General features: G+C 39.3%; 12 protein-coding genes and 1 long non-coding RNA gene across 27 annotated transcripts; 8 read left to right on the top strand and 5 right to left on the bottom strand.

The window, feature by feature from the left end:
• Nucleotides 1–24,277: 24,277 nt before the first annotated feature.
• LOC121761825 (protein HEADING DATE 3A-like) lies at nucleotides 24,278–31,318 on the top strand. Of its 2 annotated transcripts, none has more exons than XR_006042105.1 (4): nucleotides 24,278–24,546; nucleotides 24,640–24,701; nucleotides 27,018–27,264; nucleotides 27,641–27,883. XR_006042105.1 is itself a non-coding variant. In XM_042157501.1 (4 exons), the coding sequence occupies exons 1-4, from the start codon at nucleotides 24,349–24,351 to the stop codon at nucleotides 31,165–31,167; spliced, it is 531 nt and encodes a 176-aa protein (XP_042013435.1). In that variant the 5' UTR covers nucleotides 24,278–24,348; the 3' UTR covers nucleotides 31,168–31,318. The 2 variants fall into 2 exon arrangements, 1 of the variants encoding a protein (XP_042013435.1); XM_042157501.1 differs by lacking the exon at nucleotides 27,018–27,264 and adding an exon at nucleotides 30,938–31,318 and having other exon boundaries at nucleotides 27,641–27,681.
• LOC121761826 lies at nucleotides 28,470–30,904 on the bottom strand. Its single transcript, XR_006042106.1, has 2 exons — nucleotides 30,008–30,904; nucleotides 28,470–29,924 (listed from the first exon to the last, which is right to left on the bottom strand). It is a non-coding gene; the product is annotated as an uncharacterized LOC121761826 (long non-coding RNA).
• Nucleotides 31,319–36,491: 5,173 nt separating the features above from the next.
• LOC121761218 (chromatin assembly factor 1 subunit FAS1-like) lies at nucleotides 36,492–41,918 on the top strand. 7 transcript variants are annotated; one of them, XM_042156840.1, is made up of 13 exons: nucleotides 36,492–36,668; nucleotides 36,798–37,271; nucleotides 37,617–37,716; nucleotides 37,884–38,031; nucleotides 38,102–38,225; nucleotides 38,444–38,811; nucleotides 38,908–39,195; nucleotides 39,852–39,933; nucleotides 40,002–40,139; nucleotides 40,296–40,721; nucleotides 40,804–40,941; nucleotides 41,197–41,242; nucleotides 41,327–41,918. In XM_042156840.1, exons 2-13 carry the CDS (start codon nucleotides 36,810–36,812, stop codon nucleotides 41,494–41,496), a joined length of 2,490 nt encoding a protein of 829 aa, XP_042012774.1. In that variant the 5' UTR covers nucleotides 36,492–36,668; nucleotides 36,798–36,809; the 3' UTR covers nucleotides 41,497–41,918. The 7 variants fall into 7 exon arrangements, with proteins under 7 accessions (XP_042012774.1, XP_042012773.1, XP_042012770.1 ...); XM_042156839.1 differs by having other exon boundaries at nucleotides 36,492–36,678; XM_042156836.1 differs by having other exon boundaries at nucleotides 36,492–36,693.
• A 4,010-nt stretch (nucleotides 41,919–45,928) lies between these two features.
• On the top strand, nucleotides 45,929–48,597 carry LOC121762777 (stearoyl-[acyl-carrier-protein] 9-desaturase, chloroplastic-like). The gene is made up of 3 exons (XM_042158767.1): nucleotides 45,929–46,239; nucleotides 47,277–47,772; nucleotides 47,871–48,597. The coding sequence occupies exons 1-3, from the start codon at nucleotides 46,133–46,135 to the stop codon at nucleotides 48,435–48,437; spliced, it is 1,170 nt and encodes a 389-aa protein (XP_042014701.1). The 5' UTR covers nucleotides 45,929–46,132; the 3' UTR covers nucleotides 48,438–48,597.
• A 587-nt stretch (nucleotides 48,598–49,184) lies between these two features.
• Nucleotides 49,185–50,039, top strand: LOC121761314. The gene is made up of 2 exons (XM_042156966.1): nucleotides 49,185–49,841; nucleotides 49,944–50,039. The coding sequence occupies exon 1, from the start codon at nucleotides 49,237–49,239 to the stop codon at nucleotides 49,774–49,776; it is 540 nt and encodes a 179-aa protein (XP_042012900.1). The 5' UTR covers nucleotides 49,185–49,236; the 3' UTR covers nucleotides 49,777–49,841; nucleotides 49,944–50,039.
• Nucleotides 50,015–57,308, bottom strand: LOC121761313 (sister chromatid cohesion 1 protein 4-like). Of its 2 annotated transcripts, XM_042156963.1 has the most exons (15): nucleotides 56,601–57,308; nucleotides 55,634–55,895; nucleotides 55,354–55,451; nucleotides 55,190–55,233; nucleotides 54,892–54,938; nucleotides 54,541–54,628; nucleotides 53,641–54,445; nucleotides 53,102–53,542; nucleotides 52,889–53,030; nucleotides 52,561–52,697; nucleotides 51,413–52,377; nucleotides 51,191–51,224; nucleotides 50,956–51,067; nucleotides 50,650–50,779; nucleotides 50,015–50,355 (listed from the first exon to the last, which is right to left on the bottom strand). In XM_042156963.1, the coding sequence occupies exons 1-15, from the start codon at nucleotides 56,722–56,724 to the stop codon at nucleotides 50,257–50,259; spliced, it is 3,528 nt and encodes a 1,175-aa protein (XP_042012897.1). In that variant the 5' UTR covers nucleotides 56,725–57,308; the 3' UTR covers nucleotides 50,015–50,256. The 2 variants fall into 2 exon arrangements, with proteins under 2 accessions (XP_042012897.1, XP_042012899.1); XM_042156965.1 differs by lacking the exons at nucleotides 54,892–54,938; nucleotides 56,601–57,308 and having other exon boundaries at nucleotides 55,634–55,775.
• A 276-nt stretch (nucleotides 57,309–57,584) lies between these two features.
• LOC121761476 lies at nucleotides 57,585–60,052 on the top strand. 2 transcript variants are annotated; one of them, XM_042157121.1, is made up of 7 exons: nucleotides 57,585–57,713; nucleotides 58,197–58,266; nucleotides 58,407–58,566; nucleotides 58,654–58,735; nucleotides 59,096–59,312; nucleotides 59,439–59,503; nucleotides 59,597–60,052. In XM_042157121.1, the coding sequence occupies exons 1-7, from the start codon at nucleotides 57,606–57,608 to the stop codon at nucleotides 59,849–59,851; spliced, it is 957 nt and encodes a 318-aa protein (XP_042013055.1). In that variant the 5' UTR covers nucleotides 57,585–57,605; the 3' UTR covers nucleotides 59,852–60,052. The 2 variants fall into 2 exon arrangements, with proteins under 2 accessions (XP_042013055.1, XP_042013056.1); XM_042157122.1 differs by having other exon boundaries at nucleotides 57,618–57,713; nucleotides 58,130–58,266.
• Nucleotides 60,053–62,218: 2,166 nt separating this feature from the next.
• LOC121761838 (V-type proton ATPase subunit H-like) lies at nucleotides 62,219–71,285 on the bottom strand. 4 transcript variants are annotated; one of them, XM_042157523.1, is made up of 12 exons: nucleotides 71,151–71,285; nucleotides 65,799–65,961; nucleotides 65,477–65,601; nucleotides 65,002–65,104; nucleotides 64,819–64,891; nucleotides 64,511–64,576; nucleotides 64,334–64,430; nucleotides 63,958–64,119; nucleotides 63,660–63,785; nucleotides 63,328–63,453; nucleotides 62,860–63,039; nucleotides 62,219–62,750 (listed from the first exon to the last, which is right to left on the bottom strand). In XM_042157523.1, the coding sequence occupies exons 2-12, from the start codon at nucleotides 65,818–65,820 to the stop codon at nucleotides 62,502–62,504; spliced, it is 1,329 nt and encodes a 442-aa protein (XP_042013457.1). In that variant the 5' UTR covers nucleotides 65,821–65,961; nucleotides 71,151–71,285; the 3' UTR covers nucleotides 62,219–62,501. The 4 variants fall into 4 exon arrangements, with proteins under 4 accessions (XP_042013457.1, XP_042013458.1, XP_042013455.1 ...); XM_042157524.1 differs by lacking the exon at nucleotides 71,151–71,285 and adding an exon at nucleotides 66,058–66,199; XM_042157521.1 differs by lacking the exon at nucleotides 65,799–65,961 and having other exon boundaries at nucleotides 65,477–65,602; nucleotides 71,151–71,276.
• A 636-nt stretch (nucleotides 71,286–71,921) lies between these two features.
• LOC121761837 (leucine-rich repeat receptor protein kinase HPCA1-like) lies at nucleotides 71,922–79,093 on the top strand. Its single transcript, XM_042157520.1, has 19 exons — nucleotides 71,922–72,405; nucleotides 72,474–72,594; nucleotides 72,665–72,736; nucleotides 72,952–73,026; nucleotides 73,110–73,181; nucleotides 73,284–73,445; nucleotides 73,532–73,606; nucleotides 75,478–75,549; nucleotides 75,637–75,708; nucleotides 75,804–75,872; nucleotides 75,943–76,017; nucleotides 76,113–76,184; nucleotides 76,271–76,405; nucleotides 76,691–77,160; nucleotides 77,236–77,388; nucleotides 77,481–77,620; nucleotides 77,709–77,928; nucleotides 78,132–78,367; nucleotides 78,431–79,093. The coding sequence occupies exons 1-19, from the start codon at nucleotides 72,330–72,332 to the stop codon at nucleotides 78,905–78,907; spliced, it is 2,844 nt and encodes a 947-aa protein (XP_042013454.1). The 5' UTR covers nucleotides 71,922–72,329; the 3' UTR covers nucleotides 78,908–79,093.
• Nucleotides 79,094–80,458: 1,365 nt separating this feature from the next.
• LOC121761960 (type II inositol polyphosphate 5-phosphatase 15-like) lies at nucleotides 80,459–88,231 on the bottom strand. Of its 2 annotated transcripts, XM_042157675.1 has the most exons (11): nucleotides 87,326–88,231; nucleotides 86,411–86,666; nucleotides 85,491–86,283; nucleotides 84,483–84,607; nucleotides 83,565–83,649; nucleotides 83,136–83,301; nucleotides 82,993–83,033; nucleotides 82,592–82,859; nucleotides 82,383–82,506; nucleotides 81,835–82,195; nucleotides 80,459–81,273 (listed from the first exon to the last, which is right to left on the bottom strand). In XM_042157675.1, exons 1-11 carry the CDS (start codon nucleotides 88,134–88,136, stop codon nucleotides 80,923–80,925), a joined length of 3,381 nt encoding a protein of 1,126 aa, XP_042013609.1. In that variant the 5' UTR covers nucleotides 88,137–88,231; the 3' UTR covers nucleotides 80,459–80,922. The 2 variants fall into 2 exon arrangements, with proteins under 2 accessions (XP_042013609.1, XP_042013607.1); XM_042157673.1 differs by having other exon boundaries at nucleotides 82,993–83,301.
• Nucleotides 88,232–88,909: 678 nt separating this feature from the next.
• On the bottom strand, nucleotides 88,910–92,054 carry LOC121763060 (probable protein phosphatase 2C 33). 2 transcript variants are annotated; one of them, XM_042159112.1, is made up of 7 exons: nucleotides 91,889–92,054; nucleotides 91,770–91,814; nucleotides 91,112–91,423; nucleotides 90,291–90,566; nucleotides 90,088–90,205; nucleotides 89,595–89,818; nucleotides 88,910–89,504 (listed from the first exon to the last, which is right to left on the bottom strand). In XM_042159112.1, the coding sequence occupies exons 3-7, from the start codon at nucleotides 91,349–91,351 to the stop codon at nucleotides 89,205–89,207; spliced, it is 1,158 nt and encodes a 385-aa protein (XP_042015046.1). In that variant the 5' UTR covers nucleotides 91,352–91,423; nucleotides 91,770–91,814; nucleotides 91,889–92,054; the 3' UTR covers nucleotides 88,910–89,204. The 2 variants fall into 2 exon arrangements, with proteins under 2 accessions (XP_042015046.1, XP_042015047.1); XM_042159113.1 differs by having other exon boundaries at nucleotides 91,961–92,052.
• A 1,340-nt stretch (nucleotides 92,055–93,394) lies between these two features.
• On the top strand, nucleotides 93,395–96,191 carry LOC121761425 (probable protein phosphatase 2C 38). Its single transcript, XM_042157075.1, has 5 exons — nucleotides 93,395–93,477; nucleotides 93,923–94,202; nucleotides 94,449–95,041; nucleotides 95,135–95,374; nucleotides 95,454–96,191. The coding sequence occupies exons 2-5, from the start codon at nucleotides 93,947–93,949 to the stop codon at nucleotides 95,979–95,981; spliced, it is 1,617 nt and encodes a 538-aa protein (XP_042013009.1). The 5' UTR covers nucleotides 93,395–93,477; nucleotides 93,923–93,946; the 3' UTR covers nucleotides 95,982–96,191.
• A 1,617-nt stretch (nucleotides 96,192–97,808) lies between these two features.
• On the top strand, nucleotides 97,809–99,336 carry LOC121760973 (probable protein phosphatase 2C 48). Its single transcript, XM_042156555.1, has 3 exons — nucleotides 97,809–97,983; nucleotides 98,276–98,823; nucleotides 98,928–99,336. The coding sequence occupies exons 1-3, from the start codon at nucleotides 97,809–97,811 to the stop codon at nucleotides 98,937–98,939; spliced, it is 735 nt and encodes a 244-aa protein (XP_042012489.1). The 3' UTR covers nucleotides 98,940–99,336.
• Nucleotides 99,337–117,675: the final 18,339 nt, after the last annotated feature.

Genomic DNA, 117,675 nt, shown 5'->3' with positions numbered 1-117,675 from the left:
TTCATAAGAGCGTTCGCAATGGCCGTCATGCCATAACTCCTAATTATATAGTCATTCCCCTCTTTTTACCTTTCTTGTTCTATACTACAATTCCCACAATGAAGTTATCTTTCCACGTTTCTTACATTAATTTGCATTATTAATTGTCTTAGTTATAAAATAGAAATAGAGTTGGACAATATATAACACTAAACAACTTTCATAGAAAATAAAATAAAATAAAATTACAAATTCTAAGAATTATAAACTAAAATCCTAAAAATTAGAAAATTAAAAATTACAAATCATACAAAGATTGATCTACGAATGATGTAGTTTGATCTTCTTAGTGAGTACGCACACATGAGGTTGTGCAATGGGAGTTGATCTGGGGTCATGATCGACGTATCTTTGACTGTTGGAGGCTCAAAGTAAGTCTGATGGTAAACTCCTGTCGGACGACCCTGAGTGCTAGAAGACGACCTTAAGTTTGAGAACAGTAAATAATAGAAGTGTATATACTACTCATTACCATAAAAAGTGTATATACTTTTTGCAAGGAATGCATAAATACTCGCACCAATAAAAATGCATATATATTTAGAGACTGTTAGAATGAACAAAGAAGTAAAGCAAGAATGAAGAAACTCTTCTTCACGGACAATTCAACAAACATAAACGAAGTAATGAATAAACTTGCAGAAATGGAGGACACGACTGTTTACGTGGTTCGGCTCTGTCGAACCTACGTCCACGGGAGAATCACGAAGCTCTTTATTCCAACACGATCAAGAATTACAATCATACAACACGATTACACACTCAAGAATAAGCAACTCTCTCTTCGCTCATGAACTCTTCCATCTAGAACCGAAGACTATACAAGCTAATTCCTCACAAAGATAGTGTGTATCTCAAACTCTAGCTATTGATTGCTTTTTTTTTGAGCTAGTAACTGCTGCTTCAACCCTCTTTAAAGCAGCTCAACTCCTTCACAACCAAAAACCGTAGCTAGCCGTTTTAACCGAATTTCAAACTTGAATTCTTGATAATTTGCAAGTCAGTCCCTGCACTTGTTACTTATTCATTCGTGCATCCACAGCCAACAAATCTCCACCTTGGATCTCGAATGAAATAATGCTTGATCATCTTCTCCAATCTCCCAGCTTCTCAGTACTTCACCAACTTGACCAACTCCAAGCAATGTTTGAGCTTGGAACTTGGTATGGTCTTGGTTAACATATTTGCCGCATTCTCCTCAGTAGAAACTTTCACAATCTTCACCTTCCCCTTGCTCACTTCATCCCTTATGAAGTGCAACTTCACATCTACATGCTTTGATCTTTCATGGAATGTCTGATGTTAAGACAAACATATTGCACTATTACTATGACACATTATTGTAATAGCTTCTTGACTTATACCAAAATCTGACAATATGTCCTTCAACCAGAAACTCTCTTTCACTGCCTCAGCCATGGCAATATACTCAGCTTCTGTTGTGGAAAGTGCTACTACTGATTGTAAATTCGACTTCCAGCTGACAGCAGATCCATAGAGGCAAAAAACATACCCAGATTGTGATTTCCTTGTATCTTGACTCACTGCAAAATCTGAGTCACAATATCCCATCACAACCTCATCACTGGACTTGCATTCACCATCAAACAGTATGCTGTAATCAGTTGTGCCTCTGAGATACTTCAATATCCATTTCAATCCATGCCAGTGTTCCATTCCCGGGTCAGCCATGAACCTACTAGTTACACTGATAGCATGGCTTATGTCTGGTCTTGAGCAAACCATTGTATACATTATACTGCCCACAATGCTAGCATAAGGTATTTTCAGCATCTCTCTTCTTTGATCTTCTGTCTCTGGACTCTGATTAGCAGATAACTTGAACTGAGCTGACAAAGGAATTGTCACTGAATTATTGTTTCCCATCTGAAACCTCTCCAGTAACTTCTTGATATATTCCTTTTGAGTGAGCCATAGTTTTCTTTCTTTCCTATTTCTGATGATATCCATCCCTAGGATCCTCTTTGCATTCCCCAAATCCTTCAAATCAAATTCTGACTCCAATTCATTCTTGATGTCTTGAATGTCTGATAATGAAGCTGCTGCAATTAACATATCGTCCACATAGAGCAGCAAATATGCAATGGCCACCCCTTTGCTTTTCTTAATGAAAACACAATTGTCATATTGTGATTTCTCAAAACCTGCTCTCTACATAAACTCATCAAATCTGATGTACCACTACCTAGAGCGTTGCCTTAGTCCATACAAGCTTCTTTTCAGCAGGCAGACTCTATCTTCCTCACCTTTCTTCACAAAACCCTCAGACTGCTCCATGTATATCCCCTCTTCCAATTCTCCATTCAAGAAGGCTGTCTTCACATCCATTTGTTGAAGCTCCCAATCTTTGTGAGCAACAATGGCAAGTAGAATCCTTATGGAACTATGCTTCACCACAGGGGAAAAAATCTCATTGTAATATATTCTCTCTCTTTGTGTGAATCCCTTGGCTACCAACCTAGCCTTATATCTCACTTCATTGTTCCTGAATGCCTCTACTTTCTTCTTGTACACCCACTTACAGCCTATACATTTCTGGTGCTTGGGCCTCAGAACCAGAATCCAAGTGTGATTCTTGTATAGTGAATCTATCTCCTTTTGCATTGCTCTGAGCCACCTATCCTTCTCTGGACTTCTTACTGCCTCTTTATAGGTTGATGGCTCATGGTATTCAATCTCCTCTGCTACAGTGAGAGCATAATACAACATGTCATAATCACTAAATCTGGAAGAAAGCTTGGTCTACCTTCTCTGTCTGTCTCCGGCTATAACATGACTTCTCTGGCTCTCATTTGTTTCCTCTGATGGAATCACTTCTGTAGTCTCCTCATCAGACTGGTCATCATGGGAATTCTCAGATTGATGCCCAGTGAGCTCCACCTCAAACCGAGTACTGTCTGAATTTCCCATCAAATAAGGCATTTCACTCTCTTTGAATACCACATCTCTGCTTATAACAACCTGGCCCATCCCCTTTTCTGTGCACCATAACCTATAGCCTTTGACACCCTTCTGATACCCCAACATAACTGTTGGTAGATTGTGATAGCTTCGGTTTTGAGCTCGGCTGTTGAGTTCGGTTTTTGAGCTCGGTGATGGTGTTCGGTGTCAGAGCTCGGTGTTACGAGCTTAATCGAGTTCGGTGTTAGAGTTCGGTAGCTCGGCAGCTCCGTGGTCTGGAGAGAACGATCAAAACATGAAGAAGAGTTCGGCTGTTATAACAACTCGTTTCAACAGCCGTTGGATGTACTTAGTTAGTCATGTTTAATCCTGACCGTTAGATGGAAAATAGCCGTTAGTTAGTTTTGAGCTTTTAATAGTTTGTTATTCTGCTTTATTCAGTAACATTTTCATCTTCCGTTTCTAGAGAATAAAATTCTCTTTCGATTTCCAAGTCTTGATTTTTCCTCTCCCAACATTCGACAATCTGTAGCTAGGATTAACAATTGGCGCCGTCTGTGGGAAAGAGGTGAAAGGAGGTTGGTTTGCGGACGATTCAAACGATCTCGATGGCGACAAGGCTTGAGGCTGAGAAATTCACAGGCAAGAATGATTACGGTCTGTGGAAGATGAAAATGAAAGCGATTCTGATCGATCGTGGTTTGGCGGCGGTTTTGGCTCCGGTAGATAAGGAGAATGCGCCAGTTCTTGATGAGAAAGCACAGGCGAAGTTCGATGAAATGATACAGCGAGCTCACAGTGCGGTTATTCTTTGTCTCAGTGATAAAGTTCTGAGGGAGGTTCAAGAAGCGACCACGGCGGTTGAGGTGCTAGCGAAGTTAGATGAGGTCTATTTGGCAAAATCCCTGGCCAATAGGCTCTATATGAAGAAGAGACTGTATTCGTACAATTTTGTAGCCGAAAAATCGATCGTCGAACAATTGGAAGATTTTAATAAGATCATTGATGATCTTGGGTCCGTGGATGTGAAGATCACGGATGAAGACAAGGCTATACTGGTCTTGAATGCGTTGCCAAGTTCGTATGATCAGCTAAGCGATGCAATAATCTACGGCAGAGATAAGCCAATCACATATGCCGAGGTTCATGCTGCGTTGATGGCGAAAGAGATGCTGCGATTGACAGGTGGGAAGGCATTGGAGACACAGGCTGAGAGTCTCAATGTCAAGAAATTCAAGAATAAGAGTTTCAAGAAAAACCAATATAATGAGTTTAAGCCTTCAAGCTCGGAGGGGAGAGAAACTCGGTCCTGCCACTGGTGCAAGAAACCAGGGCACCTCAAAAAGGACTGCTTCGTGTGGAAGAAAAAGCAAGCGGCTGAGGGAGGAAAAGCTGTCAACACAGCAGAATATTGCGAAGAGGATGAAGTTTCTGTTGCTTTGAATGTGATGGAGGAAAAGGGAAAGGAATCTTGGATAATGGATTCAGGGTGTAGCTTCCACATGAGCCCGAATCTGGACTGGTTCGAAGACATTAAAGAGTCAACAGGAACTGTCATTCTAGGCAACAACCAAGTGTGCTTGATAAAAGGCATAGGTATCATCAAGTTGAAGATGGAGAATGGGTGTATGGTGACTCTGAGTGATGTTAGGTATATTCCTGATGTTAAAAGGAATCTAATATCCTTAGGCTCTCTTGAAAGAAAGGGATGCAGATTTGTCTCTGAAGGTGGGCAGATGGTTGTTAGTAAGGCAGGAAGATCTATCTTGAAGGCAACTAGAAAAGGCAGTCTATATTACATGATGGCTGCTGTTCAGAGAAGAGACTCAGGGCATGCACACAATGTGGTTGGTGATTCTTTGAGTCTGTGGCATACCAGATTGGGGCACCCAGCAATTGGTAGTATAAAGGAACTGGTCAAGAAGGGTGTATTGCAATGCTCAGATCAGACTGATACAACTCAATGTGAGGAGTGTGTGTTAGGGAAAGCCAAGAAGTTGCCATATCCCAACAGCACACATTCTTCAACAATGCCTCTAGATTATGCCCATAGTGATCTTTGGGGGCCTGCACAGGAGAATTCAATTGGAGGTGGCAGATACTACATGAGCATCATAGATGATTTCAGTAGAAAGGTCTGGATTTACATATTGAAGCAGAAGTCAGAGGCTTTCAGCTGTTTCAAAACATGGTGCAGTGAGGTTGAGGCAGAGAAAAGGCTGAGTTTGAAATGCTTGAGGACAGATAACGGGTTGGAGTTTCTGTCCAAAGAGTTTGATGAGTTTTGCAAATCAAAAGGCATCAAAAGACACAAAACAGTTCCATTAAATCCGCAACAAAATGGAGTGGCCGAGAGGGTAAACCGCACTATCCTTGAGAGAGTTAGATGCATGATCTTGGCTGCTGGGATGAAGAAGCGGTTCTGGGCAGAGGCTGCATCCACAGCTGTTAAACTGATCAATAAATGTCCTTCTTCCAGCATTGGAGGGGACACACCAGATTTCAGATGGTATGGGAAGCATAGTGGCTATGATGGCTTGAGGACTTTCGGTTGTAAAGCTTTTGCTCATGTGAAGCAAGGTAAATTGGAAGCAAGGGCCCTAAAATGTGTTATGATTGGATACCAATCGGGTGTGAAGGGCTATCGGTTGTGGTGTGTGGAGCCAGGAAATGAAAGAGTTGTGATAAGTAGGGATGTAACTTTCTGGGAAGGTGAGCTGCCTTTTAAGAAAAATTCAGAGACTGCAGTAGATAGTTCTGGATTTGAGGTGGAGATTGGGGGAGTTCAACAGGAGCAGCAGGATGAAGATGAAAGAGAATCTGAGTTTCCTGATGCCTCTGATCTTGGACAACCAACTCAGACGGCAGCAACACCAAATGAGCCAGGAAGCTATAAGCTGGTTAGAGACCGAGGTAAAAGGATCAGAAAGCCACCAGAGAGATACTCTGATGCTGAGTTCCTGTTTTATGCATTACTAGTAGCTGAGGAAATAGAGTTCTCAGAGCCAAGCACTTATGAAGAGGCTATGGACAGTAAAGATGCAGAAAAATGGATGCAAGCCATGATTGAGGAGATTGATTCACTGCTTAGAAATGGGACTTGGGTGCTGGTGGAAAGGCCCAATGGTAGAAGGGTAGTGAGTTGCAAATGGATTTTCAAACAGAAGCTGGAAGGAGCTGATGGTAAAAGTGTCAGATTTAAAGCAAGGTTGGTTGCTAGGGGTTTCACACAAGAACATGGTATTGACTATGATGAAGTGTTTTCACCTGTTGTGAAACACACTAGTATCAGAATCTTGTTGGCTATTGTTGCAAGAAGAGATTGGGAGCTTGAACAACTTGATGTCAAGACAGCCTTCTTGCATGGAGACTTGAAAGAAACCATCTATATGGCACAACCAAAAGGCTTTGAGAGGCCAGGTGATGAGGGAAAGGTGTGCTTGTTGAAAAGGAGCATATATGGTCTGAAACAAGCAAGTAGGCAGTGGCATAACAAGTTTGATGATCACATGGTTAAGAGTGGTTTTCTGAAATCAAGCTATGATGAGTGTGTCTACATTAAGAGTGTAGGTGGAGCTGCTGTGGCATACTTACTCTTATATGTGGATGATATGCTCTTGGCTGGAGCAAGTTTGAAAGAAATTCAGAAAGTTAAGGCTGATCTCAGTAATGCTTTTGAGATGAAGGATTTAGGCTCTGCAAAACGAATTCTGGGTATGTCTATTTTCAGAGATAGAAAGAAGAGAGAGATTGTGTTGTCTCAAACTGATTATGTGCAGAGAATACTCAAGAGGTTCCAGATGAGTAACATCAAGGAAGTCTCAGTTCCTATGAGCCAACAATATAAATTGTCTGCAGACCAGAAACCAAAATGTAAGGCTGAGGAAGATGAGATGAGACAGATCCCTTATGCTAGCATCATTGGTAGCATCATGTATGCTATGATTAGCACAAGGCCGGATGTGGCACAAGCTATTTCAGTAACAAGTAGATATATGTCCAACCATGGTAAGGAGCGTTGGGCTGCACTGAAGTGGTTGATGAGATACTTGAAAGGAGCATCGGATGTTGGTATTCTGTTCAAGGGAGGAGAAGACCATGAAGGGGATGCTTTGGTTGGCTGGTGTGACTCTGATTTTGCTGGTAACTTAGACACCAGGAGATCTCAGTCTGGGTTCCTATTTACTTTGTATGGATCCGTCATCAGCTGGAAAAGCAGCTTGCAGGGAGTGGTTGCATTATCAACCACAGAGGCTGAGTTCATGGCTATGACATCTGCTGTGAAAGAAAGCAAGTGGCTAAAGGGGATTTTGGAGGATTTTGGTGTAAAGCAATGTAGTGTGAGCATTGGTTGTGACAACAACAGTGCATTGAGCTTGGCTAAGCATCAAGTATATCACGAGAGGAGTAAGCACATAGACGTGAGGTTGCACTTCATTAGGGAGGAGATTGAAAGAGGCAATGTGAAAGTCTTCAAAGTTCACACTTCAGAAAACCCGGCAGATATGTTGACTAAGCCATTACCTAAGGAAAAGTTTCTGCTATGTTTGAAACTGGTGGGACTGGAGAGGAGGAGTTCTGGTTGGTGACTCCGCTATCACAGGTGGAGTTTGTTGGTAGATTGTGATAGCTTCGGTTTTGAGCTCGGCTGTTGAGTTCGGTTTTTGAGCTCGGTGATGGTGTTCGGTGTCAGAGCTCGGTGTTACGAGCTTAATCGAGTTCGGTGTTAGAGTTCGGTAGCTCGGCAGCTCCGTGGTCTGGAGAGAACGATCAAAACATGAAGAAGAGTTCGGCTGTTATAACAACTCGTTTCAACAGCCGTTGGATGTACTTAGTTAGTCATGTTTAATCCTGACCGTTAGATGGAAAATAGCCGTTAGTTAGTTTTGAGCTTTTAATAGTTTGTTATTCTGCTTTATTCAGTAACATTTTCATCTTCCGTTTCTAGAGAATAAAATTCTCTTTCGATTTCCAAGTCTTGATTTTTCCTCTCCCAACATTCGACAATCTGTAGCTAGGATTAACAATAACACATTTCAAAGCTCTAGAATCCAGCTTGGTTCTCTTGGTGTGTGCATACACCCTACAGCAAAAACTTCTCAACTTAGTATAGTCTCCAGCCGATCCATACAACCTCATATCTGGTGTGTCATTGTTAATTGAAGTACAAGGACACTTATTGATGAGCACAACAGCCGTTGAAGCAGCCTCTTCCCAGAAATGCGTGGGCATACCGGATGAAATCAACATACATCTCAGCCTCTCTAGGATTGTCCTATTGGCTCTCTCAGCCACTCCATTCTGTTGTGGATTATGTGGGACAGTCCTATGCCTTTTGATTCCCTTGCTCTTACAGAAATCAGCAAATTTTGATGAGAGAAACTCCAAGCCGTTGTCTGTCCTAAGACACTTCAGTGCACAGCCTTTTTCTGTCTTTACTTCAGTGCACCATTCTTGAAACTTGCTAAAGGCTTCAGACTTCTCCTTCATAACATACAACCATATATTTCTTGAGAAGTCATCTATTATTGAGAGAAAATACCTGCCTCCACCTATACTTTGAACCGGTGAAGGCCCCCAAATATCAGCATGAGCATATGTAACATCCCAGCTTTTTGTGACTTTTATTTAATGAGTTGAATTGAAATTTCAATTATGAAATTGATTGTTTCTATGTGATTAAGTGAATTATGTGAAATAATTCTCGTTGGTGATATGGAATGAAGTGTTTGATACTTTTATTTTTAATGTGGGGAAAATCAACTCTTTAGTGTTGTTTTTCGTATCTAATCTCTTTTACCTCGCGTTGGGATCGAGTGTTAGGTTTGAAGTAAGTATCATGTAGTTCTTTTAGCATTGAAGAACTAATAGCTAGTTGTGAGGTTCTTTTTACACATAAAAGTCCAAAAGCGTTTTACAACGAGTTCGATGCTAGAATAGAATAAGAACACGATTTCGGATATCACAAGAGTCGTGCCGGGATGGACTCGCGCCGGACAGCCGTGCCGAGTGCCGGGCAGCCCCGGGACAGCCCGTCTTCTGTCCTCCGGGTCTTGCTCGATCACCACTTTTTGCACTCCCGATACCTACACGAAAGAATAAACCACGTATCAAATACACTTTCGACAACAAATTGAGACGAAAAGTTGGATAAGAACCGCGTCACATCAAGACGAAAAGTTAGGATAAGAACCACGTCGCATCAGGCACGTTTTCCAATGACCACATTAATTACTCGTCGCATCGAAACGAAAAGACGTGAATTTTTGTCTTTTATGAAAAATAATTTTTCATTTCCATTTTTTTTTCTTTTCTTTTGTCTATATATATAACTCCATCCTTCCCCCACACATTTTTTCTCCCTCACTCTCCATCCTCTCCGAAAAAAAAAGAAAAACTTCTTCCACCTTTGTTATTGCTTCAAGTGGAATGGATTTTCCAAGAATTTCCGACGAATCGTGTCAACGTTTGTTTCTACCGTTCGTTTCTTGATTCAAGAAGGTATAACTAAGTTTTCTTCTCATCTCTTTCATTGAAACTTTATTCTTGAATCCTACATGCATATAGAGGGTGTAGGAATCATAGATCGCAAATTTATCGGTGGGAAAATTGAGTTTGCATGAGAACTTTGATAGTATGCGTTTTGATTTGAGGTTATGTGAAATTGTTTTGAATCATTGGTGAATGATGTAAGTTTATGTGCAAACATGTTTATGAGAGTCTTATCAAGAATGATTTCGTGTTATAAGCATGAGAATTTGTATTTGGATGATTGGGGAAGAAACCCTAATTTCGAATTTATGAGTCTGAAATCTGTGACGTTCGAACAGTATTTCCTGATGTGTGATTGACCTATCAAACGGTCGAATTTTGATATGAAAATTTTACTGAGTAAATTTTAAGGTGATTTCTGTGTCTCGTATAAATTTCAGCCTTTTTTGTCGAAAAATGAATTTTTGAAAAATATTTGAAGTCGACTGCGCAATTCTGCCAGTAACGTGTGTTCTCGACCAGAAGGTTTCGAAATCTTTTTGACCGACCAAATGATCTCCGTTTGATGTAATTCTTGAACTAGATGAAAATTTGAAGTGTCTTCTAAGTCTTGTAAAATTTTCAGCCTTATTGGACATTGTATGAATTTATGGTGAATTTTTCAAATGAACTGCGCAGTACTGCTAGAATTTTTATGTTCCGATCAGAGAATTGCATAAATGTTTTGACTGAACAAATGATATGATTTCGGTGTGAAATTTTAACTGGGTGAACTTGAATGTGTCTACTGTGTTGTGACCAAAATTTAGCTTCATATGAGGTCGGGTGAATATTTAGTGATTTTTACAACACGGTCGCGCAGTTCTGCCAATTTTCTGCCTTGATAAAATGACACTTATTCCCAAGTTTAAAAGTATTATATGATGCATGTATGTCCAAGGAACGTGTTTAACAATGTGATCACGTGTGATACGTTGAAATATATTATGGTGTATTTTTCCGCCTTTGTGACGAACGTTGGGTTGGGTAAATTGAGAATAACGATGAGAGAGAAACGATAGGACATGCATAGTAATATGATTTTGTGGAAGGCTGATTTGTGTTGTCGTTGGCAAGGGTGATTGAGTATACGTGAGCTCGAGGAACGGGGGTTGCCTTAAATGGATATTGAATGGTTTAAGCAAACGAGGTGGACTTTCTTTTACTAAACTCTTTTACGCTTTTAAAAGTATGATTATGGTGTAATAAGGGTGGTTTAAAGTGTTATGTCATGCCATGTTTGTTTTGATGATGAGATTGTGCCTGATTCCTAGTTTGTGAGTGCGCTCCATTAGGCTATAGGGCTATGAATGAAACGAATTCGGGTCTGAGTAGGGCCGCAAACCCTATCAGGCTAGTGTACACAGGTGGGATCGTGAGCCGTCCTTGCTAGTCGGCCGGTCTCGTGGGCGAATAGTGTGGCCACACTTTCGTCGCACTATGGAAAGAGAATGTGATTGAATGATTGATGAGAAAGTGGGGAGATTGATTGTCTGGCCAGACTTTGAAATGTTTTTGTGTTCTCGTGATATTTCTTAACTACATATAAAACTCGAGATCACTGGTATGGATGACATAACTGTTTGTTATGAAAATGTTTTCGGCATGAGCCCATTGAGTACAACAAGTACTCAGCCCTGCATGTGTTTTCCCTATGTGCAGGTTGAGCGGGATGTTGCGGTGGATGTTGAGTCGGCATAAGGAATATGGATGCGTTGTGTCTTCATACATAGGCGTCATCCTTGACTCTCTTTGAAACCTTATTTCCGCTGCTATATTTTTGAACTAAAATATTATTCTTTAAGCTAATTGAGGCTTTCTTATGAACTGTTATCCTTAAATGCTATTCTTAATGTTTGTCCCTTGGTCACGATCGCCTCGTTTGTAACACCCCTAGTATGGGCGGTCGTGACAGCATACTCCAAAGGTTTTGAGGAAGAGTGTTTTCCTGTATTGTATGGTAACTTCTTGCTTTTCCTTTCTTGGCAAGTTCCTTCAAACCTGCAAATCCCAGATGACCCAATCTGTGGTGCCAATCAATGAGCCTCATCTTCACTACTGCATTCACCTGATCAGCATCAATGGCTCTTGCCCTGAGATGGTATAGATTATTTACTCTCTCGGCCACCATAAGTGTGTCAACACCTTTCATCACCTTTATGAGACCATCTGCCAGAATTGATGCAAAGCCCTTTCTCTCAAGCATCCCAAGAGATATCAAGTTTCTCTTGATGGAGAGGATATACCTGACCTCTGATAATATCCTTTGAGAACCATCTTCCATGAGCAATCTCATACTCCCTATGCCTTTCACTTGGCAAACTTGATTATTTACAAGCAAAACAGAGTCAGTGGCATCTTGGAGGTTCATCAGCCACCTTTTCTTGGAAGTCATGTGGAAGCTACAGCCTGAATCCATCACCCATACATCCGGGGCCTCATCCTCTGTCACATTCATAACTTGGGCCATCTCAACTTCCTCTGTGACATCAGCAATATCCAGTTCTTTGTCAGCTTCGGCTTGCTTCCTTTTCAAAGCATAACAGTCTTTCTTGATGTGTCCCGGCTTTTTACAATAATGACACGATCTGGATTCATTTTACTCCATTGGCTTCTCCTTCCAAGGTCTCTGCTTCTTCTGAAACTTTTTCTTTCCACCCTTTCTTGGGTCAAACTTTACATCAAGGCTTTCACTGGCTGGATCCATTGTCTTCTCAGCCACCTTGTGAAATTCATTCATCTTGAGGGCCGAATGCACCTCTTCATAGGTGACCTTTGAATCCCTCCCAAGCAGTATCGCATCTTTGAATTGCTCGAAACTCTTGGGCAAGGAATTGAGGAGCATCAACGCCTTATCCTCTTCCTTGATAATCTCTTCTATATTCTCGAGATCTTCAACATATTTGGCAAACTCTTCAAGTTGCTCTCCAATATTCCTTGATTCTGAACGTGAAGAGTTTTTGTTTGAGCAGGAGCCTATTGTTGAGCTACTTAGTCATGTACAATGACTCGAGCTTGGCCCAAACCCCAGCCACGGTCTCTTCTTTAGAAACTTCTCTCAGTACCCGATCACTCAAGCTCAAGATCAGTGTACTATATGCTCTATCATGAAGATCCTAGGCCTTAGCTCCACCATTCTTAGCCTCTTGCCCCTTCGCATCATCCTTCATCTTGAGCCGCCACAGCCCAAAATCGTTCTTGCCCGTGAACTTTTCCATGTTGAACTTCGCGGTTGTCATCTTGTGAGCTTGATATTCCCACAGACGGCGCCAATTTGTTAGAATGAACAAAGAAGCAAAGCAAGAATGAAGAAACTCTTCTTCACGGACAATTCAACAAACACAAACGAAGTAATGAATAAACTTGCAGAAATGGAAGACACGGCTGTTTACGTGGTTCAGCTCTGTCGAACCTACGTCCACGGGAGAATCACGAAGCTCTTTATTCCAACACGATCAAGAATTACAATCATACAACACGATTACACACTCAAGAATAAGCAACCCTCTCTTCGCTCATGAACTCTTCCATCTAGAACCGAAGACTATACAAGCTAATTCCTCACAAAGATAGTGTGTATCTCAAACTCTAGCTATTGATTATTTTTTTTGAGCTAGTAACTGCTGCTTCAACCCTCTTTAAAGCAGCTCAACTCCTTCACAACCAAAAACCGTAGCTAGCCGTTGTAACCAAATTTCAAACTTGAATTCTGGATAATTTGCAAGTCAGTCCTGCACTTTTTACTTATTCATTCGTGCATCCACAGCCAACAGAGACAAACTTGGAAAATTAAAAGTGGAGATTCTTAGACTACTTGAAAACACACGACACAAGTTGGTGATGCGAGGGTGTATGTAGGATAGTGCTGCAACTAAAAGTTATTTATTCCTTGTAATAAAGTCGATCGTGTATAGCAATCACCTCTCATTTCTCCTATTCTCTATTGGAAAGTGATTCAAACATATTAATAACAATATACAAATTCTTTTAATTTGAGATTTAGGTTAGGAAATAAACACTAATCCAAAATTTTTTGTTGTTACTAGTGAGGCACAAGATCACACCGAAGGACATCCGATATATGAATGAGGTGATGTCAAAAATGTTGGAAATATTGCAGCCTTTACACGGGCAAACTCTTGCTATTACAAAAGAACAACAAACAAGAAGGTAAATAAAACGAAGTAAATACAATAAGAGGAACAAGATGCAAACTATAGTTTTCTTTAAGTCGAGTCGAGGTATCCCTCTCTCCACAAGACGAGATACGCCCTGGCTAGTGCTCACGGATTGGCGCAACGTCCCCAAAGATGAAACGACTTTCCTCCTACCGAGTTGAAGCACCTCAAACTCATAGGCACCGACGAACTTGAATTGGAGGCGAGAACCGAGCAATGCAATGCTCCTAATGTGCACACTAGAATGCTTGAACTAGAGAGAAGAGAGAATGATTTGTTGGTGTGTTTTCCATCTCTCAAATCCATACCTATTTATAGGATATGAGTGACCATATGAGAGATCTTGGCATTAAGGAACCTCATAAACATTTTGGAGGTTACCCTAGAAGTGAAAAGCCAAAAGACTTAGAAAATGAAAAGCTTTAAAGCTCTTCAAATTTATCACGTTTTCAACAATCCCCACATTGGTTAGAGCGCTGCAAGCTCAAACCAACATAAGACACAAATGCATGTATGCAGACTCTTTGCTCAGTTCTCGAGAAACGATACTGTATTTGGAGAGGTAACTTGTGATTTTGAACTTTCCATAGTCAACACTATCGGACATACCGACGGGATAGTGGATGCGATGCCTTGAACTATTCCTCCTTGGTGTATGCCTAGTCAATAGCATCAACACAATATTGTCTCAACTCCATCAGTTCTCACGTTTGTGTCCATTTCGGCCTTGAAACACCTCTTTGGAATTCATAAGTGACACACACATGAAGCGGCCACACTTCTCACTTATATAGGTGATTCTTTCATGAGTATCTTGCCATACTGCATCTCCTTGAGATTTCAAGAATCATTAAAAGTCAAAAGACTTAACCTCTTACCACGTGCAGGTTACAACACTCAATGCTTTCTAAAGAATGAGCGAAGATTAAAATCTTCTGAGTGTTACAGCTAGATTTGTATAGCTTCATTTTCCCATTGAACCAATCCCATGGGATCTCCAATCGTATGGTTGGGTTACCACTATACTAAACCTTTCGTTAACTGATCCGCTAAGTTATCCACTGACTTTACATAGTCAACTGAGATAATGCCACTTGTGATCAACTGCCTTACGGTATTATGTCTCCGACGAATATGTCGAGACTTACCATTATAAAAGCCACTTTCTACTCTACATATAGCTGTTTTCATATCACAGTATATCAATACTGCGGGCACTGGCTTCTTCCAACATGGAATACATTCTAGGAAATTTCTGAGCCACTCGACTTCTTCCCCTGTTTTATCCAATGCGATAAACTCAGATTCCATGGTGGAACGAGCAATACACGTCTGTTTCATTGATTTCCATGAGACAACACCACCCCCACAGTGAACACATACCCACTTGTCGAGAATGAGTCTTTTAAATCAGAGATCCAATTTACATCACAGTACCCTTCAAGTACTTGGGGATATCTTGTGTAATGCAACCCAAAGTTAATAGTATACTTCAAGTATCTTAAAACTCTACACAGAGATTTCCAATGTTCCTTGCTTGGATTGCTCGTAAATCAGCTCAACTTGTTTACAGGACAAGCAAGATCAGGTCGAGTACAGTTTATGATAAACATCAAACTTCCAATGACCTTTGCATACTCTTCTTGAGCAACAGAATCACCCATATTCTTGCTCAGATGGACATTGAACTCCAAAGGAGTCTTTGCTAGCTTACAATCAAACGAGTTGAATTTCTTAAGCATTTTCTCAATATAATGAGATTGCTTTAAGACAATTTTCTCATCAGTCCTCAATATTTTGATTCCGAGAATCACGTCAGCTAGACCCATATCTTTCATATCGAAATTTCTTTTCAACATGTTTTTTGTCTCGTTAATAATGGCACTATTGCTGCCCATTATCAACATATCATCAACATACAGACACACAATAACAAACCCGTTATCTGTGTTCTTAATGTAAACACACTTATCACATTCATTAATAGTGAATCCACTTGCAAACATCATGTTGTCAAATTTCAAATGCCATTGTAACGGTGCTTGCTTCAACCCATATAATGACTTTACCAGTTTGCATATTTTACACTCTTGTCCATGCACAACAAACCCTTCGGGTTGTTCCATATATATTTCTTCTTCCAGATCACCATTCAGAAACGCAGTTTTCACATCCATTTGGTGAATCTCAAGATTGTGCAAAGCAGCAATCACAAGAAGCACCCAAATGGAAGTGATTCTCGTAACAGGTGAATATGTATAAAAAAGTCATACCCTTCTTTCTGCTTAAAGCCTTGGACAACTAGGCGAACTTTGTACTTATCTATAGTACCATCGGGCTTATATTTCCTTTTCAGAATCCACTTGCACCCTAAAGCCTTACAACCTTCAAGCAAGTCTACTAACACCCAAGTGTTATTTCTCATGATGGATTCAATTTCACTGTTGATAGCTTCTTGCTACCACGCTGCGTCTGGGCCAGACAAAGCTTCCGCCAATGACTTTGGTTCACCATCCAACATGAAAGTTATGAAGTCTGGACCAAAAGTCTTAGCAATTTTAACTCTTTTACCACTTCTTGGTTCTATATCCTCAGGACTTGACCTCGTCCTTTTTGGAGGATTAGAACTAGTGGATTCATCCATCATTCTTTCACTAGAACGATCCTCCTGCTTCTTGCGAGGGTACACATTCTCAAAGAATATAGCATTTCTTGACTCAATTGTTGTTCCTTCAGCCACGCCAGGCACAACTGACCTATGGACTAGGAAACGATATGCACTACTATTAAGTGCATGGCTAATAAAGATGCAATCGACTGTTTTAGGGTCTATTGCAACTTGTTTCAGAGGAGGCACTTCTACCTTCGCTAAGCACCCCCACACTTTGAGGTATGAAAACGAAGGTTTCTTCCCTTTCCACAACTCATAAGGAGTCACATCCCTATTTTTTAGTGGAATTTTGTTCAGGATATGATTCGGTGTTAACACAGCCTCCCCCCACATTTTCTGGGATAAACCAGAATTAATCAACAGAGCATTCATCATCTCTTTAAGTGTTCGATTTTTTCGTTCAGCAACTCCATTTGACTGGGGAGAATATGGAGCCGTTGTTTGGTGAATTATACCACTTGCATGACATAATTCTGCAAACGGAGCTACATACTCACCACCTCTATCACTTTGAACACACTTAATTCGACAATTAAGTTGATTTTCGGCTTCATTTTTGAAGTCTTTAAACGCTTTAAATGCCTCATCTTTACTTCTTAATAAGTAAAGGTAACAATACCTTGTGCAATCATCTATAAAAGTGATGAAGTACTTTTTACCACCTCTAGTTTGCACAAATTTTAAATCACATACGTCTGTATAAATTAATTCTAGAGGTTTTGTGCTCCGTTCTGCCGAGCGAAACGTAGCTTGGTCATTTTTGTTTCAACACAGACTTCACACTTCTTTTGTGAGTTAAACTTGTGAACTTTTAGTAAATCAAGATTCACTAATCTTTTTATAGCATTTAGATTTACATGTCACAATCTATTATGCTATAAATCAGAGCTTTCAAGCAAATAAGAGGATGTGTCATCTTCCTTATTGCTTATTCCTTTTCGACGGTGAATGACCGTAACATTCAGCTCAAAAAGCTCATTCACTAGGTGACCTTCACATATGAACTTTTTATACTTGGTCAATATAACCTTTTCACACTCAAATTCTAGTGAAAATCCATGATTTACTAGAAGTGAGCGTGACACCAAATTATTTCGGATGTCTGGGACATGGAGCACATCCTTAAGGGTAAGAACCTTTCCTGATCCTAATTTTAGGAACACATTACCCACACCAACCACCTTAGAAGAGGATTGGTTTCCCATACGTTCTTTTCTACCTCCAACAGATTTGTAAGTAGAAAAAACGCTTCTCTCGGAGCACACATGACATGTGGCACCAGTATCAACAAACCATTCATTTGGATTATTACCATGGTCCATGTTGGAGACCATTGCGACCACCTCGTGATCTTTGTTGTTTATAACAACACGTTCAAATAATTTGCACAATATTGTCTCCATTAATAAGTACACAATTATATTGAACCATATGTACATTGGTATATTCAATAACCTATGCATCCCAATTACTACTACCAAGTCTAAATTGATCTTGCTTGTCATATGACAAACGATAAACACCATTCTCAAGAGAATAGATCTCAAGGAATTAACCACTCCATAGCGCATCGACATGATTTCAGCAAGAGTACAATATCTCATCTTGCGATTATTGGAAATATTGCAGCTTTTACACGGGCAAACTCTTGCTATTACAAAAGAACAACAAACTAGAAGGTAAATAAAACGAAGTAAATACAATAAGAGGAACAAGATGCAAACTATACTCTTCTTTAAGTCGAGTCGAGGTATCCCTCTCTCCGCAAGACGAGATATGCCTCGGCTAGTGCTCACGGATTGGCGCAGCGTCCCCAAACATGAAACGACTTTCCTCCCACCGAGTTGAAGCACCTCAAACTCGTAGGCACCGACGAACTTGAATTGGAGGCGAGAACCGAGCAATGCAATGCTCCTAATGTGCACACTAGAATACTTGAGCTAGAGAGAAGAGAATGATTTGTTGGTGTGTTTTCCATCTCTCAAATCCACATCTATTTATAGGATAGGAGTGACCATATGAGAGGTCTTGGCATTAAGGAACCTCATAAACATTTTGGAGGTTACCCTAAAAGTAAAAAGCCAAAAGACTTAGAAAATAAAAAGCTTAAAGCTCTTCAAATTTCTCACGTTTTAAAAAAAAATGCCATGTGTTTCAATAGGAAGATGATTATGAAGATGACAGATGTCAACCCTCACTATCAAAACACAAATAAATCTTCTTACTAAAGCATGCCAACAATATATTATAACAAGCCAATTCATACACAAATCTCTTACAAAGACCCTTTACACAGTGAAACTAAAGTTTTTTTATCCGAATATTAAGAGATTTAAATCATAAAATATATCAATAAATCAGAAGAAAAGTGGGATTGTTATGGAATCGACTGCACCTCAAAAGACTAAAGACTAAATGTAATGACGTTTTATAATCCTCACACATTGATAGTAAAGTCCCGCAACCCCAGCTATATTCGTCCCTTATAAAAATATCCACCTAACATTTTATTATAATTCGTGGCATAACGTCTGCAAGGGCAGACCGCAGTTGGTTCCGGAGGGGCAGATTTGTATGATTGGCCAATATCAAATCCCACTACTGTTGTGCAGTTGCAACGCCTCTCAGGCACAAATGTGAGGCCATGGGAGGTGGGCTTCTGACGGATAGTGGATTAGGCCCTTCCCCTTAGCGGGTCACTGCGTACCCTGATTTAACACCCCTCACAATTAATACTATCGGACCGGGATGTGTGGGGCCCTTAGGGTTGGGGTTTCAACCTTTTGTATGATAATTCGTGGCATAACAAATATTATATGGGCTATAACGCCCCACTTTTTGAACCCTAATTTTCGAACCCTAAAATTTTTGCATTAAATGTTTTAATGTCGTGAAGTATGTGGATTAATTGATGAGTGAATTAATTGCTTGATTTCTATGTGACCTAATTGTGCTTTGGAGTTGAGTTTTGGTTTGAATAGTCAAAGATGCGGAACATATGACGAGGCCATTGAAAAGTCAAAGTGTTGAGAATATGTGGTGGAAGTGAAAATGGTTGAAATTGTGACGTGGCTGTGTGAATAATTTATGCGGGGTGAAATATATTGTGGCGAATTATTTCTTAAGGGATGGGTGAGATTAAATAGGAGCATCAATATTCATTTGGCATTTTCGACCCCTGTTATTATTGGAGAAGAAATCATATTTTTCCTTGGGTTTAATTAATTGCTTGGGATATTTATCCAAATTAAATCCAAAGTCCGATTATTCTTTATTCTCTCCCTGAGAAAATCGACACCTATGCCTTACACCATGGAGATTTCAAAATTCTCCTATTTATGGGAGGAGAAAATTATTCATTATATATTTTGATCCCTTATTTATTCCCTTCCATGAATAAATATAAATATCCTAGCAAATCTTACCGTATCTAAGGAGATCTTGCCATATCCTATTTAAATTAGGATTTGAATTTTATTCCTTGTGGAAGAAACATAATACACGCCTACTTCCTATATTTTGGGATTATTATTATTATTATTATTATTATTATTATTATTATTATTATTATTATTATTATTATTATTATTATTATTATTCTGCTCCGTATTATTTTATCCTACTCCGTGAAATACCAAATTAAATCATAGGCTAATTAAATAGCCTATAATTTCGAAAATCCCCCTTATTCCTCCCCAGAAATCACTTCAACTTCTCCCCACCAAATCTTCTCAAAATCTTTGTTTAATTATTTTGCAATTTAATTCTCATACTCTATAAATACATGGGAGAAAAACCTAACCCTAGCCACTACACGCCTCACTCCCACACGCCACTTTCTCTCTTCCACTCTTCTTCAACTTGTTTTCTATTTCACTCAAGATCTCTTCATTCCTTGCCAAGAATTTGTTGAAGAATCAAAATTTTTCTTTGTTCTACCGATCAATTCAATCAAGAAAGGTATAATCGAAATTCTTTTCCTCATCCTCCCCATTGAAACCTTGATTTTGATTCCCTCATGCATGTAAGGAGTTTAGAGATCGTAGATCTAAGAATTAATCGGGTGGGATTGATGGTTTCATGAGAGAAAATTATGTATATGCGTTTATGGTGGTATATGAATGAACTTGGGGATGATTTGTGGTGAATGCTATGTGAATATACGAGAACATTATTGTGAGGTCTTTTGAAGCATGAATATATGTGTTTGGATGAATATTTGATTAACCCTAATTCGAAATTGTGAAGCATGAAAACTGTGGTATTCGGACAGTAGTTTACGACGTATGTTTGACTAACCAAACGACCTTATTTTGATACGAATTTTTAACTGAGTATACTTCAAGGTGTCTTCTGTGTTTTGTGTAAATTTCAGCCTTTTTGGTCGAAAGATGATTTTTTAATGAATTATTGAAGTCGACTGCGCAGTTCTGTCAGAATTTGTATTCTCGACCAGTGAGTTTCGTTTTTGATTTGACCGACCTAAAGATGTGGTTTTGATGTGAAATTTTAACTGGATGACCTTTGATGTGTATACTGGGTTGCGGTAAAATTTCAACCCCAACGGAGGTCGGATGGAGTTTTAATGATTTTTACAAAACGACTGCACAATTCTGCCAGATTTCTGTTATGTTTAAATAATACTTGTTGTCAAGTTTGAATGAAATACTTGATGCATGTGTGTCTAAGGAACGTATCTTATGGCGAGGTTATGTGTTATACGTAGAGGTATACTATGGTGTGTTTCCTTATGTTGGTAAACGTTTGGGATGGGTGATTTAAGAAAACGATGAAAGGAACGATAGGACATGCATGTTTTTGAGTCAATGATTGAGACTGAATTGTGTTACACATAATTTAAAGGTGATAACTCACGCTCTCAGCGTGATAGCAAAGGGAAGAAAGTACTTGAGATCTAAGCAGACGAGGTGGGCTCTCTTTTAAAAAAGGACGAGGTCCTAAATATTTTTATCGATGGGAATGAAATGGTGTTTATCATGCCTTATTTGATTTTTAACGTGCCTATCTGATATGACTTTATGCCATTATTATCTAAATCGAATTCGGGTCCTCGTAGGGCCGCAAACCCTACTTGGACTAGTGTACACCTATGGTAGACCGTGTGCTAGCGTACGGCCTGGCCGGTCTAGTGACTTGGTTTGTGGCCACATTCCAAGTCATGTATTGACAGATATGGCTAACGTCTATGGGAAAATGACTGATCAGTCGACTTTTACAATGAGAAATGATTTTGGTACCTCGGGCCTTTCTAAAAATAAAACCCCGATGGATACTTGAAAAAGGCATGATAAATAAATATTCTTTTGATGAATTGTTTTCGGCGTTAAGTCCACTGAGTATTATTATAGTACTCAGCCCTGCATGTGTTTTCCTTATGTGCAGGTTGAGCGGCGACGAGCGGTTGGCGGTGTTGAGCAATTAAATTGATATTATTGACTTGAAACTCCTAGTGTCGTCGTGTCTTCACACATGACTTCACTTTTCTCTTGGATGCTTCCGCTAAAACATGATTTTCTTATCTTCTGGTTGATACTGAAACTATTGGATTACTGTTTTGGATTATTTTGAGCCTTACCATTTTGACCTAAAATATGATAGTCATCCTTCATTGGGTTTCATTGCTAAAGCGTGACCTTCTTTTCTTATACTTAATTGTTCATTTATTTACTTGGTCAAACCCCTTTTTATAAAACCCTAGCCCTTTTCTTTGATTGCATTTAAGTCCTGTTAGGTCACGATCGCCGCATTTAAATACCCTAGAAGGGCGGTCGTGACATGGGCCACACAATTCTTTGCCCCTCTTTAGTGATAGGCCACACAATTCATGTTACTCCATTGTGACAATCACACACACTGCACGCCGTAAATTTAGAATGCAAATAACTATAAAAATAAAACTCAAATTACGACAAAGATTATCGTTACATGATTGCAACTATTGCCTATATAGATTAATTGAGACAAGAATTATTATTATTATTATTATTATTATTATTATTATTATTATTATTATTATTATTATTATTATATTGTTAATGATGAAACAGTATAAGTAAAGGAAGTTGGGGAGGGGCTCAAAACGAATAATGTCCAGCCAAGAAAACAAATAAATGTATGGTAGAATCGACGTCACCAGTCAATTTAACAATCTAAGTATAGATATTCCAAAAGTGAAGCTAAAAATCTTTAACTTTGTGATAACTTACGATAGTGGTTTACTTTTATGTATTCCCTTTCTCTAAGCAAAATGGGATAATGAAATTAGACCATATATATTGCGATTCCATATAATTGCTACTAGCTACTTTAATACCTTTCCGCAATTTTTGGTCAATTTCCTAGTCCATTACAACTCGATCGACCTATTTAGATTGAATTCATGTATTAAACGAAATCCAATATGAATTCATAGGACTAAAATATTTAAATTAATAAAATCGAACACGCTAGTTAATAAAATTGATTTGAATAAATAACAAGACGGCGGCCGAGAACTTGAGGGTCCCACGGCCGTTGATTGAACAAAATACATCGGAATTGGATTCTCTCTGTCTCTCTCTTAGTTGCTCCCAACGAATGAGGATGAATGCGAGAGAATGAATGCCAACTTTTGGCCTAACCAATGAATTGCAGCTACCAAAGTACTAGGAATATAAAATACTCGTGGTGGTGAGCGAAGAGAATGGAATGGATGAATCAAAAAAGAGATACATGAGTGTATGTGACTATGTGAGTGAGAGAGAGAGAGAGAGAGAGAGAGAGAGAGAGAGAGAGAGAGAGAGAGAGAGAGAGAGAGAGAGAGAGAGAGAGAGAGAGAGAGAGAGAGAGAGAGAGGAGAGAGAAGAGAGAGAAGAGAGAGAGAGAGGAGAGAGAGAGAGAGAGAGAGAGAGAGAGAGAGAGAGAGAGAGAGAGAGAGAGAGAGAGAGAGGGAGAGAGAGAGAGAGAGAGAGCTTACGTCACTTTTGATGACTTAAATTAGTAGTATTACTAAATAGGGAGTAATTTTCTTTAAAAAAAATGAGTTCAATAAAATAGTACTACGATTTTACTACTAAGGTATAGTCATGGTAAATTGGCATTCATAATTAAATGTTCAGAAATTAGCTTTTGCATTTGAATATTTCGGTCAATTCTCTCATCTTTTGAGGTGTCGACAAAATTAGCATTCATTGAGTTTACCGGTGTATATCCTTGATATAAAAAAAAGAATGTAGTGTTTTATTATGAAATTGTTCGATTTTACCTAATGAAAATTTTAAAAGAGACCATTGTTTTTTAAATTGATATACTTCTTGTCGTCAATCAGATACCTTTTAAATCATGCTTTCATGAAATGGTAGTGTGGGCTGCCGAATCATTCTCGTTGATTTTTCAAAACGATATAGTCTAAATAGTATAATTTAAACGATGTTGTTTCCATCATTTTAATCAATTCTAGGGTTGCACCATTGACGTCTAAAAATTAGGGTCTCCCTATTTAGGATTCGTTGCTTAAATTAACGATTTAGTTCGCAACTACTTACCGTTGCGTGGAAGTGTGAATGGAGTTCGCATCTCGCAAATTGCAATTTTGACATTCCCGATGTAGACTTTCTCTTAAATAATTTAAAAGTTACGAGATTAACCATATAACAAAAAAAAGTGATTTAAATGGTAATTTTCTCATGACAAATGAAGCATGGGGCCGAATTCATTATCCATATTCCACCTACTAAAAAATTATATTTACATTACAATATCCAAAGATCCCACACAAATTTTCAAGTAGATATAAAAAGAATTGGACAAAGACCCACGCGCACGCGCGTGCATGGTGTTTGTGTGTGTGTGTGTCTTGGTGAGATAGAGTGGGGTAGGGGGGGGGGGTGGGATGTGTCCACTGTCTATAAGTAGTTGGTCTGTTGCAGCTGCAAGAAATTTCTTATACTCCCATGCAAAGAAAAGAAAATTCAAACACACTCTATTTAGTTTAGTCTGAAAAAAGAAATGCCAAGAGATAGAGACCCTTTGGTTGTAGGTAGAGTGATAGGTGATGTGTTGGATCCTTTCACAAGATCCATTGGTTTGAGAGTGATTTATGGCAACAGAGAAGTTGCAAATGGCTGTGAATTTAGGCCCTCTCAAGTTGTCAATCAGCCTAGGGTTGAAGTTGGAGGAGAGGATCTTCGAACTTTCTTCACCCTGGTAATTCTTTGTCCCTTTTCACACACCACTGCGTTTGTGTGTTTCTTTTCTTTCTTGATAGGAGTATATACTTTGTTTTATGTGTGTGTTTAGGTGATGGTGGACCCTGATGCTCCAAGCCCTAGTGATCCCAATCTTAGAGAGTACCTTCACTGGTAAAAAATCTATAATCATTCTCACATTGAACTATATACTTTTGCTATGCATAGCCACGGGCGTGGGTACATAATTACTCCCTCGTTCACATTCATTATGTAATGTCAATCGGGCCTGTTCACCTGATTTACTCGGATTACGGGTTAATCGAATTGGAATTTTGTTATGTTACTATATTTTGCATAAAATTTCATTTATTTCTCTTAATAAAATATCTAAAACTTATGGAAAATTTTTAATAATGTAATAATATCATGATATTTTAAAGAAAGAAAGTGAGACTATATATATTTCTGTGTGTCGCAGGTAAGTTGGTTATTGCCCAATAGATTTCATTTGAAAGACTGAGAAATCCTATTCTGGGGCAGTGATATTTTTCTCTGCAAGAATAAAAATGATTATGTTCTTGAAAATGTGCAGTATTACACTATTGTTTCTTTGTAAACATCTTTTGTTTTGTTTTGTTTTCTTTTATTTTTTAGTTTTCTGACTGATTGATTTGTCACGTGCCTTCGAAAGCAACACAAAGTAATGTCTGTACAAGGTTTTGTGGGATCATTTGATCGAGATAAATATTTCTGAGCTTGTTTAGGCCATCCGCAACGCTGTCTCTTATCCGTCTCTTAACCGTCTAATCTCTTAACTATTCATGGACTCCACTGTACTTTTCACTCCATCTTTTAACTAAGAGACAAAACCTGCAACCCTCCATCTCTTATCAGTCTCTTAACCATCTCATTCATTAACTATTCATTCAATTTCATTTTTTATTTTTATTTCCAACAAATTCAATTAATAAAAATACACTTCATTAAATAAAATAAAAATTACAACTTAAAATCCTAAAAAAATACATAATTAAATTCGTGGCAAAATAAATAAAAAAAGACATAATTTAAAATACAATTTTATAGAAATTATAAAAACTAATCCGCCGGCGAATCATCGCCCGGAGGCGGAATACCAAGTTGTCCCGCCAGATTCACAATGTCGGCATGATGGGCTTGAAATTGGGCAGACGTCATGCGGGAAGTGTCCGCCATCGTGGAAGTGAAGTACATGAATATTAAGGAGGAGGGCGGCCCTTGGGAGCCCGCCTAGCTTGATTCTCCTCAGCCCCTCCTCCTTCTAGCCGCCTTCGCCGCCTTGGTACCTTGCGGCCGAGGGCGCCCACGGGAGGACCCCCTTGCATCGTCCGCCGTGCACTCAACCTCTTGCGAGGCAACCTATTGTGGGGCGCTGCCTGAACCGCCCACACTAGACGAGTATTGGGCACCCGCCGTGTGCTTCGTGCGCTTCGAGGTCGAGCCCGTGTTGGACTGGACACCGCCGGCCCACCTTGCCTCGTCTTTGACGACCTCCCAAACATCGACATGTTTGAATTCTTTGCCGGTGTCGTCGAAATAGACTCGCAAAGCCGATCTCAGAATGTCGGCTCCCTTGGCTCCGCTTTGGTAATGAGCCTCTTCAGTCTTGTAGATGCCGCAGAATTTTTTGACCTCTTTGTCGATTCGGTCAAAGTGAGCGCGGAGCATCTTTAATGTGCGGCGGCGAGACCCCTTCGGCTTAATCTCGTTGTAGGCATCGGTGACCTTTTCCCAGAAGCACTTCCGGGTTTGTTGATTTCCGACGATGGGATCGTACGAGACGCTGATCCAGGCGTTGTACACAGCCATCATGTCCTTGCGGCTGTACGGATGTCGGCCTACATCCTCCTCCTCCTCGGCCACCTCCGCCTCTTCCTCCACGACGTCGAATGCCCTGGAGCTTCGACCGCCTCGTCCTCCTTCCGGATTGGGTTCATCCGGATAATCCTCCCTAATTTGGGATAATCCCTGTGAATACCTCGAGGTGGAGGGACAAGCGTATGCATCCACATCAAAATGGGGTGGTTGGTACCCCGCCGGCGTCGACGAGCCTTGGGTGCCCGGCGTCGACGAACCGGAACCCGAACCACCCAATACATTATACATGCCCCCCAGTCGCTAAACGCGTTGATGTCAAACTCGCCGGAGCCGCCACTGCCAGAGTTTCCGACGCCGGACATTTTGTGATGAAAATTGGAGAGGTTAGATGAAAATTGGAGAGGTTAGATGAAAATTGGAGAGGAAATGGAGATGATTTGGGAAGAATAGATGTGTGTTTGTGTGTGTAATGATGATGAAATATGAGTATTTATAGAGTAAAAAATAAAAAAATAAAAAAATAAAAAGAAAAACGGTCGAAAAAACTGTAATATTACCGTTTTTTAATTTTTATTTATTTATGTGTTTTATTAAATTCAAGTTTTTTAAAAAAATGATTTATTGCGTCAGCGTGACGAAGCTCACTCGCGGCCCAGCAAGTGGGCGTCACGCGTGGCGCCAGTGCGCGCCACGTCGCGCGTGCGCATGGCGAGACGGCTCGCCATCCGTCTCGGTGGGACGGGTGTTTCGGCGGGATGGTGACGAGACGGGATGGGGCGCCGCGTCCGTCTCGTCTCGGAGTGATGAGATAAGAGACACCTGCTAGATGCGTTGCTGTGCTCTTATTGTGAGTGGAGAAATGATCTCATTTTTAAAGGTATTGCTAGTAACAATCAATTAGTAAACTTATTATAAATAGAGAGCGTTAGTATTAGAAAGTATTAATAAGTTGACACGTTAGGAATTATATTTTCATATGAGTTGTTTCTTCATATACATCTTTAGAATTCAACCATTAATTATTATAAATAGAGAGCGTTAGTATTAGAAAGTATTAATAAGTTGACACGGTAGGAATTATATTTTCATATGAGTTGTTTCTTCATATACATCTTTAGAATTCAACCATTAATTATGTACTATGTGAAAGCAATAATTTATTTGTTTCTTGGAGTGCTGTGTATATACAGTATAAATTGAATATTTTGCAATGAGTACTAATATTTTTGTTCTTTTTCTTTTAATTAATATAGGTTGGTGACTGATATTCCTGGAACTACTGGGGCAACCTTCGGTGAATTGTCTAACTCAATCTTGCATGCATGACTTTTTCCATTAGGAATAAATAAATAATAAAAAATAACACTAAATGCTTGGTTATGATAAAAATTACTATACTATAGTAATAGTATTATATTTTCTCGTTATGTTTCATTATAGTGAAATATGTAAACCACTTCATATTTCATTTCATACCACTCGTATTATTTTTATAATACATGCTTTGATTAATCGATATATTTTATTAGTCCAATCAAGATAGATTGTAAATAGGAATCTAATGTCAAAAGATAAAGTATTATGATATGGGGACAACCCATTTCTTCCGATTCTAAGTTTGTGTGTTTAATTAACACTAAAAAATGGTATTTTGCAAGCACCAAAATGCTTGCAAATAACCAAATATGCTCGCAAAATGTCATTTTGCAAGCACTTTGCGAGCACGAAGGGTGCTACCCATTTGGCTCGTCGCAAAAATTGCAAGCATTTTAGCAAGCACATGCTGAAAAATTTGCGAGCACATTGACCGATGCTCGCAAAATGGCTTCAAAATCTAGTGGTCGAATTATTACTTTGCAAGCACCTTTTTTGCTTGCAAATTTGTTGAAACCTCTTTTGTGCTTGCATATGTGCTCGAAAAATAATTCCATTTTCTGAGCTATTTGCTAGCAAAGTTGTGCTCGCAAACTGAGTACTATTTTTTTTCTACTAATTCTGTAATATTTTGATTTATTATTATTTTTTTCAAATTAATATAGGGTTTATTTTTTTAAAATTATACTATGAAATTAATCAAAAGAATGACAAAATTTAAATTTTACATAAAATAAAAAATATAGTTATACACTTCAAACCAAACGAATGATTTGAATCTTCTAAAATAATAACTATCAAACCACTGTTTCATAACTTGCAGACCATGAAGCTAGAATAGAAAAAAAAAACCCTCCCTTTTCTTCCATAAACATAGATGTCAAACCTAACACTCCCTAAATCTATGCACTTCTTCTCCTCCTCTCTTGAACTTGTTGACTAAGGACCTTTACCAGCTCCCGCAATTTTTCGATTTCCTGCTGCATTGATAGAAATACTCATATTAACATAATCTAGGTTTAGGATCAAGAAGATACTTACTTCATATGTGGCTCCATCCTTTCACTGAGATCAAGGAAACTCTCAAGAAATTAATACATATAACATAATGTGTAGGCTGCCAAAATCAGGTAGTTTAAAATTAATTTTCTAGTCTGACGGAATGGTAGTTAAGGAAATCACACACACTCAAAGCATATTCATTCATTTGCAGAAACATGAATTTTGCAAATGAGAAATGGTACAGTTAGGAGATATGCCTATTACCAGTTTGCAGCTTGAAAGACAACTTCAAAATGAAATCTCCCCTTAGAACTAAAATCAGTGAGCTCAAAAATCAAATTTGGTTTCTACCACACATAAATCTCAGTAAATCAAAAGCTCTTACAACTTATAAACTTCGAAACGATGTTTATTTTCCAACAGGAATTGACTCTTACCTCTTTGAAAACTTCTCCAAGTTTTTCACATCGTTACAATTTACACAGAAATAAACAAATCTGCAAATGATGAAAATACATAAAAAAATACAAATAAAAGTGAAATATTCAAAATCCACATGGAAATAACTAAGAAATTGAAAATCTAACCATAATTTCACCTAGAAATCAGATAAGTGTGTAAACCGATTGAGGATTTTGTAGTATTCACACAGTTGACAGCTCCTAATCAATGAGAAACGAGGTGAATTGATTTTATTGGATTAGTTATATAACTTTGTGCCCTCTAACACAAGCACAAATCAGCAACATGATATATTTTATACTCCATTTTTATGTACAATCACATGAAGATATGGGATCAATACTAATGTGTTTGTTATGATTGTGAGAAACAACACATAAACATAGCTGGAACAATAGTGAATCTCCTTCAATATTCAATACCTATATTTAAGGTTCTGTTTCTTAACTTTTCTTAGAAAATTTAATCAACCTTTCTATTCCAGTCAAAATTTTGACTAGAGAGGGGTTTAACAATGAACGGATGACTGTAAAAAAGTAAAATTGTAAGTGAGCAGTGAGCAATCCATAGCTAACATATAGCTAAACGTCCAGAAGCAGTTCACTCACCAGAGTTTCGGCTTCACAGGATCTAATTACTCATTCTCTCAATTCAAACAATTTGAAAAAAAGCAACAAAAGAAACGCTAGAATCGTGAATCTAGGTGATAAATAAAGTAGATCAGAAAAACAATCTGAAAAAAATCAATAACAAAAACGCTGGAGGCCTGGAGCAGAACATACCTGCTCTTCGAGAAGCTTTGTGCGACAACGTTTGATCCTCCGATCGAATCTCACCGCTGATAACTTTTCGAAGGCGCAAGGATGAAATGAATCAGAGCGCAGCACATGGTTTAGTGAGAGATGATACGAGAGAGGGGGAGGTTTAGGGTTTCTTTAGGGAGAGAGACTGGCGGTGAGAATTTTGAGAATTGAGAGAGATGGTGAGAATTAGGCTGGGAAAAGAATTAGGCGGTGAGAAATTTTGAGAAGTATTTTCAGTGTAGGGTTTGCGGCCCATTATTTCACTGAGGACATCGTAAAAGCAAGAAAAAAGACAGAAAAAAAGGAACAGAAAAAATGAGAAAGATAACACTTGAAGAAATCGCAAACAAAAAATAGAAGAAAGAGAATGAGGTGGAAAAAAAATGAGGAAGATGCATCTGGATAATAGTTACTAGTAGTAATAATTTTGCAAGCACCGTTAATTGTGCTCGCAAATTTGCAAGCAGTGTAGCAAGCACAATTCGTTTACTAGAAAACTATTGAAGTAAAAACTAAATTGTTGTTTGCGAGCACTACTTGCTCGCAAAATAGCAAGCACAAGCTTTTTACTCGCAATTTTGCTCGCAATTCTGCTAGAATTTGTGAGCACATGCTGTGTTTGTAAATATGTGCTTGCAAATAAGCGTTTTTTTTGTGTGATATAATGCGTTTTCAACTTTTTTTCCGTCATTAGTCAATTTATTTCCATTCTTGAACAAACATGATTAGGTTGTACTAGTGAGATATGTCTTCTAATCCACATCAATTTATTTCCATTCTTGAACAAACATGATTAGGTTGTACTAGTGAGATATGTCTTCTAATCCACATTAGTTGTCAATAACTCATTTTTTCTTATCATGATCAAGAATTGTATCATCACTACTAAGATTGAGTGATATGATGTAGGACAAGAGATAGTGCGTTATGAGAGTCCCCGACCGTCAATGGGAATCCATCGTTTCTTGTTCGTGTTGTTTCGACAACTGGGTCGGCAGACGGTTTACGCTCCTGGATGGCGCCAAAATTTCAACAGTAGAGACTTTGCGGAGCTTTACAACCTCGGCTCACCAGTAGCTGCTGTTTATTATAACTGTCAAAGAGAGAGCGGTACAGGCGGAAGAAGGCGGGGATCCTAACTTTATTTTGAGTTTTTTTTTCTCTCTACTAAACTTATAAGTTTCATATGGGGTTGTATCCATCTAGTGCTACATAGTTCTCCCTGTAATTTTAAATATGATATTGTATTAATGCAATAAATCTTATATAAGATGATTCGCCATTTCTATATATTTGATTATAATATGTGAGATACGAATATAGTACTAGTAATTAATTATTGTGGCCAGTCAATTGTCTTTCTTCTTTATTTATGAAAGTAAGTCATTAATTTGTTATCTTCATGAATAAGACGTGGCACATGCAACATTTCATCTACTATGTAATAGGAGTACTAATTTATTCTATAAATTTCAACATTCAATTCTACGCGTCATCACCATATAAATATACTCCCTATATTGCACCATATGACTTAGTCAATTAATTGAACAATGATACTCATATCTCGTATTGAATTTTTTTATGAAATACTACGATGAAATGAATTTATGTGAAGAGTATTTCTATCATCAGTTCATCACATTTAAAAAAAACAAGCATATATATATATATATATAAGTATGAATTACCTTATGTGGTAAAGTATTTCAATGAAAATATTACAAGATTTTTTTAACTAACCATTTTGTTTTGGGTTTGTACTCCTATCATACGTTTTTTTTATTCCATATCTTCCATATACTATTTTTTCTTAGTAAATCTAAATAAATATTGCTCAAATAAAATCACAAATGAGCTCCAAGTATTTAGGATGATTTGCATGCAACATAGTATAACTGATAAAATGTTATTGAAATTCAATTCGTATCTTCAATCTATATAGTACAACATAATTAAAATTGTTAAAAACTTATGAACAATAGACATAATCATAATTAACAAAACATTGATTAAATTCACACATTTTCTTCTTAACTTTTAAAACCTTCAATTCCACCTCCACCACGTCAGCAGTCCATCTCAGAGCTCATTTCTCTACAATAGGAGCTCATCTCAGAGCCTATCTCATTTCCTCATCAATACTAATTTGTTTTAATATATCAATTTCTAAATAATTTAAATTGAAATCCGTAATAAATTAATTCTCCAGTCACATTTTTCTCTCACACATAATTAATAAGGATGGTGTATTTACAAGTGAAGAAATTTAATAAATTAATTTAATTTTTTTTAAATCGGCTCCGGCGCCCCGCAATGGGGGCCTATCTCGGGGCCGATGGAGAGGCGATGGGGGTCGACTGAGGCGCTGGCTCGGCCTTGGGACGGAGGCGTTGGTGAGAGGAGATCAGATCCCTCTCCGTAATGGGAGGCAATGGGGTGGCCGATCGTGAGCACCATTGTGAACGCCCTTACGTGCCAAACATAGAACAATGGGCCATTTTAGACGTCACCACGGTTCGGAACCGCCGGTTCCGGTTCAAGATTTGGATGAACCTGAACCTGCCCGGCCAAGGTTCGGCGGTTCCGGTTCGTGAACCGTGAACCGCCGGTTCATATGAACCGCCGGAACCGCCGTGCAAATCCGGTTCCGGGCAGGTTCATCCGGTTCGGCGGTTTGATTTTTTTTATTGTAAATTTGAAATTCAAGTAAAAAATGTAAATATATTTGCATAAATAAAATTAGAATAAAACGATGTACAAATGCAATTTTATTGATACACATTACAATTTCAAAATTACAAATTACAACTTTAAAATTGCAAATTACAACTTTAAAATTACAAATTACAACTTAAAATTTACAAATTACAACTTTAAAATTACAAATTACAACTTAAAATTTACAAATTACAACTTAAAAATTATAAATTACAAAAGACCTAAAGTCTTGATTACAATTTACAAATTACATATTCGAAACAAAGGGGAGAAAAAAAATAAAGGAAAAGGACTCGAGCTCAACTTAAATTTTAAATTTAAGTTGAGATGCCTACGTATCCTCAATGCTCAATTGCATTTTGGAATCAAAGTCCACGTAGTTCTCTTACCTTGCTTACCTATTTGGCTTGATCGGAGGAATAGGCGGCGCGCCTACTCTTCTTTGTCGGGGAAGTAGTCTTGGTCGAGTTGTACTACTTGATTGTTCCAATCCGGTTCTTGGTCTCTAATTTCGGCGGAGCACCAATCATCAAGTAACATGGTGGCTTCCATGTTTTGCCCGGTGAGTCTACTTCTTCTGTCGTCCAAGACGTTGCCTCCAACACTAAAGGCGGACTCGACGGCGACAGTGGAAGCCGGAACCGAAAAGATCTCCTTGGCCATTGATGCAAGGATGGGAAAATCTTTCTCGTGTGATCCCCACCAATCTAGGACGTCGATTTGTTGGGGAACGGGACCTCCTTCTTCCTAATTGAATGAAAAGTGTGAGTCAAAATATAAGTCTAACTCACTTGTCGAATTTGCCGTCCTTCCTCCGCTGTTGAAGTCGTATAGGTCCGCCAATTGGGATTGGGCGTCGGGGTCATCAACTTGGAAGAAGCCAAAGTTATGTGTTTGACGGGGGGGTCTAGGTCTCACTTGGTGGGTACGGTTGTACTTGGCTTCGTAATCGTGAAAGAGAGCCCGCAAGTCGAACTCAAAACTTCTTTGGAGGCTTGGGAGGTGGGGGATGTTTATTTGGAATGTTTGGGCTAGGTTTATGTAGTTGTCGTCGTCCTCGTCAGTTTGCAAAGCTCGGAGTGGTTCAAGATCAATAGAAGCCAAATTGTTGTAATAAAATTCTAAAATTTTGAAAGTACCAACTAGTTTCCACTTTGGATCCAAAACTTTGGCAAGCAAAAAAACCGTGGGGATCTCGTTGAAATACCTGAGCCATTTTTCAACCATATAAATATAAAACACACATTAACTCAAGATTGTTTGTGGAATTTTTCATTGCAGTTTTAAAACCAAGTGATATGATCATGCAATGTTCTAAAACACGAACGGATGTGCAATAATACACACCCGATAACTCAATAGTGGCATTTCGAAAACCTTTGAATAACTTAAACTAGCTCATGCTTTGATCCCAACAAGAAGATGTTAGATATAAATCATCAACATGGTAAGTTCTATAAAAATCAACTAAATATTCTATATGCTCCAATGTAGATTGCAACATATCATATGTGGAGTTCCATCTAGTAGACACGTCTAAAGTAAAAGTTGTGTACCTTATTTTCTTCGAGTGGCAATACTTCTTCCACGCCTTGCCAATTTGAGGCTTCCAGTGGATCAAGGATACAGCTGTAGTAATAGGTTGAATATGTCTTTGCCATAAAGACAAAGCATCTTGTACACATAAGTTTAAAATATGACAAATACATCGTTGGTGAAAATACTTACCACTTATCACCGGGGAGCAAGCCGCAATTAAATCGGCTATACTTGCGGTGTTAGCGGTTGCGTTATCAAAACCAACCGAAAATATCTTGTTGCATAACTCATACACATTCAAAACTTGAATAATTAAAGATGCAATTGCTTGTGCGGTGTGTGGGGAAGGAAATTGTCTAAAACCAATTAAACGTTTATTTAAAGACCAACTATTGTCTATAAAATGACATGAAATTCCCATGTAAGAATTTCGTTGGAAAGAATTCGTCCACACATCGGAGAAAATATTAACTTTGTGCCCCAAGGTGGAGAGGAATTTTCCAACCTCTCGTTTTTTATCAAAAAACTGACGGTTGTTAGATCTTTGAGCAGTAGAGGGGGGAATTCTCTTTGTAGCAACATTAAAAGCGGTTTGCATAGTAACTTCATATTTTTTGTCATTAAAAAAATTGAAAGGCAAATGTTTCATTGCCGCCCATCTTACCATAGCATCGGTAACATTTTTCGGATCATATTTAAATAGCGGCGTACCTGTTTGAGACGATGAGCCGGCGGGAAGTTTATTTGGCTTTGGGACTTAGTATGCCCATATTCCACGGGGTGTTTTGACTTCAAATGGCGATGGAGAGTACCATATCCCCCACCAATAACAAATGGATAGACTTTATCGCAATAGTTGCAATATGCTTTTAACTCACTTGTCTCCACGGTAGTGGTCGGATCATTACAATTTGAAATTACCACCGGGACCTTCTTGAAATGTTTGGTGAAAATCTCGGATTTCAACTTGGGAGGCATCTTTTTCTTTTGTCGTCCTGCGGAAGGAGGAGGATCGGCCTCCTCCTCATCATTGTCGCCAACTTGGCCGGTGCTAGAAGGGGAGAATTGATGCGATCCATCATCGCCTTCGTCCGACGATAGATTCACATCGTACTCGAAACGCGAAGCCGAATGTGATGCCCCCCTTGTTGGTCGTCGTCGGCGAGGGCAAGTAACAAGGCCGCATTTCGATCTTCTTCCTCCTACGAAAATTATACAACTAAGTAAAAATACTAACACAAAAATAAAACACATAGACACATAGATGTTGAAAAATGAAATTTTGAATTTAATAAAAATGAATTAACAAAAAATTAAAACATATTATAACTTACTTGAGCTCGAAGAGCGGCTAGCCTTCCCACCTCCTCCGCAACTTGTGCTCTAGAAGGGGCACGTCGACGACGAGTATCACTTTGACTTTGATCTTGGGCAATTCCCTTGCCCCGATCACCACCACGACGAGATGAAGACATGATATAAATATTTATGGAAATTGAAAGTGAAGAATAGAGAGTAGTGTGATTGTGTGAAGATGATAACGTGAACAACGTGAGAGTAAAGTATGAGCGCAAATAACGTAAACAACTTGAGAGAATGAGGATGGAGAATAGAGAAATTGAGATTGAGAGAGAAATTCTTATTAACACAAGAATGGGGTGAGTAGAAATGAAGAGGAGGGGGGGTATTTATAGGGGAAAATTGTGATAAAAAAAATTAATATTTGAAAAAAACGGCCGGTTACCGCCGGAACCGCCGGTTTTTCGTCAAATTCAAAATTCAAACTTTTAAAAAAGCCGTTGGAACCGCCGGAACCGGCGGTTTTTCGGCCGAAACCGGCGGTTTCCGTCAACGGTTTCTGACCAAACCGGCGGCCGTGGGAGCGGTTTTTGAAAAGGCTAGGAAGTAGGCCTGAAAAGGTGTCGGGAGGTGTCGGGAACCGCCGAACCGGCGGTTCCGGCGAGACCGGCGGTTCGGAACCGCCGGTTACGGTTCTTCAAATTCTGCAAACCTGAAACGGCCCGGCGGTTCGGGCGGTTCTGGTCCCGGTTCGAACCGCCGCCGACGGTTCCGGTTCCGGTTCGAAACCGCCGGTGACGGTTCCGGGCCGGGTCGGTTCGGTTCGGAGACCTCTAGTCCCTTTTATATTAGGCAAATTCATTTTCCTTTTAATTTTTTATATTCTTGATGGCGGGAATGAATGCAATTATGTTGAATTTAATTCCATTAAAACATTTGGAAACTCCACTAAAAATTCAGACAGCTGAATTGAAAATTGTGTAATAGCAGCTCGAATTTGGAACTCGAGGGTTTTCCTACGCACTTTCTTCACCATCTCGTCAATACGCAGCGTTCGATGTAATTGGCCTCGATTTTATGTGTAATTTGCAGTGAGGAAAATTTCGGTTAATTTCATCTTCGTGGACTTTTTTGATTTGGGTATTTTTGTTTTCTCCATTTCCTTGTAAAAGTGGTTTAATTAGCTGCTAATTTTCGGGGTTTGTTTCAGCTGCATGCAGCCATGGTGGAAGTTAAGGCGATCAATGGCGGCCTAGATGGGACGAATAGGCCGCGGAAGAGAAAGAGATCGGAGCCCTGTGCTTTTTCACCAAGTCCAGAAGAAAACCGAAAGAGAATTGCTGGATTTCGTAGTGAAATTGATAGTCTAGTGAAATATTGCAAGAGTTTAGTGTGGGAAAACAGAGGGGTTTTGCTGGAAAATTTGGGGAAGTCTAGGAATTCCTCTGCTTATGTGAATGGTGTGATTGCATGTGTAATGGAGGAGAGCGATCTTCCTTTGTCGAAGCTCGTTGATGAGATTTTTGAGAAATTGAGGGATAGAGAAGGGAATGGGGGTGGTTTGAGTAAGGCTGGTGTGATGAGTGCCGTGCTTATGATAGGACAGAGATCGTTCTATGGTGTGCTTGGTGCCGATGCTGATGTTTTGGAGGACGAAGCCGAGTGTGCTCTTTGGTGTTGGGAGGTAGTATTAAAATTTGTAGCTGTGATGCATTTTATAGTAACTTGTTTATGCATGTTGTATTGTTATGGCTTGTTAGTTGTATTTTGTGGTTGTAGATTTGGTAGCAATTGTATTGTTTGGCTTCTTAACTGGTTGTTAATTGTTAGTGCTGGATTTTGGTAGATTATTTAGTTTGTAAAAGACAGTTTTTTTGTTGAGTTGTTATTTATTTAGGATAAAGGAAATTATAGCTGGTATCTTTCGATGTTTGAGTCCGTCGTTTTGTAGAAGGCTTAGTTCACTGAGGTGTGATTTGATATTTTTCCGAATAAGTTCACTCTACCTCACTGTCCGTCTTGATTACAGACAAGAGACCTGAAATTGTTGCCCAGAGCAGCGCGTACATCTTTGAAAGTTCACCGGACTTTTCGGAGAAAGATCCAAGAGAGGATTAGTGCTGTTTTTGGTAAGTTATAATTCATTTCCTTAGCTGGCTTTCACAAAATCCAATGTTTTACTGTCATATTGAATGTAAGTATGTAACAACTGCCCCGTTAAACAGCAATAATGTACTTATGTATAACTAGTGACTAGAGATGTCGCAGTGATAGTTGATAATTATGTATGTCTTAGCAATGATAGATGCTCTTGAAATGTATGAAAACTCTCCCAACTGTCAACATGAGTTGATGAAAGCTTCGGAAAAACTTGGTAAAGTTCCAAATGAGGCAGGTATCCGGCCGCTAATGGAGAACACATCTCATGAAAATGGCGCTGAAATGTAAGTTTCACATTTTAGATTCTCAGCAAGCTAATTTTAATGATTTGCTAAATCTGTGTTTATGGTGAAGAGCTGATAAGGAAACCAAGAGAGGAGAACAATTGTTAATCAAGCAAAAGGAGAAATACGAAAGAGATAAGGAGAGATTGATGAGAAAGATTGAACGTAATCGTCAAAAGGAAATGTTGCAAAGTGTATGTTTCCTTCCAATTTCGAATGGGCATTTAAACATTTTTATATAGTGGAAATTGATTTTGTTAAAACCTTGTTTAGACTGTAATGCATGAACCAACGCGTTGGATCATTTCCTTATATATTTTTTAAATGCAAAGGCAGGCGTTTCTTTGTTCCTTCCTAATCGATTTTATGCTTCTTACGTATTTGTTTGATGATATTTTTAACATACTTGCAGGAAAGAGAGGAGAGACAATTGAATGAGGAGGCACAGAAAGAGGAGAGGCGATGCGAGAAAGAAGAAATTGAAAAACAGAAACAGCTGAAAAGGAAGCAAGAAGCAGCAGCGAGAGCACAGCGCCGAAGGGAGAAGGAAGAAGCTGAGTCGAGAAAACGACTACTTCTCCAGAAACAAGCATCATTGATGGAGCGCTTCCTTAAACTGAAAAAAACTAGTTCGCCTTCGCAGAACGACAGTTCACTGAACAAAGCAACCGCATCCGGATCATCTGGTGACACGGTCAAAAGAAATTTGAAATCAGTAACTCTACCAATGGATGCCGTGTTGGCCCAGAAGGATGAGATTGTAGTGGGAGATATACTGAAGTGCGTTACCTTCGCCCTTCTCCCATTTTGTGCTGGCAGTTTATTGAATTTCTTGGTGCTTCAAGTGTGAGAGTTATTTTGTGTTACTCTTTTCAGATCACACTTAAAAGCTTGGCGCTTCAATCGTTGTTCAGTACGTTCAAATGAAATAAGGCACTGGGGCATCCGTCAGAAGCCTAAGACTGAGCTAATTAAGGAACTCAAGCTTGCCACTAGTAAAGAATGCACTTGTGACGCTGACTTGAACATAGAGAAGCTTGTGCTTGGTTTGGATGATGCCAATGATTGTCTCAGTCCTTGTAGTAAAAAGCGAATTCCAGTGAAGCTGTTGCAATTTGACAAGAGCAACAGGCCTGCATTTTATGGTGTTTGGCCCAGTAAGAGGTGAGCCCTTTAACTATATTTTGGCTTTTCGTCTTCTGTTGGCATTACTGGAAGAATATTTTGTTGTGTATAGTGCATACCGCCTATGGCTTACCTATTAACAGTAAAACTTGGAAGACGCTACATGTTATCATATGCTGAGTACGATACTTTTCAATTTGTTATTTTAACAAATCTACAGTGGGAGGCCTGCATACCTATGCTTGTATCGTTTCATATTTGATCTTTCTTAGATTTGTTAAGGAACTCAGCAGGTGTTTTGCAGCTTCGGACGTGATCTAGCCGAGTATTAAAGAAGTAAAATTAATATTTCTTCCACTAGTAAAACGTTTGTTTAGTACTCCCTCCGTTCCATAGTAGTAGAGTCACTTCTTTTCGGCACGGAGATTAAGAAAAAGATATTTAAATAAGTATATTAAATGAGAGATAATAAATTAGGAAAGATAGAAAAGTAGAGAGAATAAAGTAACTGAGGGAAAAAGTGTTACTTTATGCTAAATAGGAAAATGACTCTACTATGATGGAACGTCCCGAAATGAAAAATTGACTCCACTACTGTGGAACGGAGGGAGTATTAGTTTGTATGTACTGATGCAGCACCTCTAATAAAAATCTGTGTGACTGTTCTGATGATATTGCCTTCTCTACTTCTTCAGTCAAGTTGTTGACCCACGTCACCCTTTTGTAAAGGACTCAGATATAGACTATGATATTGATAGCGATGAGGATTGGGCAGAGGTATGCTAGCACTTTTATATGTGGTTAAACCCCTACTGGCAGTTGAAACTGAAAAACTGGCTATACAGGACGAACCTGGTGAAAGCCTTTCAGACTGTGATAAGGACGATGAAGACGAATGCATGGAAGAATTTATAAAGGATGATGAAGACAATGGGATTGAAGATGGATTCTTTGTTCCTGATGGATACCTCTCTGAGGATGAGGTATTTAACTATTTTTATTGCTGAGTGGACTTTAAATACCACCTTGTTCTCGTGTATTGTGGGAATTGTTTGTGAGCTTAGGGCATTGGTCAAGCCTGTCCTTGTTCTTGGAGATATATATTTGTGTTCTTAAAAGTTTACTCTGCTTTCGGGCAGGGAGTGAAGTCTGATGACAGTCACGACCTCGATTCAGAAGTTCAGAATCGACCTATTTCTGAACACCAATCGCAGAATGATGAATTATGTATCTTGCTTCCGCAACAGAAATATCTCAATAATCTGACAGAACGCACGCTTAAAAAGAACCAGCCATTGATCATCTTGAATCTCACGCATAAAAAGACAAATATCATGCATGAAAAGACCATAATTTCATCAGCTGAGGAGCTCACTGGTATATCAAAGCTCGAAAGGATGGCTCTACAAGCTCTTACTATTCTCCCATTCCCTGGCTTCCAAAATACAGATATTTCAGTTCCTAGTGATGTGGTAGACGATGATCCAGGAAGTTCACCTAACAAGTCGAGAACAACAGAGCTTTCAACTGCTGCAGATATTCTGGATTCAGACATGCCGCAGATTGTAAGTGATTATTATGTGGAGCAGTTAAAATAATGTAACATATTTTCTTCGTCTAACATTTTCCTTCGACTCAACATTACAGATATCTGTCATTCAGTCGCATCCACATGGCATCAAACAAATAATGAAGTCACTACATGCTAAGTTTCCTGCCATTCCAAAATTCAAGTTAAGGAACAAAGTGTTTGAAATCTCCGAGTTCTCTAACAATTGCCGTCAGGTATCCACATTTAGCTTGCACATGTATTTGTATTAGCTCTCAAATGTAAATTTCTGATTTCACTGTTTGTTATTAAATGTAAGTCATATTTATTTTTCCCCATTTATATCATACTATAATAATGGTACTTACTCTAAGTTCTAATGTTTTAAGCTTATTGAGTTGATTTTACGCCTTTCAGCTCATCCGTCTTTTCCTTAGTGCATATTCTGATGCAAAGTTTTGATTTTTCTGAATTTTAATGCTTCATTTCAGGTTAAGAAAGAAATTCTGGGAAACCATGGAAAATCTATATCACCAGGTATAAGAAATTCCGAACTTACCTTTGAATTCTTGCAGTTCCGTAGTAGCAGCTTCAATTCTTTATCGTGCATATGTAGAAAAGGGTCCCACGAAAACAAGGAGCATCATGACACACTTGAAAGAAAGGGAATCTCGGTCTGGGACGAGCACAAACTAGAGAGGCACATCCCAACAACCTTCCGTTACAGTATGGCCGCTCATGCAAACATCAGAACCATCTTCTCCTACTCTGTGTTCACCTTTTTGTTTTGACCTAATCGCGTATATAAGTAGCAGTGACATAATCGCGTATATAAGTAGCATCTCTCACCTAACCAGTGTTAGCGGAAAATTGCCAAAAAAAAAAACTGCTGAAAATCGGACTTAAACAGGCTATGGCGTTTTTGCTTTTGATGCTGGCACATATAGCAGACATGGTTGCTCGATGTATATATCGGTTTCGAGTATTTTTGTTGATAATTTGGGATGAATGCAATGTCCTAGATAGATAGTGAAGTCTTGTATAAGATCGTTGCATGGCTCTTTAGGACTTAGCCCATAACTACCGGGTCAAGATTTGTTAAAATGGGTTAGACCCGGCCCATAACTACCAAACACTTTCTGAAATTACAAATCCGCAGTATATGGGCTTGGGTCCAAATATTAAATTCAAACAATTCTTCACTCTGATCAAATTTGGTATATATATGTATATTTTTAAACTAGCTGTAGCATAATACTCTCTATTAATAAGGAACAGAGGGAGTAGCATTCATGGGAATATAGGTTATTAGTTGTGGGCATGCAAGTCTGCTACAAGTTGCATATTTTTGAGGTATTATTGATATTGTATGGCCATTAAGTGGGAATTAGGTTTTATATCTTTGTAAGGAGTGCTTACTATTTTATTCTTTGTTTCTTGATATTTTGGTTTCTTATTACGCCTCTTTTTCTATATTTGGATCCCAACTTCCTCGCCTATTGTGAAATGAAATTTGACTAAAATGTGACTTCACCCAAATTTTAGCTTTCGAATTTGGATAAAAAACCAACTAATCAATATTTTGGATTATTCAACTTTGAAAAAATCAATTCAATCGCTCACGTTTCTCCAATTTAAGGATTGCAAAACACTTGTATTCATGCCGAATTTGGACACCTGTCTCTCTCTAATTATATCACGTTTTTCTAAGCGGTAGTAGAGAGGTTAATATATGAAGCTAAATGTATCAAGTTCGAATTATCAGTGGTGCGACCTTTAAATTTAAATTTATTTACCCATTAAAATAAACTGAAAAGAAAATTGTGTGGTACAATCTATTTATGCGTAACTATTTAACGAGCAAAATAGAATATTACTACTACTATGTTAGAATTGGTATACTGAAAAACATATTTCGAGCATGTTGCACGGATAGAATTGCTTGTATACAATAAACTCTACAATTCACTCAACCCAAGGCGAGAAGAAGTAATTTTATCGCATTGGTGTTTGTTTATGCATTTATAAGATGTTTCTCAAATATTTAAATGTATAAGAAGAAAATAAGTCTAATCTTCTGCATAGTAGACTGGTCGTGAACGACCTTCATAGAAGGTGACACTTTCGGTCCTTTGTAGAAGAGAAATAGAATTTCACAACCTAGATAGGCTTTGACTAACTATCGTGAAAGATTGCAGGGTCAGTCCGCATGTTTCCTTAACCATAGTAAACGACACTGGTGTTGTATAGCACTGAAGGATCTAAGAGTTAAGATAAGTCTTTCTTGACGAGATCTCGATGATTGTTATTTCTTAATCATTGTTGATATAACATTGAGCATACAATATTGATTATGCAGTACTTTGATTTATCAAATGGTTCGGATTTTTCGCAATTCAAGAATACTGATATCTTGGGTAGTGGTGATCAATGTCTAGAGGTGCGAGTATTGTTATTGCAATGAATCGTGTGTTGGGTGAGTCTAGTTTGACAATATCCTCAAGAAGTATTCGAAAAACGTTTTATTATTCAGAAATCCAGCAAGTTGGAATTTATTCCTGAATAATAAATAAAAATTTTAAACTCGACAACTCTTGGAAAAAGATATTAATTAATTAAAGTCAAATAGCATACTTAAATTAATTATTGAATATTTATATCTTAAACACATGAAATAATAAATTAAAGAGGTAAAGCTCAGATTACTCGTAATTTGGGATTGGACTGGCAGTTAATATTATTTTACTATAGTGTCTGATAATAATATTATGTTGGACTTGTAATAAATTGTGGCTTAATTTAATTAGTAAAAGTCCAACAGGTTTGACCCAAGTCCTACCTTCATGGATCCTTAATCTGACCCATTATAACTCAATATAAAAGGAGATTAGAAAGGAGATTAATAATTAATTCCTTCATAATTTTCGTGACCTACTTTCACCAGTAGTGGTAATTTTCAGTTCTTCACAGTTATGATATTTTCACTTGTTCACAGTTCTGATAATAAGGAAGGATACTCCAATCCTATTTTCACTTGTTCACAGTTCTGATAATAAGGAAGGATACTCCAATCCATATAGGAACTTTGATTCATAACACTATATAATACTCAATCTCCATGTCTTGCTAAATCAATACCATTAATTTCATTCATAAGTCTTACTATAAAGTTTGAGGATAATAAAGATGGATCAATAGAAGCAGAAAATTCATATGATGATAGTTACAATATCAGAACATGCTAGGTTTCATATAGAACAATAACTAACAAAAACAATTACTCCATATATTAGATTATGCTCTGTTTCATATGCTACTCAACTATGCACAAATATGTCAATTCAATTAATCAATCTTTGGATCAACTCTCGTCTTCATGAAGAGCAAGATCAAAACGATTCAAGAACACGAGGATATAAAGTGGTTCGGCGTAAGCCTACGTCCACGGGAGAATCACGAATCACTTTATTTCTCACTATCGGGGTTTACAATCATACAACTCATGATTACACTCAAGAATCAACAATCTATCTTCTCTCTAGAACTCACATCAAGAAACGAAGATGATACTCACATGATTCCTCACAAAGATAATGCACTCACTCTCTCAAGTTTCTGATCTTATTATGAGCTCTCAGCTGGATCTCTCTCACTCCGTTTTCCAGATTTGGAGATGTTCTTCTCACTGACCTCTGCGGCAAGCATCAGCATTTATAGGAATCGTATCACTTCATGCGGTTGAAACTGCCGCTGCAAGTCTAACGGCTTAGTAACCGTTGCACAACTAAATCTTGAACTCTTTCTTCTTGATCATGTGTTGCACACTCCACGCTCAGCTCCCATGCACCATCACTCGTTGTTATCATCTCAAAACTCCTAACAAAGACATTACGGAGCGAGCATTGCATCTGCCACCGGTAGAGGTGCCAAGGTTTACGGTTCCGGCGTAATTTCTGTATATCTAGAGGAAAGTAGTAACTAAATTTTGAGCTTGAAATTCTCACCGGAATGAGGCCATTGGAGCAATTTCTGCAGACCCTCAATTTAAGTGGTTATGACCCATGCGTTTTAAGTGCAGACTTGTGTTGGTAAGTGGTTATAATCCATGACTAACCCCCTCGCTACATACATATTTTGTGTGTAGCGAATTTAGTGATGAAATGCTTGTATATACAATCTTCAACCTCCACCACCACTGTTTATGTTAATCTATTTCCCCGCCCGAGAATGCAGAGGTCGTCGGGTTGAGCCTGGCGGGGTGGTCCTGTCTGTGCCTTTCATCTCTATCATACGCATCACTGATGCACACAAGTTTATACCGGCTAACTAACTAACATCTAAACCTACTCATTTTCCATACATTAATTTTGTTTAGCTGGTCGGCATAAATCTTACGTTTGGGAGGTCCTCAAGAAACACGAAGTGGTAGATATACGCTCGAGCAATAGTGGATGCAGCCGTTACAAAATGGAGCTATAAGAATTCAACTTTAATGATAGACTGTGCAGTGGTTTGTCTCTTATAAACAAAAAAAAAGGTGATATATGTAGGTTCAAGATTCCTAACAAATTTACTCGTACAAAATTTAGGCATTCTAGTACTTTCTTTTCTTTTTTTGGATCTCAACTTTCCTCGCCTATTATGAAATGAAATTTGACTAAAATGTGAGTTCACCAAAACTTTAGCCTTCAAATTTGGATCAAAGCCCAACTAACCAGACTAGGATTATTCTACTTTGAAAATATCAATTCTCATTACACACGTTTCTCCAATTGTAACACTTGTATCGCATGCCCAATTCGGACAACTCTCTCTCACACACATACACACAAAAAAAGAAAATGTGTGGTACAATCTAAAACAATAATGATAATGATAATGCCATAAAGGATTAAAGGTATATTATCGAGCAGGAGTAGAATATTATTCGATAATAACAAAGCTATTTATTTTTCTATTAATTGATATTCTTTGCTATACGTGTCCAAAGGCAAAAAACATTAAATAGGTGTATGTGAAATAATTGTTTAATTTCAAGACACGCACTTCTAACTTTGGTCTTTTTATGTAATACGCTTGAAATAAAAGTTTAAAAAAAATAATTAAAAACTGAAGACATAGTACAACCACAAAATATTGGACACCTGCATCAGGGCGTTGTACCTTAGTGTATACGTATAAATATACGAGATTCATAGGAAGCATCGCCGGGCGCAGGAAATTGTCAAGTAGCAATCACAAAACCCGTTTGCCGTAATCAAAACTATGGGCTTTTACTGAATTTGGAGGCTAAACGCCCCCAATTTTGCATTCTGACTTCTTTTTCCTCACTCTCTTGTATTTAACACTGCTGTCCGCGCCTCCATCCTTCACTCCTCACACACACATACACACTTCCTCCCCCTCTCTAGATTTTCTGTTTTAAAAATGGCGCTGGGGGTCAGCTATGTTCCTACCAAGATCCCAGCATTTCCTGGCTCTGAGCTCAGATCTCACAGGGTTTCCATGGCCTCAACTCTCCATTCTCCCTCAGCGTGAGCCCCCATTGATTCTCTGTTTTTTTAATTTTCATTAAGGATCATTTTTATCTCTATATGTTTCCTCATGTATATCTTGTGTTTGTGTTTGACAAGAACAACAAGTGGACATTGCCAAGATCAGTTTTTTCTTCTTTTTTTTTTGAAATGTTGAAGTTGGTATATTGGTGAACAATTTGCATGGCGTTTGATCTTGCCCCTGTTTCCATTTTGGGAGTTCGAAGCCATTGTGATCTTGTTTTTTCCATTATTTGAGCATGTTGATCTTCTTCTTTTTTTCCTTCTTAGATTGCTTGATGCTGTATATGAAGAAACCAGGAAAGGGACCAAGATTATTGCTTCACATGCACCATTTTGGTTTGAATGTTGTGTTCTGTGTTAATTTTATTTCATAGTGCAGTAATTCCATGTTGAAATTTGGTGGAATCTCCTATACAATTAAATGACTAATCATGAGGTTAGCTTGTTGGAATCATTGCACTACTCAATATTTATCTAAAATAAATTTCACTTCTCATTGAATTAATTAGGTAGCAAGGACCTAAGTTCTGGTGATTGGTTTTTGTTTGATCTAGATTTTATTTCTTGTCTTAGAAGACATTTGTGATTCTTGATTTCTGGTGACATATGCACTTAGTCGTTTTGACAAGGGCAGCTTGTTGTTTGGTCTAGTTCATCTGTCGATCGTCCTCCTTTTCGACATTACAAGTTGAGTTCTTGATTTTGTCTTCTTGTATCGTGTGATTTGTTTGAGCTTTTCCATGGTTGTGGGGTGTAGACTTTGGTGGAATTTATGATAGTTGTTGCTGTTTTGAGTTGGTTCATAATGTAAATTGTTAGGTAGTAGTTCATTTTCAATAATTTTGGACTTACGAACTCTTGGTCTGGTAAGATGTGATGCTGTTTCGTTTCTGCGTAGAACTTAGTATTGAGTCGAGAAATATACGACTATCGGTAGGCCTAAATCCTTGATTGAATTTGATTGCGTTGTTGGTAGTTCTTGATCTTTGAGAGCTGCGTTGTCTTGAATGCAGAGAGGTTAAGAAGCCGTTCACTCCACCACGAGAAGTGCACGCACAAGTGACCCACTCGATGCCCCGAGAAAAGATTGAGATCTTTAACTCGCTGCACAACTGGGCTGAGAACAACATCTTGGTGCTCCTTAAGCACGTCGAGAAGTCTTGGCAGCCGACTCATTTCCTGCCCGACCCCGCATCGGAAGGCTTCCATGAGCAGGTGAAGGAGCTTAGGGAACGGTGCAGGGAAATCCCCGATGACCACTTTGTGGTTTTGGTTGGAGATATGATCACGGAGGAAGCACTCCCGACTTACCAGACGATGATCAACACTCTGGATGCAGTCCGGGATGAGACGGGTGCCAGCCCGACCCCCTGGGCTATTTGGACAAGGGCTTGGACAGCCGAAGAGAATAGGCACGGCGATCTTCTCAACAAGTATCTTTACCTTTCCGGCCGCGTCGACATGAGGCAAATCGAGAAGACGATACAATACCTGATCGGCTCGGGGATGGTAATGCTGTGTCTTCTCACGCTCTAGAACTTTCTTTAACTCGTTACCTGGTTCGTGTTACATGTCGTGTTTTCTCATGTTCGTGTTTGACCCGATAGGACCCTCGGACCGAGAACAACCCGTACCTCGGATTCATCTACACCTCGTTCCAAGAGAGGGCGACATTCGTCTCGCACGGGAACACGGCCCGGCTTGCCAAGCAACACGGCGACATCAAGCTGGCTCAGATATGCGGGACCATCGCTGCAGACGAGAAGCGCCACGAGACGGCCTACACCAAGATCGTCGAGAAGCTCTTCGAGGTCGACCCCGACGGCACCATGCTATCCCTGGCCGACATGATGAGGAAGAAGATCGCGATGCCGGCTCACCTGATGTACGACGGGAGCGACGACGCTCTCTTTGAGAACTTTTCCGCGGTCGCGCAGAAGCTCGGAGTGTACACAGCCAAGGACTACGCGGACATCTTGGAATTCTTGGTGGCGCATTGGGAGGTCGAGAAGCTCACGGGGCTCTCCGGCGAGGGGCGGAAGGCGCAGGAATACGTGTGCGGGCTGCCGCCTCGGATTCGGAAACTGGAGGAGAGAGCGCAGCATAGAGCCAAAGGAAAGGCGGCGGTGAGAGTTCCATTCAGCTGGATTTATGGTAGAGAAATCATGCTTTAAAGTATAAATGGTCTCTTTACTTTTGATGTTTTTTTGTGTTTGTATTGATGAGTTTGTTACATGTTTTGGACGACGTCGTGTTACTGGTACTAATGTTTAATTTATTGTTTCCTTTTGCTCTATAATTTTGGTTTCCAATGCTAAATGGTATGTTCAATTATTCACTTTTTCTTTTTATTTGTACTATTTTATCTCTTTCTCTTTTATATTTTATCATTTTTTAATGTGTCGCTTATCAGATTTATTTTTAGGTATCAAAATTCTCACCAAATTACTGAAATCCCTGAAAACTAAATTAAATCCTCCAATTTATTTCAGAGAAGCAAATTAAGATCAAAATAGTCCTCACAAATTCAATCAATAACTTTAAATTTTACTATTAAAGCGACTAAAATAATTCCTTTTATTATTTTAGGACGTCTAACAATTTTAAATTTTGTTTTACTCAATTATTATGTTCCAAATTCTAGTAATTAGCACTTATATAAAAGTGAAATTTGTATTCTATTAAAGCAACTTATGTAAAGCAATTTTTTAAGCTCGCTCCGAATGAAAACAAGTTTTTAAATCGTACTAGAACAAATAAAAAATGAGTGAAAATTCCACCTAAATTTGTGTGTTCTTATTTTGTATTTATCCCTTAAAATAAAAATGAGAAGTATCCGTTGCCGCTCCCCATTTTTAAAAAAAATGAACCGTTGCAGCTGAGGCTGAGCTATATATAACCCTCCAACCATCTCTCTTTCTTACAACATCCTTACTCCTTTTGCAAATACATATCTCTCCTTCTTACATCAAAATGGGATTGTCGATGGACGGCGAGAGCAGCTGCACCCACAAAGTGTTCCTGATCACCAACTACATCCTACTGGGCGCCGCGTCGAGCTGCATCTTCCTGACCCTCTCCCTCCGCCTGATCCCATCCCTGATGGGCGCCCTCCTGATCCTCCTCCACATCGTGACGATCGGGGGGGCGGTGTCCGGGTGCGCGGCGGCCACTCGGCGCGTGGGCAGAGGCAAGTTCTACAGCGCCCACATGGTGGCCACCGTCCTGACGGCCATCTTCCAGGGCTCCATCGCAGTCCTCATCTTCACCCGCCCCGAGGACTTCCTCGCCCGCCTCGACTCCTACGTCCGCCAGGACGACGGTGTGCTCATCCTCAAGCTTGCTGGTGGCCTCTGCGCCTTCGTCTTCTGCCTCGAGTGGACCGTCCTCACCCTCGCCTTCTTCCTCAACTACTATGCCCACCTCGACAAGGATGGAAATGGTGCAATGAAGAGCGGGAAGGTTCGGGACGAGGAGGAGTTGAAGACCTTGCCCTGGCCTATTCAGGTGTAAAACCTCAAAAACCAAAGAGAGGGAAATTAAGTTTGGGATATTTGTTTTATTTGTATATCAACAAGGTGATGGAATGCTCTATTCCACCATCATTTGTATTCTTTTTATTTGAATGTGTTACATTTGGAAAAATGAGATTAATGTCAAGTATTGATTTGATTTTGCAGGCTGAATTGTGTATCCCTGCAAATGTATCAACTGATTATAATCAGTTCATGCTACTCCATTTATATAAACATAACAATTAAAACGCTTCCGCCATATATATACATAAAATTAGAAATAGAGATGTGCATTATTTTACATATATTTGGACTACTAAGATATTTTGTAACATTACAATTGAAATCTAGCAACTCTTAGCAGTTAAATAACAACCAGTGCTCAGATTTCCTCAGCTACGAACTTTGGAAGAGTTCGACTATGTCACTGTAAAAAAAACCCTCTAGAGCTGCGTGGGTTTCGGAAAAATACACGAGCTCAGAAGTTGCTCTTCATCAGCCTTGTTCGAGGTTTCAAGGCAATCCCATCAAAGGAGACCTGTTGCTCCACATGGATGTAGTCTCTAGTTTTGAGAACCTGCAACGTGTTTCGTGTTGACACAGTAACGTTACCATAGACAGACAGATACACTACTTCAAAGAATTCAATGGAAAACCAAGAAACACATGAAACCTACAGATACACTAGTCATTGATTCTGATTCAAAATTTGTACATGCACCACAAAGGAAATGGCGAAAGGCGTGAGAAACAGAACAAATTGGTCGACATCAACATCTTAGGTACAGGTAAGTGGGGTAAATGCATACTAGGTTCTAGCTCAATGACTTCCCCACACGAGAAAATTGAAGATAATGACTTTAGGACATACCAATGTTTCAAAAAACATCCTTGAAGCTTCTTTGCGTGATTTACCAACTAAGAGGTGCTCTAGGTTAAGAGATTTCCTTCCTTGCTCTGCCTCTTTAACGAACAATGTCTGCAGATACTTGGAAACGGCCCTGCAGTACAATGATATCAGTACATCTGTCACAATTAATATTAGTCTTGAGAAAAGCATTATTAGCTAATCAACTAATATTAGTCTCGAGCTTTTGATCCAGTCTCCTAATATGAGCAAATTTGCCAAGCTTGACCATTCAATAAAGAGTTGATAGTAATTAGTCATAGCATATACCTTGTACGTGAAGACCACCCGGTGTTCTCTATGAATCGTGTTTCTTCCTCATCAGCAATATCTTGATCATCGACCATTTCATTTAGCTCGTCATCATCAACATTTAGAAAATCTGTAAGGTCAAACAAGAACAGTAGAGAGAAATGTGAAGCGAAGAAAGCTCAAATGCAAAAATCTTACACTAAAGAATATCTCTTTAAGGGTAATGGATCTAATCATAAGGATAGAATTAAACCTGTGTCATTTTCAGCAGCGGAATACTTCCATTCCTGCAACACACAGACGCCAACTTAATAACAAAATTCAACAAAGTTAGAAAACTGTAAATCCAAATACATTTAGAATGTGCTTATTATGATAATCCATGTTTGACTACGTGATACACACCACTAAAATAGAAAAAATCGATTTCGTACATCTATCATATTACAAGCTAGGTGAAGAAACAGCAGCTTACCTCTTGATTGTGCATGTTGAAGCCAGAACTTTCTGCACCCATCATATCGTGATAATGAGCTTCTGGCTGTTCGGGGCTTCTGATATTCTCCATAAAAGCATAATCTTGGTCAGCTGTGAATGAAGAAAATTCAATATTTTCCCCGAATATAGCATTGCGCGTATGATTGTATTCATCAAACTCCAACTCCTGTTTAGAACTCGACTGCGTCTCAACAGTGGCATTTTCTTGGGCAACCTCTAAGAAAACATCATCCCTCTCTAGAGGTTCAGTTTCAAGCCCCGCATTAACATCACCATCCCTTGCTATTAGTACATTTTCAATGGCTTGTCTGTTGTCGGCATCCATCATTGCATAGTGCAACTCAACAGAGGGTGCATCCCTCTCTTGATCGGGTAGACCGGTTGATAAGTCGGCATTCACAAAAGTGAGTTCCTCACAAGTCTCAGTTGCAGGATTCAATTGAACGACACTAGCTGGAAAATCAGAGGCACGTTCGCTTTTCTCGCTCATTTCCCGTCCACTTACATCTACCAAAGGCTCGTGTTTCGAAACATCAGCCTCCATATCACCATTGGGCTTACTCTGCTTGTCACAGGTGTCGATTTCTACATTCATCTCATGAACTTTGTTAACCCCATTATCAGTCAGGAGAGGAGTCTCACTATCTCTGTGTGACGAAAGTTCATTGGCTATCGTCACTCTATTTTGTTCTGCAGCATTATGCATTCCAATGTCCACGGCCTCACAATTTTCAGCATCTTGAGACGTCGAATGTGGTTCGGCTACAGTTGCTAGAGAATAGTCATTATTCTCTTTGCTGTCTTCGGGTGGTACTTCTTTAGAAGGTAGCCTCGCATCAGCAACATTTTCAAGAGAAGAATCAGTTGGTTCATTGTTGCACACTCGAATGCCACTCAAATTCCATGTGTGACTGTGCAAAGATTCCAACTCAATCGATATTCCTGAGGAAAAACTACATAGTAAGACGGGAACAGGTTTTGTTTCAATTATTCATTACTTGTGAAATAAATGTGCAGTGGTGTAACTAGCAAATAATCAAATATCTCAATTATAGATCATAGCTTTTCTAACTCACAATTAATCAAATCAACAGCAGCAGGTAGCAAAGCAGCATTAAAACTCACCAGTAAATAGTGGTCCAAGAAAACAATCGTCTTCCAAGTATTTTTTCTGAATTAAAGAAATCTCAGACTGCGTACATGGAGCTTTCTTTCTCACACGGCGTATGTCTTCAGAGTTTGTCAGCTGCAGTCTTATCATGCTATCAAGGAGCAAAGACAACATCAGATTAATGTGAACAAGCCAATAAAAGGCGCCAAACTAAAATCCGGAATATGTATAACCTTAAAAAAACATACTAGAAAGTCGAATCATACAATGCAGTTCAGGAACTGTAAAATATATAATTTCATTACAGGGAATATCAAATAAGAGTAGAAAAGAGAAACATACTCGCCGTGCAATACCATAGTATCATCCATAAATACTTTTCTTTTGGGAGCACTAGTACGTTGAGTAGCGCGAGTACGTTTAGTAGATGCCGCCTCAGAAGGACGAGGTGTCGCCTTCACTTTCAAAACTGATGATTTTCCCACTGAGGAGATATTTAACATCAATCAGAAACCATTTGATGGAGGATACAAAACTAAAACAAAACCTTCATACCTAAAATGGAAGACAATAAATCATCATCATCGGGCACAGATTCGACAGTTCTTTTGAAACGGACCAGTCTAGAAGATTCAACTGAGTTCATACTCTGCTCTGTCCATGTACTTTCAGTAAAACTACGTTTCTTGCCAGAAATGATTTTGCTTCCAGCATCACTAGCATCAAGCCCGACAAACTCACCGGAGCCCATCTCTGTAAACATGTTATTATGTTGGTTTATGTCTTCTGGTACGGATAACAATTTTTCTGGTGCAGGCAGATCGACTTCTGCGGAACTATTTAGATTATCCACCAGACCATCATGTGAACCGGCATTCGTTACATGACTATTGGGTTCGTTGGAAGCTGCATCAGTGCCTTCTCGCAGTGCATGTTCTTGCATGTGCTTCACCTCCAAAACTTCTTCTGGATTATCAGCTCCAGAGCATCCTTTACCTGATAAAACAATTTTCAATATCAAACGAGGATTTGTAGGTATATATAACGACTTTCCATATCAAACTAGACAGCAAGTTTAAGTCCGAAAGACACACCTATCATTACCATCTCCTCTGCCTCAGAAGTTGCCAAGTCGATAACATCAGATTGTACAGCAGCATCTGCTAACAAGGCATATTTAGAAACAAAATCAGGCTGTTCCATGTTAGAATTGCATGGTCTTAGAAAAGGAGTCTCAGAAGATGCCACTTTTTCATGAACATCAAGGTTCAACGAGTTCGGATCTCCCAGTTCATTAGAGGCCTCAGTTTCACGATTTTGTGGAAAAGGTTCATCTTGGTGGTAGTTGCTAGCCTCACCAGAAATTTCACAAGCACTTTTCTCAATGCCGGTAAAGGGGCCTTGATGGTGATCATCCTCGTCAACTGGGAAAATTGAGTTCATACCATCAGCATCTGCATTCTGGCAGGGAGCTTGAGATGCCCCATTGATTTTATCATCCAACTCCAAAGAAGAGTTGACAGATTTATCTTGACCAACTGCTAAAGTCTCGACCAGATCATGTTCCATATTAGCTTCAGTAAGAGATTCTCCTAGTGGCATCGAAGAATCAACATCCAAGCCACCTGACTGATGGCCATTGTCCTCCGGTGGCACCACTGGAACTGCATCGCAAATTTTATTATCGTGGGAAGACCAATCAACCTCTTGTTTATCCTCTTTAATATTCTTGTCTGCATTTTCTATCACAGTAGATTCCCCTAAACGACATTCCGCTTCCATATGGTCATCAAAGGCCGAAACCTCTTGGACATTGGATAAATTAGGCTCTTCCACCAGCCGAGGGGTAGATGGAGCCTGTGCATTTATGAGATCATCATAGTCATTAACATCACCAACCTGCATCAAAAACAAAACAATCTTCATTACAAAAGCTTTTGGAACTTCCGAACTCCATTAAAAAAACCCTTGTTTATGATGGCCTGAACAATTACCTTGGTTCCTGAAACAGCATTCCTAATTTCAGGATGCTCATCTTGCTTGAGAGGTGTCATCGGTCCAACCGAAGCCTGAGGATCGCACCTGAAATTACAAAGCCAAAATGAACTCCATTTATTATCTAGTGTGTAGTTGTCTTTAAATTTATATATCCTTCTAAAGACTTTTGAGGGTCCCACGGGAAAACATATGCATATACAAGCCACTTTAGGGAATTACACGAGTCAAATAGTATTCGTCACAAAATTCCTATTCAAGCTCAATGGCATCCTAAACAACAATTGTAAGTTGAGGAAAGCCAAGAAAATACTTTGAAATGCCACAAAAAAGCCAAAACGAGTCTTAACCTTTCATTTTCAAGTCCTGCAGTGCCATCCTTGTCCAAAAACAATTCCTGTATGCATTGAATTGATGAACAGAAGAATTGGGTTAATTTTTTTGAGCTGATGTAGCCGAATGACTTCATCATTTTTATTTTCAGATGCTTAAGATATATAATGAGAGGGTCGGATGTTACAGTTCTACACGGATATATCTTGCAACAATAATAACGATTGCATAACTTATTATAAGTAGTTAAATGAAGATTAAAGTGACATAAAAAAGAGAAAACAAACATGATGGGAGCACAATATAAAGATGTACCTCGTCAAGGTCCAAACCAGAAGCATCACCATCTCCAAATCTCTCTGACAGAACACAAGCCACGTTAGGAAACAAGTTGCAACACATTTTTAAATGACAAAAATATCAAACATCTCTTTGACTTGCATTGCTGCTTGTCAAGAATGAACCATAATAGTACCAACCATCCAGACCAAACTTTGACGTGGAGTAAGTGACGCCATCAAGAGTATCTTGAAGGGTTATTTGCTCTCTTGAACTGATATGATGATCTACAAAATTACTGCAAAGTAGAAATAGGCATGTTATCACTGTGAATACTAATTATTGCATATTCTCCCCAAAAGGTCAAAAATAAAAGCAACGAGATTCTTGTTTACGGACATTAAAACTACTCCATTTAGTTCATAGGTCCATCAAGTCAGATATAGCTCATAAGTAGACATGGAATGTTTTCAGACTCACCCATGGAAGATTTCATTATCTGGCAGCTCAAAATCATCAAGGTCGAAAGTTTCAGGCAAGGTGATGGAATGATAAGGGGCCTTCGACTGTTCTGGTGGTAGATCCACCGCAGCAGAACGAAAAGCTTGCTTAACATTGAGTAAAGCCTCACTGCAATCATCAAATAGGTAGTTCACCTTCCGAGAATATATCCTCACCACACCAAGTAGAAGATGGCTGGACAAACGAAGTGCAATGGGCACATCCGGGGAAAGAATAGAGTCTGTGCAAGATAAACAGCTCGTATCAAATAAGGGGTAAGGTGGAAGTGGGTGGGGGGAGTTTCACTAGATACTTTCTTTACAGATATTATCAGACATAAAGTAGAAAATGGTGACATCATTAGTTAATGACGTAGTCGTACTTAGAAATTTTAATGTTTGGCACCATCTTCATTGATCTTAACATCAAACATACACCAAGTACAAATTTAGGAGTTAAATGGATACCACGTCACCTAATCTGGTCGAACAGACTAACAGATACTACCAAGGTAGCATATTTACCAAAAAAATCTTATATCTCCCACTTCACCATCATTCCGCACCCAAAAAATTATACCAGCATTAAAATATCAACTTCAATTCATAAGCAAAAACCACATACCACCTTGGAACCTTTTGCGGTGCTCCGGTAGTTCTAAAGAATAAACCTCTAACGTACTATATGCATGATTTCCATATGATTCCAAAGATTATCTTCTATTTTTTATTTTAACAGAGTTAACCAATGCTCACCTTGGGAATAGTTCAACGTGTCTCACCTTTCCAAAACTGGACAGACTCACATTAATTATCCTTCTTTATTTCATGTCTTGTAAGAGTTTAAAAAAACAGATTCTCTCAGTCCAGACAAGACAACAGGCGAATCGAGAAATTGAGCATGAAAGTTTGAGATATATTTAACAGAAAAAAGAAGCAATCTTTACCTACTGATACCCCAATATCAGTATCAGCAACTTGATTCTTGCGGAGCTTCCTTTCTAAATGAGCTGCTATCCAAATGGTTCCCAAAGGCCCCTTTTTCGCCAATATAAATTGTGAATAAAACATTTTCCTAAATTTCCCTCTTTCAACCCCCCAACACAATTACTTCAAACTGTTCTTACCTAATCCCAATCTCCCAAATCAACAAATTAAGCCCTAGAATCCGATGCAATCCAAACTTACCAAAAAATCCCAACTTTCAACTTCAATCAGGGCTCACATGTAAAACCACCCCCAATCCTCGTCCATTCCCCATTCTCAATGCACCTACAAAAACGTAAAACCCTAAATTCTGCATAAACAGCCACACCTAACTAGTACTAATAAACTCCCCCAAAACCACCGAATAAAATCAACTCTCTCTCAAACCCACATAAATTATCAACTTAAGAAGTTGAAAAAACACGGTAACACATCCAATTTGAGCTTCAATTCCAGCAAAGATCGAAGTCAGAGCAGAGTCCAAGAACAGCTTTGTTAACCACAGATTGACCTATGAGTGGAAATGATCTGCATGTATATGCAAAATGTGGCTTCGAGTGAGAGAGAGAGAGAGAGAGAGAGAGAGAGAGTCTCGCACTTGGGTTGGTGAAACAGAGATTGAATCTTGTTTTCTCGAGGGCGTGAAATTTTGCAAGCACTCTTTTGATTTATCCTTTTTCGTTGTTTTACTTTTTTTAAGGAAAAGCGCCTACAGTTTAGAAATGAGGAAAAGTCAATTGCAAAGCCGCAAATGGACGGCCGAGATTATCCGTTGGGGAAAATGACGGTTCTGATTGAAATTTGGACTTTGGAGCATCCAAGCTCGACTTGCCAGAGTGAACTTAATTAATTACAGTTTGGTCCTTAGTTTTTTGCGATTATACAATTGGATGCACATTATTTGTATTATTTGTATATAAATTCACACACTAGTTCACATTCAAACACACGCAGTGGTGTCCAAGATGATGGGAAGATGCTGTTCGTCGATTCCAATGCCAAATCCCAGCGAATTGAAGCCATTTCAGACCATCAATGGATTTCAGCAGCTAGCTGAAAGTCGTCGCTTCAAGGTTACATAATGCTTCGTTTTTCTTAATTGGAAAATTACAAATTGTCTATCCTGGATGTGTTGCTAATTTGATGTTAACATTTTCGATTTCCATATTTCATCAGTCCGGCTCATTGTGTTGTAGTGGCATTCAGTAATTTATTTGATTTAGTAACTGTATCTAATGCGTCAATTAATGAGAGCGGATTATTCATTTGATGAAGAAATTCGTGGTTTTTTAGCTTCTGATTAGTTGATTAAATTAGGTTTTAAATTAAAAAAAATACAGATTGATTACACTCAGTTGATGGTGTGATCCGTGTTGAATGTTAAGTGAAGTAGAATTGTGAATATGTATTTGCATCACCTCCTATTAATATCCCAGTTAGGGTTGATTTTTTTGTGCTTTTTGGTAAATACATCAATTGAAAAATGTAGAAGTTAGCAGTCAGTTGTGTTCGAGCTAGTTCTTGTTATCAGCATGTTTACAATCGTGTGGGGTCAGGCCTGGTTCTTGGATCAGTTTGGAGTTCTACACGACGGGAAGCAGCCATACCCCGGTGCCATTACTACATGTATGTTCTTGATTGTTAGCTTTGCCATTTTGGTAAGGTTGATTTTTTTGTCAATAATTAATCTCACTTGTACCTTCAGTGTTAGTATCGACTAACTATTCTGTGATTTTTGTTGTGTCTGCACTTGTGTGTTGGAATAGTAGAAAAGTTGGCAGCTTGTGGAACTAAGATGGTAATCATTAGCAATTCTTCGAGGCGTGCATCAACAACCATGGAAAAATTAAGTAGCCTTGGATTCAACCCCTCGCTCTTTCTGGGAGCCATAACCAGCGGGGAGTTAACACACCAGTACCTTCTGAGGTTCAATTTTCTGTTGCCTGCTATCTTATTCGAGACTAAAAAATTATTCCGGGATTCCTCTGGTTTTGACATATGAATTATGATTAGACGAGACGATCCTTGGTTTGCTGCACTAGGGAACTCCTGCATTCACATGACCTGGAGTGACAGAGGAGCTATATCCCTTGAGGTATGCTTGTGTTTTTCTGACTTGCGTTATCTCAAAAAGTAATTTTCTTTTCTCAATATCCATTGGTCGGTCTGTAGATGCTAACTACAAAACTTTAGAGATTCTTTTATTTAATTTTAGAATGGGTAAAATGGATGTCTAAGAGAAATTAGAATGTGTGATATTAAAAGCTATATGTTGCTACATAAAAAAATCAAAGGAAAAGCTATGTGGTGCTAGATGTTGCTCTGGTTGATTACTCTGTGAAAGTTCATGATTAAGCATGCTTTTTTATACAAAATTAGTATGTGTTTGAGTTTCTCTTGCAAATTTCCTAAATTTTCTTTTTTGTTATGATTTTGGAACAATTCCTTGCTTCAGGGCTTAGGGCTCCAAGTAGTAGAAAATGTTGACGAAGCTCAGTTCGTTTTGGCTCATGGTACCGAAGCTTTGGGGCTTCCATCTGGAGACGCACTTCCAATGAGTATAGAAGAACTCAACAAAGTGTTGGAGAAATGTGCTGCTAAAAAGATTCCTATGGTTGTAGCCAATCCGGATTTTGTCACAGTTGAGGCTAGAGCTTTGAGAGTGATGCCTGGTAGAGACTAAAATCTATGCACTCGTTTCTTGTCTGAAGTTGCTGACGGTTTAAATATCTCTGTCATTTGAAAGACTCCCTCCTTCATGTGAATGGAATTGATTTTAGTTGTTTTTACTCCATCAGGAACATTGGCAACCACGTACGAGAAGCTTGGTGGCGAAGTGAAGTGGATGGGCAAGCCGGGCGAGGTGATTCTCTTTTGTATTACCATTGAAAGCATATTCTCTAATCGGCAGCGGTTTTGCAACCCTGAACATTTACTAATCTTTAGTTGTAAATAGATCATATATAAATCAGCCATGGCAATGACTGGTGTGGAAGCTTCTGATAGCATCGCTGTTGGCGACTCTCTCCACCACGACATAAAAGGCGCAAATATTGCCGGAATATCGTCAGCTCTCACCACTGGCGGCATCCATGCAACTGAACTCGGACTTACTGCGTTTGGAGAGGCCGCTTCTGAATCATCTATTCGCTTTCTTGCTGTTAAGTACGAGGCCTATCCAACTTACGTGCTTCCCTCGTTTACATGGTAGCATCTCTCTCATCTGAGCTTCAACCAGCTGATCTTGGCCAACAAAATTTGGATGTTATTGCAGTTGCTCACATTTGACGTTGAGATTTAGTATTTTGTCAGATATAGAAGTTCCAAATCCGATGTTATATGTTATTCCATTGTTTCATATTCACGGTTCCTCATTTATCACGCAAAATAAGATTAATTCATTTTTTACATATGATTAATTTTTCAATGTGAAAATTAGTAATTTTCTAGTATGTGTGTGTGAGTGAGAATTTTCAAAAAGAGGAAAACTGAAGCGGGGAAAATAACTGTTTTTTGGGTGCAAAGAAGAAATTTAGTATTGAAAACAATCCCAATCTACATATTACTACTCCGTTTAAATAAAGTTTTATTAAACCAACGTCTTTACTTTAATTCATGCTCTCTTCCTAAACATCTCGTAATTTTGCGAAAAAATAAAAAAGTTTTATACTAGTATTTTGCTTGACATATTATGCTGCGATTGGTTAGGTGGATTATAATTTACTTAATGTGGATTTTCTTTGGGTTGATCAAATGAGTATTTTATAAAATGATTGTTTTTTAAGAGATAAAAACAAGATATGAATAATTTGTTTTAGGTTTAGCAAATAAGAAGAAGAAAAGAAGGCGCATACCTCTACTGATTCCAGGTACTGCGTTTTTCGATTTTAATCTACCCTATTTCCTTGAGCTGCATGCATTGCGATTATATTGTTTAATTGAAGCAACTGATTCTTGTGTGTTTATTTTGGATTGTGACTCAAGTTTTTCTTGGATGAAATTTGCATATTTTGTGTGTGGGAGTTCTCGGAAATAATATTGAGTTTGGAAATCGAGCTCGGAGTTCTCTATGGCGGCTATTAAATCCGATCTCGTCTCTTGCCAGCTTGAGTCAGGGTCAATGACCTTGCATTCATTATGGTACATTCGTCGGAATCTACGACGGTCATGGTGGTCGCAATGCTTCTCAGTTTATAAAAAACCATCTCTTTGAAATTGTGAAAAGTAGGTTTGTTGTTCTTGTTTTAGCATCTCTTGTAGTTCAAGTGGATAGGTATATGTTTATGGGAATAGTTCAAAGATTAGGAAATGATTTCCTCTTTTTTTGCTCTTTATAAAAGGAACAAGTGGTTTTAATCTACTTGACCAGGATTCTAGCATATTACACAATCTATGTTGATAGTAATGTTACTCACGTGATGCAGGATTTACGTCGGATTTTGGAGAAATGTGTAAGGCTCTAGATTCTTCGCTTTTGGAATTAGATCAACAGTATCTTCAGTTGGTTAAGAATGAATCGGAAGCCAAGTCGGGCTGTTTGGTGGGCGTCGTAGTCAGCTATATGTTGCAAATGCCGGAGATTCTAGGGCGGTCTTGGGGCGACTGGCTAGGCCCAAACTATACGTTCCATTGGTCCTGGAGCGATGGGTTAGGCACATACGACACGTCCAAGCCATCCCGTTACTGACTGACCAATACCCAATTCTGCCAACTCTCCAGGAGGAGATAGAAACGCAGCATCCGCACGATCACAGTATCTTCATTCCGGTGAGAAATTAAAGCTCAAAAGCATCAAATTTAGCTACTACTTTCCTCTACATATACAGAAACGAGTTAAGACTTCTCATGTTCATGTCATGTATATATCTTGTTCAATTCAGACTACAAGATCAATCGGTGATCCGTACCTGGTTAACAAGTCGAACATGTTGTATGCACCGACCATTGTCGAATATGAACTTGTCCCTGAGGATGAATTCATTATATTTGCTTCTCCTTGGCTATGGAAACACCTTAGCAATGAAGAAGAAGTTGATATGGTGAAAAATTCGTCGCGAAATGTAAGATTTCTACACCCCACCCTTGACTTCGTTTATAGTCGTATACTATGCACCAACAAGTTCATCCACTTCCTGCAGGGAATCGCAACAAAACTGATAAAAAAAAGCATTGGAGAAAGGAGCATGGAATGATCACAGGTTGACATATAAGGAGCTGACGAAACTCAACAGTAAAGAGAGATCGATCCATGAAGACATCTCGGTTGTAGTTCTCTTCCCAGATCACGAATTGATCAGAGGTGGCAAATGCTGCCATTGCTCCTTAATATCTTTTGACGAGCAGTAAACCTCAACTGATTCTTGTTCTGTTTTTTTGGATTGTATGGTTTTGGGAGGAAAGGAAACTCAATTATAGTACTCATGTTTATTGTTCTTGAAATAATATGGTGATCAATATTTTTCATTTTGACATTTCATATCTATAACAACGTATTAACTTGTTTTCTAATCGATAATCAACTACTGATACAAAACTACCTTCAACATTCCATCTTATATGTAGAATAAATCAAAAGAACTACGTAAATTCAGCCATCATATCATATGTTAATAACAAAAGGATCCCATGGTTATTACAAACCAACAGTAACTTGACAAATACAGTCAACTTTATTGGAGGGTGTGTGAGATTATACAATACATTGCTCACATATTTATAGCTACCAAAACCCAATGAACAGGGCAGGACAAGTACAGCAGCAGCAAAAATAAATAAATGATACACATAGCTTAAGCCATCTCTTGTTCAAAAGTTCTCATAAATATATATAAGCCCGACACGGAAACAACTATGCACAATATTCAAGCCTGCAAAAAGCTTGCATATTTGGCACCAAGGAATAACCTTTGGATGCAGAGTAGGGCATTTTTGGTAACCTCTGTGCTCTGGTGGTTCATCAGCTTCATCACGCGATCCTTTGCTTTCAGGTCTGTCACAATAATACGCCCAGCAGGATGGTACTGAATGAACTGAGACAGGTCGTAGCAAGCAACAGCGAGTGTTCTAGGATCAGATGATGTGTCCAAAATTGTCAACAGGATCCTAAGTACCTGCAGCAACGTATCAAACTGTCAGTTAAGCAGACAGTGTATCTTCTGGAAAAAGCTTATCGCCACACACAAGTCCAGCCCAGGCACTAAGCAATTAAAATTGAATAACCTTGAAATCATGTTCTTCAAAGTGTGTAATGTTCTCCTTCCAGAAAATAGGATCTTTATGCATAGGAGCCCAATCAAGACGTCCGAGGATAACTTCCTGATAATATTTGTCATAAGAGCTTAGCCTCTTGATGTTAACTCTCAATCCTTCTTCCAGCTGATTCATGGCCTCCAGTAGATCCTGCCAATAAAGAGAATGACGACTTGAGCACTGATATATGGAACCATGATGAGATTGGGGCAACTCATTCAACCAGAGAGGAGAATTGGAGTGAATGTGCAAGTAACTGGGTGAAGCCCCTTATGACCTTACAACAAAGCACATAATCAATGTACGCTAGATAAGTTTCAAATGAAGCCAACATTATTACAAGAATATGCACCTATGCTATTGCAATCTCATTATGACACCATCATTCATAGCACACGAGTCATATACTTAGACGCTTTTGTGAGAATAACCTCTAACCTCGTCACTCCATGCCTGAGCTTTTAGATTCTGGAGCAGCTGTGGAACATCCAGGTCCACCATCTCAGCAGCAAATGTTCCTTTGTTTATTAAATTCTTAAGGGTTAGGATGACTACCCTTACAACCTACATAAGTTGATGGAAACAAATTCTCAGAAGGACGTCAAGGTTGGGAAGTTACAATAGATGAAGCACAAAAATATGTAAACTGCAGATGCAAAAACTAATGTCAAGATTAAGGGTGTAAGCAAGCATTGATATAACTACAGTAGAAAGTGGATGGCATCTTAAAGTAAAGGGATATTATCTTATCATATAAAGAAGAGACTTACTTTTTCCTTGGTGGTCCCTTTAACAACATCAATTAACCGTGGCAAGCACCGAGAAGTGGCCAAGCACTCAACTGCAGGCTCATAGAACGAGAGGAGCCATACACAAAGGCAGGTTTCATATAGGAGCTGTTTTAAAAGTCAAAGTTATCAAGATAGACTGATGAATAATTATATACTCTATAATTACAAGTTAAAAGTCAATTTGATATAAATACAGCATATACGTTGAGATTCAGAACTGATCTAATTCGGATTCACAAAGTAAATAGTTTCCACTGTTATCTTGAATTTGGATTACCTGGATAGATTGTTGACTGGAAGCTGGAATAATTAGAGGAATGAGAAACTTCACTCCATCTGCTTGAACAAATGAAGACCGAACTAGAGGTTCTTTCAGCAAAGTTGCAAGGCAGTTAATAGCTGTGGGGATGCCACGGCTAGAATGAGATGGCTTCTTCAACTGAACAAATAGACAAGTATAACTACAAGTGCTGCTAAAATACATTGTGACAATGACTCCATGCTTCCTTGATCGCAATAAAAATTGGTAGTTTATTCCTGACAACTACACTCTACATGCACTTCCATACTAAAATTCAAAGAAAGAAAATGTTATGCTAGTATTTTAGTTATCCTAGAATAATACAAATGACATAAGGCACGGAAATACTAACCTGTGCACACAACCACTCCACCAGTCCCTTCAAAACATCATCAACAGTAGTGACGTCTTTCTGTGATATGGACTCCCCCTGAGATTTTGACCTGCCACTGGAATCAAAGAAAGGTAGGAACATTATATGCAAGAAAAACAACCCAGCCGTATTCCAAGCAAGGGGAGCGTTTCACACCTTACTATCAGAGACAGTATCTTACAGCTTTTTTCCTGAGTAAACCAGCTGCCTTTCCAGAGCAATCTAGCAAAAGAAAGAATATCCATATTTAGATGGCGTTAATTCTACAGAGATGGAAGAACTACATCACGAAACATGCCATTGTTGAATTATAATATTAACAGTAGTCAGAGAACTGCTTCAGGTATACGATATTGGAACATAATCTACTTAAGTTTCAACATCAGATGATACTCTCTGAGAAGCCTTCCCGAATAGCAACAACAATTATAAAATGTAAAAAAATAGCAACTACATGCCATTACCTTATGAAAGGTTCATAGGTGTTCTCCTCAGACAGAGATTTATCATGAAATAACCTTGCTCTTTTGGGGTTAGCTGCCATGCAAAATAACAACATAACAAGAAGAATCAGCTATTTATAATGGTAAATCTTAGGCAGGTGGGGTAAGCATTAGGCAGATATCATCTGCATTTTTGTCACTTACCCGAAAGAATTTCATCAAACAGAGCCAATACATACTCTAAAGTTTCTTCCTTGGATATGTCACGCAAAATGCTAACGAAAACACGGATGTAAGCTGGACCATCCTGAAACAAGTGACCTATCAAATCCTTAAACAGAATCCAACACTCATAAGGCTTTACAACTATATAAGGCATCTAAATGCACTACCACATCAAACATGATACCAAGCACTGAAACTAAACATCAACTGACAGTAAATGCAACTTGTAAATTTCTTTAAAACAGTAAACGATTATGAACAGAATAACAGGCACCATTCGAGAAAAATGACTGAGTCAGTAAATCTAGAAACCTAGTTAAGGTTCACAAGATTTCAAACTTCAGATTACATCACCAGTAAGAAACTAACAATAAGTAACATCTAAATTGTTCAGTGAAATAGCTCAAACGACTCTAACAAATTCAAAATGAAGCTACAAGATTGGGGCATTTACATCATCAAGCAACTGAGCCTTGTAACTCTCAGGTTTCTTATCGTAACGCCGCAGCAGCTGAAGTCCAGTCCCTGATATCAGCTTAGTAGTCATGTAAGTCTCCCATGGAATATCCCTCCTCAAAACTGTTGGAAAATACTCGTATCATGCAGAAGATACCGGGAATCAATCATATAATTTGTAATAATGTGTAATTGATTTACTTCCTAAGATAGAGTCCTAATTACTGTAATTTAGGCCTACCATAAAGATGCACTCCTAATTCTATAAAGGGTGTATCGATGCTGTAATGAATCATTCAAGTAAATAAAAATCAAAGAACCTTTCCTTCTAATATTCTTCATGGCATCAGAGCAGACGAAGATCTGGCTCAGAAAAGCTTCATCATAGCCGAAGCAACCCGATACCAATCTCAGTCAAGAGGCCGAGAACCAATCCCTACCAGAAAATCATACCCATCAAGGCCAAGAGGCCGAAACCAATACCTGCAAAAAAAAAAAAAACATGTCCGATTCAGAATCAGAAAAAGATACCAAACCAACCATCAAATCCTCGAGAATGAAAACCAGCAAGAATGTAACCGTCGCGTTTAAATTGAACGGTAAGAACTATCCCTTATGGGCTAGATTGATGAAGGTTGCGATAGGCAGCCGTGGAGGATATTCTCACATCAGAGATCCTCCACCGAATACAGAGAGCGCCGAATACGCCGAATGGGAAGAAACCGACCTCGTGGTCTTTTCGTGGATCATCGATAATATCGAAAACGATATAATCGCAGATTTTGCCCACCATCAAACCGCGAAAGCAATATGGGATAATCTCGCCGTGACCTTTGAAGGCAAGAAAGATCCGTATCTCATATACGATCTGGAGGATAGAGCCATTTCACTCCGACAAGGAAATCTGGACCTTGAAACGTACTATCGACGAATCCATGGCCTTTGGATAAATGTAGATCGATGCCGGAAACAACCCGTTGACTGTTGCGACAAGGGAGTCAGGCAGTTTCGTGAGTTTTCCAACACCACAAGACTATTCAAGTTTCTCACTGGACTCAATCCAGAATATGACACCATCCGAAGGGAAATCCTCAAGGACGAGGAGCCCTATCCCTCAGTCGAAGAGGCTTACGGACGGGTCCAGAGGGAGGCGGCTCGATTGAAGATCATGCCACCGGCATCCTCTAAAACCGCCGAAGACTCCGGCGTTGGAAGCGCCGATGCATCATCGGGAGAAATCGGGTACGGATTCGGAGCCCAGAGAGAACGGCCGACCAGCAGAGGACCACCACGACCGCCACCGACCGGAATCAGCCACCAAACCGGAGGAAGACTCGACAAGAGCAAGCTGTGGTGCTCCCATTGCGGAAAAAACAAACACACGAGGGATACATGCTTTCTCCGTGTGGGATTCCCGGATTGGTGGGATGAAAAACAGAAAGCACGGGCTCAGGCTAAGCTCGCGGCCGTCGGAATCAGTGAGACAGGACAGAGGCAGGGGAACCCCCCAAATCAACATCGAGACGGATCAAATGGAGGAGGAACGAACCAAACTATCAATTCGGAGTACTCCGGCGATAACAACGGTGGCGGCGGAGGCGGTGGAGCCCGAGTCGGAAACTTTGTAGAGCGGATGGGTTCAGAATCACAAAAATGGAGTCACGGCGGAGGTACTGGGTTTGATCAAAAATCAAACCCACCAAATCCTAATAACCTACATTTTTTGCGATTTAGTCCTCAAGTTGTTAATATCTCAAAATTTGACCCCCCTGATAAACATATACCTAAAAGAACCTCCATCAGTCCTCAGAAACTCGAAAATCCCCCCCCAGATTTGCATAATTATAAAAAACACCCCATTCACTCCCAAAATCTAAAAATGCACCCTCCTGGTCAACATATATCCACTTATAACCGATTTTCACCTCTGATAAATGTTTCCGCTGCTTTATCTGCGCAAAATATAGATAATGTCGATAGGAAGGGTTGGATTTTTGATTGTGGAGCCACAGACACTATGACCCCAGAAAGATCTGATTTTAGTGATTTTAGAGAGGTGACTAAAACCTACATTAGAACTGCCAATGGGGAATTGATTACGGTAGTCGGGGCGGGAACCATAAAAATTTCCCCTACTCTTCAACTATCAAATTGCCTGTTTGTCCCTAAATTGTCTCAACGGCTGATGTCAGTGAGCCACGTGACACGAGAATTGAATTGTACGCTCCTAATGTATCCAAATTTCTGCATCTTACAGGATATTCGGACGAGGAGGATCGTTGGGCGTGGCACTGAGGACCAAGGACTCTACTATGTGGATGGGGTAGCTCAACATGGCAGTGCGATGCTGGCTCACGGATCCACAAAAAAGGAGGCTTGGCTGTGGCACAGAAGACTAGGACATCCTTCCCATGGTTATTTTAAACTTTTGTTTCCAAATTTTTCTTTGCCTAGAGATTTTTCTTGTGATACCTGTGTTTTGGCTAAAAGCCACAGACAATCCTTTAAACCTTCAGATACTCGTATGAAATTCATATTTGATTTAGTGCATGCTGATGTGTGGGGGCCTGCACCAGTTATTGGGGGGAATGGGTTTCGATATTTTGTGACATTCATTGATGATTGCACTAGAATGACCTGGATCTATTTTTTGAAACATAAATCAGAAGTAGTTGAAAAATTCATCTTGTTCTTTCACATGATACAAACCCAGTTTCACACTACCATAAAAATCCTTCGTTCTGATAATGGGAGGGAATTTGTTAACAATACCATGTCAGTATTCTTCCAGAAAAATGGCCTTTTACACCAAACATCATGTGCTTACACACCCGAACAAAACGGAGTTGCCGAGAGAAAAAACCGAACTATCCTGGAAACCACCCGTGCCCTCATGATTGAGTCTAATGTACCAAAATCCCTTTGGCCAGAAGCCGTTGCAACCTCCGTCTACCTAATAAACAGACTACCAACCAAAATCTTGAAAACCAAAACCCCCCTCGACATCCTTTCCCAGCAAACCAAAATACCTACATCCCTTAGCATGTCACCGAAAGTCTTTGGGTGTACTGTCTACGTCCACGTTCCCAAACATGAGAGAACCAAATTCTCTCCGTGTGCAATTAAATGTGTCTTCGTGGGCTATGGGGTAAACCAAAAAGGATATAGGTGCTTTGATCCAAACACTCGGAAAATCATCACCACCATAAACTGCGATTTTCTAGAAACCGAGTTTTTCTATACTCACCACCTTAGCAGTCAGGGGGAGACACCTAACAACCCTCAAAATAATCATGAAGACTGTCTAAGTTGGTTTGTGCCACCTCCAATCCCCTCGATTGAGGATCCGCCAGAGTCAGTTGTCACTGTCGCCGAACAGGCCCTTCCAGAGTCTCCTCAACCACAACCATCTGACCCACCTCAACCGATATCCGAGGTATGTCCGGAATTAGTTCCTGAAATAAATACTACAGATGATGCTAACAATGCAAAGATTGAAGAAAACACTATAGATGGTGATACAGGGAGGTATGTGCTCCCTCCAAGGAGCAATCGGGGCGTTCCTCCAAAAAGATATTCTCCTGAAAAGATCGGGAAGAAAAACCGATATGGAGTAGCAAATTTTGTCCAGGGAAATCTGACGAAAATGGCCCGAGCATTTGAGGCTGCATTATATGAAGAACAAGAGATTCCACAAACGGCTGAAGAAGCTATGAAGTCCAAAAATTGGAGAGAAGCTATGCTTACCGAGATGAGAGCGTTAATGAGAAATGACACTTGGGTGAAAGAAAAACTGCCGGAAGGAGTGAAGGCCGTGGGATGTAGATGGGTGTTCACCATCAAAAGACGGCCAGACGGGTCGATTGATCGATACAAGGCTCGACTAGTGGCGAAGGGATATACCCAAACATATGGAGTCGATTATGCCGAAACCTTCTCCCCAGTAGCCAAGATCAACACTGTGCGGGTACTATTCTCAGTCGCAGCAAATAGAGACTGGCCTCTTCATCAGTTCGATGTCACGAACGCATTCCTACACGGCGAACTGTCAAAACCCGTGTTTATGGTTCCTCCCCCAGGATTCACGGACGAGTTTAAGATTGGAGAAGTGTGCAAGCTGAAAAGAACACTATATGGGCTAAAACAGTCCCCGAGAGCATGGTTCGGCAGATTCACTGAAGTGATGAAGAAATATGGGTACCAGCAAAGTAATTCAGATCATACATTGTTTCTCAAGAAAAAGGGTGAAAAGATTACGTGCCTCATCATCTACGTTGACGACATGATTATCACGGGGGACGATGAAGAGGAGATAGGTGAATTAAGGAAGAACTTGTTCACAGAGTTCGAGATGAAAGACCTAGGCCTTCTCAAGTACTTCTTGGGCATTGAAGTTTTAAGATCAAATCGAGGAATCTTCATAAACCAAAAGAAATATGTGCTTGATCTGCTCGCAGAGGTGGGAATGATTGATTGCAAACCTGCTGATACTCCAATGATACAGAACCATGGATTACAGATACAAGAAGGAGGAAAGCTCACCGACAGGGGGAGATACCAGAGATTAGTGGGAAAACTTATTTATCTTTCACACACTCGTCCAGATATAGCATACGCGGTGGGTGTCGTCAGCCAGTTTATGCACTCACCGCAAGAAGACCATTGGGAAGCGGCCATCAGAATCGTTCGATACTTGAAAGGAACAGCAGATCATGGAGTGCTATTTGAAAAACATGGTCACTTAGAAGTACATGGGTTCACTGATGCAGATTGGGCGGGGAACCCCAACGATAGAAAGTCAACCGCCGGGTATTTCACCTTTGTGGGAGGGAACCTTGTCACTTGGAGAAGCAAGAAACAGAAGGTAGTTGCGTTATCAAGTGCAGAGGCAGAATTTCGAGGCATAAAGAGTGGCCTCACAGAGATATTGTGGCTAAAGAGACTCATGACGGAACTTGGCCTTCATCAGGCACAACCTTGTAAGCTGTTCTGTGATAATAAAGCTGCGATTAGCATCTCAGAAAACCCGGTTCAACATGATAGAACTAAACATGTGGAGGTGGATCGACATTTCATAAAAGAGAACATTGAGGCCAAAATCATAGAGCTACCATTTGTCAAGTCCGAAGATCAGTTGGCTGACATATTGACTAAAGCAGTAAATTCAAAGTCGTTTCGAGAAGCACTAGACAAGCTAAGTGTTGGAAACCCCATCACTTAGCTTGAGGGGGAGTGTTGGAAAATACTCGTATCATGCAGAAGATACCGGGAATCAATCATATAATTTGTAATAATGTGTAATTGATTTACTTCCTAAGATAGAGTCCTAATTACTGTAATTTAGGCCTACCATAAAGATGCACTCCTAATTCTATAAAGGGTGTATCGATGCTGTAATGAATCATTCAAGTAAATAAAAATCAAAGAACCTTTCCTTCTAATATTCTTCAAAAACCTTCACAACGAAACAAACAAAAAAAATCACAGCTCAGAATCAACTAGCTCACTTCCCCAATCCCAAAACCCCCACCAATTAAATCAATCAATCAATCAATCAATCGCCTCTAAAACAACAAGTTACTCATTAAATCAAAACAAAACGCAACTTATGAAACAAAATCTCTTAAAACTATAGCTTCTCATCAATTTTATGTGGCAGTAAAGTTGCGTACCTGCTCGGTGGTGAGGTCGCCTTGATCCGTCGGCATTGCGGAGGATGAACACAGCGAATAGAGGTCAATTCTTTGCAGAGATCGAAATCTAGAGAGAGAAGAGCAGAGATAGAGAGATAGATATACAGATCACGGTCGGAGAAAAAATAAAATAGAAATGAAATTAAAATTGGATCAAATCGGGTTGATTTGACGGGTTGCGTAATATTATGGGCCTACCTGTTTGGTCTGGGCTTTTCGTGGATATTGTAGGCCTATTTACAATAATAAGTGGGCTTTCTAATCCTTATGGGCTGGCTTGTATGATTTGGCTTTGATAAGGTTTAGTAGTATTCACATTGCAGATAAATGCAATTACTTGTTACCAAAATATTTTTGATCATTGATGTATAATTCGATTTTTAAAAATTCCATTCAATTTTGAAATTGTTGTTCCTAAGGTGCATAACCTGTGTCCAACCTTTGAAATTGAAATCAGCAATCACTTTCATTCTTTATCCATCATTCATCGCAAATATATCATTTTATTCCAATACACTTCACTTTGTTCCACTCTACAATTCTTTTAATTAGAAATAGAATTGTGTTTTTGTCTTAAGTGCCTTAGAATAATAGCTTCAAATTCTAAAAGGAAAAAACAAAATTTATGTGATGATTGTGGTGTGCTAAACAATTCAATCATGATTCATGAATTCCATATTGGTGGAAGTGGAGGTGGAGGTGGAGGTGGAGGTGGCCAACAAAATTTATCACCATCTTTCTTTTCTCTTTACTCAACTTTTCAATTTCATATTGTTTGATATTTTGATATGAGATATTAACACACAACTGTAATAAATTTGGTGAAATAACATTTAGATTCAATTAATATAAGCTAGAATAGAGACAGAATTAGTAAAATTGGATTGTCTTCTACGACAAGCTTAATCATCAAAACCAGCTAAAACCACTCATGCTCTGTCACATTTCTTTCTCCTTTTGTTTTCACTTTACTCCACCCTCTCTCTCTCTCTGTGCAGAAGCATTACTAGCAAGACAAGAGTGGCAGTGGTTGGATTCGGTACTAAGCAATGATTACTACGATCATACACATACCCATCATTCACAGCCTCGTTTTAAGACGACGCCTTCAATCACAGCATGTAACATTTCCCCCCAATTTCACAAATCGCCCCAGCCATGCGCCGGCTGCTCCTCTTCCTGTTGCTCGCCCTCTCCATATGCGTCGCTCATTCCCTCACCAACCCTCAAGATGGTAAATTTTTCATTTTGTCATGGATGAAGGCAACATGTTTGATGAAATGCGTGTTTGATGAAATGCAGCTGCGGTGCTTCGATCGCTGAAAGATCAGTGGGGCGGGACGCCGCGGAGCTGGGGAAGATCCGACGATCCTTGCGCTGCTTGGGAAGGAGTTGCGTGTAACAACTCCAGGGTCACCTCGCTGTAAGCCTAGCCAAATCATCTCTGTAATACTATCATATTTCTGTAGGACTAACATTTTTCAGCTGTGCAGAGGCTTATCGACGATGGGGTTGACTGGCACTATGAGCGGCGACATTGGTGGCCTAACCGATCTCATTTCTCTGTGAGTTCTTCTCTACATTTCAAGATTTGTGTAGGCTTAAATTTGCTTTAATTTTTCAAATAACGGTAATCAAGTGAAAGATAGCTATTTTGCTTAGTCAATATATAAATGGCAGCCAAAGTTTATATTTTTTGCAAGATGTAATATACTCACATGCTACTTCTCATTTAGTTACTGAACTTCACTAAATGAGCTTTCATATCTTTTGGTTGCAGGGATCTATCGTTCAACCCCGGCCTCAGAGGCTCGATCTCTCCTCGTTTGGGGGACCTGCAGAAGCTAACTATATTGTATGATCTCATGAAATCCTCACAACTTCCTTTTATGTTTGTCTCTGTTGTGTGTCTCAGCTACAGTGACGAATGTGGTGCAGGATTCTGGCTGGATGCAGCTTCTCCAATACCATTCCAAGTGAACTAGGACACCTGTCTGACCTAACGTTTCTGTAGAACTCTTTCTTTTACTTTTACCTTTTTTCAGTTTTTCCTCTTGTGATGGATTGTGATAAGGATAGTCTTATTATTACATCGACCTTTTCAAATGATAGAGCCCTGAACTCAAACAACTTAACCGGTGAGATACCGCCTTCCCTAGGCAATCTGTCTAAGTTGTATTGGCTGGATCTAGCTGAAAACCAGCTGAGAGGCGTGATCCCAGTTTCTTCGGCCTATGGTCCGGGCCTTGATCAGCTTAAAAAGGCGAAGCACTTGTGAGTTCCACTATTTTTTTTCCATGAATGTAGCTCATCTGTTCATGTTCCATGTTAAACTCTTCTCTGATGTTGTGTTTGTGCAGCCATTTCAACAAGAACCAGCTCTCCGGAGAGATTCCCAGCCAATTGTTCAACTCTGATATGTCTTTGATCCATGTGTAAGTGAAGAACCGAGTGAAGCTTTTATTGTTATTTTGGGTAATTGTCACCCAATTTTTTATTGGTGTTTTTTACACGGCTGGTGAGTGAATACTATCATGGCTAGCTGAAGTGGCAAGTTAATGTCATATTGACCAACTAAAGTGGCGTACACACCCAGTTACACTGTTTATTTTAGGGCAAATTGTCTTAAAAGTCACAAACTTTTTCCATTTTCCAGTTTTTCTCATGAACTAAAAAATTGGCGTATAATGTCGTGAACTTTATCGGGTTGTTGGAATTTCCCATTTGACCTAACCCTAGAGTTTTTCGGTCGAAATCTTGCGCACGTGGCAAGCCTGAAATCTGACGTAGAAAACGCCGGAAATTCATTAGCCCTAAAAGTCACAACCTTTTCCTATTTTCCGGTTTTTCCCACGAACTTTTCCCATTCTCCCGTCGCGATTTCTTCTCACGGGAATTATGTCGTAATCCAATTTCAATTTTTTCAATTTCAAACAATCGAGTTTTGGTCAATTTTGATTGAATGTGCGATTTTTTTATTTGTTCGAAATTAGTCAATTTTCTGGTTCAATTTTGTTTTTTTTAGAATAATCACTCTAGCTCCCAAATCTCGACCAATTCAATGTACCTTTCAACAAATTAAACGACTCCATTCCAAAAGGCCTTGTAGGAAAATCAAAGGAATAACTTCTCGGCACTTCTCTTTGTGGGAACCCTCTTGACACCGTGTGCCCCAAAACTCTGGCTATTGCCACGAGTGGCGGCGGCGAAGGGAAGAAGAAGCTCTCTAGCGGCGCCCTTGCGGGAAATGCAATTGGATCTGTTTTAGGGCGGTTTCTCTTGCTGTTACTACTCCCTCCATCCCAAGATAAGCGACTCGTATTCCTTTTTGGGATGTCCCACTATAAGTGAGTCATTTCCCTTTTTAGCAAAAAATTCCCTCTCTTACTTTATTCTCCACCTACTTTATTCTCTCTTCACTCCTCTACTTTTCTCTCTCTCATACTTACTCTCTCCACTTTAACTATTTAAATATAAATTCCTTAAATCTCGTGTCAAAAAGAAGTGCTTCACTTATTTTGGGACGGAGGGAGTATTATTTATCATGTGTATGAAGCAGAGCAGGAAGAAGTCGCGGTCAGTCGACGTGGCGGCTTTAAAAAAATTGGAAAGTGACTCCTCCGCCGGCGCGCAGAAGCCCCTCGCCGCCATCGTGCTCATTACCGTCGGCACCGATTTGAGAGTGAAGTGAAAGGAATTTGGGGATGAATTTAGGGTAAAAAATGGGGGTGAATTAAGCTAAATTTGGGGATTTGTGGGCTAAAATATGAGTAATCTTAATTTTAACACGTCAGTACACACTCATCACGCTCTCAGCAACCACGTTAGCTTAAAAGGACACGTCAGCAGGACAATTTTTTAGTTCGTGGGAAAAACCGGAAAATGGGAATAGTTTGTGACTTTTTGGGCAGTTTGACACGTTAGCAGCCACACCAACTTATACACTCAGCAGCCACGTCAACTTAAAAAGACACGTCAGCTTGCTTTATGGCCGGAAAACCAGTCATGGGAAAACGGCAACCGAATGTAAAGTTCATGACATTATACGCCAATTTTTTAGTTCTTGGGAAAAACCGAAAAATGGAAAAAGTTTGTGACTTTTAAGGCAGTTTGCCCTTTATTTTACCAGTTGTTTAATCCCTTTAGGCATTTCATGCACCTACCTTTGCATTAATTTGGAACCAATTGACAGGAGTGTGAAAAATTAGAACAAAAATAGAATATGGTGAATGTTTGTGTATTTAAGCACAATTACCCTTTGTTTTTTAATTTTTTTTCTCATCTGATAATGGCGAATGACTGTCAGACTGTTTGATGGGAATCAACTGGATGGGAGCATTCCATCCACAATAGGATTAGTGGAAACACTCGAGGTTCTGTGAGTATTCGAACACAAGTTTCATCTTCTGCTGCAATAAAATGATTCTGTGCCTATCTCTCTCATCACCTTTATTGTGTACTCCAGTCGTCTTGATCGGAATTTCTTGAAAGGGAGTGTGCCACCGAACCTCAACAACCTCACAAACATGATAGAGTTGTGGGTGTTTTCCTTCTCATTTCTCAGTCAGAGATAGAAGCATTATTCCTAGTGTGAGTGGTGGTTTGGTCTCACTAGCTTGAGTTTCATTGCAGGAATTTAGCACATAACATGTTGTCAGGAGCTCTGCCTAATCTAACTGGGATGGACACACTCAACTATGTGTAAGACACCTGCCCTCTCTCTCTCTCTCTCTAGGCTGCAAATCTGAGTTTGTCTCTCCTTGTTTGGCAGGGACATGAGCAACAACTCCTTTAAGAAAACAGCAGCACCTGACTGGTTCTCTAGTTTGCCTTCTCTTACAACTTTGTGAGTTCTTGAATAAACGAAAATAAATTTTTTAAAGATCGGTTTTTTGCCTTAAGGTGTGAGGTTTTGAGTTGTGACCGTGTTTTGCTGCTCAGGATGATTGAATATGGACCTCTGGAAGGATCTGTTCCACAAGAAGTTTTCAGTTTACCTCAGATACAGCAAGTGTGAGTCTCAAATCAAACACAAACTCGACACAATTCTGCTTGATTTTACGATTTAATGAATATATATTCTGCAAATTTCTTTACAGGAAGTTGAGGAACAATGCATTCGGAGCCAAGCTAGACATGAGTGGCAACGTCAGCCAGCAGCTTCAGCTCATCGATTTGGAGAACAACGACATATCATCAGTGACAATAGGATCCGAATACAAAAGCACATTGCTGTAAGAGAATGGATCGAATGAGAATAGATTTCTTTTGTGAATCAGACTATATTAACAAACACCTAAAATCCATGAACCACAAGACTAACAAATCAATATTACACATGAACCACCTCTCCAGTTGAATGCAGTTGTTCATGCGTTATCGATTTGTTCATCTACAGATTCATGGATGTAAGGTGTTTGTTCATGTGTAATTTTTACTACAGCCCATCCATGTAAGACAATTTTCATTCTTCACACTTTTTAGAACCACGTAGATTTAAACAACACTGCTTCCTGCAGGTTGATCGGAAACCCTGTGTGCGCGGCCTCGTTAGAAAACACAGTCTACTGCCAGATTCAGCAGTCTGCGAAGCCTTACTCCACAAGCCTCGCCAACTGTGGGAGCCAGATATGCACCTCTGATCAAAAGCTCAACCCACAGAGCTGCGACTGTGCTTACCCCTATGAAGGGACACTCTACTTCCGAGCACCCTTCTTCAGAGATCTGGCCAATGCAAGCTTGTTCCACACTTTGGAGATGAGCCTCTGGGTCAAACTAGGCCTAAACCCAGGCTCGGTTTCTCTACAGAATGCATTCTTCAATGTTGATGACTACCTGCAGGTGCAGCTTGGGCTCTTCCCCTCCGATGCAAAGTACTTCAACAGATCACAAGTTCAGAGGATCGGATTCTCACTCACAAATCAGACGTACAAGCCGCCTAAAGAATTTGGGCCATACTATTTCATTGCTGCACCTTATGTTTTTGGAGGTAGGGAAGCCGTTTTTTTTTAATTTTATTTCAATTTAAGCGTAAGCCTAAAACTATGTTTGTCATGACCCTCAGACGAACACGAGAGATCTCACATCAGCAGAGGCATGGTTGTTGGTGTGACAACCGGATGCTCCTTTCTGGTGCTGATACTAGCAGGGTTAGGCGTGTACGCTCTCAGACAGAAACACCGTGCAGAGCAAGCTATATCATTGAGCAAACCATTTGGTACTTTTCTTATGCATAGTCTATGCATTATAAGCATATGCATATTCTCTAGTTCAGTTCTGTTCTCACTTTCTTGATTTCTTCCCCTCCAGCTTCTTGGGCCTCAAGCGGGAAAGACAGTGGAGGAGCGCCGCAGCTAAAAGGGGCAAGATGGTTCTCATACGAAGAGCTCAAGAAATGCACCGGCAACTTCTCTGATAGTAACCAGATTGGGTCAGGAGGCTACGGAAAGGTCCATGGCAAAAGCCAATTATTGTATATGTGCACTCTTGGAAAACCTTGTTTTTTAGTAAATTGAACATGTCTAAGTTTCTATCCAGGTCTATAGAGGAGTGCTTTCCGCTGGGCAGGTTGTGGCCATCAAAAAGGCTCAAAATGGCTCTAACCAAGGCGGGCTCGAATTCAAAACTGAGATAGAGCTGCTTTCGAGAGTCCATCACAAGAACCTGCTAGGCCTTGTGGGATTCTGCTTTGAACAAGGGCACCAAATGCTAGTCTATGAGTTCATGTCTAAAGGAACACTCAGGGAAAGTTTATCAGGTACAATATACTAAATAGGGAAAGGTTCAAATAAGAATCTTCTTAAAATGAGGACTATAATGCCAAGGTGTATTAATGTAATTGTTGTGTTCATATGGTGCGGAGACTATATTCAGTACAGATACCTCATACTTTGTGTGTCTTGGTATAGGTTCAGACAATGCTAAGATTAAGGTTAATGTGTGTGTGTGTGTGATGCACAGGTAGGAGTGGAGTGTACCTTGACTGGAAGAGACGCGTACGTGTCGCTCTAGGATCAGCTAGAGGGCTAGCTTACCTGCATGATCTAGCCAACCCTCCCATAATCCACAGGGATGTCAAGTCTACCAACATCTTGCTGGATGACAATCTCACAGCTAAGGTTGCAGATTTCGGCCTGTCTAAACTCGTCTCAGACAGCTCTAAAGGGCACGTTTCGACTCAAGTGAAAGGCACTCTGGTAAGTAGGGGAGTAAATACAATTCTATCATATTACTACTCATAAAAAAACTGGTTTTTGCAGGGGTACCTCGATCCTGAATACTACATGACACAACAGCTAACAGAGAAGAGTGACGTCTACAGCTTTGGAGTGGTGATGCTAGAACTCATCACCGCGAGGCAGCCGATCGAGAAGGGAAAGTACATTGTGAGAGAGGTGAGAGTAGCCATAGATAAGAGTGACGAGGCACACTATGGGTTAAGGGACATGATGGATCCTGCCCTGAGAAACACAATACCGCCCCTCCTCGGGTTCCCTAGGTTCGTGGAACTGGCAGTGCAGTGCGTCGAGGAGTCGGCCTCAGACCGGCCAGCGATGACCGAGGTGGTCAAGGCCTTGGAGTTGATACTGCAGAGCGATGGGATCAACACAAACTCAACATCAGCTTCTTCATCCGCAACAGAATTTGGGAGTGTGAAAAGTGCACGTAGGCACCCTTACGTTGATGCTTTTGATTACAGTGGTTACACAATTCAAGCCAAAGTTGAGCCTAAGTGATAGGAAACTCAAGTGTTGGATGAATTTGATTCATATGTTTGATTGATAGACTTTTGCTGTTTATGTAATTTAAAGATTTCTCAATTCTTTGGGGAGTTTTGTAGATTAGAATATGGCACACATATATATTGTAATGTTTCCCCATTGTTTGAAGGGGAATTGTACAAAGTAATGTTACTTTTTATATATGTTCTGAGTTTCAATTTAGTAGTTCTGTGCATGATTATTTCACATAAAAATTGAAGCTTGAATTCTTCTTCTTTTTTTGTGCTTAGTTTCAAAGAGATCAATATAAGACTAGATCAAGCTTTGATTTTTATGTAATACTACTATGTAAGTTTAATGATACGTTAACAAGAACCGGGACGAGGAACACGAACAATTTGAGGTATTAGAAAACAAGAAACGAAAACGAAAGAGGTCCTTATGTCCGAGCTACACAGACAACTTCTTTCCGACATTTTTACCGGTAAAGAGGGCAGCAGGGGCGCTCTCCAATCCATGATTCATATCTTCCAAGTATGTTATCTTCCCCTCTTTGTACAGACTCCTCCCAACTTGTTCGACAAACCTCGGAAACAAATGTAAGTAATCGGACTGCAGAAATCCCTGCATTTTTACGCGTTTTGGGACGAGGCTGAAGAGGTTTCGAATCCATTGTTGATCAGACGCCCCGATCCCAGCCTGGGACACCATCCCGCAGACGGAGGGAGATAGGATCCATGAAAATCACGCATATAGGGATCACAAGAGAGAGAAAGATTCTTGACCAAGAATGCACCACTCCCTTTTGGAGCTTCTAGCTTGATCTCGTTACCCAATTTTAACTCCATGTCTGATTCCTTTGGAACTCCTTCTATGTATCCCTTAAACAAAATCTGCTTGTTTCCCACTATTTCCCTCAGATTTTCATCCATTTCTGCCCCCTTTTCTTGCTCAGCTATATTCTTGACAAGGATTTCAGTGTGTGTGATTCCTGATTTTGTTGTCAACAAATGTTCAATGCAAGTGTGAATAATAAAGAGTAGTTGGTTGGTAATTGGTATGTAGCTGTGAAGTGCAATGAATGTTAGCCTACAATAATTTATTTTCTCTGCTCTCTATGTTTACAGCCTTTCATTTTACCTACCAAAGTAACGGTCTTCTTCAACTTTCATTTTTTACAATAAAATATCCGATGCTTTGCAATATTAAACCCTATATTTTAACCATTTCCACTACGGTTATTCAACGATGGTCTTCATCTTTACACTATTTCTAGTTTAATCAATTCTTTTTGGTCCTTCCAAATTGTTGTACCAGATTCATGACATTTTTATTTTTTATACTATATGGATTTACATCGCCAATTTTATTTTTATTTTAATCGAGACAAACTGGCATAATTTAATATTGATAGTATAATTGATCTGGTGTCGTAAATTGCATACATATATCATGACTCATGAGTTAACGGGTGATCAAATCAATTATCGTATAGAGAGATTAAAAAAACACATAAATCAACAAACCTGGTCATCATATACATCTTGAAATTCCTAAAATAAATAGTGAGAAAAAAAACATAGTATTTGATAATTGTCAGAATATGTCAATGTGTTTGTTAAGAATAAATTCACACCAAAAACGTAAGGGCAGAGAAACAACTAAAAACAATTCTCTCTCCCTAAATATCTGCGTATTTGAAGAAAATACTATACAAGTTTTTACCACACAATCATCTCTAAAAAACAGTTAATCACAATGAAGACTCATATCATAGAAACAGTAGTTCGCGTTGGACCTGAGACAAGAATATGTACGTTGTTGTTTCTCCAGAGACGAGAAACCGGCCAACTCATGCACATGGCATGGGAAGATCTAGGCTTCTGATTATCAGAGCGGCTAGGGAAGAGAAGATCATCTATACATACACCTACAGCCACTTCACTGCTCGTTGCTGCAGCTCGATGGTTAGAGATTTGCCATATTCAGCAGATAAAATCTCCCCTCGTGCACAATGGTGGAGTATCTAATCAAGGACTATTTAGATTCCGTAGGTGGTCAACTACATCGCATGACCCACTTAGCTTAAAATCAGAACGGAGGAGATTTGTTTGGGAGGGAAGTGGATTGTTGGCCTTGCGGTTCATAGGTGTACGCTTACCAGTAATGCTGTAACGCACACGGATACGGTGACATTTGGTCTCTGTTGTGCAGCTACCACGGACTTTTATTAGTAGCATAGCTTCCTTATCCCTGGCATCTTCACACCAAAAATTTTGCGGGACACCATCCACAAACTCTTCCAGCGTTTGGAATTCTTCGTGTCTGATTGCTATTTCAGCAGTCTGGTCCCCTTGGATGATTCCAGCAGCAGGATTCACCTATTTGATATTCCAAACCAAGTTAATGTAATGTAGTACTCACTCCGTCCCATATATTTTGACCAATTTTTCATTTATGGCTGTAACGTGTATATCAAACTATTTTCTTTTTGGAAGACCTTTATTAGTACTCACACACTTTTACATAATAATTCCACTCCCCTAAATACCCTTGCCCGAAAGAAATGCGTCAATATATATGGGGCAGGGGGAGTAATTTGAAAAAGCCTGCGGTGATCAAAAAATGAATTTATAGCGTGTTGCACAAAAAGTGAGGACATGTTGTTTTGTTTCAAGTGAAAATCAACTAACTATATGAGCTTCATACAAACTTGCTTGATATGAAATTATTATTTTAGCTCTTGAATGTGTTTTTCTACGGTGGAGAAAATGATATCTAACTCGAGAACTAAGTTAAGTATTTCTTCCCAAACAATAAGTTTACGGAGTAATAAGTGTTTGCACGTTTGCATGTCATAACCCACTAACACAAACCAAGGAGTGTATAATTAATGCTTGTGAAAACAGTAGCAAAAAACAGGAAAAAGGATAGAAAATAACCTGAAGCCATCTGGGGAAGCCAAAAGAACCTCTTGGGTAATGATCAGATGCTTGCCCGTTTTCATTAATTGTGGACAGACCTTCACAAACTATTTCATAAATAGCTTCGTCTTTTCTGGATTTATTTGTTACACGCAATATAGATGTATCCTGGTTCTGAAGGATTATGTTATTAGTGCTGACAATGGCTTCGGGAACTTTGGCTAGTTCTTCAAGTAGACGCTTTACTTTCTCATTTGATCTGATGATCTCTCCAAACTCTTGTCTTCTTACAGTCTCATCAACTCGAGCTACCTCCACATTAAAAATGCAACGGACAGGCTTGTGGTCACTGTCGGTTACATCCATGCAAGCTTCATAGCTGTCAAAGATGTGTAACCTTATCAGAGCAGCATGAACAAACAAAATCGAAAGGACGAAAAAAGAGATATACTACTGATGGAATCTATTAGAAGGAACAAGAGAAATATACAACACAACCATTGCTATGGAGATAAAACTTTGTGCATGGCACACAACATCGAAAGGATGCTTTTAAGGTAACTTACTGCAACACAGATGCAACCACTGGACAGTCTAAGCTGCACGTAGACACTGAAGCTGAACGGCTATCACGGAACAAAATTCTGTCACACCAGGCAGGAATCCGTTTCTTCTCTCCAGAGTCATACCCTGAGCACATAAACATTTCCAATATGATTTTGCAACTGGCAAACCATAGAACATTAAAGGCCAAGATAGGATTTATTTTAAATACCTGCCAAACCAGGTTGGTGTTTTTCAAATTTGTATGTCGGAGGAAACCTGATAACAGCTTCCCGCATTCCTTGGAAGACATTCCCCGCTTCCATTTCTGCTCGCAACTGATCTCTTTCTCTAAGCCAATCAAAGCATCTTTGTGAAACAAAATCTCTTGCTTCGTCGTATGATATGCCATCCAGCCGATAGTTGAAGTCCCCCAGAAAAACAACCATGTCGGCTTCAGAAAGCTCTGGAACAACATCCACTGGATTAACACTCATAGCCTGCACAAGCATGAAAATACATTATTCTGAGGCACTGAAAGCTATGCAAACAGGTTTACTTGTACGATAAAAGAGTTGCATCAGAATAGTCAGGAAGCAAATTAGCAGCAATATCACGTAAGCTTTTACGTACATTTGTAGTGCGAAGTACTTGAACCGAAGATGAGACCCCCGCTGCAATACAAAGGACCAATGGCAAGCTCGAACCATAAAAAAGTGATAATAATAACATTGAGCAGGCAAGTAAGCAACATAAGACTAAATGCAGCACCATACCAGCTGCACCATTTAAAATACTGGATGGCCGACTGAAAAACATTGTTCGATAGACATGGTCAAAATCAGCATTTCGACGGTTAACAGCCTCTAAGTGCGCAGCAAAATGACAATTCACAAAGCACATCACCCGACCATACACTCTCATCCTCAGCCCAACAGCTCCCTGCAAAGAGTACCTTGAGACTTGAGTTACAAATAAAAGTAAAACTAAATCTCAGCAGGTCCTGCACACATTTGCATACAAATCCACAATGAGCTTGATATTTTAATAGAAGTGATACAAATACACCATTTGAAGGTATACAAGAATACAAATTTCCAATTACCACTATCAGGTAAACAAAACCTAAACGTATTTCAGAAGTAAGAAGGAGGCCATCAATTTTTAATAAAGACAACAGTAACATGATGGCAAAGGAATAATACCTTATTTCCAATAGCTCGACCCAAACCACAAGGAACTGCAGCAACATCAACATCTCCGACATGGCCTTGAATGTTGTTTCTAACCCTGTAAACATCAGATAGCATTGTTGTTAGACTTTTCAAGATACTAAAACTGATTGACAGATAATTTGTAATTGAAATTAGTCTTCCCTCTGTACGCAAGATTTAGCCTCTGATATTGTTTTAGTATAAACTATATATTTAAAACAATATTTTCATACATCCATGGTATCAGAGATATAATCTTGAAGATATGATGCAGTAAATTAGGAGTGTTAGTTTTAATTGTTTATCTTTTATTAATTAGTTATTTTCCATATCTTTTAGTTATTTAAATAATTAGAGTTGTTTTCAGTTGAGAAAATTACTCCATCTGTAGTCTATTTAATAGGATTTGTTTAAAGAGATAGGTATCATATTTTGATAGATCAGTTTCGGGACGGCAGTAGCCGTAGGCCTCTGCGGAGGATTTATATTTCAGTGCTTGTTCTTATTTTCCATTCAATAAAAGTGTCGACAGATTCTTCTTTTTTCATTTTTTTGTTTGCCACACAATTGAGTGAGTTATTATTCAAGCACCTCTCGTGCTTGTCTCTTCGAGGGAAGCCTTTACTCCTATCAACCCCAGACCTCTTTCGACAATGTTAGAGGAGCTTCTTTTTCCTTCTATTTTGTGGGTTTGTTGGGGGTGGGGAGCTTACTAATCCAGTTAAAAATATACCCAGTCCTAAAAATGATGCTCCATATAGGAGATTCAATACTTTATTATGAATTTGAATGCAGATGGGAACCTAGTGTCACTAGACGACACCCCACACCCAGCCCCCACCCCAAAAAAATAAGCATACAGCATATGCACCCTACATGCACATTTATAGGGATAATAGTAATACTAACCACATAGAGATAAGCAAACCAGCCAACTGCCTTGAGCCAACACGTGAAAAGGTGGATCCCTCATCCAACATTTTTCCAATCATATCTAGCCACCATTGTCCTGCAGAACTACCCTCAAGACCCATCTGCAAGCAATGCGAGGGTGAACAATTAATTCCTGAGTAAAGTGATAGAAAGATCCTGAGATTTCATAATAGGATGTAACTAATAGGCTGAGATGTCAGCTAGTCAAATGGTTATGAATGGTTGATAACTGAAATAATGTCCCTCCTCGTCTATTAGATAAATCCTCAAGGAAAATCCTGATAATGTATAGCATGTCGTTATTGAGTTCTTTCCCATCCAACAGAGAGGAAGTAGTAAAAATATATAGGAGGGGTTTAATTGCATGTAATAAAATATTTAGTATAAAAGGATAGGTTCTCATCCATTACAGGGTCTATTGGCAGGATCTTAACAGTCTAGGAAACCCTAACAAGGTTTGATCTGTACTAAGTATAATTTTAGGCAGTTCAAATATTTTATTTCTGTGAATCCAAACTGTATAGCATGTCGTTATGCCTGATTGAAAGCCCACAGGCTAGCAATCAGGCATAACAATTATCCTGCTAAGCAAAAGATATCTGAGGTAAGGCTTTGTCAACAGAGAGGAAGTAGTAAACATATATAGGAGGGGCTTAATTGCATGTAATAAAATATTTAGTATAAAAGGATAGGTTCTCATCCATTACAGGGTCTATTGGCAGGATCTTAACAGTCTAGGCAACCCTAACAAGGTTTGATCTGTACTAAGTATAATTTTAGGCAGTTCAAATATTTTATTTCTGTGAATCCAAACTGTCAACTTTTCAGCAATCTTCATATATTCACTATATGCACCTTTGCTCATGCCCGTGGATTATAACAAACTATTACACACAACAATAACAGGAAAGAGATAATAAATAAATAAATAAATACAGCTAAGATAATAATAGCCGAAGAACCACGAAAGAAAGATGATTATACTGTTTCTCTAGCAGCAGACATGGCGAGAAAACCAGCACCCATTTCCACCTCCTGTAACCCAACGACGACAATGTCAACATCTGCAGCTGATGAGCCAATCCATGATATTAGGGAATCAGGGGCTGCTCTTCCTTGTGCAACATTCCATGTTCCAGCCATAATTTTCACATTCTCTAGACTTGTGTACAGAAATTCCTTTCCAGACAACTCGGCACGGAATATATTGTCAAGTGGTCCAGGTGAACTGATGCTCCATCCACGAATACCACCATGATTAGCCAAAGTAAACATATAACCAGCCCCAACAGCTAAATCTATCACAGGGCTTTGATGAGCCATCCATTGTCCAAGCAACTTACCACTGAGGTCCAGAACCTGTACAATGCCACTTATATAACCTACCCATATCCGAGTTCCAACTGTGCAGAGACTTTGGACAGCAAAAGCATGGTGCTGAAGATCTTGCAAGCGGTTGCCATTCCCATCCCATTGCACAAGTAACCCATTTGCACATCCAATCCAAATCATTCCATCAACTGTTGCAACCAATCCCTCTATACGCCTATTATCATCTCCAAAACCTCCTTTTGCTGCAGCTCGACGAACAGCATCTGCTGCTCCTAGTATAGCATTTCGTGAACGTTGAAAGAAATTAAATGAATTCGGTGCCTTCTCTTTAGAATTAGATACAAACTTCATCCGCATCTCATCCTCCATCAAAGAATCAACTGACATGTTCTCAATCTGACCATCAATGTTTAATACTTTCAACAATTCTTTGGTTCGAGCATCCCTGTGAAGAAAATAAGTGAAACTCAAACAAGAATAGGCAAGGGTAACAAGAGAAGAATAAGACAAGCAAAGTACTGCAAACTGGCCTTCAAATAATTAATGAAAGACTGATTCTGATGATCACTTACCACAAAGCGAATGACTGATAACTGGCAGTCCAAACCTTTGCCCCGACAAGGTCCGATAACATATACTTGATATCTGAAGAAAATATGCTATTATAGGCACCATTCTGTGTGACTTGGCTCCTTAGGTCAATATATGATCTCTCTACCAGCAAGGAAGCCATGTGTTTTTCACCAACTGTAAAGGAAAGAGACTTCTCAAGAGCTTCCCAAGGCCATATCTTCACTGCACCACCCTCAGAACCAGACCACATATCCCCTACACCCAACAAATAACACCCATAGTTACATGAATTATGAAATTATATCATAATTTTATAGCCTCCAATAAAATTAACAAAATCAATGTATCAACAAAACTTAGGACAAAATAGTTCCTTTGCAAATTCTCAAAGAAACATACAATTAAAATGAAGTGGTTCAACATGCTTAGAAAGGAAGACCCAACAAATAAATGACAAGTGCATGAAGAATGCATCACAAGAGGGCATGATAGAGTGACAGATCCAGAACTCTCACGACTACTTCTCATTCATTGCCATTTTATTTAAGCATCGATCTACAAGATTGCTGTTTTATTACTAGAAAGAATGCTGAACCTAGCAGAAGATGCCCCACCAAATTCAACTAGTTCAGCTGTTACTAAACTTTTACTTAGCGACCACTAAAATTATATTGATTTCTATAGTCTATATGAAGTCCTAACAATATTCATGCCCCTCAATTTTTGCAAGCTAGAGATATCCCTGATCCAATTACTAAAAATAAGGCAAGCAACAACGACATTTACACTAACCAGCTAATAAGAGCTCACAATTTCTCAATCCAAACACAATATAATCGTTCTAATGTTCCACAACACATGAACAAATATCAATAAAAAAAACAAGAACATATAACATATTATATCAATATTACCATAAGAGCTCACAACCATGGATAGCACCGGCCCTCGATACGCTTGCCATGAAAACACCTCGTGAAATCCATTCCTACTTACACTATTGCCTCTTCCACCCGCAATCGAAAAATCCATCATCTTCCAACAAATAATCCTACCATCCTTGTGCCCACTCCACACAACTCTATTCCCTCCATCTCCCACCAAACACAGAGCAGCAGCTGCCACAGGAGCTGACTCCCAATACCTCACCGTGCCCTCCTCTTCCCCCTCATTTCCCCCACTATAAATATCATTCTTCAAATCCCACACCCTGATCCCGCTCTCCGACCCCGCCCACAGCTGCGGCCCACCACCATCATCCACCGAGACGATCCTCCTAAGGAACCGCCCTACCTGAGTCTCCCTCAACGGATGCGGCCTCACCTCAATGCACGGCGGCCGGTTCGGATGAACCGGTGCCCGAACCGGTGGCTTGAATATACCGATCCCACTGCCGGAACTAGTGTACTCCGGCAGAGGCTGATCCGGAGACGACGATGTGGAGAGCTTCCGGTCCAGAAATTGAAGCATATAATCCAATCGCCGCTGGTAATTTGAAGAGCTACTGACCTCATCCTCTTCTTCCTCCTCAGACGATGAGTTGTAGAAACGGTCGAACACTTTCGGCGCCTTCGGATAATTCAATGCCGCATCTTCGATTTCCACCTTTCCGTCGACGGCGCCGGCGGAGAACTCGTCATCGGAATCGGAGCGGACAGCGAAATTCTCCGAGTAAGTACGGAAATTGGTGCCGTTGATCAGAGCGTCGTTGGTTAGGTCATCCATGGCGGAGATATAGGGATTCACCGGAGAATTTGGGGATTCTGTTTCTAGATTTTAGAGAGAAAGTGAAGCTGTGGCCTGAGCTATGGAGAATTCGATTTATTTTATTTCATATTTGCAAAACGATTTAATAATATATAGTACTACGTAATTAATTATTGTGGTTTTGTCATTTGTGTTTGGATACGACGCCGTTTTGAGAGGGGTTGTGGCCCCCGCCAAACTGAAAGGGTTGCAACTACCATGCGCCGGTCATGTGTAGAATGTCAACTATACACCAAACAATCAATTAATTAATTTTTCCTTTGTTTATAGTATAATAATTGATAATATACAAACAAAGAAAAATCATATCATGGAATTATCATGCAACCAACACTAATAAGTATACGTGGCAAATAAAAAATAAGCCATCAAAATTATTACTGTAAATTGGGGAACATTGTTGCTTGTCAAACATAATCTTGGTCACTTTCAATTTTCTAATGTTGATAGTGTAAGGTATAAGAAATTTATTATTAATTATGAGCTAGCATACAAATATGGGAATGCTTGTAAAAAATAAATTAGACTTGTAGTCATTGCACGTTGCCACTAAGAATTTTGGGCCAATAAATAATTATTAGGTGAAATTGTTATACGTTCACAATAACTAATAAATTGTAATCTTAAATAAATCCATTCAATGTTTTTTTATACGGCGAAATCCATCTCCTTTCTTAAAGTGAATGTGAAAAGATTGATTCAAGTTCAATTTGGCGCTTCAACATATAAAATTTAAGTAAGAACGGATGATAATATATATTGATGAAAAGGCTTTGAACAATGGAAAGAGAGTCAATTCTCAAAACCAAAACAATAGAGACTTGCTCGGATGAATGCAAAATTCAAATTCTATCTATGTACTTACATTTCACCATATGTATAATGATATTCACAAACCCTATCTGTTTGCGATCGCTCGACAAACTGCGCGGGACAAGAACGACACGTCTTGCCTTCATCCTCATTTCCACGTGCTTCGCGACGCCACCAATGTCGGACTTTCAACAAACATGAAACTCTTATCCTCTATCCTTCCTCAATTGCCCCACAGCCTGTTTTGGTCGAGTCACTACGGTTGAGTTCACAAGGATCAGGATAGTGCTTGGCTTTGTCCTCTTTAGGCGCGGTGGATTTGGCGCTCAAGGTGGAAGACTCCTCTGAGTTGAGAAAGAGGCAGACCACTGCACATTCTTCAACCTTTGAGGTTGGATACATATAACTCCATTCTTTAACTGCTGCATCGACTACTGCTCGAGCTGCATATGAGCGTGTAGGGCAAGTGCCCACGATATTTACCACGTCCTCGTTCGAGAGCACAGCCCATACCTGCATAAAATGAGTAAAGATTTATGCCAAGCTCAACAAAATGTAGGGGAGAACTGGTGAATGGTGATAAATAAAGCTCTGGTATCGTACCCCATGTGTTGCTAAGACTACAAACTCGTCGTCATCAATGATGCGTCTGTGGCTGATTTCAGGCACGGATATGACGCCGTAATCCTTGAGACAGAAATCACCAAACACACGCGACATGGTAAGGCCGGGAGTGTTGCTGTGTGGAAGCCACACTCTTGCCACCCTAGGTTCATCCCGTAGGGCAAATATACGACCTTTGCATTTCCGGATCCTTTTTTTTTCCGCTGAGAAATAAGAACAGATTATGAAAAGTGACACTCGACTTGACTTGATTCAAGTACACATCCAAGAATAAAGTTTTGGCAGCAATTAACATGAACAGTAGTACTGTCATCACTCATCAGCACAAAGTTGAAGAATGCTATATAGCATTTGATTACTAAATTCACTGCACAAAAATTTCTAGTTGGAACATTTTCTAAGTTACAAATTTGACTAGAGAGTTTCCATAGCAAGTTGAACCCATCGTAGTATCCCGTTGTTGTTGACCTACCAGGAAGGTCAGGCTTGAGATCCACAGTCAACTGCACTGGAATGAATCCATTATTCGCGCCTCTCATCCCTAGTACAGCTCTCGAGTTCCCAATATATCCGATTATAAGATCTTGACCCTATAAATAATCAAGGTATTGTTGAGTAAGTAAATTGTATGATTCCTGATATTACCAAAACCCGCTGATAAGTGTATCATATTACCTGTTTCACCAGGGCCACTGCAGTACTTCCACTACAGGCGCAATCAAAATATGGGTCATCTCTCAACTCTTTGTCCGTGAGCTCAAAGACATCGAGAAAAGTCTCTTTCACCGAGTCAAAGATCTCAGAATTGCTTCCAGATTTCCTATTGTCTTCCCAGTGTTCACTCAGCTTCATAGGGAGAAAATTTCGGACACGTTTAGAAACCATATGGCCAGAAGGGCCATGGCCATCAAAGACCCCACAGAAGGTCGTGTCTGCTCTCGAACCAAAGTTCTGCAATTCATTATTACAGAGAATCAGAATCATCAGTCTCTTGCAAGCAAGTTCAAGTAGGCAGATGAAACAATACAGAGATTGTGTTTCAATTGTTTTCAGATGCAGCAAATGTAATTCCAGATAGAAAAAACTATTCGTTTCGTTAACATTATCCATCTTGTTCTATGATGTTCCATCTTGTTCTATGATGTTCCACATGTAACACAATGAGTCAATCCTATTCTCTCTTTCCATATTAGAAATAGCAATAAAGATATTCATTATTTTCTTCTGTCAAACTAGCTATATACATATTGTCGACAAGACGATAACACAAACAGAAGTGGCACAAGTTCCATAAGGAAAGACTTGAATAATATGTACATTCTAGCCATCAAAATGTCTTCCAAATGCTAACATGAAAGGCTTCACCAAAACAATCCCTGTATCCTAGGCAGCAAATGCAACACGTGAGCAACCACATCGAGTTCAAACAGGCCAAAAGCAAAAAGGAGAAGTTGTACGTTTCTCATCATAACTAACGAGCATGAGAGAGCGCTAACCTCCCAAACAATCATGGCGTCTTGATTGACCCCTTTATTGCCTTTCTGTAAAAATAGGGAGGCAGTCTCACTCGACCCATTCAAGAACATCCGGTCCTGATTCCTATGCAACCTATCCTCCTTAAAGGATGTCATTTTCTTAGACACCATGGAAAAATCATTCAAGTACTTGCGCTTACGATTCTTGCGCAACATTTCCTCCTTAGCCCTTCTACTTTTGCAGGAAAAGCAGGCTCCCATCGTTCACGATAATATTGAATACACGCTCCAGGCCAACCACGCACTTTGCCCCACTGCTATCCGTGTTTAAATCTGTAACAAACAACCCCCTTCAGCTCTTTACATTGAGCACTAGCACTAAACAAACAGATGAACCGACCCCTTCAATGCATACAGCTTTTCGATATTTGAAAAATAAAATAAACAATCACCCACAAAATTCAGCAAATTCCTATACACGTATATGCAGATGCCAAAAGCATAACAATACTCATAGAATTAATGCTTTTCTAAAATCTAAAACAGTAAAAATCTATATCTAGAAAAAACAACATTTCCCCTTTCAAACATTCCTAAACGACAACATAATCCTCCTTATATATGAAGCTCGCATTAAAATTGAAAACCAATCGAAATTAATAAAACTCAAGCAACTCACCTCAAACCAGCATTTGCTAATATCACAATCACAGCATTTCTGATCCTGCAAAATCAATTTTTAAACGGTTGTCAGATACAATATACTAATATACACAAACAAATATCTATTAATCGAACCTTTATTGAAGCATTCAAGATGAGAACTTGAATTATCGTCAATCACAGATTATTATCTTACTCTGCACTCACAATTAATCGAGCTCGGATTATATAAGCAGGTAGTTACATTGTTGCGTTAAACCAGGAATCTGATCTTATCTAAAGTTTGTGGGCTAATTTTGTGTTTGTTAAAGTGGTTAATTATTAGAGTGGAATTAGGATAAAAACAATATTTCTTATCCATAATCTAAGTTGAATACTTCTAAACTCCATTGTTTGCGGGATTAGGATTCTTTTTAACCGCTAATCAAACACATTTAATAGGATCGTGATGTTGAGTCATAATATCTCCAATCCATTTTATTGCTTTCATTAATATTTAATATTTTAATTATAGTACATTAGTAGGATTTATTTATTCTATTGATCCGAATATACAGAATTTTATTGATTCGAACTTTAATAATAAAAAATAGCCTCTAATTAATTATTCAGGCATATTCAAAACTTCAACTAACGATTTCATTACTATAATTTTAGTGTTATTAATTTATCAATATCCAAAATGAAATTGTGACATGCTCCCTACGATAAAAATAAGGGTATTATATCATTGATCTCTTGAAAACTCAATTTATATCTTTTGGATCTTGAATTAGAAAAAATATTGTCACATGTCTTAGGTCACAAAACAGGTTCTTAATTAGAGAGAAAAATAAAATTGAAATATAAGGACACGTTTTATAATTTTTCTAAATCAGAGATCTATCGCAATATTTTTCCTAATTCAGGAATTTAAAATGGGCAAAGCATATTTTCTGGGAACTAATTTAAAAGTTCATTCTAGTTTAAAAGGTTTCATCATTAATTTAAACTAATAAAAAACTTTCATCTGTATTGTACATTTTGTACGCAAACTATATATAGATGATAGAATTTAGTACAAAATTAAAATATAATAAATCTTTTATATTTCACCGTCTCATAAAAGATGGCTAGTGGCGAAGACACGATTGGTTAGGTAGATAGATTATAATATAATTAATTAGAAATTTCATTTGGGTTGAACAAATAAGACATAAATAAGTTTTTATAAAATAAGTGTTTTTAAGAGAAAACGCAAAATAAATATATTTATCATTAGACAAACAAAACAAGATTAATTCACTTTTTTTACATATGACCACTTCATTTTTTTATGTTCAAATTTAAAACATAAAATATGATTAATTTATTTTCTTACGTGTGCTCTCTCTCGCTCTCCATATATAAATATATAATATGAAAAACGCAAACTAGAGATGTACTATTTTACTAGAAAGTGGTCATAATTAGAGATACAAAACAAGATTAATTAATTTATTTATTTTTATGTGAGTGAGTGAGTGAATTTTCAAAAAGCGAATAGTGAAGCGGGGGCGAAAAAAGAAATTCCAGATTAAGAAGGGGGCAGAATGTAAACAATAATTTGAAAGTTGGTTATACTTGTACACTAGCTTTCTCTCTCTTGATCAATCTTTTTCCCGCATTAGTGTTATAGCAAACAAGAAAAGGAAGAAGGAAGACGAAGAAGGCGCATACTCTTTCCCTTTCTCTACTGATTCCAGGTACATTTCTGCGTTTTACTATATTGTTTAATTGAATTAAGCAACTGATTCTTGGTTTGCGCATGTGTTTTCTTTGAGATTTTTTTGCATATTTTGTGTGTGGTTTAGATCAATAATGATAGTTCAAAAGTTTCCCCCACGATCTTGTACGAGTTCCTCTACGTCCGCGTTTTTGGTTTATTACTAGTTCCGGGACGAGGGGAATGGCTACTTCTGCAGCTGATTTTTCTGGTTTTGGGAGGAAACCTGATTAGAAAATGTTGTATTTTTCTTGGATGAAATATGTACTGGTGATTTTCTGCATTTTACTTATTCAGCTGAAACTTTTTGTATTTTTTTGGATTGTGATGGTTTTGGGAGGAAACTCAATAATATTAGTATGTGTTTTAGGATTGAATGTGGTTTGCTGACTTTCTGTATATTGTGATGTGGTTGTGGGCTTTAGGTAGGATAACGCAATAGGGAGAGTATGTTGGCCAGCATTTTCAAGCCTGCGAACAATATAGAGTATACGGAAATCAGGCTCGGGCGCCATCAATGGGGGGACTTCTCTATGGCGGCTGTTAAATCCGATCATGAAGTACAAAGCCATAGCCAGGTTGAGTCGGGGTCAATGAGATTGCATCCGTCAAGCCCTTATGGTACATTCGTTGGAATCTACGACGGTCATGGTGGTCCCAATGCTTCCGAGTTTATAAAAAACCATCTCTTTGAAATTGTGAAAAGTAGGCTTGTTGTTCTTGCTTTATCATCTGTTTTATCTTAGGCAGAGTGCTATTATTCCTATTACTCTTTTAGTTCAAGTGGATATATGTTTTATGGTAATAGTTGAAGATGGTTTCAATCTACTTGAACAGAATTCTAGCATTACTCTTTTACTAGTAGATTATTGTGAATTGGGATTCAATCATAATTCATACACAATCTATGCTGATAGTAATGCTAATTCGTTCGTTACTCACGTGATGCAGGATTAACGTCGGATCTTGGAGAAATGTCAAGTGATGTTCTTGATTTATCATTTTTGGCATTAGAAGAACAGTATACTAACTTGGTTCAGAATGAATCAGTAGCTTTCCCAAAGTTATTGTCTGCGGGGTCGAGCTGTTTGGTGGGCGTGGTAATAGAAGGACGGGTATACGTTGCAAATGTCGGGGATTCTAGGGCGGTCTTGGCGCAACTGCCTAGGAATAAACAACCCGTCCAATTGGTCCGGGAGAAAGTGGCAGAGCTCAAACTAAAGGCTAAGCAAAAACTAGGCCTCCCATCGATGCAGGGGCAACTGGTTTACATGAAACAACCCATCCCATGGACCTGGGAGCAACCACCCCGACCTCTCTCCCCACCCATGGAGCCCAGACCAATCGACCTATCGTACCTGGATGTCAATCCATATAGGCGGCCAAAGCTCAACCGAGATATCAAAGCCATCCCCTTATCGACAGACCACAACGTAGATCTGCCATCTATCCGGCGGGAGTTAAAAGAGCTGCATCCTCGCTATCCCATGATTGTCCCATACGATCACGAAAGAAAAATCTACCGTGTCAAGGGCATCCTTCGGGTGACAAATTCAATCTCAAAATCATCATATTTGGTTACTACTTTCCTCTAGAAATTCAATCTCAAAATCATGTATATATATTGTTGAACTCAGACTTCAAGATCAATCGGCGATGTTTACCTGAAGAGCTGGGAGTTCAACACAAGGCCTGATTTGGCGAAAGAATATAAGGTGGATAAGAAGTTTGAGAAGCCGATCATTTTGTATAATCCGGCCCTAGTCGACCAGGAGCTTCTCCCGGAGGATAAATTCATTATATTTGCTTCTCATGGGCTGTGGAAATACGTTGCCGATGAAGAAGCAGTTGACATGGTTCTAAATTCGTCGCGTAAGGTATGATTCCTACACCCACCCTTGACTTCGTTCATAATCTTATATTCTGTCCAACAACAAGTTCCCCCGTTTCCTGCAGGGAATAGCAAAGAAACTGTTGAAAAAAGCATTGAGGAGATGGGCAATGCATGCTCATAAGTTGTCATACAGGGAGCTGAAGAAACTCAACATTACAAAGAGGAGACTGCTCCATGACGACATCTCGGTTGTAGTTCTCTTCCTAGATCAAAAATTGATCGCTGGCGGCAGATGCAACCATCTCTCCCTAAAAGCTTATGAAGCTAGCAGCAGCCAGCCTGATATTGGTGGAGCTAGCACCAGCCAGCAACATAAAGGTAAAGGTAAAGCTAGCAGCAGCCAGCCTGATACTGGTGGAGCTAGCACCAGCCAGCAACATAAAGGTAAAGGTAAAGCTAGCACCAGCCAACTCCATACTGGTGTAGCTAGCACCAGCAAGCAACATGCTGATGGAGATAGCAGCAGTACCGATCGAGCTAGTAGCAGGAGCCAGCCCCATATTGGTGAAGCTAGCATCAGCCAGACCCCTACCGCCATCAGCAAGTCCAAAACCTGGCCCGGCTTCTCACGAAGAAGATACGAGACTTGAGCTCAAGGTAGTCTGAATGTTAGGAAATCACTGTTGAATTGGCATTTCTCTTTCCTCAAACTTGATATAAGTACATGTTAGTGATTATACACAACTGAGTGGCATATGAATTGTTGGTTGATGTATTAGGCCACAGAGCACTATGATAGTCATCTGTGTGGCAGTTTTGCATTTCCCCAAGTTATTAAGTGCAACAGCCTGAGAGGGGAGATGGAGGTTTATAGCAACTCAAAAGTTATTTTACTCAAGATGCCAACCTCTAGTATGATGGAATGGAATGTGATTAATGCTTCCATTCCATTCATTTGCTTGTTATAATGGAATGGAATGGAATGCTCATGTAATTGAGTTATGGAAATGCATATTAATTGTCATTTCATTCCATTCCATTATTTGTTGATGAATCAAGGAAGAAGAGAATAGTTAAAATAAAAGACATAGCCACACAACACAGTGAGTAGTAGTAATTTGTTCACTTAAAAAATACCTTAATCCTCTACACTTTAAGTAGTACTTGAAATTAGAATCTCAGTTGAAATAACAAGTAAGAAAACAGATGTTACCTCTCTAGTCTCTACAAATTATGGCAGTTGCAGCCACAGTCAATAGCCATGATCCATATATACCAGCTTCAAGGGGTTGGGATTAATTAATTATAGTACACAAAAAGTTTTTATACTTAAACTTAACATATTATGGCTAGTGGCAACGGCACGATTGGCTAGTTTATAGGATTCTTGGATGGATTATAGCAATTGAATTAATGTGGATTTTCTTTTGGGTTGATCAAATTAGACCAAAGTAATTTTTTTTATAAAATTGAGTGTTTTTTAAGAGAAAACGCAAAATAATATTAGAAAATATTCCTAATTAGACAAACAAAACAAGATTAATTCACTTTTTTTTACATATGACCAATTCATTTTTTCATGTTCAACTTTAAAACATAAAATATCATTAATTTAATATTTTACGTGTGTGTGTGTGAGAGAGAGAGTGTGAATTTTCAGAAATGCAAATTAAAGATACTCCATTTATCAGAAAGTGGTCATAACACAAAACAAGATTAAATCATTTTTTTATTAACACACAAAATGATTACTTTATTTATTTATTTACGTGTAAGTGAGAGTGAATTTAAAATAAAAGGAATAGTGAGGCGGGGAAAATAACGGCTTTTTGGGGCGAAAAAGAAATTCCAGATTAAGAAGGGGGCAGAGTGTAAATAAATTTGAAAGTTAGTTATGCAAACCGCGGCCAATTCTATCTGCATCACTATCTTTCTCTTTCTCGATCAGTCTTTTTCCCGAGCAAACAATACTCATTCCCTTTCTCTACTGATTCCAGGTACGTTTCTGCATTTTTTCGATTTTAATTGCGATTGCGATTTACTTGTATTGTTTAGTTAAAGCAACTGATTCTTGTTTTGCGCATGTGTTTTCTTTTTGATTGGAAAGTCAAGTTTTTCTTGGATAGAATATAGGTTGGTGAGTTTTTGCATATTTTTTTTGTGGTTTAGAGATGAATAATGATAGAAAAGCTTTCCCACGATCTTGTACAGTTCCTCTACATCATCGTCTGCTTGATCGAGTACATTTGTTTCGTTATGGAATTATCTTGGTAGAGTTGTTTCGGGGTTTGGATCGGGACATATGTTTTTATTATTGAAATAATTTTCTTTTGGATGGATTGATGGAATGTAGATTGCTGGCTTAGGTAGGATAACGCATTAGGGGGAGTATGTTGTCCAGCTTTTTCAAGCAGTCTGTGAACAATATTGAGTATTCGGAAATCAGGCTCAGGCGCCATCAATGGGGGGAGTTCTCTATGGCGGCTATTAAATCCGATCATAAAGTACACGGCCATAGCCAGGTTGAGTCGGGGTCAACGAGCTTGCATCCATCAGGCCCTTATGGTACATTCGTTGGAATCTACGACGGTCATGGTGGTGGTCCCAATGCTTCCGAGTTTATAAAAAACCAGCTATTTGAAATTGTGAAAAGTAGGTTTTTTAGTTCTTGTTTTAGCATTTGTATTATCTTAGGCAGAATGTGATTACTCTTGTAGTTTTAGCATCTGTTTTATCTTAGGCAGAATGCTATTATTCCTATTACTCTTTTAGTTCAAGTGGATATATGTTTTATGGTAATAGTTGAAGATGGTTTCAATCTACTTGAACAGAATTCTAGCATTACTATTTACTAGTAGATTATTGTGAATTGGGATTCAATCATAATTCATACACAATCTATGCTGATAGTAATGCTAATTCCGTCGTTACTCACGTGATGCAGGATTAACGTCGGATCTTGGAGAAATGTCAAGTGATGTTCTTGATTTATCATTTTTGGCAGTAGATGAACAGTATACTCACTTGGTTCAGAATGAATCTGTAGCTTTCCCAAATTTATTATCTGCGGGGTCGAGCTGTTTGGTGGGCATCGTAATAGGAGGACGGGTATACGTTGCAAATGTCGGGGATTCTAGGGCGGTCTTGGCGCAACTGCCTAGGCCTAAACCACCCGTCCAATTGGTCCGGGAGCAAGTGGCTAGGCTCAAACGAAAGGTCCAAGAGTCTAGGCAAAAACAACGCATCCCATCAATCAGGCCACCATACTCCCCACCCCTAGAGCTCAGACCACTCGTCCATTCGCATCTGGATTACTATCCATATAGGCGGCCCATGCTCAAGCGACACATCCAAGCCATCCCATTATTGACTGACCACTGCGCAAATCTGCCATATGTCCGGCGGGAGTTAATGGAGCTGCATCCTCACGATCCCAGGATTTCGGAATATGATCACCCTAATGACATCTACCGTGTCAAGGGCATCCTTCTGGTGAGAAGTTCAATCTCAAAATCATCAAATTTGGTTACAACTTTCCTCTATATATACACAAATTGAAAAGAGGAAATTGATCCATGACGACATCTCGGTTATAGTTCTCTTCCTAGATCACAAATTGATCAGTGGCGGCAGATGCAGCCATCTCTCCCTAAAAGCTTATGAAGTTAGCAGCAGCCAGCAACATACAGGTGAAGCTAGCACCAGCCAACTCCATACCGGCGAAGCTAGCAGCAGTAGTACCGATGGAGCTAGTCACAGGAGCCAGCCCCATATTGGTGAAGCTAGCACCAGCCAGCCCCCTACCGTCATCACCAAGTCCCAAACCTGGCCGCTTCTCAAGAAGAAGATACGAGACTCACTATTGAATTCGCATTTTTCTTTCCTCAAACTTGATATAAGTACAAGTTAGTGATTATGGCATAACTGAGTGGCATATGAAACTGAGCATATTCTGTAATAGTTACAACTTACTGCCCTATTACCATATGGATTTTCTGCTGGTTGATGTATTATGCCACAGAGCACTTGTTCACCCAATATGTATTAGGTCATCTTCATGGTGGAATGGAATGTGATTCATACATCCATTCCATTCATTTGCTTGATATAATGCAAAGAAATTGTCATTTCATTCCATTCCATCATACCAATTACCAAGAAGTGGAGTATTGTAGTACTAATTAAAAATAAAAGACATAGCCACATAGTGAGTGTAACAAATACAAGTAAATTTGCAAGAGGGTTACCTTAATCCTCTACAATGTAGTACTAACACATAGCACTTGAAATTATGACCTCAGTTGAAATAACAAGTAACAAAACAGATGTTACATCTCTACAAATTATGGAAGTAGCAGGCACAGTCAATAGCCATGATCCATACCAGCTTCAAGGGGTAGGGATTAATAGTACACAACAAGATCAAGGTAACATTGAAATTGACAACTCTGAATTTTTAATGCTTTATTAAGAAGGGGTTATGCAAACCGCTGCCAAAGCTCTGCATTCCTCTCTCGCTAACACTCCCTCTCTTGATTAATCCCTTTCCCGCATGAGTATTATAGCAGACAAGAAGTAGGAAGGAGGCGGATACTCTTTCCATTTCTTTACGGAAGGGGAAAATCTCCGGAATTCGTGAAAACCTCTGATTCCAGGTACATTTCTGCGTTTTTAGATTTTAATCTACCCTATTTCTCGGTGAGTTTTTGCATTTTGTGCGTTTGGTTGTGGGATTAGGAGGATAATGCACTGCTGATTTCTTATTCTCTATGGCGGCTATTAAATCTAAGCTCATAGTGGAAGGCCATAGCCAGCTTGAGTCAGGGTCAATGAGGTTGCATCCATCAGGCCATAATGGTACATTCGTTGGACTCTACGACAGTCGTGGTGGACCTGATGCTTCTGAGTTTATAAAAGACCATCTGTTTGAAATTGTGAAAAGTAAGTTTGCTCTTGAATTAGCATCTGTTTTATCTTTGGCAGAATGTGATTTTCTTGTCACTCTTGTTGTTCAAACAGATATATGTGCATATATGTTTTGTGGGAATAGTAAAAGATGGTTTGATAGTTGTGAGAATACTATATGATTTCAGTCTTTTTTCAATGGTTTCAATCTACTTGAACAGGATTCTAGCATTACTCTTTACTGGTCAATTATTGTGATTGAGATTCAATAATACAAAATCTATGTTGATAGGTACTGCTAATTCCTATGTTTTTTACTCACATGATGCAGGATTAACGTCCCGTGTTGGAGAAATGTGAGGTGGTGTTCTTGATTTATCATTTTTGGCATTAGATCAACAGTATCTTCAGTTAGTTAAGAAGCATTGGGAAGCTTGGCCAAATTTATTGTCTGCGCAGTCGTGCTGTTTGGTGGGCGTCGTGATTGGAGGACGGGTATACGTTGCAACTGCCTAGGCCCAAAAGAAGCGTCCCATTGGTCCTGAAGCGATTGGCTAGGAAAAAACGACATGTCCAAGCCATCACATTATCGGCCGACCAAAACGCAAATCTGCCATCTGTCCAGCAGGAGGTAAAAACGCTGCATCCGCGCTATCACAGCATCCTCCGATACAATGATTACTCCTGGCGTGTGAAGGACCTCATTCCGGTGAGAAATTAAAGCTCAAAGTCATCAAATTTAGTTACTACTTTCCCCTAGATATACAGAAACGAGTTAAGACTGCTCAAGTTCATGTCATATTATCTTGTTCAATCTCAGACTACAAGATCAATCAGTGATGCTTACCTGAATAGCTCGGAGTTCATCAGACAGACGGCCTAATTTGCCGGAAAGATCTAGGGTGGGACCACCGTTTAATAAGCCGTTCATTTTGAAGGAACCGGCCCTAGTCAACCATGAACTTCTTCTCCCTGGGGATGAATTCATTATATTTGCTTCTCCTTGGCTATGGATACACCTTAGCAATGAAGAAGCAGTTGATATGGTGAAAAATTATGTAAGATTTGTACACCCCACCCTTGACTTCGCTCATAATCGTATACTCTCTGCACCAACAAGTTTCTCCATTTCCTGCAGGGGATCGCAACAAAACTGATAAAAAAAAAGCATTGGAGACATAGATTAGGTTACTGTTTTGTTTCTTTTTATTACTATTTCTCTTTATAATTAGAGACACTACACTATACATTTAAGTACTACGATTTTTAACAAAATTTGCAATGCATAGACAAAGGGAAAAACAATTAATAAACATTTTTACAAAACAATATACTCCTACTAAATAAACATTACCCTAAATACACCTATACAAAAATAACTGCTGATTTCTTCTTGTCACCAAAGTTATAATTCCCTCAAATTAATAATTATTGAAAAAGCAGCAAAAGCTTGAATCCCACAACATGGATGAATTTGCAGTTGGGTTATTTGCTCGTGCAACAGTACCTAAACATATTTCATAAAATTACATAAAAATTAGTTCATCAAGTTACATAAAAAACTAATTAGATGAAAAATAATAACTTCTATCTATTTTTTTTCAAACTCAAATACGTACCCGTGATACATTCTAACGGGTTAACACGTTGTCCGCATCTCTCGGGAAGTGTTTGGGCTCTCGAGATATTAATACCCATCGATTTGACTAAATCAACGGCCAACGTTGACATGAAATTGCAAAAGCATTGTGGTAGTGATTTAACAATGTTGTCTAGTAACTCGCAACAAGTATGTGGAGGTTGTCTAGTATCGTTAAGGTAGCTTATGCAGAACCGAAGCTCATCTATGCATCGTTGTTGTTGTTGTTGTTGTTGTTGCGCTCGACTTCCGATGAATAGACAAGAAAATATAATGTTTGTGACCATCAAACTAATTAGCACATTATTCCCTACTTTTATCTCCATGTTTTGTTCCTTTTATTTTTAACCCAAGGTGTGTATATAAATAGGTGAGAGTGGTTTACATTTCATGTAGGTGGGAGTTTGGTTAGTAAACTAGGTGCATTCTAGATGATTCATAAACTGAAATTTCACTTCATTTCAAGTAGAGGAATGAAATATATTTATTCAATTACTTACTCATTGACTTTATATGTTATTTTAAAGTAAAAAAAATAAAAGGAAAATCGTATACCGCTGGTAAAAAATAGCCAAATTAACTCGTCCTTTTAAATGGGCTTTAGATACTACAAATAAATCTACTACTTATATTGGCCTAAATAATAGATATAGCATGGTCTTTTCCATTTAAATGGGCTTTAGATATTAGCTGATTGGTCAGGTTCATGGAAATCTCTTTTAGGCCCAAACACTTATTTAGATGAGAGATCACTTCTATTTATATTTAGTCTTTATAATAATTAATTGCAAAAAAAAATCATAATTTACGGGGAGAATTTTCAATTACATATTATCCGCTGATATATATAATGTATAATGAATCTTCCATTATTGAGAGTGATTTTTGCCAACCAAATCCCATCACTTATGCATGAGGTTAAGGTAGAAACTTTTTCTCCCTTATAAATCAGACATTGCATTTCTTTATACACACAATAATATATTTTCAGATAATATTTTGCACATATATTTACAATGATAGTTGTTTGTGTGTGAGAATTATTTTTTAAGCACAAACATGTAATTTCCATGACCATAAATCACATAAAAAACCAATTATTTAGATTAAAAAAAATGTATATAACCCTATGTATAGGCCCAATATAGTCAAGATTTTACCATGCATAGTTTCAAAGGCTGGACTTTATTCTAATAGTATCACTCATACTACTATAAAGTAGAATCTAACAACATTTGAACACATATATACACCAAATTAACCTCTGTGCAACACTTCTATTTGTGACAGTGTGTGTTAGAGAAAGAGGGTTTGACCATGCTGTAATATTGACTTATACATACACATATACCTATACATATAGAGAGAGATAGAAAACAAAGCACATAGTACACACACAAATAATCTTTGCATCATATGCAACAAAACTAGTCCACAGAATAGTTGGTGTGCAAAATGAGGGAGACAAAAGGCATGTAGTAGTAGTTGTAATAAATAAGGGTGAGAGACAGAATTTAATTTCTTATTTTGCATTTCTCATGAAATGTTATTTTCTCCACAGCTTCAAAATGTTGTAGAAAAATGTGCTTCACTGCCAAACTCCAACTAGTGATAGGAAATGGAACTATGGAGAGGAACAATAAATTAAACAGGGCCTGCAAATTTTGCATTTTCTAGATATAGGGAAAAATATTTCTATTTGTTTAGTCAATTCTCAAAATAAATAAATAGATGTGTTAGTTTATTATCATGTGGGATGCTGACTCCAGATTTGAATTGTCATTTAGTATCATTTCAAGAAATCTATTTTATGATCTAAAATAAATGATAATTGTTGTTTGAATTTCTTCTTTAGGCCTCATTGAAAACAAAGATTTGAAGTATATACACCGAAATATAGTACGGAGTATAAAATTAATTTAGAGACCAGTTGAGACAATTAAATTTTCTAAAATTAATTTATAGTTTAATTTCTTTCTAGTTATTTTAATGCAGTAGTAATTCAAAAGTGCATGTAATTAAACTTTAAAATCAACGTATTAATTAGTTGATATCGATGTATATAATATGTATAGATTTATAAACACAGATACACAATTTTCTTGCAACTATGCAACCATTCTTCTGTCTAAAATAATTTGGTATTTATGGCACGTTGACCATGTACACGAATCCACATTCATAGAAACATAGTAGTAATAATATACACATGATATGTCAATCAATCAATATATTCAAATGTAACTAAATATTGCATGGATGGATTGATGGATTTTATTCACATAATAGTAGTAGTATGAAATAGTTTAATAAAAGTAAATTTCCATTTTATTGTGTGTGTGTGTGTGTGTATTATGTTACCAAATAATTATACTAATAAATTATTAAATTGTTATCATATTATGTTATTGATAGTCAGTTGGGCTTTGTTTTGTTTAAAGTTGGTCATAATTGGAATCTACATATCATTAATATTCAAGGATGACTAACAATTAAAAATAAAAAAAATGCACATGGAACATATAAATTTCATAAGGGGTCCATTCTCACCATACAGGATGGATTTTGAATTTTCTTAAATTCCAATGCCACATTCTGTTACAAATTTTGTTATATTTCCGAAAATTAGAAAGTAGAGTAAAAAAATATTGTAAAAAATTGTTACTGATTTCAGAGTAGTGTTTACATATTGAGAAAGAAGTATATATGACAAATTCATATTTATATTTTAAGAAAAGAATAAAAGAGAAATTATTATATAGTGAGAGATGGGAGTATATTTATGAGTGGGGGCAGAGGAAGGTGCATGGAGTTGGCACTGTCCAATAAATGCAGACTGAATGGGGCAAAACGGATGTAAGTAAATAGTTTGCATAGGATGTAATGTCATGTCTCTTTTCATTTTTTCTTTTTTTCTTTTTTTCTTTTTTTATGTATGTATATGTGTATAGAAGAGAAGAGATGAGTAGAAGAGAGAGAGAGAAAAGAAAAGAAAAGAATTGAAGAGGGACAACCCGAAATAAATGCTAGTTTTCCATTTGGGTTTGGCATCGTAAGGCGTGCTTCTGTCGGGATATCCCCCTACTCTTCAAACCGTCCCTTTCACTTCATCTTCAACTTCAAATCATGCACACACCCACACACACTCACGTACTCATCATCCAACGAGTAATACTACTACTACTACTATTCAATATATATGGTGATTTTAATTTTCTTATGCCCTTAATTGATTAACTATTATCAATATTTTAGGCTTTTATCTCACTAATTCTATCAATATCTATTGTATAAATTAAACCGGGACGAAGAATGCAAGTGGACATCAACCCCAATCTTTACCGTCTGAGGGTTGAAGCGAAACTATTACACTATAGGGTCGGCCAGATCCAAATGTCAAATTTAATAGACTTAATCGATCCCACTTGAATTCCTATCCACAATATGAATTAATCGAGTTGGGTTGATGTATGTGGCTGCGTGGATCTATTCGCTTCTTTAAAGGCATCATACTCAACAATTTGTCACTAGCTAGTCCCAAACAACTATACCTTCTCGATCTTCCTCGTGTATTCACTAGCTAGTATTTTCTTTTTGATGTATAAGAATGATATCAAATCCCATTATCACATATGGATTAGGAAAACCTTATTTGGAGTTTTTTTTCCTTCTATTTATATTTTTTCACATAGCAATTTTGTGTAATTTTTTTATTTTGTACTTGTTGAAGAATTTATTGCATCAAATTAGTGTATATAATTATTCTTTTAGAATTTATTGTCACTCTTTATTAGATTTAAAAAATTATTATTATCGTTGATAAATTTAAGGACAAGCCATGACAAATGAGACACAAAACTAGGATAAAATCTCATCCATTTTTTCTCCCCATTCTCTTTAATTATTTTGTTGGGTTGGGGCCCCCGATTTTGGTTTAGATTTTTATCAACAAATTTGAATTGTATTTGTATCAAACATTAGACATATGTGTGACATTTGAGCTACCACATATAGTCTCGATCAATTATTGCACGTAGATATATAGCTGCAATAAATTCACGGTGACATGCATTTAGTATATTAGCTTGGTGGTTAATATTAATGGATATATACTTAATCGTTACATATAATATTTTTTTACTAGTATTATCTTTTGTCAAAGGAGAAAATAAGAAATAGGGAAAATCATTAATATTGGACGAATAACGAATTAATGCTCATCATCTTCATCAATTGGTCGGTATTAGGTAGTACTTGATCAATTAATAAATCCAATCAAATAATAATTACACTGTTAAACTAAACACATAACAAACCGAATGATACCATTTAAAAGAAAATAATTGATAAAAAGCCCAAGAAAAACGAGTAATATATGAACAAGTAGAAATTGGTCCCCTACATACTATAAAAATAGGTAATTTAAAGCTACCCAATATATAATTAGTACACTACTATACTTTTAATGAATAAATACTTCGATGTTTAGTGGTATTAATTTATATGGTATGGTTACTAATATCGTAAAATTGTCAAATATCTCTTAATTGAAAATTTCCGATTTTTCAATAAAAGAAAAAGAAAAGAACAATTTAGCAAAGTGGAAGAGCCAATCTTCTCTCTCCTTTTCTCCTCAGTAACATCCGCTGACCTAACATAATAATAACACCAACTACCTATATACAAAATGGACTCTTCATGTTTGCTCTCTTTTAATTCCTTCTGATCATAAATCTGATCAATGAAACTCGTGCACCAATAATATACACATATATACAAGATTCACATGGGGTTGGGGGGTCAATTGACCTACTTGTCGATCCTAGAGGGCCGGAAAACTATGTTAAATTCCTTCCTGTCCTTTGAACTTCCACCTCTCCACCCCTTAGGTTGAGGTTCACTTCCGCCCTTCGTAGGGCATCCATTGCCAATGACAACCCCTTCTGTCGTTTAACACGGCGACGACCTTCTTCACTTTGTATAATCCCACGAGTTTTATTTATTGGATAATTCATACACATGTGTGTGTAAAAACTATTTGTCTTTGAAAGAATTATCCATCCTAGTTTTATATGAATTCTTTGTCTATGTAACTCTGACAAAATATAGTATAAAGTTAGAGAAAATAGGAACCAAGAAAAAAAGTGAAGGATAATAATACACAGTAACACATACTCCATAAAGTTTATGTGGGACTCAAAATCATTGAGAAAAGAACTATTTGGAACAAAAATGCTTAGAAAAGGACCAAAATCAAAATGGCCCCCTACATCCTATACATATGGCCATATACATATTGACATTTTTGTTCCAACCTAATTAATTATTATTGTGAATTTGTGGTCATCATAATTTTGAAAATATAAAATAATTGCTAATTAAAGCTCATTATTCATGTTATCTATGTACACTTTTCATTTTAATGTATACATGTATATATAGATATGTGGAGTGTGTGAAAAAACGCAGAACACACAGTGGGAAGCAGTTGCAAGAAAGAAAACAATGGTATGTAAAGAATTAATGGGTTGAAATAAATAAATGGTAGTACATGATTAATAGTATATAATATAATTATAAATATGTATACATGTGAAAAAACGCAGAACACACAGCAGGAAAGAAACAAATACAAAGATTAAGGCTGAGCAGTACCTGATGTACATGCATAGGAGAGTCCCACTGTCAAACGCATTTAAAGTTGAGGCTATCATTGCACGGCTACGTCATCGTTGTCCATCCATATTTTTTTGAAATACCAATTTTTTAATTGGTGTTACCACCATTTTCTAATCTTTTCAAATTAATTACTACTCCTACACATATGTAGTACTCCTACAATACTCGAATTAATGTAAATTCTTTTTCTAAGATTTGATGATGAGCTGAGTACATGAATGTCTTAATGTATAACTACTAAAAGGGATTTGTTATGTGGTTTTATATTTTTAGTTGAGGATTTTCAAGTGATGGGATACGAACTAAACAACTAAACAATAATTGCGAGCCCAATAGCAGTGACGGCCCATCAGCCCAAAACCCAAGAAAGAGTATCAGTTCGGCACAACCAAAGAGTTCGGTCACAGCCTATAGCTCGGCAAAACCCAAGAAAGAGTATCAGTTCGGCACAACCAAAGAGTTCGGTCACAGCCTATAGCTCGGTAAGAGCCGACCAATCGAGCTCAACTCTCAGATCGGCAAAAGCTGATCGGCAAAGTTCAGCAGTTCGGTCTCAGTATTCGACCGAACAAGGAGATAGTGGACCCATGTAGGATCTCCACGACCTCCATTACACCCACGATCTATTTAGTGGTATTAAGCAGTTATCAACCCCCCTACCAGGGCTGCAAACCACGATCTTAGTTCGAATGTATAAATAGAACTTAGATCAGATAGACCAGGGTTAAGTTCTCTAGATCTTGAATCTCATATAGAAAATCAGTATTGTAATCTGTAAGCGAGACCAAGCAATACAAATTTGCCCTCTATTCTTCCCGTGGACGTAGATTTACCTCAGTAAATCGAACCACGTAATTCTCAGTGTTGTGATCTTCATTTATTACTTGCATTTATTCCCATCAAAAATTCGCTAAATCATCACTGGCGCCGTCTGTGGGAACACAGAAAACCAAAACTGTGATAAAAGCGAGTTTTTGATCCTCTTCCACCAAAAAATGCGTACCAGATCACATAATACCCATACTTCCGTCCGTGATGAACGTAAGGAAGCTAGTCCAGCCCGTAGGTCTGGAAAACAGCCTCGGGAGAAATCTGCCTCCAGTTCTCACGGTGAAAGAACAAACCACTCAAAAAGTCATCGCACCGAGCCTCCCCAGCAGTTCGATTTGAATGAGGCTGTCAAGTTGTTCTTGGCTGAGAAGCAGGATGAGTTCTTAACATTCCTGCAAAAGAGCCAGAAGCCGGAGAAGAAAACGGCGGATTCTCTCTCCCCCTCCAGACATGAAAGTCACTACCGCAGTAGTGTCGTATCTTCCAGGAGAAAGAATCCTCACCACCGATATGTTCCTTCTCCTCCTTGTTACCGAAATCACAGGAGAACTCCATCTCCACCAAACCGTAGAGATGTCGGATTCGCTATGTATGGAGCGCTGAAGACTCCATTTTCGGATGATATCACCAGAACTCCGTTGCCACAGAATTACCGAACTCCGTCAGTGACTTATGACGGGTTAGTGGATCCTCATGATTTCCTGGGACGCTATCAGTATAATATGGCGAACCAAGGTCTCAATGAGGTTCATATGTGTAAGCTGTTTCCCGAGCTGCTCATCGGGAACGCAAGAAGGTGGTTTGATAGCCTCCCTCAAGGCAGCATTAGATCTTACAGAGATCTAATGGATGCTTTTCATAGGAGGTTCTTCCAGAAAGCTGAAACCCGAATCACTTCGGCTCAGCTGCTTTCTATACGTCAAGGTCGCGATGAAAAGATTAGCGACTTCATGACAAGATTCCACAAGGAATGCCTACAAGTAGATGATCTCAATGATCTACTTGTCATTTCGGCATTCCAAAATGGAATTCTGCCAGGAGCTCTCTACAGAAAGCTCGTTGAATGCAGTCCGCAAACAGCTCAAGAAATGTGGGACATTGCGGACCAGTTTTCTCGTGCTGATGAGGCAGACCGTCGAAAACGGTCTTTAGACAGCTCTTCCAGAGGAGACAAGAGGAAGCCCGATCATAGCGATCAGGGACATCCTCGCCGAACTCCTTTTGAAAGAATTCAAAGGGCACCGGTACAAGACAGATTGGGACCACGTCTCAATCCTGAGAAACCACCCGCTCAGTTCGTACCATTGAACAAGTCGAGAGCGGAAATTTTCGAACTGCATTCTGATATGTTCGAAAAACCAAAGTCGATGACGAAATCGGCCACGCGCCGAAGTCAGGATAAATATTGCTCCTTCCATCAAGACCACGGTCACGATACCGAGGAGTGCCGAAATTTGGCAGCAGATATTGATGTTCTTGTGAAAGCAGGGACGTTAAAAAAATACCAAAGCAAGCCGCCGAAAAAGAATAAGAAACAGAGAAGTGCGAACTGCGCTCCTCAGGATCCTAAAAGGCAACAGGATCCCGAAGACGATGACGAGCCGCAATATGATGGAGTGATCCAGACTATTGACGCTCTCCCAGCCGGGAAGACTAAATCGTCTCTAAAATCAGAGCGCAGAGGCTTCAATCGAGAGGAGCCAACACATAAAAGGCTGAAGAAGGAGGAAGTAATTACATTTTCAGATGCAGACCCCGTCCCGGCCATTTCTCCTCATCAAGACGCTATTGTCATTCAAGCTGGAGTGGCAAACAAACTGATCCACAGAGTGTTTGTGGATACAGGAGCGTCGGTTAGCATTCTTTTTAAAGAATGTTTTGATAAACTGGAAGTGGATCCAGCTCGGCTCAGTCCGGCCCCACTTCCTCTGAAAAGTTTCGCCCAGGAGGACACCCGCCCTGAAGGAATTATCAGCCTTCCGATTACGGTAGGAAGAGCGCCTACTAGCTCCAGTACGGTGATCGAGTTTTTTGTGGTAAAAGCTCGATCCCCGTATAACATTATACTGGGAAGAGACTGGCTCAACACAGTTCGGGCCATTTGCTCTACTTATCACCTTACAATCAAGATCCCCACTAAAGGAGGGATAGCAGTCATCCGAGGTGATCAAAAGAGAGCAAAAGAATGTTTGCAGATTGCGCTTAAAAGTGCCGAACAATCAGATCGGCACCATCAAGCATAGCAATCACAGCAGCCGGAGTCAGAGGCAGGCGAAATGAACGAAGTCACACCGGAGCCGAACTCGATGAAAGTTCAGTTATACGAAGATGATCCATCCAGAACGGTCAAGATCGGTTTCGCGGGAACACCTCTACTCCGGGAAAAGACCATCCAGCTCCTCAAAGAGTACAAAGATGTCTTTGCGTGGTCTCCGTTGGACATGACTGGAGTGTCTCCCGAGGTAATTACACATCGGTTAAATATTGATCCTTCAGTCCGGCCTATAAAACAGAAGCAAAGACTCTTTGCGGCAGAAAGAAATCAAGTCATCCATGACGAAGTCCGCCAATTACTGAAAGCGGATGTATTATTTGAAGTAAAATATCCTTCTTGGGTGGCCAATCCTGTGATGATCAAGAAAAAAGAAGGAGGATGGCGGATGTGCATAGATTTTACGGATCTAAATAAGCACTGTCCTAAAGATTGCTACCCCATTCCCAACATAGATAAAAAAGTAGAGGCTCTGATAGGCTTCGAAATTTTCTGTTTTCTTGATTTGTATAAAGGATACCACCAAGTTTTAATGGATGAGAATGATGCTTCAAAAACGGCTTTCATTACTGACTTCGGTATTTTTGCTTATAAAAAGATGCCATTTGGTTTAAAGAATGCCGGAGCCACATATCAAAGGATGGTAGATAAGCTATTTCGGCACCTGATCGGAAAAGAGGTTGAAGTGTATGTTGACGACATAGTTGTTAAAAGCAGAAGCACTTCGGAGTACGAAAACAATCTCAAATCCACTCTCGACGTGCTCAAAAAAGCCAACCTCAAACTCAATCCCCAAAATGTACCTTTTTGGTAGATTCGGGAAAATTTCTGGGTTATTGGGTTTCAAAGGAAGGACTCAAGGCAAATCCCCTAAAGGTTCAAGTTGTTCAGAACATGGCAATGCCGAAGTCCATACATGATGTGCAAAGGCTAACTGGATGTCTAGCCGCACTGAATAGATTCCTTTCCCAAGCAGCCGAAAAGCAAATGCCGTTCTTCAATGTTTTGAAGAAGGCACCAAAGTTTGAGTGGGGAGCCGAACAGAAAAAGGCTTTTGACGAACTCAAAAGTTATTTAACCGAACTTCCTACTCTCTCTGCTCCAACAGATGCCGAAGTGATATTCTTATATTTAGCAGCATCAGATCAAACCATTAGCGCGGTGCTTGTACGAGAAGAAGGCCTAAAACAGCGTCCTATCTACTTTACAAGCCGAGCATTAAGAGGTCCCGAAACAAGGTATCAGCCTCTGGAAAAAATTGCTCTGGCATTAGTAAATGCAGCAAGGAGACTGCGGCCATATTTCTATGCTCACAAAGTATGCGTCTTAACCGATCTTCCACTTCGGCAAGTTTTGACTAAGCCAGAAGCATCAGGCAAAATTGCCAAGTGGGCCATAGAGTTGGGAGAACATTCAATAGAATATCTACCTCGGAAAGCCATCAAGGGACAAGCCTTGGCAGATTTTCTTGTAGAGGCAAAGTTCGATCAGGCAATCCCTATTATTGCCGAACAGAAAAATCCTACCAATGATGAACTAACACAGCCCCAGAAACCCGAAGTAGAGCCGCCGGACTGTTGGATTGGATTCGTAGATGGAGCTTCGAATAAGACAGGAAGTGGAGCTGGTATTCTACTTATCGCTCCCGACGGACACGAAGTAACTTATTCACTTCGGTTCTTATTCCCAACCACTAATAACGAAGCCGAATACGAAGCCCTTCTTGCCGGACTTCAGTTAGCGCAACGTCTACTTGTCAAATCTCTCAAGATTCATTGTGATTCACAAGTCATAGTGAATCACATGCTGGGTACAAGTGAAGCCCGTGATGAAAGGATGAAAAAATACTTGGACAAAGCGCAAAGTATTAGCCGAAATTTCTCTTATTTTCGGATAATCCGCATTCCCAGAGCGGAAAATAGCCGAGCAGATACTTTAAGTAAGTTGGCCTCATATCCGAGCTCAAAGGTGGAGGAATTACCGCACAGAAGCATTGATGAAGCTGAAGTACACTCAGTAACCAGTTCACCAAACTGGATGACGCCAATATTAAAGTATCTAGATCAAGGACAACTGCCCGAGGATAAGAGAGAAGCAAGGAAAATCACATGCCGAGCACGTCGGTATGAACTTCATGAAGGAGTCCTATATAGAAAGTCCTACCTTCAACCGTTATTGCGATGTGTAGGACCAGAAGAGACAGATTACATCCTTAGAGAAGTTCATGAAGGATCTTGCGGTAGCCACATCGGAGCTAGAGCATTAGCTAAAAAAGTTCTGAGATGGGGATATTATTGGCCAACTTTGGTACAAGAAGCAGTACAGCTAGTTAAGAAATGTACGAAATGCCAAATCCATGCAAATATCCCAAGGACGCCGCAGACTGATCTATGTGCTATGCAAAGCCCTTGGCCTTTTATGCAATGGGGCATAGACATAGTAGGACCACTACCACAAGCTCCCCGGCAAATGAAATTCTTGATCGTTGCCGTGGATTACTTCACAAAGTGGGTGGAGGCTGAACCATTAGCTACGATAACAAGCTCAAAGGCATTAGATTTTGTCTGGAAGAACATAGTTTGCCGATTTGGCATACCCCATATCCTCATTTCAGATAATGGGACTCAGTTTACTGACAAAACATTCAAGAATTGGTGCCAAGAGTTGAATATTCAACAGCGGTTCACTTCAGTCTCTCACCCACAAGCAAACGGACAAACGGAAGTAACAAACCGTACTTTGGTGAAAGGATTAAAAACTCGGTTAGAACGAGCCAAAGGACAATGGGTAGAAAATCTTCCTCAAGTCCTATGGTCTTACCGAACTACACCAAAAACCTCCAACGGTGAAACTCCGTACAGTCTAGTGTACGGCACTGAAGCCGTAATTCCGGTTGAGATCGGCATACCCAGCCCCCGAACCCTTCATTTCTCAACAGAACTGAATGACGACGGACTGAGAGCCGAACTAGATCTTGCCGAAGAAAGAAGAGAATTGGCCTTCATAAAAGAAGCCAAGTACAAGGAGCAAGTAACCCGGTATTATAACCAAAGGGTGAAAAAGCTGCAGTTTCAAGTGGGAGATCTCGTATTGAGAAACAATGAAGTAAGCCGAGCAGAAAAGCTGGGCAAACTTGAACCCACATGGGAAGGTCCGTATCGGGTGTCAGAAGTCCTGGGAAAAGGGTCTTATAAATTGACTCACATGTCAGGAGAACAAGTACCCCGAACATGACATATTTCCAACCTCAAGAAGTTCTATTTGTAAGAGACAAGGTCCGGTCAGTCTTGTGTCTAGTTCGGTCCTAGGGTTATGTGCTTTCATATTTTTATTGTTCTTTATGCTTGTCGTTTTTTAAAAAAGTTTAAAATCTTTTTCGTCCTTTTTATTTGTCTCTCTATGTGCGTTTTGTCTCTCTATGTGCGTTTTGTCTCTTATAAATGTTACTGAGGTATATTGATCATTAAAGGCTGATCCCCTTTTTTAGATCATGTATTAAAGACAATTGTGAGTCCAAGCTTCTAAGGAAGATACAAGACTCCACAATTCAGCTTAAGAAACAAGCAATTCGTCTGAAACGAACTGCAATAAGCCGAAAAACACTTCGGTTAACCAGGGAAAGTCCAATCCAAGCGATAAAACTCGCCAAATAAGGACACTAACTAAGTCCGGTCAAAGAAGAGTTTACTTCATAAGACCGAGGACGAGTACAATAAATGAAATAAAAAATCGCTGAACTGTAAATACGCAGTGATAGAAGCGAAATGAAAAAATTTCATTTATTAAGTCTTGTTGGGCATGCAATTCCGCTGCCCTACGAGAATGCGTTACACCATTACAAAGGACTATTCTACTGTCTACGATTGCTAAAGTTGAGCCACCTATCCGAAAAATCCTCATGATGCTGAGTTCGGTCGTTCCGAGCAGTTGAAGAATAAGTAGGTGGACGAGATGCTCTGATCGACCTACCGCCTCTTCCCTGAGTCCGGGAAGTTCTAGCACCTCGGCGGCGAAGAGTCTCTTCACGAAGCATTCGCTGATCTTGCTCACTCATATTCACAACTCCTCTACGAACTTCAGGGCGTTCTTGTCTTGACGTTTCCGGTTGCTCCTGAGTCCGTTGCTGATTTGGAGTAGAATTTTGAGTAAGTGGATTAGAGGTTTGAGTTGGAGTGTGAGCATCTGTTAGCGGGAAACGGCTAAGGAATCTCTCGATTGAGGGACGCCGGGAAAGAATGATGTCGTACAGAGAAGCCAAGCGCCGCAATGATTTCACAACTTGTTGGCAAGCCGAGCTCTCCAGCACATTGTTCTTCCGGAGTACATGAAGCTCCTCCCACAGTTCATCAACTTGATTCTGAACTTCAGATATAGTCATTCCCCCGCGCCCGCAGATGAAATCTTCATATGCCGTCCTCTCAGCGATGACAGTATTCAGCTCGGCCTCCAGATCTTTCTTTATGGACTCTAAGTCCTTATTGTTGGACTCCAGCTCCACTAAACGAGCCAAGAGTTCATCATACTTCATCTGGTCATCTATAGCTTTTTTCTCAGCTTCATTTAAAGCCAAAGAGTATAGCCGCTTCCAGTGAAGTACCTCCAGCTCCTTAGAGTTAAGAATACGAAGCAGCTATGTCAGTTCGGCATTTCAGTTTACCGAGCAGGCAGTAAACCACAATAGGAGTAAAAGAGATTAAGAAGAGCTATAAGGAAGACACGAGTGTAGAAAGAAGAATTTTTTTTCATTCACAAGAAAAAATTTACACAAGGAGGGCTTCAAGGCCATTTTACAAATAGAAAGAAAGAAACTAAACTAAGAGAAGGGAGACGAAATCATACTTCGCCAGTTTCGTCTCCGGCTTCCCTGTGGGTTTCAGCTTCTTTCTCCTTGTCGACCTCGGTCTCAGCCTCGGCCTCCCTCCTCCCTCCCTCCTGCTCGGCGCCCCCATCGCCGAGCTGCTGCACCTCTTGCTCGGCGTGCCCGTCGCCGGTCAGCTGATCCTTCTGCTCGGTCTCCTTGCCGGCCTCATTTTCCTGCTCACCCTCTTTGAAAATTGAAGCGGGTGAAACAGGCCCCAAGGAGGCAAAGATGGCCTCCATGTTCTCGTCACGGTCAGCACGGCAATTACGGACTCGTTCAGCAGAAAGCAGGACCGATGAAGACGCAAGCTCCTCAAGGAGCGGCAGACTCTGGAGACGCGCTGCAATCTCCCGGCCATACAGCGGCAAGACGACTTCGGGTTCCTGCTCAACATTATCGGTCATCAATTTCAGCAGATCACCGATAAGGGCCGAAAATTGATTGCTCAAAAAGAGTTTCTCCGTGTAAACACGGAGAGCCTCCCCCTGAGCAACCACGGCAGCCGCCTCCCTCTGTTTCGACCGCTCTCTCTGGATGATGAGCTCGTCTTTGGCACGCTGGGCTTCATCCTGAGCCGAGATCATAGCGGCCCTTGCCCTCTCAAAGTCTGCCCGAGCCTGTTCGGCCTGGTGACGAGCAGCATTCAAATTCCTCTGCATCTCATCATAATCGCTGGACGCTTTAGAGAGTTCAACGGTGACGAGTTTGCAGAGCATATTGTTCCTCTGAAAATGGAAAAAGGAAAAAGTCAACAGAGGGGCCACAAAAAAAATATAGGAAAGAAACAAAGCCAGAAAATCAAGAAGAAAATTCACCTCCACAAAGTCCTTTGGCCATAAAAATTGCTCAGAGATATGTTCCGGAGTGGCCGTAACCACTCCTGATCCATAACCCCCCTGGACGATGTCTCTCTCTGGCGCTTTTGGGGGTTTCTGAATCTTCGCCTTCCCCCTTGCCGAGGTCGATCCCGACTTTTTTGGATCCGAAGACTGACTCGAAGAGGTCTTCTGCCTCTTCGGATTCTTCTCGGCATCAGACGCCGAGCTGGTGTTTTTCTGTTTCTCCGGCTCCTTTGATTCGGAGGATTTGCGACCAAGCCTGCTTAGCATGTTCACTGCCAAAAAGCAAGAAAACAAAGTTAGTTTTCGCCGCTAAAGCAGTAAAGCATAAAAAAGAAATCCTCACCCTCAGTCTCTCCGTCCGAAGACGAGGAGTCGAACACGAAGTCACCCTTGATGAGCTCAGATTCCAAATACTGTTTCCTAATCATGGGAATCTTATTGAGCCCGCCCTCGAGCTCGTCCAACGGTTCTACCCGAGGATGAGGAATTACGGACTTCGGCCCTCTCCAGGAAAAGTCCGGAGCCGCTGTCCTATTGTAAAAAAAGAAGCGATTTTTCCACATCGGCCATTTGGTTTTACAGAAGGCTCTAAAGGGCTGTAAAGGGATCAAGTAAAACCAGGATCCCTTTCTCTTAAACTGAAAGAAATTAAGGATTGCCCTCAGAGACAGATCCTTTTCTAATCTACGCAGCTCGGCAGCAAAGGCCGATAAGTGCCTCCAAGAATTTGGAGTCACCTGACCTAAAGGAAGTTGGAAAAAATCAAGAAGCTCTACAAAGGCGGGGGGAAGAGGGAAACGAAGCCCGCATTCTAAGCAGGCTTCGTAAACGGTGGCATAACCCTCCGGCGGCGAGTTAGCCCTATGAGTGTCGTCGGGAATCACCACTAACCCCCCAGGAAGAAAATATTTTCTGTGTAAGGATATCACAGTATCCTTACTCAAAATGCTGTGAAAATATTCTACCGTCTTCTCCCCGGACTTTTTCCGGCCAGAAGATCCCTTACCCCCCTTCCTACCACTACCTGATTCAGAAACAGTTTCAGAAGAAGAAGACATGATTCTTACTCTTTGATGGTCGAAAGTCTCTGAAGAAATTCTTGAAGAAGCGGAAGAAAATTTTACGAAAAAGAGAAAGAATGCAGAAGAAATAATCGCAAAAGTGTTCCAATGATGAAGAAAGGAAATATTTTTCAAATTCGTCGCACCGTTTCAAATCCCACTTTTTCTGGATTCTCTGGCCGGATTTGCTGTCGCATTTAATGCAGACACGTGCAGAGCACGTCCCCTGACGTTAGCCTCCCCCTTACACTTAT

Source organism: Salvia splendens, chromosome 13 (genome assembly GCF_004379255.2).
Source record: "Salvia splendens isolate huo1 chromosome 13, SspV2, whole genome shotgun sequence".
Classification (NCBI taxonomy): domain Eukaryota; kingdom Viridiplantae; phylum Streptophyta; class Magnoliopsida; order Lamiales; family Lamiaceae; genus Salvia; species Salvia splendens.
Note: the sequence above shows the minus strand (reverse complement) of the source record. Positions and strands in the feature narration are given on the sequence as shown.

Coding starts and splice junctions, on each gene's coding strand:
- LOC121760973 (XM_042156555.1), top strand. CDS start 97,809: ATGGCGGCTATTAAATCCGATCATAAAGTACACGGCCATAGCCAGGTT. Junction 97,984..98,275: donor GCTATTTGAAATTGTGAAAA/GTAGGTTTTTTA, acceptor CACGTGATGCAG/GATTAACGTCGGATCTTGGA.
- LOC121761838 (XM_042157521.1), bottom strand. CDS start 71,186: ATGCCGACGGATCAAGGCGACCTCACCACCGAGCAG. Junction 65,105..65,476: donor AGGCTCAGTTGCTTGATGAT/GTAAATGCCCCA, acceptor CACTTGTTTCAG/GATGGTCCAGCTTACATCCG. Junction 64,120..64,333: donor TGGAGTGGTTGTGTGCACAG/GTTAGTATTTCC, acceptor CTATTTGTTCAG/TTGAAGAAGCCATCTCATTC.
- LOC121761960 (XM_042157673.1), bottom strand. CDS start 88,136: ATGGATGACCTAACCAACGACGCTCTGATCAACGGCACCAATTTCCGT. Junction 82,860..82,992: donor AAGTACTTCGCACTACAAAT/GTACGTAAAAGC, acceptor ATGCTTGTGCAG/GCTATGAGTGTTAATCCAGT. Junction 82,507..82,591: donor ACACCAACCTGGTTTGGCAG/GTATTTAAAATA, acceptor TTATGTGCTCAG/GGTATGACTCTGGAGAGAAG.
- LOC121761313 (XM_042156963.1), bottom strand. CDS start 56,724: ATGTTTTATTCACAATTTATATTGGCGAAAAAGGGGCCTTTGGGAACC. Junction 53,031..53,101: donor TTTATTGTCTTCCATTTTAG/GTATGAAGGTTT, acceptor ATATCTCCTCAG/TGGGAAAATCATCAGTTTTG. Junction 50,356..50,649: donor GGATGTTTTTTGAAACATTG/GTATGTCCTAAA, acceptor AACACGTTGCAG/GTTCTCAAAACTAGAGACTA.
- LOC121761314 (XM_042156966.1), top strand. CDS start 49,237: ATGGGATTGTCGATGGACGGCGAGAGCAGCTGCACCCACAAAGTGTTC.
- LOC121761425 (XM_042157075.1), top strand. CDS start 93,947: ATGTTGGCCAGCATTTTCAAGCCTGCGAACAATATAGAGTATACGGAA. Junction 94,203..94,448: donor TCTCTTTGAAATTGTGAAAA/GTAGGCTTGTTG, acceptor CACGTGATGCAG/GATTAACGTCGGATCTTGGA. Junction 95,375..95,453: donor TTCTAAATTCGTCGCGTAAG/GTATGATTCCTA, acceptor CGTTTCCTGCAG/GGAATAGCAAAGAAACTGTT.
- LOC121761218 (XM_042156840.1), top strand. CDS start 36,810: ATGGTGGAAGTTAAGGCGATCAATGGCGGCCTAGATGGGACGAATAGG. Junction 38,812..38,907: donor GTAGTGGGAGATATACTGAA/GTGCGTTACCTT, acceptor TACTCTTTTCAG/ATCACACTTAAAAGCTTGGC. Junction 40,140..40,295: donor GATACCTCTCTGAGGATGAG/GTATTTAACTAT, acceptor GCTTTCGGGCAG/GGAGTGAAGTCTGATGACAG.
- LOC121761476 (XM_042157121.1), top strand. CDS start 57,606: ATGATGGGAAGATGCTGTTCGTCGATTCCAATGCCAAATCCCAGCGAA. Junction 58,736..59,095: donor GAGGAGCTATATCCCTTGAG/GTATGCTTGTGT, acceptor TCCTTGCTTCAG/GGCTTAGGGCTCCAAGTAGT. Junction 59,313..59,438: donor AGCTTTGAGAGTGATGCCTG/GTAGAGACTAAA, acceptor TTACTCCATCAG/GAACATTGGCAACCACGTAC.
- LOC121761837 (XM_042157520.1), top strand. CDS start 72,330: ATGCGCCGGCTGCTCCTCTTCCTGTTGCTCGCCCTCTCCATATGCGTC. Junction 75,709..75,803: donor CTCACAAACATGATAGAGTT/GTGGGTGTTTTC, acceptor GTTTCATTGCAG/GAATTTAGCACATAACATGT. Junction 76,018..76,112: donor TTGCCTTCTCTTACAACTTT/GTGAGTTCTTGA, acceptor TTTGCTGCTCAG/GATGATTGAATATGGACCTC.
- LOC121762777 (XM_042158767.1), top strand. CDS start 46,133: ATGGCGCTGGGGGTCAGCTATGTTCCTACCAAGATCCCAGCATTTCCT. Junction 46,240..47,276: donor ACTCTCCATTCTCCCTCAGC/GTGAGCCCCCAT, acceptor TCTTGAATGCAG/AGAGGTTAAGAAGCCGTTCA. Junction 47,773..47,870: donor ACCTGATCGGCTCGGGGATG/GTAATGCTGTGT, acceptor TTGACCCGATAG/GACCCTCGGACCGAGAACAA.
- LOC121763060 (XM_042159112.1), bottom strand. CDS start 91,351: ATGGGAGCCTGCTTTTCCTGCAAAAGTAGAAGGGCTAAGGAGGAAATG. Junction 90,206..90,290: donor CAGTGGCCCTGGTGAAACAG/GTAATATGATAC, acceptor GATTATTTATAG/GGTCAAGATCTTATAATCGG. Junction 89,505..89,594: donor TAGTCTTAGCAACACATGGG/GTACGATACCAG, acceptor CATTTTATGCAG/GTATGGGCTGTGCTCTCGAA.
- LOC121761825 (XM_042157501.1), top strand. CDS start 24,349: ATGCCAAGAGATAGAGACCCTTTGGTTGTAGGTAGAGTGATAGGTGAT. Junction 24,702..27,640: donor CTTAGAGAGTACCTTCACTG/GTAAAAAATCTA, acceptor TAATTAATATAG/GTTGGTGACTGATATTCCTG. Junction 27,682..30,937: donor AACTACTGGGGCAACCTTCG/GTGAATTGTCTA, acceptor GATATGATGTAG/GACAAGAGATAGTGCGTTAT.